The 126,430-nt window shown below is 35.4% G+C and overlaps 2 protein-coding genes across 4 annotated transcripts; both read left to right on the top strand.

Moving 5' to 3' along the window:
• The first annotated feature begins 6,677 nt into the window (after nt 1-6,677).
• LOC149786552 (uncharacterized) lies at nt 6,678-88,625 on the top strand. Of its 3 annotated transcripts, none has more exons than XM_089977055.1 (6): nt 6,678-6,945; nt 70,305-70,957; nt 72,253-73,041; nt 80,342-80,413; nt 82,736-82,815; nt 85,674-86,046. In XM_089977055.1, exons 2-6 carry the CDS (start codon nt 70,339-70,341, stop codon nt 85,716-85,718), a joined length of 1,605 nt encoding a protein of 534 aa, XP_089833181.1. In that variant the 5' UTR covers nt 6,678-6,945; nt 70,305-70,338; the 3' UTR covers nt 85,719-86,046. The 3 variants fall into 3 exon arrangements, with proteins under 3 accessions (XP_089833181.1, XP_089833182.1, XP_089833180.1); XM_089977056.1 differs by lacking the exons at nt 6,678-6,945; nt 85,674-86,046 and adding exons at nt 9,939-10,047; nt 86,334-88,625; XM_089977054.1 differs by lacking the exon at nt 6,678-6,945 and adding an exon at nt 9,939-10,047.
• A 28,329-nt stretch (nt 88,626-116,954) lies between these two features.
• LOC149786551 (uncharacterized) lies at nt 116,955-124,599 on the top strand. The gene is made up of 4 exons (XM_089977053.1): nt 116,955-119,335; nt 119,802-119,965; nt 122,903-122,989; nt 124,188-124,599. Exons 2-4 carry the CDS (start codon nt 119,871-119,873, stop codon nt 124,342-124,344), a joined length of 339 nt encoding a protein of 112 aa, XP_089833179.1. The 5' UTR covers nt 116,955-119,335; nt 119,802-119,870; the 3' UTR covers nt 124,345-124,599.
• The last annotated feature ends 1,831 nt before the right edge of the window (nt 124,600-126,430 follow it).

Below are 126,430 nucleotides of genomic sequence, written 5' to 3'. Positions count from 1 at the left end.
ATACGCCAAAGTTCACCACTCAACTGGAGCGATAATTGAGAGTCAATCCTTTCACTTTACACTTCATGTGCACTTCTCCTTGTTTTTCCCGGTATTCGTAGCCGTAATGTTTAGGACCGCCACTAGCGAAACTTAAAATCTTCTCGTCGGGGTGTTCGTCTGTCCAGGCTCCTAAACGGTATCTTCAATGTCAGGGTGTTGCTGACCCGGGCGATCGATGTAAATGCAACTGTGTCAAAGTATAGGACGCGATCACCTAACAGTTCTAAAGCTTCGTATAACTTTAAGCGAGCATGGGCTGTCACATAAGTCGCAATGATGACATTTCCAAATTCATTGGCTTCTACAAAGTTTAGATCTTCTTCGTAATTGAATAAGATCAAATCCTCATGAACGACGTCCACGTGTTTCATCTGTTTGGTTTTTGTCGTGAATCATCTGGAAGTAGCGGAAAGGTTCTGTCAAATATTCCGTCTTGGGTAAACACGGCCGTTGTGCCACTTTGCCCCACAAGCAATTTAACATCACTTTGGCAAACGATCGCCTGCCTTCGTTTTTCTCCATGTGGTCTAAAGTGATGCATTCCTGCTCCCAGTATTTCTCTTTGAAAATCTTTTCATATTCGGGAGTGTGACACCAGGAAGGATAGCCACAGGTTTCTTGTTTCAGTTTCAAAAAGGCATCCACGTAGTCTACGAAAATGTCTTTCTGAGTTGGGTCACCCTTGTGGTATTTCTGTGTCTTGGGAAAGTGGTAAATGTCATATACTTCTAACAGTTGGTATCCCAGGTCTAGAGCTTTGAACAATTCCACGCTGACCCACGTTCCTGTCAAGGTGCGTTCTTCCTGGCTGTGCTGACGAGCCTGGTCTTGATTGCACGTTTTGGCACAAGTACGGCACAGGGGAAACATCAGCTTGCTTTGGCAATGGTGAGGTAACACGGGATGGTACAAGTCGGTGGGAGGCAAGACTTTGCACTTGATCAAACCTTCGTATTGTCGAATGTGGCCAGGTCGATGTGTTCCGTCAACAATTGTGGGTGCCCTGCAGGAAAGCGACAATATTTGCACATGTAGGGATACAGCGAGCACACGTCCAAGTATTTGATTTCCTCTCCTTTCTCTTCGTGAGCATGGTACAACAAACAGGTGGCATTTGTTCATCCTCCGTACAAACTGTCCCTCGGATTCAGGGGGTCCATCAACTTGTAACTTTCTACGATGCGTTTAAACTCGGGATCGGTTTTCAAACGGTGATCGTACTCGTGTTCCCACATTTCCACAACTTGATATCCTTACTGTTCTAACATTAAACGCATATGACAAGTGGTCTGGTACAAGTCTTCCATGGTTCGTTGTAAAAAGTGATTTTTAGTGCCACGTTCAGGGTAGCAGACGGGACATCCGTGAAATAAGCAACCGTTAAAATCGTACTCGGTCTTAGGGTTTTCTAAGTCCCAGCCATCTACAGAATACGTTCCGATGGTCTTTCGCCCCCTGCGTTGCGGGCGTGCTGAATCCATTTGTCTTCCTTGTCGCACAAGTAATGCAACCAACGTAGGGCATTGACCGAGTATTGACGTTTGACAAAGTCGGTCGTTTGAGGACTGATGACAGCTAGGGTGTTTTCGAGCATGAATCGTTGAGGATATACTAAGAAACATGCTTTGGCAATGGTGCAGGCTTCTTTCAAAGGATCGACCCCTCCGTGTTCCATGAACAGTTCTCGAAATGTTCCACAGCAACGCCGTAAAATGTCCACGTTGGAATGACAATACTTTAACATTTCTTCCTGAAAGTCGAAAGGGTCCGACGCCTGAGCCTGGTACCAAGTATAGAAAGCTTCTCTTTGTTCGGTACGCATGCTGTCGGGGTTGTAATCGTGAGCCTCAGGCAAACGGGGTAGAATGGCATGTTGATTGGCTTCGATATTAAACAAGTGCGGAAAGTAGCCTTTGGCCATTTCTGTCATTCCAAACGTTTTAGGCATTCGGCTCAAAGGCATGGCCAAGTAACTCATCGAATCTATAACTCGTAATTGTCCTACTTGCATGTGGATGATTTTGGCTCCGTTCAAAGTGACTTTAGGACGTTCGGTGCCATGTTCTATATATTATCTGAGAAGAAACTGTCCATCATATCCGGAGAAATTGTGAGCCATCACCGTGGCATGACGATCACAATCTCCGTAATGCTCGATGTCCTCTTGGCTCCACGTCTCGTCGATGGGGTCTAAGATCCATTGAGTGAATTTGTCTAGCGTGTTAAGCCCCCAAAAGATTGTTTCATGTCCTCCAGGAATCTTGCTGCAGTGAGGGCAATTGCTAAAGGTAAGTTCTTGGATGCACTTTTCGCACGCTTGATGAGCCACGCAGAAATTAAGAATGTGAATGCAGGTCTCTTGCTTGCATTTGAAATTGAAAAAGAAGAAATTCCCTTTCTTCTTGTGGTCATCATCTTCCTGTTGGGGTTGGTATTTTTAGTGTTCCAAGCATATAAGCTTCTAGAAGATGATCACGTGACCCCTTGTTTACAGAAGTCTACAGTTCCTTGTAGAAACAAGTATTATCACTCTGGTTTTAGAAATTTAAATCAATTTTTTATAAGAACTGTCTTGGATTTAGAATCTCACACGAGCACACGCATTTTCCAGAAAAATAATAATTAATCCTTTTGAGTCCAAGTAATTTGAAATAACTCCAAACAACACAACATACGACTTTTAGTGTAAGAAAAAGCCCAGCTGCAACCGAGAATAATTCTCCAAAACATGGGTTATATCGTATTCTAATTGTAAACAAGGGGTCACGTGATCAACTTCTAGAAGCTTATAGAAACTACATACATGTTAAGGTCACGTACATCCAGTGTGACCCTGACGAAAAACAATCATTTTACTCTATGAAATAAAACAAAAATTGTTTACATCTTAAACCCGAAGTCCCATCATTACCTCGAAAACAACCAATCATTTTAAAATAAAGATAGAATTTGTTTACATGATTGCCATAAATTTTGAAACAAGGTCAGGATTTAGATCAACACCTGGTGTTTATAAATTAACAGTCAAGGTCAAACTATTTTCTGAAAACAGTATCATCTCTAGTGAATAAATTTACATTACAATATCATGTAATAAAAAATAAAAAAATGACAAAGAATTAAACTGAAATAAATATATATTAAATCAGATAAAATTAAATCAAATATACATAACACTTCTACTGTTAAAGAAAAAGAAAGATTTGAACATAAAGCTTTCTTTTTACCACAGACTAATCAAACACAAAATTTGTTCTCTGTGCTACGTTTCACTGACGGACTCCAGTCCAAATACCTATCGACTCATACATGTGTACACACCAGCTCGACTCATACATGTGTACACACCAGCAAGATACTTACGCTCCTCTTCTGACAATTGTATATTCATTATTCCCACTACGAAAATAAAGTCATATGGACAACGTTCTTTTCATACCAGGGCCCAGCAATGTGGAATGAATTGTCCACTGAACTTAGACACAAAAACACATTGATCCCATTCAAGAGTGCTCTAAAAACTCACTTATTTCGACTACATTAACAAACTTAAAGATTTAATAATGTTTCCTACCTTAACTATTTACAGCATGTTTTTATGTTTTCTAATTTCATGGTGTTTGTTTTCTGTAATAATATCATATATGTTTTTTATGTTATAGGAGTTGTCTAATGTTGCAAAGCGCTTAGAACTTCTAAAGATTAGGTGTCTACAAAGTCATTATTATTATTATTATTATTATTATACGTGAGGTTAAATAGAACTCATATAAATTACAGTGAACATGAAATAATACATTGTTATACATGGGAAAGTGCATCTGTTATTAAATTATCTTTTCCTTTGATGTGCCTGTCCTGATGTCAAGATTATATTCCTGTAAAAACAAACTCAACCTCAGTAGTGTTTGATTTTCATTTTTCATCTTGCCGATGAAAGTAAGGGGTTTGTGGTCACTAAACACAATAACTGAGGAAGGAGCTAAACTAAGTACACTTCAGAATGTTGTAATGCCACTATCAAAGCCAAACATTCCTTCTCGATGGTTGAATTTCTTTGGTGCTTATTTAATTTCTTAGAAAAATATCACACTGGATGATCAATGCCATTTTCATCTTCTTGAATCAAAACTGCTTCAACCCCATCATCACTTGCATCAACTTACAGTTTAAATGATTGGCTAAAATTTGGAGCTTTAATAAGAACTGGCACGCTTTTAAGTATGGCTTTCAACTTGTCAGAAGCCTCCTGACATTTTTCAGTCTAAAGGAACTAATTGTCTTACTCAATAAATTTGTCAGGGGTTGAGCAATTATAGAAAAATTGGAACAAAATTTTTGATAGTATTCGGCCATACCTAAAAATCGCATCAGTTGCTTTTTATTAACAGGCATGGGAAATTCAGAGATAGCCTTGACCTTAGCATCTATAGGTTTAACTTGTCCATGTCCCACGATGTGTCTCAGAAAGGTTACACTAGCACGGCAGAACTCATTTTTAGAAAAATTAATTGTCAAACATGCATCTGTGAGTCTGTCAAAGAATTTCCAAATTTTGCTAAATGTTCTTTCCAGGTGTCGTTGTAGATGATGACATCATCAACGTAATCATCAGAATTGTCTAGACCAGAGGTAATCCTATTCATGAAATGTACTTGGCGACCCTTTCATTCCAAACAGCATAACTTTACATTGGTAAAGTCCATTTGGAGTCACGAATGCCAAAATCTCCTTTGCTCTTTCTGTTAGTGGAATCTGCCAAAATCCTTTCAGAAGGTAAAATTTGGTGACATACTTGGCATTCTCGATCTTATCAATACAGTCATTGATTCTTGGTAATGGGGATGAATCTGTTTTTGTCACACTATTCAACTTCCTATAATCAGTACACATACAGAAAGTTTTATATGATTTCGGAACAAGAATGTATGGTGAACTTCAATCACTTTTATTGGGCTCTATAAAATCATTCTCCAGCAAATACTAAATTTCTTTTTTTCAAGTATTCCTGTTTGAGAGGGTTCATCCTGTACAGGTGTTGTTTGACAGGTTTAGAATTTGCAATTTCAACGTTAAGGAAAATTTTGTTTGTTCTTGTAGGAACATCTGGAAATAAGTTCTCATATTCAAATAATAACTGTTTAAGTCCATTTCTTTCGTGCTCTTGCAAATGTAAAGGTTTCTGGTACAGAGCTTTCATAATTTCATGTAATGAAAAATATTAATATAAAAAAGATAAAACTGACAAACAATTAAACTGAAAAGTAAAATATGGGGTGGCAAGGTGAGAGGAAATGCAGACTAGGCATTCAGTCATTCAGAACTCTAGGTTTTTAGGTATTAATCTCTGTCGCAGGTGATCAACAGGAGCTTGATGTTGAAAGAAAGCAAAAATCTCAAGGAAAAAAAAATCATACTGAGTGACAAATTTACCTCAGATTACACCCATGACCCGTTTTGACATAGGACCCTGTCTATCATACTTTACATGAGATTTTATTTTCAACATCAAGCTTGTGTCGAGGATCTGTAATCTCTGTTAGAATAGAACACCTGTGCATCCATCGGTCATAGACAATTTTTTAAAATCATCACCTTTTGAATTAGTCCTACTATGTAAGACATAGGACAAGATATTTTTGTTTTAGTGCTGTCTTACTACGCAAATAACGGGCTTGCTTTGAATTTATTAGAGAAGAAACGTAAGAGTAAGTCAAGTCTGACTAAAACATTAGAACTTTACTTTGCAGAAAGGTGTCATTATTTTAGTTGCTGGTTGTATGAGATATTCCTGAAAATTCTGCAGTTAAGTTTGCCTGCACACATTGGTGTACTTTTATAGACTTACCAGAATTCCTTGTGGCTTTTGATCAACCATCGACTGAAGGGTTCTTTTGGCGATATTTTCATAATATTTCCAGATCAAACCCTTTCTTCAGCGACTGTAAACCAATGTGAATAGCAACACCTCTGTCCAGTGGCCATTTTGAATATCGCGCTAATATGGCGGTTACAAACAATAGTTATTGCATAAATCCCCGTTAATTTGTATCCCCTATACCGATTTCAATAATGAAAATCTTTAATGTGATAAAATGTGACAGAACTTAGTCAATTCATTCATTAATTTATAATTTATAACCAAACTGTGATCAGAGTGGCCTTAACACTGGTATAGTCTGCGCGTTTCATGCTTAACGGAGTTACCGTACTAACACGGAGTCATATTGCGTACACTATGTGCGGGTCTTTTTTCATCAGACCACATTATGACGTTGTTCATCCTATTCGGTAACTGCCGGGGCCCCGAGTGGCCCAGTGGTCTAAAGCGCTCACCATTCTGGATCACTGCCATCTCAACTCTGTCTGCGTGGGTTCGAGTCCAAGGCTCGGCTAGCGTGGGTACGTGTGAAAGCCTGCCAGTAGCTTCTCGTGGATCGGTGGTTCTTCCCTGGGTTTTCCAGGGTTCTCCCTCCACCAGTTATACTGGCCGCCATGTATAGCCTATGTTGTGCTGAAAAATGGCGTTTAACCCTATAACAACAACAACAACAACATCGGTAACTGTCAGATAATTCTGTAAATTACCATGAGTTTAGAGTTATGTCCCTTTTTGCACACGTGTAACTATAAATTATACCACTTGATAAATCCACGTGAAATGCAGATTGATAAGTATCATTCTTTTCCTTTGTGTGATTCAACATTGTAAATATTGTAAATAGACGATGTAGTATATTCCTTCTCTCTACATACGTGTATAGCCAGCCATACATCCACCACTTTGCTGAAAATGGACTTCTCTAGGAACTGGAAATGACTGATGAGATTGGTCGTCTTCTACGCTGAATATACGCTGAATACTTCTGTTTGGCATGAAACACGCTGATGACATATAATCAGGTTTGAAATTATTATTCAGTGAATGAACTGATTAAATTCTGCGTATCTTTTATTTCAGTTGTGCTTTTCGTTTTTTAAATCAGTATGGGGGTACAAACAAACGAGGAGGCATATTGATAGCGGTGTCTAAACTATATGCATATATATTTTGGAAAGATCTGCATGCAGCAAAATTGCACATTTTAATAAACAAGTAACATCAGACCGACCTATCGTCCAACAGTTTCAACACAGATTTGGGGCTGGGGATGCTGATTTATCGGACTACATCACCAAAAGAATAACGGCACACTTAACCGCATCACTGTCTCAAGTATTAATAAATTCGTGATATAGGCTCCACTAGACAGCCTCTGTGCGTTACTAGGTCTAAAGCTGCTTTCATGACTGCTTATGCCTTAGACATACGAAAGTCTGAATATTATCATTACATCATGTATTGATAAACATATATGAGCATTCAGAATATATAATAAACCTATTCTCATTTGAAAAAAAATACAGACTGTCAAGCAATGACAAATTTCTCATTGAAACTGGTTTTATAAAAACAATTTGTGTTAGAATGTATTTTATCTTATTTTGCACTAAACCAATTCAAGCAGGTTCTTTTCAAGTTTTAATAATATTTGTCAGTTTATGTTTAGAGGTATATACAGTTTAGCTATCATCGCAGCGTTAGAAGTATGCAGTTTAAATAAACCGTAACTATAATCAGTTGGAGAAAAAAAAACGTAACACTAATCAATGGAAAATCAATCACTATCCTTGTGGATTCAGAAGGCAGCAGCCGCCCACACCCTTTCTGTAATATTTAAATTTAAAATAAAATTTTCGTTAGTACTCTTAGACTAATACCAATGTATATATTATAGTATGTAGGGAATTATACTATATAATTGCTGGCTAATGGACTAATGATAGTTTCAAGCCCCGAAAATGCCTACATAAACCCATTTTCAGAATCCTGGATCCAAGTCTGACATCTATTAAAATTTTAAATAACATTCTATAATTTTGGTATTTTATTTTAAATACATTTAACATTATTCTGTTATTTGGTTTTTTATTTTAAATAATCATATTCTATACTCTTGTTATTTTATTTTTCATGGATGCAATCAAATTTTCAAATACACAAATAAGGTCTTTTCACTGAAACTGTAATCTCAATGCCACGCCTTTCAGCAAAAAATTCAAATGCAGTTTCTTTTTTCAAAATTCTTTCCATTCATCACTTTTTTCATTTGCTCTACTAAATAGACATAAATAGTGATACATCTGATGAAAATTCATTGCTGATAATTTTTATGGGACAATCTCTAGCCTACTGAGTGTTTTCGGAGAGCCATATTTGATGTATATAACAATTGCACCTATTATTTTAACTACGAGGAGTCCATTTTACTGCAATTTAGTGTGTAGGTGCACGATACTAGCATAGACCTTAGTCCTCTGACACTATCGTTGTTCAGATATTTAAGATTTCTTGCTATTATTTGATAGTTAAGCACTGTAAATCATCTAGGTTATATATATATATATATATATATATATATATATATATATATATATATATACTCACATTCAGACATTTTGATTGTTTGTAAATCTCCAAGCAGTGAGAGTCTAGTTTTGGAATTGTGAGATAATCTGAGAGTGTTATTTTCAGATAAAATTGTGAAACTAGTCAATTAGCCTTGACTGAACTGGAGAAGCCTCACGTTTTCTAGATACTATACAAGTAACAGAAGTGACTGGTTTCTCAGTTTCAATTCATATATGCTACATCTGCATGGATTATAGTTATTACTGGAGTGTTAAGGAGTCACACAATCATTAATTTTAAAAACTGACTTTATGAAAATTGAAGTGAGAAGCTCCAAGACACAACTATGATGTAATTGAAACTGAAAGAGGCCACTCATGCTATACTTAGTCTACATCTATAGAATACAAATAGCTGAGCAGATACTATTATCTTGGATGTGTTTATATAGAAGCTAGACTTTCATTTTCTTTGTTTTGATAATTAATATTCAAGCAGTTACAGTTAATCGTATCCAACGTGTCTTTATTTAGGCGCACATTTTGAATATAAGGAATTCAAATGCTTTTAAGTAGATTTAGGTCACAACATTTTTTAATTTATCAGTTTTTAAAAAAATCATTTAGATAATTTGTTTCATGATATTTTTGGGGAGAGGTTTAAATCATCTAATCTGAAATAAACAACCGTTTATTCTAATATCCTTTACATTCCAAAATATCAGATGGCATTGCTATGCACAAAAAACTCTCTTGACTGCATATCAGATTTTATTTTGTTTGTAAGGTTTTGGAAATCATAAACTGGTTTTTCTCGATCATTTTTATCAAGAGGATAATTAAGTGTGAGTGCCGCAGTGCTAATTTTTACCAGGAGGGTCTTTTAGTACGAGTGCTGCAGTGCTCGTTTCATTAGAGAATGGGCTAGACCATAGCCAACAAAATACTTATGCTGTACAATCTTTAGAGATCGTGTTACGTTGATACTTCCAGTGAATAAAAGAAAATCACATTTATGGATTAAACTGCATGAAAACACATGTTCACCAGCGAGACACTTTTATTACAATGTTTTATCACCCTAGTTTGTTTTAGAATTATTTATATTTAAGTTATTACAGATTTACTTTGACTTGGGTTGAACACAGGAGTCTGACGTTTTATTAATAAAGTACGGCGAAATCTCTGACAATATGACATCCCTTTATCGGTAATATAAATAAACCACAGGAGTCTGACGTTTCATCAATAAAGTACGGCGAAATCTCTGACAATATGAAATCCCCATATCGGCAATATAAATAAACACAAGGAGTGCAAGTGTGACCATAAAATAAAATTATAAAATGATACAATCTGAAATACAAAGCAAGATAAACATTTTATCTTGTGAAATTACTTTCATCGTGTTTATCAGCATAATTACTGCAGGGTAGTAAGTGCTACTTCCGTCTAGCCGAGTTTGCTAGAATGGGATTTTGACCATAGTGGTGAAAATAAAGGTTAATTCGCCGGATTGGATGCAGGACATGGTCATTTAAGAGATCTGCGTTGGTAAGTTACTGTCTTTTGAATGTTATGTGTAGTTTTTCAGTCTTCTTGCGATTCTGAAGCGATAAAAGACGCGTGAGAAAAAGTCGAATCGAGCGAAGGGTTGTGGTCACGCTTGCACTCCTTGTGTTTTTTTTTATATTACCGATAAGGGGATTTTATATTGTCAGAGATTTCGCCGTACTTTATTGATAAAACGTCAGCCTACTGTGGGTTGAATGACAACGTAATTGGTGTAATTGAGTAATTAATTACATTACATTAATTACATTTACACTGTAATTGTAATTGAAGGTCTAGATGTGCTTCGGAAATTATTGCATTTCACAAGGACAACATGTTACAGCAGCGGTTATTAAAGGTCAGGGTCATATGTCAACCAAGGGATGTCACTAAAAATACACGATTTTGCTTTTGATTTGAAAGATCGAAATGCGTAGAAAGTAACAATGACGTTGCTATAACAACACGTGCAATAAGCAAGCGTAATTTTCAACAGAAAAAATGAAAGAATAAAAGGTACATTCCTAGTTTAACCGTAACAACCATTTTTTATATAGTAAAAAAATTCCAATTATTATGAATTGACTGCGCCCTCTACGCTTTGATTGGATGTAAACGGTCACGCGATACTGATCTGGAATTTTTTACACATCGAAAAATTCTGCGGACTACTTTTGGTTCCCTGTTACCAAATCATTTGATGTGAAGTTTTATCTATATCAACGCCTTACACCCTAATAATAATAACAACAAGCTCCCACGCACACATTCCTGTGATTTCCGATAAAAAATGACAAGCCACGGCTTAAAATCGACCATTAGAAGTTTAAGCAATGTAATTGCACAGACCTTCCTGCACTCCAACACTCACCCCTTTTGCCGAAGAAGGCATATGGCAGGCTTTAGAAGCCAATCGTCGGAAATAATTGCATTTCACCTTGACAACATGTTACAGCAGCAGTTATTAAAGGTCAGGGTCATATGTCAACCAAAGGATGTTAGTAAAAATGGACAAGATTTTGCTTTTGAAAGATCGAAATGCGTAGAAAGTAACAACGACGTTGCTATAACAACACGTGCCATACGCAAACGTAATTTTGAAAAAAAGTAATATTCCTTGCTTAACCGCAGCAACATTTTTTTAAAATATTAAAATATTCATCATAACAGTATATCACTATTAGAAAGGAAGTAAATTGGAATTATAAGGATTAAATGATCATGGTTGGGTATTTATCAATGTGTACAATTTACCGAATCACTCACAAAGTTTACATAAGTCCTTCGGACGTCTGGTCGCAATCAATTTAATCCTATAATAATGATCATAACAGTATATCACTGGCATGACCCTCTATGACATTCTACCCCATATCACTGTATAAAGAATCGATGAATCTTGGCTAGCTAAGATAGGGCTATGTATTATATTGCAGTTAAAAGGCTAATCATTAATGAAAGAAAACTTCGATGTAAATAAAGTGAATGTTTTGTTGGTTAAATCTGCGATCTGATGTTAGAAAGGAAGTAAATTGGAATTACAAGGATTAAATGATCCGAAGGACTTTATGTAAACTTTGTAGGTAAAATTATAACATAGATAAATACCTAACCATGATCATTTAATCATATTGTGACGCTTTTTACGTTTAATTACAAGAGGACACATTGCATTTATGACGATTACACTTATAAGGTACTAAACAATAGAATTATAACACAACTTTCAATAGATAAAAAAATATTTAATTTGTATTTATTTATTAAAGTACTGCCTCCGCTCCACGTAAGTGACATTTTCATTGATCGAAATTTCCTTACATATCGTTAATTATTGTACTAGGAATGTAGTTTGGAAAGAAAATGTAAAAAATTGTATAACCTATCTTTACATTTGATATTTCATAGTGTTGATTAAAATTTCCAGGTCCTATCTACCGTTTTCGACGATAAAACGAGTGATACATCAAAGTTTCCGTTACCAATTTTGATCGCGATTTTCTTCAAGTTCAACAAATAGGTATACATTTTTGGGATATTTTCTGGTTTTAAAAAATGGGATCCACGCCCGACTGTCTCTTGTTTGTTGGTGTATCAACAGTTAGTCTAGTTCCCTGCTCTGTGGAATCTGGATTTGGCAGGATAATAGTAAAGGGGCAGGGGCCGGTTTTTATGTACAAATTTAATGCCGCAATCAGCGACCAAGTATAAAAACTCAAATACACAAGTGAGGTGAAAAAGTCCATATTTTTAGATACCTTTACTAAAACAAAGCATAAGAATATTATCCACTTGACCAGAGAAGTCAATGACAGTTCATAGCAGAAGAAGTTCATGCACCCCAACCCCACATTTCTATCGGCAATTTTCATGTCTGAAGGTTACTGTTGACACCATGTGATGCTCACAGTGCAGACACAATCATTTTTCCTTGATGACAGTTCTGCAAAACAGTGTGTACTAAACAGGCTGATGCAATTAAAAATAGTTGTCATCCAAACCGCTTCTGAGATACGGTATTCTACTTGCCCCAATCCCATGTGTTTACTGTAACTTATGGTAGGTTAGCTCTTCTTCCTAGCCGACTATTGGTATTTCCCTATCGACATACTGCAGGGTAACTATGGAAGGTGTACATGCCTGACATCAGTTTCAAGAACAACACAAGTCCAAAACACCTAGTTCACAAATATATCCATATCTTTAAATTCTAAACAATAATACCTGAAAAAGTCACACCATAGCCTTAAGTTAAGAAATTTGCCAGGGGGCCAATTTACAAAAATGGACCCTGCCACCTAAACACCACTACGGGAACCAGACTCGTCAAGAAAACAAAAAGCAATGGTGTAATACAGATTTTTTTTCGCGTACATGTGATGGTTATTAAACCCAGTTGGAACGATCTTTCATATGTTGGACATTTTGAAAATAAATGTTATTTAAACAGATTAACGAACAACTACATTAGAAAAAGAGCGTTATTAATATTATTTTCGACGTGATTGTAAAGTGAAGATTCAGTCAATAAAAAGCCCAGTTTCCAAACACCGCTCCCCTCTCATGGTTTGCTCAATGTCAAAGCGATTTTTTTCTTCACTTTTCGGAGATCTCTCGGTAACTCGAGCCTAGCTTATAGTGCGGTTTACGTTGTGCGAGAGTTATCGAGGGAGAGGTGTAAATGACGAACATCACAAAAGTAGCTTCTTACTAGCCTAAGCACTTTCTCCTCTAACTTAGAGTATGACTATACATCCCCGTTTTTTCAAGACATGACTGTACCCCATGTTCTCAAATAAAATTTAAATCTTCCTAAAATCAATATCACTGTAATGAACTGTAAACCAGTTTGAAGTGGTTCATTCTCACATTCTCACTTACAATCATGGAGCCACTGGCCCTCACAGTATGTTACATTTGCGTTATTTTAATTCTCTCAGATAAGTTTCTGTTTTTGGAGTATACAATTGACAGCATGAGAGCCATTTAAGTAGCGTCCAATTTTCAAATTGTACTACAATTTGTGCAGCATATACATCAAGATCCTAATGTTAGGACAAGTATATGCCACCGAAAAATATTTTTTCAGTATTACTGCGATATCAGAGTAATGTCCTTTGCATTACCTGGAATCTAGATTACGTCCTTGTATCGATTGTTTTCTACAATCAACTGATTTAAACGGGATATTAAGTATATTTTAATATAAAGAAAAGAACACCAAATATAGATATACAGTATCTTGAAGGTCAGTGTCTATCGCTAACTTTAAGACCCGTGATAACATAGAACTCCACTATACTGTACATCTAGTCGTTCTACTCGCAATTCATTATTGCAGTTCTGTACGTCTAGTCATTCTATTCCCAATACAGTATAGCAATACTATACCTCTAATCATTATATTTCCAATACAGTGTAGCAGTACTGTATGTTTGGTCAGTCTGCTGCCAGTTCAGTGTTGTAGTACCATACATCTAGTCATTCTACTCCTAATTCAGTATAGCAGTACTGTACATCTAGTCATTCTATTCTGAATTCAATATTCCAGCACCGTACATCTAGTCATTCTACTCCTAATTCAATATTCCAGTACTGCACATCTAGTCATTCTACTGCCAGTTCAATATTCCAGTACTGAACATCTAGCCATTCTACTCTGAATTCATATTCTAATACTGTACATATAGTCATTCTACTCCCAATTCAATATAGCAGTACTCTGCGTATGACAGGAATTTCATAAACTCAGAAATCAAGTAACAGCTGACTACCATCTTTTACTTAAAGGTTCAATTTTGAACACAGATAACTGGGATGTATCCATGAAAGTTGTTTAAATGACTGTCAGAATAAAAAAGGAATTGCTTGCTTGTCCTTTTTAAAGGAATTTTAAACCCTGTACACACAATATCAAGTTTAATAAGAAGAAGCACAAGAAGTTGTAAAGTGAATCATGTTGTACTAGTAAACGTACTAGTAACAATACTACATGGTTAATTCCCAAAGATATGCATTAACAATACCCTATTTCCCACCACTGATTTTGTGATCTCTAAAACCTGATGTAGCAACAATACTACATAGCTCTCCACCAAACCCATGTAGTAACAATACCCTATTTCTAGGGCACTGGTTTTGTGATTTCCATGCCTGATGTAGTAACAATACTACATAGCCTTCCACCAAACCCATGTAGTAACAGTACCCTATTTCTAGGCACTGATTTTGTGATCCCAAAGCCTGATGTAGTAACAATACTACATAGCTCTCCACCAAACCCATCTAGTGATATTACCCTATTTACATGTGACATTGTAAAGCAGAGTCTGTGATCTCCAAAATATGATGTAGTAACATGCTACATTGTCAATCACCAAATTTGTGTAGTAAGATTACTTTATTTCTAGGTCACATTGTAAAACTGATTGTCTTCATTTCCAAAACTTGATGTAGAGATAATGCTACATTGTTCATTTAGTTGTATTACCCTATTTCCATTTAACAGTGTAACACTAACTTATTTGATTTGCAAAACCTGGTGTAGTAAAAATACTACATCGTTAATTCCAAAGCACAAATAGCAACATTACCCTATTTGCATTGTAACAGTATACCATTCATTTGGTTGTTTAAAATATCTGATGTAAGATTACTAGATCTATGCCTCACACTGCCTCCAGAATATAAAAAAATGATGTGTTGTTATTCCTATATGACTTGAACTTTGTGTTTAATATTAGTTGTAAATGCTTATTATATTATTATATTACTCTACTGATTATCAAATGTACTACCCTCCCAAGTGGAGACTGCCAATGGTAGTAATAATAGAATCCATCATATGCCTATGTGTGAATTATGAAAATTCCATCCTTGGCTCAGAATTTAAAGTGGTACACAAGGTTGTGCTGAGTGTTTGATGCAGATCTGTAATCCCAAGGGGAAAATTTCTATCCCAGATCAAAGCACAACGATTATTATTTTCTGACACATTTTAATCAAAATGGGAGTCCATGTCAAAAAGGCATACTGTTAATATTGCAGCAACTTTGAAACTTTCATTACCTAATGATAGAGCTTAAAAAGTTAGATTTACAACTATTCAGTGGAAACTTTCAGTGATGTTCCTTTTAGCTTTCAAAGAACACCAACACAGTAGTTAAATGATACACATATGAAGAAGTCACAAAAATAAGTCCACTTTTATTGATAAGATTAATCAAGATGGACAAAAATAATGACATAGTTCTCATTCAACTTTGAGGTACAATTGCTTTACCCTTCAGAAAAGATACAATAAGAATGTATATTTTATAAACAAAACAACAATTACAACAGCAGCTTTTTCAGCTTAAAATGCTTGTTTTGACTACTGGGAAAATATGTTCAGGTGATGATGCAAATGAAGACATATTTGATATTTTGTGTGCTCCCAGTAAATGTTGTTGTTGTTGTTGTAGGGTTTAATGCCATTTTTAGCACACGATAGGCTATACATGGCGGCTAGTATTAATGGTGGAGGAAGAACCCGGGAAATCCCCGGAAAGAACCACCGACCCTCGAGAAGCTACTGGCAAGCTTTCTCACATACCCACATTGGCTGCCCAGTAAATGTGTATATGAATGTGATAATATCACTATATTGCCAAACATACCATATACCTAATTAAATTTAAGGTGATTCCTGAATACATTTACATATCATTTGATATTTGCTTATACCAAGAGGTGCTAATGTTAAATGTGACTAGTTATAGATTTTATTTTGAAATAATATCTGGATACAAAGAAAGATGTCACCCCTACATCAAGTTTGTCATCCTGAAGATCATGCTAAGCCTTCTTTCCATGATCAATGCATAGATAGATACCTGACAAGTGTGTCACTTTAAACTGAATAATGAACATTTGTTCCAGATAATAAGGGCTGTGCCATTAAAACATATGTGGGACAAAGGGAAGGCACTTTTAAAGTGGGGTACTCACCCATAGATGCTATTTAGAAATTTCTTATAATTTTAATATGAACTCGTTGAAATCAAAGTACCATGGCATATATTTTTTAAAAACTGCCTTCCCTGGGTACCATGTATGTTTAAATGGAACAGCCCTAATGGTTATAATAGCGCAATCATATCTTTGTAAAGAAGCAACTAGTAACAAGTGTGCATATACTGTCTTCACAAAATAGTACAAAATACTTCCTATAGAGATTGTCATAAGTTTAATATTTTAGCATTAAAGATTGAAAAAGTTTGTAAGTTTTGCTCAAAACAGTGATGTCTTGAAAGAATCAAATCAGTCTCAAAAGGAAAATAAATCACACAGATCATACAGCAATTTATTTTGTCATACGATTAATATCAATTTTGCAGTTTTGTGCCACATTGACAAGATTGTTAGACTTATTTTAAATAATTTTTTATTCTAGTTTCCAGCCAGTTCTTGTTAATATTTTTCATTGAAATTATATCTTTGGTGACATGTCCAAACAATTTACATGCTAGATAAGCTGTATATATAACATGTTTGCCTTTTTTATCTAGCTTCATTGACATTTTGCTGTATGCCAATTTCTCTTTATGCACTTTTGCTATTGGTTCTTTACAAAATATAAAGTGTTTTCATCTGAAAAAATGGCCAGATACAAAAATTTGTGGGTGTATTCAACAAGAGCTAACTCTTGGTCTGTGCTTTCTGATCCTTTTCCTTCCTGCAATCAAAGATAGAAAAAAATTAATTTGTTACTTCTAATCTAAAAGCCAACTGCATAAAATCTGTGAAGATGAAATAATTAAGGATATAATCATAAGAAACATACACTTTAAAGCATATAAATGTTGAATTTTCAGTCACAAATGTCCTAAAGACAGAAGGCTCATAGACCCGCTACATGAATGAGTAAACCTCTGTAAACTTTACATCGGCATAAAGATACATATCATGGGAATATATGTTAGGCCTTATTGATTTGTATTGAATTGTACAATGGAATTTAATAAAGTTAGTCAGAATCATGCCGAAAAATCACTAACATTTATTTGCACAATTATAAGCAAAATAATGTGTACATTTGGAATTAAGCTAACAAAGTACACCGCTCCCTCAATAACTCATGCCCTGATAACTTGCAACCCCACATATTATTAATTCCAATTAATTAATTCGTAACACGTGATAGGTTGTTGAAAAAAGTTGGAACGATCATTCATATGTTGGACATTTTGAAAATAAATATTATTTAAACAGAATAATGAACAACTTCATTAGAAAAAGCACGTTATTAAAAATTAATATGAACATGATTGTAAAATGAGGAATTGGTCAATAAACAGCACAGGTCCATAACACTGCTCCCCACCCCCAGTTTTCTTGATATCAAAGGGATTTTGTTTCTCAATTTTTGGAGTTCCCTTGGTAACTCACATCCTGCTTAAAGTGTGGTCTATGTTTGTGGACCTCGTTATGAAGTACTTTTATAATCATTTATCCAATATATATCAAATTATGTCTTTTGTATTCTTCCTACCAGTGTCCAATATTCATAGCATATATTGAAGAGGTTCTTTTTTACTTAATTCTCCACAAATGCTTCAAATATGAATAAATATATGGTCGAAGTATTTAACATTACCGAACTTACAACTGTGTATCTTTCATAATGACCAAATGGAGAATATCTTCCAACTCTTATTACCCAGCCTAATGATGTTATTGTCTTTTAGACTAAAGGTCTGTTTGGGTTATTATTGTGGTACTAGTCACAATACATCAAATTCGTATATAAAATACCTTGAAAGAATATTTACTGATATCTATAAGGCCATTCTTAAGCTTAAACTCAATCTGCAACTCAGTTAAAGCCAAAACATTTTACATACATAACTGATATAGCTAATTACATCTACTGTATAAATTGAAAACAAAAAGTATGACTTGGAAAATCTCATATAAAATATTCATCCATCTTTAAAAGAAAGTAATTTACTAGTTTAGAATTAACCAGTTTGATGTCATTTTGTTCATGGAAATTACATTATATAAGATTAAAAAAGTCAACTGAAAATATAACTATCAAATTAAAAGAAAATATTAAATCAATTGTCAAATATCATGACATTGAAAACATACTTTTGCATGTTGTCTGACTGCTGTTGCATATATTGGAAGTATCTTCTTTTCTGTCATCAATACATCTTTCAAAACAAAAATATTGTCTTTTATCCCCCACTTATCTTTCTGTGCCATTTGGCTCTGCTGTTTATTGGTGTGATCCCTCTCAGACTTGTATCAAAGAAGGGCCCCCCTATGTCACTTCACTAAGGATGGAGTTTCAGAAATGACCAGGCAAAATGGTATCAGTTTGCCTTTTATGAGAAACCCAATTACTGGACTGTAGGACATGAAGGCTATCATATTTCAGATTATCAATGTCAGTTTGTTGGAATCCAATTGACTGTAATTGCTACAAAGAGAAACCTGTTGATATGTGATTCTGCAGCTGTTCCCCTGTAGCTGTGCAGGGTCACCTGAAAGGGGAGTTTTCAGAATTAGATTTTGAAAATAAAAACATTTTAGCACAATTAAGAAAAACAATTGGGGAAGACAGATTATATATATATATATATATATATATATATATATATATATATATATATATATATATATATATATATATAATTGACCCAATTAGATGTTCAGGACATTATAACTTCATTGTATTTTATACTTTCCACACTTTGTAACACTTTGTACTTGAACATGCTGTCTTACAACAATTCCAAGTACAAGAAATTCACATATTCTGTCTATATCATTATTGGCTATGTATGTATTTATGTAAATGTGTTGTAACTGTGCATGGGAAAGACTATATGTATGTATTTATGTATGTATGTATGTATGTATGTGTGCATGTGTGTGTATGTGTGTGTGTGTGGATGGATGGATGGATGGATGTGTGTATGGATGGATGGATAGATGAATGGAAGAATGGTCATGGATGGATGGATGTATGTATTTGTGTATGTTATGTATGGATGGATGGATGGAAGAATGGATGTATATATGTATGTATTTGTGTGTGTATGTATGTGTGTGTGTGTGTGTTTGTGTGTAATTTCACCTAGTAAAACAACCTGTGATGGCTAATTTCATAGGGAATTAGACTCATAATCCTAGCATTCAAGCTTTGACAGTCTGCTCAAGCCAGCATTGGGCTAACTGCTTTAGTGTGTCCTTGGGAAAAGTATTTGGTTATAATGGTGCTGACAAAACCAACAAAAGCAAAACAAAAAAAATCCGGCTCTGTCGGTCAACAATATAATAACTAATGAAGCAGACTCCAAGAACAAATACTTACATTAACAAGGAAAACAAAATTAACCTCTGGGTTTTTATCAACTCATTATAGTACCTACCTTGATATATAAAATCAAGTTATTGTATGCCATGCCCTGTCTTATCACTGTGAACATCATTTCATTGTCAAGATAACTTGTATATGAATTTTTCTACTTCATAATTCCTGTTCCCAATTGCATTTAGAGATTACTTTTCTAAAAGATTTGCAATTGTAGTTATATTGATTATTCTCTGGCTCATGTAAAGTTACAAATGGTTACATTGTTCAAGACCGCTTTCATGGCCTAGTGGTTAGAGCATCTGCCTTGGATGCGGGAGGTCATGGGTTTGATCCCCGGCCAAGTCATACCAAAGACTTACATAACTGGTACTAACAGGTGCTTCGCTTGGCACTCAGCATTAAGAGGCTAGTGTTAGGACTGGTTGACCTGGTGTCAGGATAATGTGATTGGGTGGGACATCATGCTACATGTCTGCGTCATGGTGCTGCAGTGCTAGACATCACTATAAACTGCCACACTGCAGACATCATACATCATAGCGATATGACTGAAAAATTGTTAAAGCTATGTTTTAAAAATTCAAATCACACACATACATAATTTGCCACACCAGCATAAGTTGTCAGCTGAGTGATATACCATACCTTATCTTCATTCTATATTCAGAGTGATGCTCTTTTCAAATGGAGCGGGTTAACATTAGAAGCAGAATGGTTCAAACACTGACTCTGTTCAACATTGACCCATGGGAATTAGTTAAAGAAGATATCCTTGACACACAGGGTGTTAGGCTGAAAATTATTTCAGCTGTTAGTACAAGTATCAACCACAGTTATCTCTAATCTGTATTACTAAATATATTTGCTGGTCCTGATTGTCCAATGATACATCAATCTCTGTTAATTATCAGAGCACCTGCCTTAGTTGCATGGTTTTCAAAGCATCAGTGCTTGTAGTTCCCAGTCAGCCTTTGTTTAGAGAAGATGACAATAAAGATCTAAACATAATCAACAATTTCATGTGCATGACTCCCCTACACCTACAATAAATAACAGATTGGAACTTGCTGTTTAGTAAAGGCATTCAAGTAAAAGCTATCAGAACCATATTGAATTATTTTCAAGCAAATACGTATGTCAGGCATAACCACTTACATACAGAACCATGTCTAGTCTAATATGATTGTCATACCAAAATGAATTTTAAGCCAAAAAAACACTCAGCCCTCACAAGTTTTGTGTACCCATTCCTCTCTCTCTCTCTCTCTCACTGATTTATGTTCCAGTATAAACAAAATATGCATTGTACTCAAATTTATAATGCTGTAGCTATTATTTTTTCAAACTGTATGACATTTTCTGCATCAGTGTGGTTCTAGCACACACGCTTGCAGACAACAATATCTTGCTACAATAAATGATTATGTATAGTAACAATATAGTAATTTTGATTGGTTCAGTTTATTTAATGCAATTACATGTAGCAAACAGTATCTTTTCCTGTAAACAGTGCTGATGTCATAAACTATCCTAACAAATAGGTTTAAGATTGTGTCTTGTCAGTTTTGCAAACAAATCATAGATCACTTCTCTATCCAAATGTAAAAATTATATGAAAATATATCCAAGAAGGTCAGTCTCATGATAGCTTATAACTATGTTTTAAAAAAGTGTTTTTTCTGATGCATTTAAAGGTTTGAACCAAAATCTGATCTCAATTTCCTCTAATCTCTCTACCTTGAACCCAAATAATATTCAATTCTAAATGTTTTGGGTTTTGTGATGGCTATTTTATGTCATATGTATTAGTACTGTATTGATTGCCTGGAATGACTGCTGATCATTCAGATATTATTGCTAATCATATAAAAAAATTGGTAGCAGTGAGTTACCCCACAACCTTACTTCATAACACTAAGCATATTTAGCTAGCTGTACAAATTGTACATACAGATTGAAAATTTGCATAAAATGTCTCACTCACAGTCTGGATTTCTTCAAAAGCCTGTGATGAAATGAAGCAGTCTAATTAATATATCTGCCATGGATAAAGCCAAATGCATTATATGTCCCATTGTCTGCTATTCTTAGATATAATACAGATTAATATTAATACTATCTTTGCTCATACTGTATGCATGCAGTGGTAACATTATATCTTATGGTTTGTGTGTCTACTAGTCATTTTAAAACTAGACAGGCACAAGTTTTAAAACTTTGCAGTGATTCTGAAAATCACGGTATCATTGTTACTTATTATTGCATGCAATGGTGGATAAAACAGTGAACTAATTCTTAGGGATGATACAGAGTAATATTAATAATATTAATAATATATTTGCTCATACTGTATGCAGTAGTATGTAGTAATATGATATCTTAAGGTTTGTGTGTCTACTAGTCATTTTAAAACTAGACATGCACAAGTGTTATAACTTTGCAGTGATTCTGAAAATCATGGTATCATTGTTACTGACTATTGAATGCAATGGTGGATAAAATGGCGAACTAATTAAAGGTATTATACATGCCTGAACTTCATGCAAACACAAAAGTATATTACATTTGTGTCAGCAGGAGTAACACATATGTTTCACTTGATTTTAGAAATTGAATTTGCTGTAATTCTCACCATTTCACAGTCTCTACATGTTTTGTAGATTGCAATTAACCATTTATTGTTTTCTAATGAATTATGGACTTCCACTTAAGTAATTTACTGCAAGCTGACTGTTACTCTTAGTACAATGTGACTCACTCTTTACTGCACACTGCTGCAATGGCCTAGTGGTAAGAGCATCCGTCTTTGATGCGGGAGGTCAAGGGTTAAATCCCCAGCCGAGTCAAACCAAAGACTTACAGAAATGGTTCTAACAGCTGCCTCACTTGGCTCTCAGCATTAAGAGGTTAGTGATAGGACTAGTTGGCCTGGTGTCAGGATAAAGTGACATGATGCCCCAGTGCTAGACATCACTATAAACTGCTACACTACATACATCGTAGCGGCATGACTGGAAAATTGTTAAAGCTACATTAAAAATCCAAATGACACACACACACACACTTTAGTGCAATGTGACTTTCACTCTTTACTCCAATGTGACTGTCACTCTTTACTTCAAGGAGACTTGCTCTTTACTGCAGTTTGACCATCACGTTTTAATAAGTGTGACTGTCACTTCTGGTGCAATGTGACTGTCACTTTTTACTGCAGTGTGACCCACTCTTGGTACAGTGTGACTGTCACTCTTTACAGCAATGTGACATACACCCTTGGTGCAATGTAACTGTCACTCCTAAGCTGTAATGTGACTGTCACTGTTTACTGTAGTGTGACTATCAATCTTTACTGCAATGTGACTGTCACTTTTGGCGAAATGTGTCACTCTTTACTGCAGTGTGACTGTCACTCTTGGTGAAATGTGTCACTCTTTACTGCAGTGTGACTGTCACTTTTGGTGAAATGTGTCACTCTTTTTTTTGTACTCATGTGAGGCATGGACCCTAACAGCAGAATTACAACGAAGAATCCAGTCACTTGAAATGAGATGCTACAGAACCATCCTTGGCATCTCTTACATGGACCACATCACAAATGAAGAAGTGTGTAACACCATCAGGTGCGAAGTGGGCCAATATGAGGACCTCCTCACCACCGTCAAAAAGAGAAAGCTGAAATGGTATGGCCATGTCACTAGAGCCAACAGTCTATGCACAACAGTCCTGCAGGGCAGCGTCCAGGGTGGCAGAAGGAGAGGTAGACAGAGAAAAAAGTGGACTGACAACATCACAGAATGGAACAGGAAAAGTTTTGCGGAGACACAGGTATTGGCACATGATCGAGACAAGTGGAGAGAACTGGTCAGATGTTCAGCAGCACAGTGCCTCAACGACCACACTAGGTCATGAGACTGATGATGATGATGATGATGATGTGTCACTCTTTACTGTAGTGTGACTGTCAATCTTTACTGCAATGTGACTGTCATTCTTGTTGAAATGTGACTGTCACTCTTTACTGCAATGTGACTGTCACTCTTGGTGCAATGAGACTGTCTCTTTTGGCAGATACACATACCTGGTCATACATTTATTTAAAATAGCTATCATTTACTTATGAAAATTACAGAATTCATAGAATGTATGCTCTGTGTTGCATTCTTTAAGGTCAATAAAAACAAAAACAAAAACTGAAACAAGAACATCAGTGGCACTATTACATTCATATCTACTAAGGAATACCATCTTTGTTATGCTTTAACTAGATCTGTGTATATGTATGTTAACACAAAAATCATTGTGTCCATTAAGTCATTATTAGTCCTAGGTTCAACAAAATGAGACTACAGTTCAGCCAAAACTTGATAAAATATAACCATTGTGTACATTTTTCCAAGGAGAATCAATCTGGTTTGTATTTGAAACTTTCTCAAGTTTTAAACTTCCTTGCAGGTTTAATCAGGAATATATTGAGTATGTGTGTACAATGAGGAATCACTAACAAAGATAACACCCATATGTATACATTAAGTAATTTCTTGCATGTTTGTTTCAGCCATGTATACATATTTGGATAGTTTGAGTACCTTTTGTGATACTGTATTAGATTTAATTCAGTTTTCTTTGAATTAAATGTAGCCAACCAAATTTGGGACCATTCCTATATCCTTACACATTAACTGAGTTTAAGTTTCAAAACAGTGATTTCTTTTATTCAGGAAGGAGAGACTTTTTCAGTTAAAATCTACTGAAATGAAATGATTAAGTTTAGTGGACTGGGCTATCTCTATACTAAATTCAAGTTCCTCCCAAGCAGCTATGTTATAATTAGGTGATCATCATATTCATGCAGCTACTACCTTCTTCCCTGTATTATTTAGTTCTAACCATGTACATTCAAGGTCAGAAATGTCCAAGTCACACTTTAGAACAGTCTGAATGTTGTTGTTTTTTAATGCTTGCATCACACTCAAGTGTAACCTTTCCTTCCTTATTTCATCATTTAGAATAATATGCTTAAGCTACATCTCAGCAAAAATCACTACATTAGGCAAGAAAAAGTAAATATGTGTATATATATATATATATATATATATATATATATATATATATATATATATATATAGAATAGTGCAATATTAAATGTACTTTTTGGGCCTCAGACATTATTCTCTATATCATGCTAACCCCGGGTGGCATAGGCCGGTATCCAACCTGCAAACTAAGCTCTCTCTCTCTATCAAATCTATGTTACATCATAGATGGTGTACATTAAAGTACATAATATTACAATAATTTCAACATGTTTGAGAATTGGACTTAGGTTATATCAATGTCAACAAAAGTAAGATCCTAATAAAAAAAATACATTACTATGACAATAAAAAGAAACATTGCTGGTAAAGAATGACCTATGTAAAAATAAGTTTGTGTGCATCAGATCAAATAACCAAACACATGGTAGGTAACATCTTGCATTACAATGTGCTGATCACATTATATAATTTTAAAATATATTAAATAATTAATATGAATAATAATAACAGGATTGTAAATATTGTCCTAAGATAGGGATCCAAATACATGTAGAATCCAAGCTAAAATCTTGCATTACAAAATTTCAAAACTGTTGTATGCATCAGTGAAAATTGATTTGCACAAATGTCATACAACCTTATGCCAACAATTCTAACAGAACAATTTGGGAAAACACCACTGCCATAAAAGAAAGGATCATTTGTTTTTATATTTCCCTGAACATAGACTACAGTTGTTCAGGGAACCATCTGACAGACTACATCATAATTCATTGTGGCACATTACTTTACAGGGAGTATTGGTTAACACTACTATATAGCATTATATTCTAAGCCCAATACAGAACTTAATATTGGCTACTGTACAGAAGGAAAAAGAAAGAGTGAGACAAATATGTCAGTCTCTTAAGGAAAGAGAGTGCAAAACAAAAAGAATAGAGTGAGAGTGACAAAAAGAGCATATGTTTATTATAAGCATTTTCTACATGTACACATATTTAGCATACAAACATATATCAACACAAACACTTAGACAATATACACACATATACTTATATGGTCATGCACATTTGCATGTTATCACTAGACTAAACATTTGCTTGTTATTACAAGCTTTATAAAGTTGACAATATTTGCATTCTGTTACTATTTTAAATAATTATTTTCCCTTATTACTAATCACATACGAGACAAAGAGCACTTTAACAATTTACTGCATTATTACCTTTGAAATTACTCTACTTTACTGATGTGTATATACAACTGCTAAATGTTTTTTTTTCCTTTCAACAAAAGCATTAGGGGCCCAGAGTGGCTGAATGGTCTAAAGTGCTCTCCCTTATGGATCACTGCCATCTCACCTCTGTTTGCGTGGGTTCGAGTCTCGGATTCAGCTAATGTGGGTATGTGAGAAAGCTTGCCAATAGCTTCTCGTGGGTCGGTGGTTCTTTCCAGGGTTTTTCCCGGTTCTTCCTCCACCATTAATCCTGGCCAAAATCTATAGCCTACCATGTGTTGAAAAATTTCTTTAAACCCTACAAAAACAACAACAACAACAACAACAACAACAAAAGCATCAAATAAACAAGGCCATACCGACAACTGTAAAAGTAAATATTTAACTTCTCTGAATTTGCTTTCATAATTAAGCTTGACCATATTGTCTAACTCTATAGAGAATGTAATACATGTACCTACATACCTAAAATAAGATGTATTCCAATCTAAATGATATTCTTCACAGTACCTTATTGTACTTTATATAAATACACATTTAATTTTTTTTTCACTATTTATAAAGAGTCCAGAAAATTTACAATATTAGTAGATAACATACCGAGTTGACTTAAGGGACTTTGAAAAGTCATCCAGGGTGAGAGTGGTGTCATCTGCATACTGTGAAACTATATATTCTTTGTTTATAAGTGTATACCTGTGATTGTTAGCTGAAATATCTAAAACTATCTTGTTGCCATTTACATCTGCTTTTACTCTGTGTATGGAAAACTGAAAGTTATTGTTTAGTAAAAAAAATGTATTCCCCTTAAGTTGGATGCAAAGGAAGTGAAGATACATTCATAAACCAAACATGATCTAATATGTCTCCCATTGTTTTAAAACATGCAAATCTTGCAATAGATATATTAAGTATTGCATTCTTTTTCAGGTTTTTAAAACATCCTTTTTTGACTGGGCTTCCCAAACCCATGGAGGCAATTCTCAATAACTCATCCATTGTCCCTCTCTTAAAATTAATGATATTTGACATTGCTGAGTACTTTATTTCTGCATTTGCATAGACAGTCTTCTCCAAAACTGCAATAGTGAACATTTTATTTGTTATTCTTTGGTTACATATAAATCAAAGTTTCATACTATCAATAAGATACTGAGAAAAGAGGAAAGACAAGAAGTAAACAAAGTCACAGGTGATACCTAAAACACAAATTGTCCATGTTGTTAAGTGAACTATCTAAATGTTTTTAAAATGGTAAAACCAATGCCCAGTAATTTAATAAGAGTATTTATGACTTGTTTGTCACTTATTTTTTAACTTTGCTTTTTTTAATTTCTTTTTATCTAAAATATCTCAGCAATCCAAATGATGCAACCTGTGTAGTCTGCTTCATTGCTGTTCATTTAGTATTAGTGAAAAATCTTGCTTTTGGCTTACCAATGGTTACCCTTCACCGACCTCCCAATCCCACCCTCAAGGTATTAAAGATGCAGTGGACATGGAAAATTTCTTAACTTAAGGCTGTGGTGTGACTTTTTAAAAAAAAATATTATTGTTTAATAATTAAAGATATGGATATATTTGTTAATTAGGTCTTTTAGATTTGTGGGTTTTTTTTTTAAAACTGATGTGAGGCATGTACACCTCATATAATCACTGTACAGTAAGTAGCCAATGAAACACCCATAGTCATCTAGGAAGCAGAGCTAACCAGTTATAGCAGTAGACATGTTGGTTCAAGGAAAGTAGAATATCTCCAAAACTGCTTGGATGACAAAATATTTTGACTTGCATCAAGCTATTAAGTAGGCAATTTTCTTCAGAATTATTAACCAGGGAAAGGGCCGGTGTTTGCACTGTGAGCATCACAAAACATTGCTCTCAAAAATGGCAGGCCTTCGAACATGAAAAATGCATGTAAAAATTTGGGGATAAGGTGCAAAAACATTTTATTCTGTGAATTTCCATTGACTTATCAGGCCAAGTGAGTGATATTCTTATGTTTTGCTTTATTATGCCTATCCAAAATTATGGCCCTCTTTGACCTCACTGATGTATTTTTAATTTAAAAAATTTATTTAGCAGGTTTATGCAACATTAAATTTTATCATAAAAACTGTCCCTTGCACCCATGACCAGTTTTCGTAATACATGATCAGCATCAAAGAAGTGGATTTTAATTGCTCTCCAGTCTGACAGTAAGCCTTTAGACGATTTGTAGAAACAAAAGCAGACTGGTTTTCTAACTCTGCTTGTAAGTACACAAGCTAGATATCCAATTATACTAAATAATGATTGCAAAAAATAAGTAATTTGGGGACATCCATTACAGTTTTGCATGGTTAACAATAGGTATCTTCCTTGTCAAGATAGAAAGAAGGCTAAATGTGTGAGTGTGTGTGATTTGGATTTTTAAATAGCTTTTTTTTTTAAAAATCAGTAATATCACTATGATGTCTGCAGTGTGGCATTTAATAGGGATGTATATCACTAGGGCATCATACAGTAGACATGAAGCATGATGTCTCACCGGCAGCCACATTATCCGGACACTTAAGCCCAACCAGTCCTAACACTAACCTGTTAATGCTGAGTGCCTAGCAAGGCAGCTGTCAGTACCATTTTTAGAAGTGTTTGGTATGACTTGGGTTCAAACCTGCGACCTCCCTCATTCGAGGCAGATGCTCTAACAACTAGTGGTTAAATAGGTGAAAAAGCTATTTTACAAACAATTTAATTTAGTATCAAACGTAAGACAAATATTGTAGGAAAGGAACACTTCCATATATTAAATTTTAAAAAGTTATATGATACTAATTTATAAGTTTACTTACATACTTGGTCAGATTGCACTATGCTGTAAGATTTTACTTGGGAATGTGGTCCTTTAGTTTTGACAGGTTTTCTCTCATCTAGAATCTGAGTTTTTATCATTATTCATGTTCCCATTATTCTTCCTTTACAAAAATGACAGTTTACAAAGATTCATGATTTACTTTTACCGTGATTTCATATGTTGCCTTCATTATATCTTCCTTAATCACATAGTTCGAGCCCTTAAAAGTCTTCCTTGTGCCTTTTTATTTTGCTTGCGTCCTTCAGGAAATTTCTGTCCTTATATCCGTATATCAGTATGCCCATTCCAAATCCACTTTAGTGTGATGGCAAAAATTTGTTCAACTAAGAATAATTAAAAATATATACATTTGAAATTTTCCAACACGCTGACGTGATGGAAAATATGCTAATCAGAAGAGTTTCTGGTGTAATTTTACTAGCCACCTTAGAAGGCTTTTCCATAGACAAAATGATTTTTCTTATGCAATTTTTTGCTTGAAGGTGGTCTGATGTCCTCTCAGCCAGCACATCCTGAGATGGCTTTTCCAGGGAGATATACTATGTTGTTTTTGTTGTCGTGGATATCAATGTTTTTATTGTAGGCAAGGTAAAGAAAATTCTGGTTTCAAAAGTTTCATTTGTTCTTATTTCGCCCTATGTTTAAGAATTAGTTTGTAATTAGTGCTCTATTTCTTGGGTATTTTCTGTTAATTCTCCCCTGTGGTATTTTGCATGACTCACTCGTATATGTCCTAACGTTAGATCCTTCTGTATTTATCATTCATCATTAGGTTGCGTGTTTATGTGGGCGCACTTATCAGTCTTGTTTGGTAATTTGATTTTGACTTCACCACCTGCTGTCTTCCATCTGTCGTCAGCTGGCGGGATTTCGGCCCACTTTCTCCTGCACATTGTGTTAGAGGCACTATGTGTCTAAATTAGTTTCTAATGATCATTTTTACAGTTACATCACAACACACCACTCCGGTGGCCTAGCAGCAGAGAGGGTGAACAGACCATAGAATTCCGACAAAACAAATAAAACAAACAAATAAATCATCTCGTAGAAAGGTCCAGATTTTACAAATTAACGTTTCCTTGAGATGTTTATTTTTGCAATGACCGATTGTGCTAATAAAACAGTTTGAAATAGTAGCTGAAAAAATAAAGTACTCTACGTGTTTATTTATTTCTTGTTTATTTTTTTGACGACCAACGTTGGTAGGTACCCTCTCTGCTGCTCCTCTTTTGCTGATATTAATTAAATTATTATGTTATAATAAAAATGGTACATCCAGAATCTCATACTGCAAGAACAGCACGAGAACGATTAGAAGCAATTAAAAAATTTCTTCCTGTCAAAGACTCATTTAGAAAAAATCTACAAGCGCAGCAAGAAGCAAAAGTTGAGTATGAAGAGGACACTAAAAAACTGTTTAAGCCCGTCACTGCAGCTACTAAGAAAGTTAGAACTGTCATCAAAGAAGATCTTCTTCCGGTATCAAAACAAACTGCAGCGCTGACTGAACAGACAATGGAGATTTTACGAAATCTTCCAACTAATATAGCTGCGGCTCAGCCTCCACCTGTTGGTGAGGAAATACTTGAAGGTATTGGAAAACTTCGTACTGAAGTCGCCGATGTGAGAAAAAAACTTGCATCTGAACCCAAAACAGCAGAAGAGAGCTTAAGATTAATTGCAAGATTTAACGAAGGAGTTGTTGAGGAAATTAGAAAAACTGAAAGAGAGAAATTACCTGAGATGATATCAAAAAATATATCTAATAAATCTAATTTTTTAAAACCCTTTTATGGAAAAACAAATGATGATGATTTCATTAAATGGATATATCGCGTATATTACAATAAAAAACAAGCTAGAGGTCAAGAATTTAAAAGACTTAAAGAAGAAGTAGAAAGATTTAGGGGGGGACGGGAACAACCAAAACAAGGAGAGTCCTCCCAGTATCAGCTTCCTCCACCTCTGCAACAAATAGAACAACAACAACAATCTTCTTCGCCACAGCAAGGGTTGATGTCGAAAATTAAAAAGGCTAAAGAGTCACTTAAATCACCCTTCTCGAAGAAAATTTCTGCACCGAAAATGACATTTACACCGACAGGTTCACCACATGGATTTCGAGAAGGTGAATCACCCCCGGCCACCACTGAAGTACTTGCTCCGGTAATGCAACCACCAGTATTTAAAACACCTCAAGATGAACCTAAAACAGGACGTGGTTTATGTCCTGATAATATCATCAATGACGTGTCACGGTTAGAAGTTCTCATAGGAGGAAAACGAGCTGGAAATAATTCACCAGAAATAACCAATGAAGCAGCTGATATTTGTCGGCGACTATTTCAAGGTGGCATCATGGATATTGGCGTTTACCGAGAACTTATTGATGAGCTCGTTGATGACTAGTTGTTAGATAAATGGTAAATAAAATAAGATGATTGTGCATGATAATCATCGTAAACCCACACAGGTTAGAGCGGTAAACTCACGATTACCAATCTATAGTGTTATTTACGGAAATGGACTTGGTGATGTCATTCGGGGATTATTTACAAGGATAGCTCCAAAAGTAGCACCTGTAGCAAAACAATTATCGATGAAGGCTATTGATATTGTTCGTGATAAAGCTCCTGGTGCAATTGTCAATGTTGCTGGTAAGGCGTTCTCGGCGATCAAAGAAAGACTAGCACGATTATTGCGACGAAAACAACAATCACCGGTGAAACTGGCAAGTACTGAGGTGATGCCCGCAGATGTCAGTAAAATAATAAATCAGGCTGCAAATCAAAAACTAGCGGCGATATCTGAAGAAGCAGAAAAAAATATAACAGCAAATTTAATAGCAGGAAGTGGTCTTCGTCGACGATGATCATCATTTGGAAAAATGGTAACTATAATAAAAATGTTCAGGCGCGAATCAGACCCAGCATTTGATATGGAGGCACCTGTCCTTAAGTACGAGTCAGTACGTGATTATCAGTTTTATTCTTATGACGCAAGACAACCAAATCATCAGGGGAGAATCGAATTACAGGTTCATGATACAAGTAGATATTTCTTGCCCGCTGAAGCGTTTATTGAAGTAGAAGGTAGACTTGTAACGAATGTTGTAGCTAATACGGCATATGCTGCTAATTTGCGTGTTGGTTTTGTCAACAACGGGATCATGGCGTTGTTTGATAGCGCCACATACATGATTGATGGAAAAAATATTGAATCAGTTCAGAAGGATGTTGATGTTGCTACAACAATAATTGGTCTGGCGAGATATTCTGACGACTTTACAAGATCAGCTGGTCCAACAATGATGTTTGCTAAGGATATTACTGACAACGCTGATCATGTTCAGTATACCAAAGCACTAATAACACGAGCTACTGCAGTTGATCCACAAACGGCTGATTTTGAGCACGCAGACTGACCAGGTGCTGATTATGATATTATAAAAAGCGTTAATGCGACTTACAACCTAGGATTTGCAACACGCCGGGCGGCGCTGTCGGGAAATGATAGAAATTTTTCGTGTGCAATTCCATTATCTCACATCTTTGGATTCTGCAGAAATGTTAGAAAAGTCATCTTTGGAGCTAAACACACAATTGTGCTCGTAAGAAAAGGTAATGATAATGATGCAATCTGGCGAGGTGCTGGTGTTGCTGATGCTGGTAAAGTAAATATATCAAAACTTTCATTGTGGATGCCAGTAATGACTCCATCTATTACTGAGGAACAAAAATTACTATCTTTTATGGATCAAGGTGGTAAATCATTGCTATCATGGTTAACAGTAACCACAGATGCTGCTCAAAGCAATATTAATGGTTTATTTACATGGCATATAGCATCACAACAGGGTGTTTCTGCACCACGACATATTTTTATTGCACTACAAGATAATGCTCGGACGAATAATCAACAACGTTCACATATGATATTTGACAACCTTGGAGTTAATGAAGTTTCCTTACGGATAAATGGACATCAAGAACCAGCCGAGGATATACAACTAAATTTTGTTCAAAATCATGTAGCGCGCGCATATCATCGTTTAATGTCATTCATGGGACGTGATCAAAATATAGATACCGGGTTGCAAATATCACTAGATTTTACAGGTCTATATCCGATTTATTATTTTTCACTAGAACATCTTGATTTATCCAAACAATCTGTTGTTGATATACACTTTCGAGCTCATGTTACTAACCCTCCTCCTGATATAGCTGGTCCACCAGTTGTTCCCGGCTTCTACAGAGCGATCGCGGTCATACTTAGCGACAAGGCCATGTTACTTGAAGGTGGCAGTGGTCGAATGAGGGTCGTTGATGCACCGGTGGAAAATCTTTAATCGTGTTATTTAGAAAAATATATTTTATATAAAAATGTCGTATAGTCATGTTAATGTTACTCTGACCCCGGGTCAGGTAAAAAAGCTTCAATCAAAAACCGCCAACAAATGCGGAACTAAAATATCACTAAAACGAGATCATATTAGTGGTGGTCCAAACAAATTATCGTTGACAAATAATCAGATTAAACATTTCAATAAAGCCCTAGAATCAAAAACTGGAGTTCAATTCCATCTCTCCCCGAGCGCCATCAAAGACATGGTTAAAACGGGTGGTATATTTCCACTACTTGCGGCCATTCCGGCATTAATAGCTGCAGCTGCTCCAGCCGTAGCAAAAGCGGCCGCGTTAGGTGCTGTTGGAACAGCCGCTGGAATGGCACTAAAGAAAGCAACAGGGCAGGGATACAAAAAAAAGGGACGCGGTCTAAGATTACCGGGATCTCGTTGGGGGAGAGGCCTAAGGCTTCCAGGATCATTTCGTTAGACGTTCCATCATCAAATTTTGATTTACTTGATGCTGCTAAAAAATTAAAAATATCTGCCTTTAGAGGTGTTTTTATGCGAGATCAATTACCGAAACAACCAAACAAACTAGAAACAGGTATTATTAATCTTGACAAACGTTCCGGACCTGGTACTCATTGGGTATCATACGCGATTGATCCGCGTGGAATTGTTTATTTTGATTCGTACGGGTTAGCTCCACCTGTTGAATTTATCAAGTATGTCGCACCACTCCACGCAACAACCTCTGGTTCCAAAGTTTGGTATTCAACGCTACCCACACAAACAATGACAGATCCGCCAATATGCGGCCGTGAAGTAATTAATGTACTCGACGCTATATCAAAATCATCCAGGCCGCCACATAAAGTCGTGCACGATTATACAAGCAACCGATATGTTGCGCGTAAGGCGTTTTAAACAACGGATCTTATTATAATGGTTGACATTTACGGAAGATCTTCTACTAGTAAGAAAATAAAATCCGACGTTGATCTGTCAAAGTATGCGACTAAAGATGACCTCGCTGATATTATGAACCTTGCTGGAGTTGATCCAGATGAGGTTGTTATTTTTCAAGATCGATATGGTAAACTAAAAACCAGCAATATCAAATGGAATGATATAGTTCGACGAGTACTTGGTGCAGTTACGGATAATATTCCCGTGTTTACTGATAGCGGCAAAATCAGAGATTCAAGTATGTCACTTAAAACCATCAGAGATGAAATTGCAAAAAGTGTTGCTAATCGTATGAAAAACACCGGTGACACAATGACAGGTGAACTTAGCATGAACGGGAACAAAATAGTAGTTTTAAAAGATCCAACATCTGACGAAGACGCAGCAACAAAAAAATATGTCGACACCGTAGACGGTAAATTATCCACGTTACGGGCTGAGTATGACGTTCACGCAGGAGCTTTTGGAAGATTTCGAAGAAATTTTCAAAAAACCGATGATACCATAGATAAATTCTTCGGTACTCCACGCGCCATTGACATGAAACTCGTTGATATCAAAAATAACCTAGACACGATCAAACAAACACAGCAAGACTTCGTAGCGGGAATTCCTGAGATTGTCAGCAAAACCAATTTGATTAAAATTCCAGCTGAAATAACTCCCGGACATATCACAAACATCGTATGCACGGTATCATCGGGATTTGCAACATGGTCAAAACAAAATAATACTATCAAATATACCGCAACAGTCACTGGCGTGTACAGGTTGTCCGTGTTCAGTGCTGCAAAATTTGAAATATTTACAAAATTTCCATGGCGTCATTCCACCGACAGGTTTTCCGGGGTTGTATCTGTTGTATTAAATAGCGGAACCGAAGAAGTATTTATGCTGGAAGCAGCTGATAGGACATTAACCGCAACATCCTTCTGGTGGTGTTTGGAATTTGTAGCTGAAACACCTCAATTGGTTACTGCATAAAAATATATGGACGGTGCACAATACAGATACAATCAAGCGCGTGAATGGCAGGCTGCGCTAAAAGATCAAGTTGATCAATATACAGTAAAAGTAAAAAAATATCGACGACGATTGGTTATCGTTGATGTGATTGTTTATTCAGTATCCGCTGTTGTTGCTGGAACCGGTGTAATATTATCAGCGTTGACAACGATGGCACCAGTAGCTGTAACTATCTGCATTTCAGCAGCAACAACTATTGCAGGTGTGCTTGGTATCATCACAAAAAAAATATGTACTTGTACGAACGAAAAATTATCCGATTACACAATAAAATTACATACAGCGACGGTAGCATACTCGAAATTATCCTCGTTGTTATCAGCGAGTCTCAGTGATGGAATTATATCTGATTTCGAATTTTCAATGATGACCAAAATATACGATGAAGGTATTAAAGATACAAGTATCAATAATGACAGAATTACTCCAGCAGATCGTGACCAACACAACTCCGCCAAAGATAACGATGATCTCGGTAAGTTCAACTAATCCTGAATTTAGTGTTAATTTTCCTATTGCAATTCCAGTAAAAGAAATAGCACTAGCGCAATTACGAGTATATTACAGCTGGCCAAATATCAGATCAAAATCATTTAATGGTACACCAGCAAATAATTCGCTTGTATTTACTAACAAGAACAAATCCGATGGAACACCTGACTGGGTTGTTGTTGGAATACCAACTGGCAGTTACGAGATTGAAGAGATCAGTGAGGAATTTGCGCGTAGAATAAAATCAATAACAGGAAAGGAATCAAAAATATCAATTAATGTTCATGAGCCGACGTTGTCCTCGACGATTGAAATAAACTCGCCTGATTATGCCGTTGATATTTATCAATCTTCAATCAGATCCGTGCTAGGATGGCCTGAAATATCACCACCGATAACACCGATACCACCAGAACCGAAAAAGTCTGATTATGTCACGGATAGACAATCATATCATCAAATTTATCCATCATACGGGGGGGAACTACCTATTTTAAAAAGTAAATCGATGCTTGACAAGTTTATCTTTCGCGAAGATATTGAGGCATGGTCTTTTATAAATCAGGGGGAGTGGAAATATGATGTGATTTTTGATCGGAGTGATATTATTAGATTTTTTCAGGAAATCAATCAAGAGTGTAAAAAACAACTAGATCAACTAAATCAATATTTTAACGAACATATTTTTGACATATCAGCGTCATCGCGTGAAAAAATCATCACGCGTGTGGAAAGATTAAATCAGCTTATATCAGACATGGAATATTTTAATAACCGAATAGTTCAGGCGATGGTTAGTCTTTTAAAATCACCTAAAAATTCTGATGCAAAGGCATGGTTAGAAAAATATAAAATAACAGAAGCCGATGTACCAAATTATAAATTTCCCGGGTATAGTGTAACCGAGTTAAGAAAATCTGTCAGTGATGTCATTGATGAGTTTTTTCCTAAAATACTCGATGCATGGAGAAAATTAATTCCGCCTTCAACTGTTCTCAGATATGATAATGATCCACACGGCGGCGGAAGACACGTATCTCCGCGGATCGTTAATATAACACCGACGGTCGCGGTCAATCTGGTTTGTGACGTAATCGATGGCAGCTATCAAATAGATCTCGGAAGATCAAATCAAGCTCAACAAGGATACATCCTATACACGTTCACACCACAGGTTCCCCCTGGAAATTTAATCGTGCAAGAACCAACTAATCCCGTGTATTTACGGTGTCACAATAATATGTTAACACGAATCAATTTTAAACTCACAGACCACCTTAATCGCTTGATTGACATACGTGAAGAAGAGCTTGTAATAAATCTGTATGTAAAGTCGTAAGGATTTCTGTCTAAGGACTTTTGTCGTAGATCTTCAGAATCAAATTCGATCAACTTAAAAAAATATTTTATTATTACTGGCACAAATTTGTGTTTGGTACAAATTAATCGGCCCAGGCAACTAAAAAAGCTAGTCGATGAAAGTAAAATTAAAATTTCTATCACAAAAAAAAATAATATTTATTAATTTTCCTGATTTTTACTGAAATTGTACAAATTACTTGATTTTGACTACCAACTACCCCCTCAGAAACATAAAAATGCACGAACTACTTGAGTTTGACTACCAACTACCCCCTCAGAAACATAAAAATGCACGAACTACTTGATTTTGACTACCAACTACCCCCTCAGAAACATAAAAATGCACGAACTACTTGAGTTTGACTACCAACTACCCCGTCAAAATCAAGAAAGTTCTAACCTTGTCAAATTGTTCCTAACAAATTTTATTTATTATAAATTAATTTTATTTATTAATAATATTATTTTTACTGAGATTTTTATTTTTTTTTTACTAAAATACAACGAAATTGCTCAATTTTCCTGATTTTGACTACCAACTACCCCGTCAGAAATCAAGTAGTTCGTGCATTTTTCTTTGATTTTGACTACCAACTACCCCGTCAGAATCAAGTAATTTGTGCATTTTTCTTGATTTTAGTAAAAAAAAAATAAATCCTCAGTAAAAATAAAATTTATAATAAATAAAATTTATAATAAATAAAATTTATTAGGAACAATTTGACAAGGTTAGAACTTTCTTGATTTTGACTACCAATACACGTGGTCAGCGTTGACATGGACCCCAGTTACCAAAACTTTCATTTTCATTATCATCAGTAACGAGGTTACTCTGGATCGTTTCACCAGTAACGGGGTTACTTTGGATCGTTTCACCAGTAACGAAGTTACCTTGGATCGTTTCACCAGTAACGGGGTTACTCTCTGACATAATTTTTCTTAATAGTCTTATACGGGTACTAATCGTTTTCTTTGCCTCATACTCGTGGGATAATAACGACTTAATTCTTTCTACGGCGGTAGAAAGAGGAACGAACTCCTTCACATGATCATCTTCTACGGTAGCTAGCGACTGAAACATTGCCGATTGAATCCGTTTCATGAGCCTGTATTCAGATGATAGTGTGTGTGTCCCCATGGTTTTACGTTCTTGTAAAATCTCAAAGTCAGAAACTATTTTTTCAGGATTAAGTTCATCAGATATATTAATTCCATCTTTTTTTAATTTTTTAATAGCGACAATTACATCATTGATATTTTCATGGTTCATTATATAATATATAAATCTTTAAAATAAAAAAAATATCCCTAGAACACCTATCGAGTGTATTAGCGAGTTCGTCGGGATGTTTCAGGGACAGCACAACATATACAATGAATGAAGAGCTCCTATCGAGTGTATTAGCGAGCTCAGATTATGAATGAAGAGCCCCTATCGAGTGTATTAGCGAGCTCAGATTATGCTTGGACGGCACAAACATATAACTTAACTAAGGAAATGGATATATACAATGAAATGGTTATATACAATGAATGAAGAGCCCCTATCGAGTGTATTAGCGAGCTCAGATTATGAATGAAGTACAAACATATAACTTAACTAAGGAAATGGATATATACAATGAAATGGTTATATACAATGAAATGGTTATATACAATGAATGAAGAGCCCCTATCGAGTGTATTAGCGAGCTCAGATTATGAATGAAACGGTACAAACATATAACTTAACTAAGGACAGTACAAACATATACGCTCAGCAAAATCACACCCACAATAATTAATCCAGTGGGTGATACGAAAATATGTATCAACCACAAGTCAATATGTGGGTGAATTTTGCTGAGCGGGGTGGGTTCTTGCGGTTCCCCCACTATTATAAAAATCGCAATTATGCGCACCACCGACAAATTGTCAGCCATGGGGGTTTGATCCTGGACCGCGAGCGCCACAGTCCAATACCATACTGATCGAGCTATCAAACATTGTTACGAACATATGTTTCGGAAGTTAATATATAGCTAGCTATATAGCTAAGGAACCAATATTTACAGTAAACAGCGGTTTCTGAATAATAACGGTTTCTGTATTTAACAGTTTCTGTATTTAACAGTTTCTGTATTTGTAGCGGTTTCTGAATAATAACAGTTTCTGTATTTATAACAGTTTCTGAATAATAGTTTCTGTATTTATAACAGTTTCTGAATAATAGTTTCTGTATTTGTAGCTGGTTTCCTAAGCAGACCGAAAATCAATAATAACAGTGGCATTAATGCACAACTGCAGGTCAATTACAATGAGCAACGGTTTCTGTTTCACACACAGCTTCCTACGGATCAATAATATTATCATGTGTTGTATGATGGGAAAATATTTAAAAACCATAAATAATACTTATGAGTCTAATGAGTTAGGTTCGTCGGCACTATACGATGTAATTAGTTAAACTGACTAATTACGATCATAAAAAACCAACCATCTACGAAGAAAACTATATATTACAAAGTAATCTCCCTTATGTAATCAAAAATTCAGTAGTGTATGGAGGACCTACTGTGACATAAATTAAAAAAATTAATTCAATGTGGTGATGATAGTTAATAATGTGGTGATGATAGTTAATAATGTGGTGATGATAGTTAATAATGTGGTGATGATAGTTATTGATACTGAAATGTAATTTTCTGTTTATATTTTTTCGAGAAAGTAGATCTGGTTATATTATCTGCGACGTATTTTACCACACGCGAGTCAATATCAAAATATGTCGCAGCCGCGTTCATAGACTGAAACATAATTTCTTTACCGGTTTCTATGTTTGTAGAAATTACCGCCCTCTTTCCGATTGTCTTACATCTTCCTGTATTACCACATGCAGAGTTCACGCTTCGAGTGACAACACGAAGGTTGTGTAGGGAGTTATTTTGAGTGTCCCCGTCAATATGATCAATAACAAGACCGTCTTTGATCAAACCCCTGTGACACTCGTATGTGAAACGATGACAATGATAATTTTTCTTTCCAACTACAAATCTAAGATAGCCAGTATTAGAAACATAACCAACTGGTCTCTTCAACTTGCAGTGTCTGATGATACCATTAATATTTGATTCATAGTTTGTTATGACAGGATGTGGGACAAATATATTTTGCTCCATTATAATAATATTATATGTTTAAATCATTGTTTGTCTGAAATCTTGATATATAATCCTTCACGGATTTTATAGCGTTTTCACCGCTATTATTTTTTTTGTCATAATATCTTTTAAGCTCTCTGAACCGTTTCCCGCCACACTTTCCACATAATTCTGTCTTTCCTCGCACTCCAATACCACACCGTAGACATGGTATTGGTCCTAGACTTCCTCGTCGTATGTTTTGTGAGTGCATCCAACAAAATTCCTTTCTACAGGATTTGTTGCATCGATTTACTGAGCCGATCATCAACCATCTACATTGGGACATTGTATATATATATATATAATTTTCTTTATTTAAATATTTGTTTTAATTATATGAACGAGTTTGAGAGATTATCCCAAACTAGGCCTGTTAAGTATACATTCAACCTTGACAGATTATCTTCTGACTTGCCAGTGCGAGATCTGGTTGATCCGAAAAATAAAAGTTTGATCTCGAAAATTCACGACGCCAAGAAAGAATTTTACACTGATGGTGCATCTCATACATGGTCAACGTTCAAGATTATACGAAACACTGACTTTGTCACGGACGCCACAATGAATGACAAGCGAGCGGCAACTATCATTAACTACATCGCTGAATACGAGGGCAATCAAAAATATTTCTTCAGAGTAAAATTTATTGTATTAACAGAAACAGATAGTTGGATTATCCGTGACAAATATGATCCTGTCCTTGGTAATAATAAAACTATCATATTAAGTAAAAATTCCAGACCGGGTCTATTGACTGGTATTGATAAACCGTATTATGAGCGAGCGTATCCTGTAACAGCAGTTATTTATGGAATTTATGAGATAAATAAAAAACCCAACGTTGATAAACTAGCGCCGATGAAATTTTCAAGGTTAAATTGTGTAGCTGAACGAGTAATAGAACACTTTACAAACGCGATGCGTGGAAATGGATTAACTGATTTAAGGCGTGAAAAAATAAACTCGTGGGCTGATTCAGTTAGGGATACCGGTGCTACAATAAAAGATGTTGCTGAGTTAGGAAAAATATTAAAATTTCCAATAACTGTGGCGACAATAACGGGAGAAGTACTGTACCAGTCGAAATATAAATCGAAGGGAGCTCCAATAAATATTATCGATCATAACGCGCACGCATGGACTAACGCAGTAACAATATTTCCACGTGATCGAACTGTTAGATTTTACCCCACATATATGTTTGATTTTATCAACGAAATAAGTAAAACCGATCCTGTATCGGTATGGTTATTCAAAAGTAATGAGGAGGGTGAATTTGATCAGTTTGTCAAACCGAACGGTGAAATATATCGCACAGAATCCCTCCATGACGAGATGAAAAATCTTGCGACGTTTTTACAGTGCAAGCACGCGGAAAATACTGACAAATTACTAACTAATTGTTTTACCGTTCCATCTGTTGCGGCTCATTTCGCCAGAGAACGAAATTCATGGAAACCAACACGATTTGATTTACTCGAGGACGTACGCGCAAGTTGCGTCGAATATGGACATGGCGGATTATGGAATACCAAATACAATTACAATGATGTTATTTCGGTTGATATGGTTGCATGTTATCCAGGAAGTTTTCTGGGATACGGAGATTGTTCTACGTACTTTGAAAGATTTGGTCACCCTACAAACGAGATGACGCGAGTGGCAATTAATGGACCATTACCTGATTTTGATCTGACTGGATTCGCCTGTATTGAGTCGTTCGAGTTTAACGAAAATCTTCACAAGATTTGTTATGTTTGGTTTGGCAGACATTTTTGTGAAAAACGTTGGGCACCTATAGTTCTGTTGCGATATATGCTAGATTGTGCGATACTGACATCGTTGGTGGTCAGTGAGGCAATTATATCATATCATGCACAGACCAAAGTTTGGTTGCCCATGTCAGATTCTGAAGTTATTAGCGAGTTTAAGGATGATATTCCTAATAAACTCAAAACCGCAAAAGATCTCGGTAGAAAAATTATAGGTAAATTTACTCAAGGTGGTGCATATGATTATAAAAGACATCACGCACGATTAATTTTAGATGATGCCGAGTACGATTTTATAATCGCTGATACAACGGCGAAAAATACGTTTGTAAATCGAGAGAGTGTTTATTTATCCGACGGAACAAAATTAGGTACGATCGTTAGTTACATAAATGACGTATCCCCGCAATATACTCATCTAAGATCTTCCATGTTGGCTTATGTTTCCATAAATTTATTATCGATGATTAATAGATTTCCTGAGACTGCAGTCAGAGTCGCAACGGACTCGTTTTATATTTCAAGTAAATATTTAGAACCTGTTATGAAATTTACAAGTAACGATGAACGATGGGGTTCGTGGAGAATAAAAAAGGAACTATTACACAATTATGCAGAATCAGCAGATGTTCCAGTGAGAGATTTTTATCGTGAGGGTAATAAAATATCAGAAATGTCGAAGGCACCATCGTTGAGTGATCCAATAACTAGATATAAGACAGTATATCTCAATGGACCTGGTGGATGCGGCAAAACAACTCGAACGATTAATGTTTTTAGAAATTCAGATATAATCGTGCTGACACCCACACATAGACTTGCACGTGAGATGAAACAGCGGCAAGTACAATCGTGTACGTATCATAGTTTCTTTCGGTGGCGCGGAGATACATGGACTCCTGAACGGATGGGAGAAAAATATATACCTAAAATAATTATTTGGGATGAGATATGCACGGTGTCATTGGATACATTAAAAATGTTTCTTGATTGGTTGTTGACGAAAAATACCGCCATAATAATGTGTGGCGATCATGGTCAACCGCCGCCTTTTGTTGGACCATCTCCACATGATTGGTTAAAAAATTTCGTTGATTATTATGAAGAAATAGATGATGATCATAGAGCTCTTGATGCAAATTTGAAGGAGTTTAAAAAATTAATCAGATTACAATCAAACAAAATTCAGTGTGAAATAATACGTGGAGTGATCTCAGAGACATCAATGAGTGATTTTTTGAACTCATGGAGACCCACCGATTTGATCGTAGCAAGTAGAAAAATAATCAGAGACGCTTTACAACAACAGTTATTTCAACTACATAAAGAACAATATTCAGAACTACCCGTACCGTTGTGTTATAGACCATCAGATACACGAAAACAGAATATTAATGTTGATATTCCAGGACAGACAGAGTCAAGGAAACAGAATCTCGTATTAAATGATATTGTCGCCGTTGATATCAGTGTGGTCGAAGATGCATTACGCGCTGACAAATCTCCATGGGTGTTGGGATACGCTATGACGATCCACTCGTCACAGGGATTAACTATTTCTGATACACGAGTCTGGATTGTAGACGATCGCATCGAGTGGTCAAATTTAGTTTATTTAGCGGTATCGAGGGTCAGAAATATATCTCAATTACGTAGAATTATAATTCCTGAAATCGTTGATAAATTTAACATCATCGATGATGATATAATAAGAAAAAAATTAATCGGATACAAACAATCTGATAAAAAAAATAAACGTGACTTTGATCTTGATGTTGAATTTATTATTGAGTTAAAACAGCAGCAGAACAATCATTGCGCATGTTGTAATTGTATAATGTTATGGCGGTATTCGAGTAATGATTCAAGACAATTCACCGTAGATAGAAAAGATAATAGTCGCGGTCATACACGAGAAAATACCATGTTAACCTGTCTTGAGTGTAATCGACGTAGAGGCGCTAGCGCCTTGGGTGCTGGCACTAGTGCTAGTTAAGTGATCGAAATCACCGAAGTGATCGCGGCGGTAGTTGTGTATCCGCGGGAATTATTTGTAGTTGTTCACGCGTAAATCCACGTTGAGGAGCAGCTGAATCTAATCTGTAGATTGCAGGTCTGGAAACGCCTGCGTTTCTTCCAGTGGATCTTGTCACGGTAGATATTTTGTGTGTGGTAACACTCCAAATAGGATCAGTTGCTCTCGCGCTACCACCTTCAAGTTCACCAGGCTCATATAAATATCTGACTGTGACATCACCTAATATTTTTTGTTTTCCAGCATCTTTCCGTTGTGTTGGTATATTTTTTTTTGTGACCGCGCTAATGGGTTTCATGTTGGTTGTTCGTGTGATCTCATTATTTAATGCAGCTATCACGATTGGTAATCTTGCAACCCATTCGCGAGATCTTTTATCCTGAATAAATTCCCTCGCGTATTGATATCCAAATAACCGTTCAGCAAGTGTTCGATTAAATCGCTCAACAATTGCTTGATCACGATGAATTGCAGTATGTCCTCGTCGTATTTTGGTATTATGTTGTTTCATCAACGATGATACTGGACCAAGAAATTCCTTGCCAGGATCAACCTGTAGTAGCTGTGGCCATCGCAGACCACCTTGTGGTCCAAGTCCTCGTTGATAAATTCGTTCAAACGCATCGGCTACTTCAGATGATGTTTTCGCCGATAGCGGCTCTGCTTCTTTATATCTACTTGCAACATCAACTACGGTTAGCGCGTACTTGTACGTTTTTCCACGCACAGTATCATGCGGTAAAAACAGAATATCAGCTTGATGAACTTCATTAGGAACACTGACATCGAAATACGAGTACTGAATTTGTTTAGGACGTGGTAGATAAATTTGCCATATTGCTTGTTTAGATAACCACGTTTTAGCAGTAGAATGTTTAACCGATGCTGCATCAGCGAGTTTACCAATTGCTGCTTTGCCTCTCCAGTATCCTCTCGGTGAATAATAAATTGATTCCATTATTAATTACCAGCCCCAATCGCTAATTTACCTTTCATCGAGGATCTTACTAACCAATTAGCTAATGATTCTCTAATATTTTTATTTTTTATAGAATTTAATGAATGAATTAATTTTACATCTGCAATATGCCTATCTTGTAGATTTTTACTTTTATAAGCTACATCATGAGCATGACAAGCTCGATCAATAGCGTTTATTGGTTCCTCGCCTGGTTTTGGTTGATCTTGATTATCGAGCCTGATATCAAGTCGAGTACCAGGACCGCAATAATTATATCCTGGTAGATGTTTTTCTCCGCTGTATTTAGCCCATGGAGCACCTGGAAACTTTGACATCAAATTAGCAATATCACCACCGCGCTTATTAGGTAAAAACGAAAATTTCTTTCTACCGCACACAGAACATTTTCCACCGTACGCTATTTTTTTATTTTTTGTTATAACTGTAGCTAAATCAGTAGTTGGAGTTTTAACTCTACAGCGTAAACAATATAAATTCATGTTATAATATATATGGATATAATTGATTTCTCAGCAACTCGGCAGTGAGAGCCAGTTAAGCATCATCCTGCGCTACCGAACTCCATCAGAATGATTATCATAGGACCATCTGGATCGGGTAAGACGCAATTATTACTTAATCTGATAATGAGATGGTTGAAATGGGATAAATTATATTTAGTAGCACCATCCGTTGATGATCAACGATGTTATGATGTACTTAAAGATTTCAATGAAAACGCGCGATTACTGGATGAAGATAATGATGTTATAGAGTTTATAACCGATATTGATGAAGCACCATCCGTAGATTCCATAGACGGATTTATTAATAATTTAGTTGTATACGACGATGTGATGCTAGATAAACAATCAAATCCAGCCAGAATATTTTCCCGAGGTAGACACAAAAATACAGACGTGATCTATGTTACTCAACGATATACACAAATACCAAAAGTGATCAGAGACAACTGCAACATTTTAGTTGTGTTTAATGGCGTAGACACACACACCTTGCGAAATATTCATCAAACCTGGTGTGGTGGTGACATGGATATAATTAAATTCAAAAATTTCTTCTCACGAGCGCAAGCTACCCCGCATGGATTTATAACAATAAATTTACATGATCCAAGAACAAGATATCGTGTGGGTATTGATAAAATATTTGGGTAACAGGGGAGCAGCAGAGAGGGTACCTACCAACGTTGGTCGTCAAAAAAATAAACAAGAAATAAATAAACACGTAGAGTACTTTATTTTTTCAGCTACTATTTCAAACTGAGGTTTTATTAGCACAATCGGTCATTGCAAAAATAAACATCTCAAGGAAACGTTAATTTGTAAAATCTGGACCTTTCTACGAGATGATTTATTTGTTTGTTTTATTTGTTTTGTCGGAATTCTATGGTCTGTTCACCCTCTCTGCTGCTGGCCTAGTGGTTAGAGCGTCCGCTTCGGATGCGGGAGGTCGTGGGTTCGATCCCCGGCTGAGTCATACCAAAGACTTACAGAAATGGTACTAACAGCTGCCTTGCCTGGCGCTCAGCATTAAGAGGTTAGTGTTAGGAGTGGTCGGCCCGGTGTCAGGATAATGTGACTGGGTGGGACATCATGCTACATGTCTGTGGCATGATGCCCCAGTGCTAGACATCACTATAAACAGCCACATTGTTAAAGCTACGTTAAAAATCCAAATCACATAACACATAACATAACATCACAACACACACAAACAGCACCACACCGGACTTTAATGACAATGGCAGTTCACTTCAAAATAATAATGATAACAAAATGGGGATGGGAGCGGAAACTTTAACCCTGGACTTCTGCAAAGGAAAAAGGAGTTCGATCCTAAGTTTCATGCATGTTGTTGTTGTTGTTGTAGTGTTTTATGTCATTTTTCAGCACACGATAGGCTTTACATGGCGGCCAGTATTAATGGTGGAGGAAGAAGCCGAGACAAAACCTGGAAAGAACCACCAGCCCACAAGAAGCTACTGGCAAGCTTTCTCACATACCCACATTGGCCGAATCTGAGACTTGAACCCATGCTAACAGAGGTGAGATGGCAGTGATATGTAACAGAGAGCGCTTTAGACCACTCGGCCACTCGGGGCCCCTTTATGCATGTAAGGTTCAAGGCAAGAAAACACTCACAAGCACTAGTGTTTGCAAGTATTGACCTGATAATGGAAACTGACCTACGTACCGGGTGGTAATGAAGTAGATCTCACAGCCATCATGCAGGGACAACTCAGAAAATATGACAAAATGAAACAAAGAACAACCTGACATGAAGGAAAAAAATGCGTACATGAAATTCAAAATTGGGAGAACGGGGAATACATAAATTACAAACCATGACCTTTAGAAACGAACAACAGTGTGAGACCTCCAACTCTTTACCAGCAAATGCTGGAACGGAGTCATGGGGTGCTAATATAACTTTAGTACATGTGTTTGGGTTTGTTGGGTTTTAAATAACGAATTTGGGCCATTGCATGTTGGGGGGGGGGTAGGTGCTTGTGTCCTTATTACTAGCTCATTGTAAATGGCTTTTCACAGGTGGGGGAGGGGTAGTTTCTTAGAGTTATTTGGTTTCTTTTTCTGGTGCAGTTTTGCTAGCTGCATATTGGCTTTCCAGAGTAAAAATTATAGTTCAGTAATCCAAACCTGCTTTCTTCTACTTTCCATAGCATTATAAATGAAGTCTCCATACAAAACTTTGTTTTTTATGGGTATAAAGAAGATTTTTGGGCTCAAACACGCTATCACTGTAAACATCTGATCCATGCACTCTCCTTATTGAGGAATTTGCTAACTGTGAGCTCGTAATTGTTTAGCATGCTGATGTTGTTAGCAAAACACAGTTGGATGCACAGCAGGTGTTAACAACCAATGAGGCCTTTATATTAAATATCTGGCCAATCAAATAATGGAGAGAGAGAGAGAGAGAGCAAGTTGTAAATATTTTTAGTATGATGAGAATAAACTATTTTCTGATTTAAAGAAAAAAATGGTAGACATTAATATGATAATGCTTTCCACAAATTCATATAGTGAACCAACTTGTTATCCATATGTTTAGAAAAAAGGGCTGGGATTATTTAAAGATTAACATGAAGAACATACACCAGATTGTTCTCCTCCAAAATAGAAAGCAATATCAACATGGAATTTCCACCAAAAGACTTCTTATGATGTCTTGTTGGTCCTAAATAATAATGATGCCAATATGGATTCCAATATGTCCACCACAGCAGTTAAATTGAAGATGGTGTTATTGTTGAAGAATATCAGAGATGGTTACCACATTCAGCAGTTAAAAAGAAGTAATGAAATTGATTTCAAAACAAAATTTCAGCCTAGAGACTGTGACTGCCTTCATGAGAATATTTGTTCGATGTTTTTTTTACACATTTATCTTTTCAACATATATTTTATAAGAAAAATATTTTAGCAAGATTATTTGAAAAAGATTAAAATTTATTTTAAAATCATATATTTTTTAATAAATTTGTTACTTTGCTGGCCTTAGTTCCAGCAGAAGTGTGTGAAAAACCACTAGAGTTGAAATATATTCTTAATGACAGAGAAAGAGAGAGAGATTCGTTAAGATGTAAAACAAGAGCACTTTCTGAATGAACAAATATATGTCCAGACTTGGAAAAGTTACTGTTTTCCAAAACAAAAGCACAAAGTAAATCTACTTGTTGAGTATTTTGATGAAAGTTTAGGGATTATGCAATCCTGGATATATAGATGAGTTGATTTATTAATAATATTGCACATGTCCTCCAAACGTTTCTTGTCTCTAGGCTTTGAAGTTTAGGAGATGATTGGAGATGGTCTACCTATGTGTATAATAGTTTTAGCATGATGAACCAACCCTGACTATTAGGGCTTGATATTGAGTTTGGAAGTTGTTTCAAATACAATTTAAATATACATTCAATCAGTCCTAAGAGCACCCACATGAATTTGCTCAAATCTGAGAGTGGATTATCTCATCAGTTACAATTATCAGCAAATTAAACTTAACAAATATTACTACCTAATTAACCTGGCTCTGTGTGGTGGCTATGATAGTGCAGATGTGCCATTGTTGCTGTTTTTGTTGTTGTAGGGTTTAACGCCATTTTTCAGCACATGATAGGCTATACATGGCGGCCAGTATTAATTATTTAATTAATTAATTAATCGACCCACGAGAAGCTACTGGCAGATGTGCCATGCATGCATGCATACATGCATACATACATACTCAAAGTTCTTGTCCATATGATGTAAACATTATTCTGTAGGACAGAAATGCAACCCCATTTCTGTCTACATCTGTTGTAAAAATTATTCCATCTTAAATATACTTCTAATCAGAGTGCATGCAAGGATATTGAGTGTTCAAGAATAAAGGAAAGCATATCCCCCTCCCACTTGTATTATGGAGAAAACTCAGGTTTGGTAAAGTTATTTTATAATTACTTCAAATGGACAGACAAATCCCTTGTGTGAAAAGATCAAAGTTTACAGCTGTTGAGATAGCAGTTACAGAGAATGGCAGAGCAGTTGTTTTGCCTGACATAGCAAGACACATGTGGGTTATGTTGGACTATATTTGTGCAATTAACTAGTGTCTGAGAACTGATGATGGGAGTATCAAACTAAATGTCAGCACCTGTTGGGTAATGAATGGGATCCCAATCGGCTCTCTAGTTGTAAAACAATTCAGAAGGGTAAGGACTGGATAAAATCCAATTACTCACGTTAGCTATGCTATATGTGATTCATGCAATGCCCAATGCTTTGTATTTTAACTGCTAATATCTAGCAGTAAATGTAAACATATGGCTTATTAAATGGGTTAGTATTATAAGCTGCCCGAAGTAAATCCTTGAATGTATTGCCATATAACACTGAAATGGTCAGTGAAACAGACTTGGACTTTGATGAAGTAGGCAATTCCATGGAAAACAATTATGAAACTGAAAGTAATAATGCTTTAGGAACCTCATTAATGGAAAATTATGTGTGGCAGGATAATGCTATATCCAAAAGTATTGAAGTTCTGGGTACAGCACTTATTGACAAATTGGGAAGTTCTTTGCAAGAAGATCTGTCAAAAAGTCATGATGCTTCAGATACATCAGTTGCAGAGGAACACAACGCTTTTCAAGATAACAACATGACCAAGATGATGATGGATTTGGATCATCAATAACTTCTACAAAACAAGCATATTCAAGAAGTTGCTTCATGGATATCCAGATTGAAAACCCATTTACTGAAGGTATCAAGGTATGTAGCATCTTAAATGTTATGCCACAAAATATTTATAAACCTTAAAATAAATGCAATGTATTTGAGGATTTTATCTATTCTGCTTGTAATTAATTGTATAAATATCTACCATTTTTTTTCTTCAGATGTAGCAGTTTGCAGTTACATTATTTTATATGATTCTTCAATATCCTACTTCTGATTAAAATTTAGTATAATTTATTGTTTAACCAGGTGGTGTGGAACAATACGTTTTGCAGATGTAGGTATGTGTAGAATTTTTACAGTTCTTATTGTGCCATTAATATAAGAACATCACATCAATACAGAAATAAATGTTAGTCTGTTGATGTAGCTTCCAATTCTAGCATGCAATTTAAGCCTCAAAACGGGGAGAGTGACACAAATGAATGCACTTATCCACTTAAATGTTCACTTCATCATATAAAGATGTTCATGATCTTAGCAGCAAGGAAGTTTAACAGACCTTTTTTCCCAGACCAAATAAACGCTCCTACGCGAACTTTCTCCGTAGAAGCCTCTATTTTCACTTTTACGGCCTTCCACGAGAGCTAATTTTCGCACATTTCAGACCAGGTGCATCAGGTGGTCACGCCGGGTGTGTCGTAAAGTATAGCATCCAAGACAGGAAATAAATTATGCGGGAATATTTTTTGTTTTTTGTTGCATGGTCCGGCTGCTTTGGTCCAATTTACGTCGCATTAAAATAATATGATTAAAAATAATATGAGTCCGAGTACCGGTACAGTTGGAGAACCGCATTCTGCTAGATTAGCGCGAGAACAATTAGCGGCAATAAGGAAACTTATTCCCACGAAAGAATTATTCAAGAAAAAAGTTCGTGAGCACGAAGATGCAGAGCAGGGATTTACCGAATTATCGTCGAAATTATTAAAGCCAGTCACGGAATCAACCGAGCGAGTCTTATTTGGTGACGTAAAAGATCCGGATATCAGAAAACGCGGAATTTTTCCTGTGTTAAAAGACATTGAGGAACACACTCGATTAGTGCCAGAACGGCTGGATCAAATTCAACAAGCACAAGCACAAGCGCGAGCACAAGCACAAGCGCGGCGGGAGAGGTTTCAAGAACAGTTGGAGCAAGCAAAAGCACAAAAACAAGCACAAGAACAAGAATTACAGGAAAAACAATTACAGCAAGAAGAGGAGGAAAAAAAAGAATATCGCGAAAAATTAATGGAAAATTTTACCGCTGGAGGTTGGGCCGCGCTGACGGATGAATTTAAAACAAAAAAAACCCTTGAGCAACTTGGAGAATTTGCGGAAGATTCTTTCTCCGGTAGAGGAATAAAATATTTGACGGAGGATGGACTAGGTAGAAATCGTGGAAGAGAACTTTGGTATAAAACAGTATATCGTGCCAAATTTGGATTACCTCAGGCGAAAGAGAGCGATTTGGTTTTTGTTCGATTTCGAGCATTTGCATACAGAAGAAAGAATGAGAAAGAGGGAATATCTTCGGTGGAGCCACAACCTCTGGAATCAGGGGCAACACCAAAAAAGGAAGAAGAATTATCCATGAAGAAATTCATTTCTCCGTCGAGCCAAATAATTGATTTTGTTAAGCCTGCGGATGAATATCTGAATGAAGAACATATCGATGATATCTTGGATGATGATAATAGATTTGATATTGCTGCGAATTATTCTCCATCTAATATAAGAAAATATATGAAGAAGGAATATACTGAATCGATTAGATCAGGATTATGGCCGGCGGTAATTTATTTTGGTAGTATGGGGAGTCCGATAAGATTAGATGATTCTGAATGTTTAAAATTTTCTAAAAAGGTCGATGAACACAGAAGATTAATGGGAAAATTACCGTATTCATCGCCAAAACCAAAAACAGGAAGCGGATATACCATTTGTCCTGACAGCGTTGTCAACGACGTATCTCGCCTCGAAATATTAATCGGAGGAAAGCGAGCCGGGAACAACTCTTCTGAAATAATCAACGAAGCTTCCGATATTTGCCAGCGATTATTCCGCGGTGGTGTTATTAATTCCTACATTTATAAAGAGATCGTTGACGAACTTATCGATTAAAACAATCACATTTAGATAACATGATTGTTCACAAGCATCAACGCAGACCCAGACAGGTTCGCGTGGCTAACTCACGATTACCAGTATACAAATATATCCACGGCAATGGATTAGGCGACATCGTTAAAAGTCTCGTCACGCGAGTAGTCCCTAAAATCGGACCTGCAGCTAAGCGAATTGCATCAAAGGCAATAGGAAAGATAGGCGAGACTGTCATCTCTGGTGTTGGTAATTTGGCCAGTAAAGGCTTTGATGTTGTCAAAAGCAAAATATCAAACTTAATGCGTAAAAAAAAGCAGCCCATCAAATTACCTAGCACCAGCGAAATGCCCGCCGACGTTAGTAAAGCTATAAACGACGCAGCAAATAAGAAAATAAATGACTTAGCAAAGGAAGTTGCAAATACAAATCTAGCAAGGGAAGTTGCAAACACAAGTTTTATATCAGGTAGCGGTCTTCGTTTTAGACGATAATTTTAATAATAAATGTTCGCGCAAGTGTCAAATGAGGTATTCGACATGGACGAACCTGTAGGCAGGGACACATCCGTGCGTGATTTCCAGTATTTCTCATACGATGCAGTTGAACCAAACACACCTAATCGCTTGGAAATTCAAGTCCACGATACAACAAGATATTTTCTTCCATCTGAGGCATATATCGAAGTTGTCGGGGAAGTTGTTAAAGCTGATAATACCGCTTATGGAGCAAATTTTAGAGTCGGATTTGTTAACAACGGTATTATGGCACTATTCAAGAACGCTACTTACATGATCGATGGAAGAGAGATTAAATCAATTACCAATGACGTTGATTTAGCGACGACGATAATAGGCCTAGCCAGATACTCTGATGATTTTACTAGATCAGCTGGCCCTAGCATGATGTTTGCCAAAGATAATTCTGATCGTCCCGATAGTAGGCCGTTTATCATCAGACAGCCGAATGATCGCGCCGCTCCTGCTGGTCCTGCAAATGTCGAAGATATGATCATTAATACTAATCCTGATTATAACCTAGGATTTACCACGCGAAAACTCATGCTAGAAGGAGGCCGCAAAAGATTCTCTTGTGCTATTCCGCTATCCCATATATTCGGATTTTGCAGACATTTCAGGAAAATTATCTACGGAGCAAAACATACCGATACGTTTGTCAGAAAGGGAAATAGTGACGATGCTATCTGGCGAGAAGGTGCTGTCGATTACGCTACTGGCGTAATAGGCCCCAATGATGCCGCAAATAATAACGGCATAGTAAGATTACTTAAATTTACTTTGTGGATGCCAGCGATAACTCCATCAATAATCGAAGAAGAAAAATTATAATCATTCATGAATCAAGGCGGTAAATCTGTCATGTCGTGGCTGACAACAACAACAGATTCCACAAATACCGATATTAATGGTGATTTTACCTGGCGTATTGCATCGCAGCAAGGTACCTCTGCACCCAGGCATATCTTTATCGCTTTTTTGCGTACTGGAAGATATCATCAATTATACAGTCACATGATATTTGATAGTATCCAAGCGACAAATGTGTCGCTGAGAGTAAATGGCCAACAAGAACCATCCGAGGAAATATCAATTAATTTTGAAAATTATTCGACAGCTCGCGCGTATCATCGATTATTGTGTTTCATGGGTCGCGATCAAAATGTCGATACCGGATTGCAAATATCACAGCTGGATTTTAATAAACTTTATCCTATCTACTACTTTTCCCTGGAGCATCTCGATCTGGTAAAGCAATCTGTCGTTGATATCCATTTCAAAGCCAGAATTCACACGGGAGGTAATTTACATAAAGTAATCGTGGTTATTCTCAGCGATAGAACAATGATCTTGGAAGGCATCAGCGGCAGAATGAGAGTCATCGACGCACCTGTCGAAAAAATGTAACAAAATCTAGATTTTCTAAATTTAGATTAAAAAGATATTAATATGCCATACGATCACATTAGCGTAACTCTGACCCCGGGTCAGATAAAAAAAACTCCAGTCAGCGATAGCAAAGCGATGCGGCGTGAAATTAACTCTGAAAAACGATCAAATTCACGGCGGACCTAACAAATTATCGCTAACCAAGAATCAGCATGGGCGTTTTACCAAGGCCAAATCAGCAAATTCCGGTGTTCATGTGAATCTTAGTCCAGGTGCCATCAGAGACATGGTCAAAACAGGTGGATTTTTCCTACTATTAGCTGCCATTCCCGGATTATTAGCCGCAATTGCTCCGTCGGTAGCAACTGGTCTAGCATCAGCCGCGGCTGGATACGGAGGTAAAAAATTGCTAGAAAAGGTAGGAGGGCGATATGGTAAAAAAAAAGGAAACGGCCTTTATCTGAGACGACCCCGCGGATCCGGCCTGAGATTGGGACGCCCTCCTCTGTACGGATCCGGCCTAAAATTAGCCTACCAGCCTCAAATTTAGATTTATCAAGTGAAGCAAAGAATAAAAAAATAAAATTTTTCAGAGGCGTATTTATGCGGGATCAGCTACCAGAAAAACCAAATTCCACCGAGACAGGAATAATAAATCTCGATTCAAGTACCGGCCCTGGCACACATTGGGTCGCCTACGCGATTAATCCTCGCGAAATTGTTTATTTTGACTCGTACGGACTAGCGCCACCAAAAGAATTTATCGATTACGTGTCAAAGTTAAATATTCCAATCTGGTATTCGACACTTCCAACGCAGACATTAATGGATCCACCGATATGCGGTCCTGAATCAATTAATGTCCTTGATGCAATTTCAAAATCATCCGGTCCGTACCACAGAATCGTATTTGAATACGCCGCAGATAAGTATCATGGTTGATATTTACGGAAGATTCCTCTACAGGAAGAAGGAAGTAGCTGACGTTGATCTATCAATATACGCCACTAAGGAGGATATCAATAATCTTCTATCACTGTCAGAGATAGATCCTGGCGAAGTTGCCATTTTTCAGGACAGCGAAGGAAGATTACAAACAAGTAACGTGAAAATAACTGATATAATCAAGCGAGATGAATATAACGATCGCATTAATCAATTTACCCGCCTATCAGAATCAGTATCAAAATCCATCGCTGATATCGCCGATCTTGCAACGAAGTTACCCCTGAAGGCTGATATCGCGGATGTGGAAAAAAAGGACAATGAACTATCAGAAAAGTTGCTTCTTAAGGCCGATATCGCAGATATGGAACGAAGAAGTAACGAGATATCAACAACGTTGCTTCTGAAAGCCGATAAAACATCACACGACGATCTTCAAGACAGAATGATAAAAAGATTTAGCAGGCTGAATAATGATCTTAAAAAACTCGACGATACCTTAGCTAAATTTAGTAAAAAATTTGACGAGGACATAAAAACATTCGGCGATAATTCTTCCGCCGCACACGAGCTAGCAAAGAAAAAAGTCGATCAAGCATCGCACGATGATCTCAGCGAGAAGGTAGGAAAAGTCAGCAAATATATTAATAACATTCTCGCCGATATTACTGAAATAAAAACCGTAATGAGTCAGAAAAGCGATAAAACATCGCACCATTACCTTGACGAGAAGACAAGAAAAATCAACGAGGATATTACTAAAATTAACGAGGAAATTAACGTGATACGCCAAATTGCACACCAAAAAACCGATAAAACATCACATGATGATCTCAGCGACAGTGTGGGAAAAATTAACTAGGATATTTCCGCGATGCGTGATTTGGTGCGTCAGAAGGTCGATGTGTCGTCGTATGACGGAGAAATTCGAGATTTAAGTGCGAAACTTCTCGACGCAACTACAAAAATTGACGATATTAATAAAGCGATAAATTCCGCGGGAATCGGAAAATTAGGATATATCTCGATCCCACCCGAGGTGGTACCAAAAAATCTTAAATGTTATATACCATTTGTGGTAAAAGTACAAAAAGGCACATGGACACCCGTGAATAATACATTTAGCTTTACCGCGCCAATTACTGGCTTATATCGAATATATTTTACCGCTGGGTTAAAATTCAATGTGACAACCAGGTATCGTCACATAGATGAGTATTATCCTGGATTTTTAATTACTTTTCTACATGAAGATTCCGAGGATATATTTACGTCAGAACCACCAGATAGAACTATAACAAACCCATTCCCTTATACTGTAATTTTCGAATATTTATCCAGAACACACGCAATTGGTTAGATAACCTAATCAATAAATGACAGCATCGGATTACCGATACAATCAGGCGCGCTCATGGCAGGATTCGTTAAAAAAACTTCTCGACGAGTATCAAACAAAAATAAAAAAATATCAGCGTAGATTAGTTACCATCGACGTCGCCGTGTACGCACAAGCGCAATCATCGCCGGCGCGGGAATAATTTTATCCGCGGTGACAACAATCGCGCCGATCGCAGTAACGATAATAATCTCATCAACAACAACAATCGCTGGTGTTCTCAACATCATCGCAAAAAAATTATCTTCATGCACGAATGAAAAATTATCCCTCTACACGAGTAAATTATCCCAGGTCAACGAAGCGTATTCGAAATTATCATCGCTGCTTTCTGAGAGTCTCAACGACGGAGTTATATCCGATCCAGAATTTTCCATGATGATAAAAATCTACTCCGAGATTGAACAAATGAACATTAATAATGTCAGAACTAGCTCAAATCGTGACAAACACAACACCGCCGATAACGACACTGATATCGGTAAGCTCAACCAAACCGGAATTCAGTATCGATTTCCCAATCCCAATTAGCGTTAAAGAAATTGCGTTATCGCATTTACGTGTCTATAACAGCTGGCCCAATGTTAGATCGAAATCATTTGGCAGATTATTATCGAATAATTCGCTTGTATTTGCCAATAAAAACCGTCCCGATGGAACTCCCGATTGGATTGTCGTTGGTATACCAACAGGCAGTTACGAAATTGAGCAAATCGATAAGGAATTTACTGGTAGAATATCAAATATAACCGGCGATGCTAATCCGGGAATAAAAATATCTGCGCACGAACCAACGTTGTCGTCGATGATCGAAGTAAAATCACCATATATCGTCGATATTTACCAGTCATCGATCAGATCCGTGCTAGGTTGGCCTGAAACCCCACCTCCGGTAAAACCAAAAAAACCAGATATTTTTATTCCAGGTTGGCACGAGGAAGCTCCTCCAGAGCCACCTGAACCAAAAAAATCCGATTTTACCACCGACGAAGGGTATTACGAAACCGCTATCAGACATAAATCCCTGATCGAGGATGCTATCATTCTCATGAATAAACATAAATCTGACTCGGTATTTTTTGCTTTCACTTTCAGGGATAAAAAAACTCTCTCGTGGCTGCCTCTTCCTAAAGTCCCTTCGGATGCCGAAATCGTTGATGTTTCCAAAATTAGCAGGATAATAACTCCTATAGACGGTATATTGATAAAAAAACTGTCGACGATTTTAATCAGGAACATAAATTACAATTAAATTTACTAAAAAGATATTTTCATGAATGTATCTTAAATGAATCAGACTCGTGTAGCAAAATTATTATCGAGCGCGTGAAGATTTTAAACCAACTCGCGTATGATACCGAATATTATCATGGTATGTTCATTCGGGCAATAACCGACGATATATCAATCGCCGATTATACTCTTCCTGTTAGCAGTTTCAAGTTGATCAGAAATTCAGGAGAAAAACAAAAATTCATGACCTCATTCGGATTAACCGAAGAAACGTTACCGAATTTCAAATTTCCTGATTATAACGTTGATGAAATGAGAAAATCCGTCACTGATACCATCGACGATTTATTTTCGAAGTTACATGCCGCGTGGTTGAATAAAAAAATACAATCAGAATCGATTCTCCAACACAAATAACGATCCAACCGGGCAGGGGCGGCATATTTCGCCGGGTATTGTTAATATAACGGAGGTTATCGCGATTAATCTTCACGCGGATGTTGTTGAAAGTAGCTACAACACAGATACATCTACGTCGGAACAGGCACAGCGGGGATTTATCTTATATTCTTTTTCACCTAGCGCATCTCCGGGATTTTTGATAATAAAAGAACCAGTAAATCCGTTTTATCTGCGATGTCACAATCGATTATTGTCGAGGATAAATTTCAAACTGACGGATTAGAATGGAAATTTACTTGATATACGCGGAGAAACGCTGAGTATCAACTTGCTGGTGAGATCGTAAAATAATCGGAGATACTTTAAGTTCTACCCCGCAGAAAAAATAACAAAAAAATAAATAAAAATCAGGGAAATTTTCAAAATTAGTAAAAATTTTTTTTTTTTTTTTTTTTGTGGCAAGAATCTTTATTTTTAATTTTTACTTTCCTCGACTAGCTTTTTTAGCTGCCTGACGCGCGAGCTAGTAATTTTTCTCGATTCATATTCGTCTGATAAACTCAACCTTACTTTTTCTACCAGCGTCGATAATTTAACAAAATCCTCGATTTGATCGTCACTGACAGACGTAAGTGATTGATACATCGCAGTTTGGATTTTCTTTATAAGCTTATATTCGGATGGTAGCGTATATCTATATTCGAATTTACCTTGGATGATCGTTTCAAATTCGGACCGGATTTTATCTGCGTCCAAATCCGAAGATAAATTTATATTTTTATTTTTCAAATCCCCGATTGCTTCGATGATATTGTTTATGTTTTCTTCATTCATTTATATTATATTTTGTAATATTCAATTAATTTTCCGAGTCTGATATTATCCGAATATAATAAAATTCTATCCACGCGCCGAATTTATATGAGAATGTCGCGTTTTGATTTTTTTCTGCAACTCGCCACACCGAGGCGTGATTAATACTAAAATATCTTGCAGCTGCATACATCAACATGAACACAATTTCTTCGTTTGTTTCTCGATTTATCGATTTAACTGCCTTCGAACAACATTTTAGGTTTTTACCAACGTTACTACGCAGGGAATTTTCACTTGGAGTGATCGCCTGAAGATTGGATATTTTGTTATTGAGTTTATTTCCATCGATGTGGTCGATAACAAGACCATTCTTAATAGGTCCATGAAAACACTCGAACACAAATCTATGGTTATAACATGAATTTTTTGTTTGAGGGTAAATAACAGATAACCCGAATTACAAATCTTACCGACCCGATTCTTTGTTTTAGTATTCCTAACGGTACCATCGGATGACGATTCATATCCCTTGATCGTGGGATGAGTTTTAAACTCGGAAATCATTTTCTCTGGAATTGTTGATTCAAGAATCGTTGATTTTGGATTCATATAAGATAATCTATTTGTTTAAATCGTTATTTGCTCTGAATCGATTAATATAATCTTCTTCGCAAGTTATAACTGAGGAAGATTTTTTTCATAGTATCGCCGCAATTTCCGATAATTCTTTCCTCCACACGCCAGACACAATCGAGTTTTCCCTCGCGTGCCAACTTGACAAACCAGACATCTCTGTGGTCCTTTGCTACCACGCCGAATCGCATATATATGGGCACCGCAATTATCACCTCTGCAGGATTTGTCACAGAAATTTGTTGAACCGATTGGTATCCATTTGCAATGCATTATAATTTAAACATTTGTCTAAAATATAATCAGTGGATGCATTTGATCTTGATGAGGCAGAATATATTATTCCTGAGGTTGATCGAGCCAAGAAAGGTTCTTTGATGATGGAGCGGTTCACACTTGGTCGACCTGGAAAACAAATTCCATCGATGCTACGATGAATTTGGAGCGTGCTAAGAGAATAATCGAGCATATAAAAACCGAACATCCCGAAGAGCGATTTATTTTTGGAATAAAATTTATCGCACAAATGCCTGACGATACTTGGATTATTCGCGATAAACGAGATCCTGTGCGTGGCGGTAAGAAAAATGTTATTCTCGATAAAAATTCTAAACCAGGATTGTTATTGGGGATCGATGGTCCTTATTATGCTAGAGCGTATCCATCCAGCGCTGTTGTTTATGGAATTTATTGGCTGAATAACAATCCGGATATAAAAAACTTGCCTGCGATGAAAGAATCACCGATGATAAATTGCGTGGCCGAGCGCGTGATCGAACACATGAAAAACGCTCGACGTGGATCTGGTTTGACACAATTAAGGTTGGATAAAATTAATGCGTGGGCGAGAACCGTCTTTAATGGTGCGACGGTAGATGACGTGGCTGTACTAAGTAAAAAATTAAAATTTCCTATCACGGTGAAAACGTTATCGGGAGAAATATTATACTCGTCGCCGTACAGATCACGAGGAGCGCAATCGAAATTATCGATCACAATTCATATGCGTGGTCGCATTCGGTAATGATATTCCCGCGGGATCGTGTAATTAAATTTTATCCTGTAGATGCCGCGGAGAATAATTCCGATGTCATGTTCAGATTTATCAAAAAATTAAGCACATCTGATCCAATATCGATATGGTTATTTTCAAGCGAGGAAAGATACGATCAGTTTATCCTGCCATGTGGCGATATTTACAGAAACGAAATATTACACGAGTCGATGAGAAAACTCGCGGTGAGATATTCATCAAATCCCGATCAGTTACTGACAAATTGCTTTACAATTCCGTCTGTTGCTGCTCACGCCGCCAGAGAGAAAAACTCGTGGAAGCCGACAAGAAACGAATTTCTCTCTGATATTCAACGTAGCTGTATCGAATACGGCCATGGTGGACTGTGGAATACCAGGTACGATTTCGAGGATATGATCTCCGTTGACATGAGCGCATGTTATCCTGGAAGTTTTCTTGGATAGGGCGATTGTGCAGATTATTTTGCTAAATTCGGCCATCCTACTAACGAGATGACAAGGGTAGCAATTAACGGACCGTTGCCTGATTTTGTTATGACCGGATTCGCTTGTGTTACGTCGTTCGAATTTGCTGAAACTTTGCATAAAATTTGCTATATTTGGTTCGGCAGGCATTTCTCCCAGCGTCGTTGGGTTCCTACGGTGTTGTTGAGATATATGCTAGATTCATCGATGTTAGCGTCGTTGACGGTGAGTGAGGCTATTATATCGTACAGGAAACAGACCGATGTGTGGTTGCCAACAGATTGCGATAACGCGAAAGATATCGGAAGAAAAATAATCGGTAAATTTACTCAAGGTAGATCCGTTGATCACAAGCATCGGCACGCTAGATTATTCATCAACGACGCCGAGATGGATTTTATAATCGCCGATACAGCGTCACGAGGAATATTCTGCAATAGAGAGAATATTATCATTGATGGAGCAAAGTTAGGTACCGTGATTAGTTATCTTGATGGAGAATCAGCGCAATATACACATTTGCGGTCGTCGATGCTCGCTTATGTTAGTATAAATTTACTCTCGATGATAAATAAATTTTCCGATATCGCAGTAAGAGTCGCGACAGATTCGTTCTATATCGATAAAAAATACCAATGTAGACTGGAAAATTTAATTACCGACGGTAGCTCGTGGGGAACTTGGAGAATAAAAAACGAGGATATTCTGGATTATTGTGAAGACGCCGATGTTGAAGATTGCGATGAATTTCATCGAGGTAGATTTGGAGAATCTTCGACAGCCGCATCTGCGTTCGACCCAGTTTCACGCAATAAATTCGTTTACCTGAATGGACCTGGCGGTAGCGGTAAAACAACGCGAGTGATAAATTTATTTGCAAATTCCGATATGATCGTGCTGACTCCGACACACAGATTAGCGCGAGAAATAAGGCAGCGTGGCGTTAATTCTTGCACTTATCATAGCTATTTTAAGTACAGCGGCGGATCATGGGACTCGGTGCGTATGGGAGACAAATATATCAATAAGGTTATAATATTCGATGAGATTTGCACAGTGAATTCAGATACACTAAAATCGATATTAGCTTGGCTGGGAGAGAAAAACACTGCTGTGATAATGTGCGGCGATCATGGCCAACCTAATCCGATTGATGGCGAATCGCCTCATGAGTGGCTTAGAAACTTCGTTGATTATTACGAGGAAATCGACGCTGATTATAGATCAACAGATAATTTACTGACCGAATTCAAAAAATTGATTCGATTGCAACCGAATAAGATTCAGTGTGACGTCATGAGAAAAATAATCGATGAGACTCCGATGAGTGATTTCCTAAATTTGTGGCGTCCTGATCATTTGATCGTCGCTAGTAGAAAAATTATTCGTGATATTATTCAGGAAAAGTTATTCAAGCTGCATTGTGAGAAATTTCCTACGTTACAAGTACCGTTGTGTTATAGGCCCGCTAATACTAGGCGACAAAATATCAGTGTTACTCTGCCATGCGGAGAGGAAAAGATTTTGGTTCTGAATGATATTATCTTTGTTGATATTAATCTTGTTAATGAAGCGTTGAGTGCAGAAAAATCACCGTGGAAATTAGGTTATGCAACAACGATACATTCATCACAGGGATTAACTGTTGATAGTCAAGTTTGGATCGTCGATGATAGAATATCTTGGTCAAATTTGGTATATTTAGCCGTGTCGAGAGTAAGAAAATTATCTCAGTTAGGGAGAATTCGAGTAAATTATCTTAGTGATGCTGGCGGTAGTTGAGTATCTTCTGGTACTATCTGTAATTCCTCTTTGGTAAATCCGCGCTGTGGCGCCAGTGAATCTAGAATATAAATCGCTGGTCTTCCTGACGATCTTGTTACGGCGGATATTTTGTGTGTTGTGACACTCCAGATTGGGTCGGTTGCTCTTTTTCTTCCTCCTTCGGCCTCACCTTCTTTATATAAATACCTGACTGTGACGCTACCTAGTACGGGCTGAATTGTGGAATCTCGCTTTAGTGGTATATTCGATTTTGTAATAGCAATCGCGGGTTTCATTGATATTGTTCGAGTTGTCTCGTTATTCAACGCGCTTATTACATGAGGCAATCTTGATACCCAATCGTGAGATCGATTATCCTGAATAAATTCACGCGCGTATTGGTATCCAAATAATCGTTCTACGAGCGTTTTATTGAATCTTTCGACGATGGCTTGATTGCGATGAACACCCACAATACCGCGTCGGATTTTGACATTATTCTTTTTCATCAATGAGGTAACCGCGCCGAGGAATTCTCGACCTGGATCAACCTGAAGAAGATTCGGCCATGATAATGGAGATATGGAATAAACCTCGCTAAATGCCTTAGCAATTTCCGTTGCTGTTTTATTCGATAATGGCTCTGCTTCTTTATACCTGCTAGCGATATCAACGATGGTCAGGACATATTTGTATGTGACGCCGTTGACGGTATCGTGAGGAAGAAACATCAAATCCGCTTGATGGACCTCATTAGGGACACTGACGGTGAAACTCGCGTATGGTATTTTTTTAGGCGGGGGAAGATATATTGGCCAAATTGCCTGTTTTGATAGCCACGATTCAGCAACGGACGTTTTTACTTTAGCGGCCTTGGCGAGTTTGGCAATTGCTGATTTTACTCGCCAGAATCCTCGCGGAGAATAATATATCTGCTCCATATTATTTACCAGCGCCGAATACTAGTTTGCCTTTCATCGCGCCTTTTATCAACCAGGATGCCAATTGCTCTTTGAAATTTTTGTTGGGAATTGCGTTTAGTGCGTGAATTAGCTTGATATCAGCGAGATGCCTTTGTTGTAGATCCCCGCTGTAATATGCGAGGTCGTGATCGTAACAAGCTCCATCGATGGCGTTTATTGGATTTTCACCTTGCTTTGGTTGTTTATTCTTGTCGAGTCTGATATCGAATCTCGTTCCGGGTCCGCAATAATTATATCCAGGTAGATGCTTCTCTCCGGGATATTTCGCCCAGGGTAATCCAGGTAGATTTTTTAAGGAGGCTGCGATGTCTCCTCCGGTTCTACTTTTTTTTTTGTGAATCTGAACTTGCGTGTCTTACAAACTTCGCATTCTCCTGCAATTGCGTTCCTGTTGTTGCGTGTGACGATTTCGGTTGGATTTATCGTAGCTGTGTGCTTGCGACACTTAATACAATATAGATCCATATATTTTAGTAACATGAATGTAATTGATTTTTCAGCAACGAAGCGACGCGAGCAGGTGAAACATCATTCGGCATTACCGAATTCGGTCAGAATGATAATCATTGGTCCATCAGGATCAGGTAAGACACAATTGTTATTGAATCTGATCATGAGATGGCTGAAATGGGATAGGTTATACTTGATTGCACCATCCGTTGATGATCAGCGTTGCTATCAAGTTTTGAAAGACTTTAGCGACAATACCGACGAAGGCACAATCGAATTTATCACGGATATCAACGAAGCTCCATCCATGGAGAATTTGGATGGTGATATTAATAATCTTGTTGTTTTCGACGACGTTATGCTGGACAAGCAAACTAACCCGGCTAGAATATTCTCGCGTGGCAGACACAAGAATACCGATGTGATTTACGTGACACAGAGATATACGCAAATTCCGAAGGTGATCAGGGACAATTGTAATATCTTATCGGTATTCAACGGCGTGGACACGCACACGTTGAGAAATATCCATCAGACTTGGTGCAACGGTGACATGGATATAAATAAATTTAGAAATTTGTTCAGCCATGCCCAGATGACGCCGCATGGTTTCATCACGATAAATCTTCATGATCCACGAAGTCGGTATCGCATCGGTCTTGATCAAATTTATTCATGAGAAAGCAGCCTCCGCGTGACAACAAAAAATAAACCAAAAAATTTATCCCTGATTGGATATTTTCCTGTCTTGGATGCTATACTTTACGACACACCCGGCGTGACCACCTGATGCACCTGGTCTGAAATGTGCGAAAATTAGCTCTCGTGGAAGGCCGTAAAAGTGAAAATAGAGGCTTCTACGGAGAAAGTTCGCGTAGGAGCGTTTATTTGGTCTGGGAAAAAAGGTCTGTTAAACTTCCCTGCTGCTTGATCTTAGTTATCCTTAGTTTTCATGTGACATCAAATGTATGCAAGTTGCCGAGTGGTCGTAAGCGCTCTCCGTTACGGATCACTGCCATCTCACCCCTGTCTGTGTGGGTTCAAGTCTTGGATTCGGCTAATGTGGGTATGTGTGAAAGCTTGCCAGTAGCTTCTTGTGGGTTGGTAGTTCTTACCGGAGTTTTTCCGGGTTCTTCCTCCACCATTAATACTGGCCACCATGTATAGCCTTTCATGTGCTGAAAAATGGCATTAAACCCAACAACAAATGTATGCACGTAATCCAGAATTGCATTTTAGCAAGAAATATGTTTGTTAATTAGTTATAACATTATTTGCAGCTGGAAGAGAGGGCATGTGGTGATGCTCAGGGTTTTAGTGTCATTTAAAAAAGCCGAAACAATTCTAATTTTCTTGTATTTTGAAGATAAAATGTTCATTGTTGAATCATTATAGCTATAAAGTGTGTTTTACTGATATTTATGTTCTTGTACCAAAACATGAAGTAAAATAAAAGAACAAAAAACAAATTTAAACTTATACATTTTATAACAATTTAACTCTAAAGCCTACGATTTAAGCATATAAATCTATGATTTAAGCATATATAATTACACCTTTGATGATACATGCAAATCGAATAAGAGCAAACAATTAAGAACTTACAGTAACTCCAAGCTGCTGGGAAAAGCTATGCAAATCGTAACAACATGCTTACAGAAGGCAAAACAATGTGTGAATTGCTGTCTAAAAATGATAACAGAAACTGATATCAAACAAGCAAGATATTGATACTGAACAATTGTTTTGAAAGCAGAGTTGAGTGCTTGTTTTGACAAAATAGCTGATGGGAAGGACAAAAAAGGAATGTTTCTTATTTTACTGATGGTGGAAAACGTGTGTGTATGTATGTATGTGTGATCTGGATTTTTAACATAGCTTTAACACTTTTTCAGTCATATCGCTACGATGTCTGGAGAGTGACAGTTTATAGTGATGTTTAGCACTGGGGCATCATGCCGCAGACATGTTGCATGATGTCCCCACCCAGTCACAGTAACCTGGCATGCAGGCTGACCAGTCGCAACACTAACATCTTTATGCTGATCGCCAAGCAAGGCAGATGTTAGTACTGTACCATATTTGTAAGTCTTTGGTATGACTCGACCGGGGATCGAACCCACGACCTCCCGTATATGAGGCAGATGCTCTAACCACTAGACCACCAGAGAGGTTGATGGAAAGCGTGTTTGTGGATTTGCTTCAGATGTTTGTATAGGATTAACAAACATTTCTATTACAAATACATAAAGAAATCTAAGGGTGGCACAATTTCAGCTGGATACAGAAAAGAGAGTGGTAAAGGACAAGGAAGAGAACATGCAATATCTTGGCTTCAGGATTATGCATACCACCATGCTGACAGAATGACAGTTAATGGTGATATGATGCTGCCTTACAAATCTAAAAAATTAACAATATACGAGCAGAATCTGCATGAAAAAAACAAATGATCCATGCAGTTAGTCGGTCAACATTTTTGGACATGTGGAATCAAGGTTTTCATCACCTGAAGTTAAAACAGGTTAGGAAATTTTCTTAGACCATGATTTAATTAACTTGACTTGTATAATTGCCATAGTTCATATGCAGATTATGTGATAAATCATCACTGCAATGACTCTAACTCTCACATATAATGTTCATCATGAGAGTATGGACATTACTGTCCATGTGAAATCTGAAGTCTATTGGCCTTAATATCCAGTGTTGTTTTGCAATTGCATGCAGATTAATGTTTATCATTACTACAAAGTAGTCAGGAACTTGACACAATCTTTCAACTTCTGGTCTAACAGATACTGAATGTAAACTGGTAAATCAAATAATTTAATATTAAATCGATCAAGACCATCTTGAAAATATTCTCACTACTAAATATTACAAAATATTTTAGAAGTTTTTATTCAGTTTTCATAATAAATGTATTATTCTGCTTTTTGTAAAGGCAGATATTATATGATCCTGCCAAGACATTAAGAGGTTAGTGTTAAGACTGCTTGATCTGGTGTCAGGATAATGTGACTGGGTGGGACATCATGCCCCAACATCTGTATAAACTGCCACACTGTGGGCATTGTAGCGATATGACTGAAAAATGGTTAAAGCTACTTTAAAAATCCAAATCACACACAGACATTTACGATCCAGCCTGTCAATCCATCTATATGTATGCTGATACATACATACTTAATGTAGGTTCTTAAGAAATGCAGGTGGAGATCTGAAAGATGGCATACGTAATAGGCTTCATAACTACACACTTGGGTCTTCCCATTCTCCAGTGATGCCCTTGGGTAAGCTCCTGGAAGCTGTTGAGAGCACCCTATAACCATATATTATTTTAAAGGTCATATTGTATGCTATGTGCATGGTGGATCAAAATAGCATTAACAAAATTTCCATGCTAGTGTCTGCAATGTTTTCAAATAAATTAATTTATCTTTTCAGAAAACTGATGAGGACAAAATTCTGTATTAGTGGAGACAACAGCTCTATGCGTAGGCTATATGTTGAAAAGAGATCGATGGAAGAGCAGAACAGAATTTATATGAAACTAACAGCCTCCTAAGGAAAGAATTACCCAAATATCTGCCTTATATGGAAGAACTACCAGAAATAACAGCATGAGATGCTAGTGACATTTTAATTCTATTACATGAGAAAGAAATTGTGCATTACATTACTGTTGAAAATATCTATATTTCATGATGATTAAAATGTTGTGTACAAGTACTTCAATATACTGAATATCTTCTAAGTTCTATAAATAGCACCTTCGACAATCTAAACTAGACTGTATTATTACTGGCCATACTATTAAACCAGGCTTGTTGATGACAACTTCAGAACAATGCAGTCTCCTAGGAACAACATTTTTACAAAAGGATTTCAAGTATAACAATGTAGAAATGCTACATTTGCAAGTAATATTATGTCATCAGAGAGCAATGTAGTATTGTTACTACATCAGGTTTGGAAATCACAAAACCAGTGCCCTAGAAATAGGGTATTATTGCTATATGGGTTTGCTGAAGAGCTATGTAGTATTGTTACTACATCAGGTTTGGAAATCACAAAATCAGTGCCCTAGAAATAGGGTATTGTTACTACATGTGTTTGGGGGGTAGCTATGTAGTATTGTTACTACATCTGGCTTGGAAATCACAAAACCAGTGCCCTAGAAATAGGGTATTGTTACTAAATGGGTTTGAGGGAGAGCTATGTAGTATTGTTACTACATCTGGCTTGGAAATCACAAAACCAGTGCCCTAGAAATAGGGTATTGTTACTACATGGGTTTGGGGGAAGGCTATGTAGTATTGTTACTACATTAGATTATGAAGAAAACAAATCAGTGCCTAGAAATAGGATATTGTTACTACATGTGTTTGGGGGAAGGCTATATAGTATTGTTACTACATCAGATTTTGAAGAAGACAAATCAGTGCCTAGAAATAGGGTATTGTTACTACATGGGTTTGGTGGAGAGCTATGTAGTATTGTTACTACATCTGGCTTGGAAATCACAAAACCAGTGCCCTAGAAATAGGGTATTGTTGCTACAAGGGTTTGGGGGAAGGCTATGTAGTATTGTTACGACATCAGATTTTGAAGAAAACAAATCAATGCCTAGAAATAGGGTATTGTTACTACATGGGTTCGGTGGAAGGCTATGTAGTATTGTTACTCCATCAGAATTGGAAGAAAACAAATCAATGCCTAGAAATAGGGTATTGTTACTACATGGGTTTGGTGGAGAGCTATGTAGTATTGTTGTACATCAGGTTTTAGAGATCACAAAATCAGTGGTGGGAAATAGGGTATTGTTAATGCATATGTTTGGGAATTAACCATATAGTATTGTTACTGGTATGTTTACTAGTACAACATGATTCACTTTACAACTTCTTGTGCTTCTTCTTATTAAACTTGATATTGTGTGTACAGGGTTTAAAATTCCTTTAAAAAGGACAAGCAAGCAATTCCTTTTTTATTCTGACAGCCATTTTTAGTGAATTTTCTTTACAAATGTCTTTATAACAAACCATATTAAAGATAACTTTCATTTTAAGAATAAAGATGACAAATCAAGTGATCTCCATTCACCTTCAGATTATTTCAGACTTATTTGATAACATGTTGTCAATTTCTCTCATCAACATTCCCAGCAAAGGTGGTCCACCAGTAACTGCTTCTTGGAGCCCATTTATTTTAATTACAGATTGTGAGGCATTTCCCTGAAAATTTTGAAGCGAATTTCACTGCCAAAGATCTTAACAAAAATGCAATTAAGACCAAGTTATGGCAAAAAATATTCTCTGATAATAGTGGATAAATGATTAAATACTCTAAAGATCTTGTATATATTTAATTTTTAAAAAAATAATACTTTAGATATATTTTAGCACGCATAACGTATATGTTGTAGAAACGTGCTCTTCAATACACTTTCAATTTAGATTTGAGTTACTTCATCTTTCTTCACTGTTTTCACATGATTGGCATAATAATCTTATTTTCCTTAAAGCAATGCACTTATTGGACAATACTTGTTGCATCAAAAAACGTGATATGAATGGCACTCTATTGATAAATAACTCTCCTAACAAAGAATACATATATTTTACTGTTATCACAATTTTCAATTATGAAGAATCCGTTTAATTTACACTATATATATGGAGATTGTGAATAATAAATTACAATATTTCTTTTTCAGATGTGACAAGTTGAACCATATCAGCAAAACAACCATGGCAAGTTCATGCAGTAATTCTTATATATCTAGTCAGGAGACAACAAACTTTGCACGCATTTGCCGCATAGTGGTTGATGTATTACGAGACGTTCTCTGGCAGGTGTTAATACATGAAATTCCTCCAGCTGATCTGCCGAACAAAGTTCAGACAAATCAGAACAATCTGAGAAAACTTGATGTGAAGATAAAGACATGGCTGTGTGGCATATCCCTTTCCTCCCCTGTGATTCCCACTGTTGAAAAGTTTGATGTCTCCTCACTTTACACACTAATAAGAAACCTTTGTAGGCAAGTCCCACGTCCCACCACACAGTGGGGACAAACCCCACCACCTGGTGGAACAACTTTGGGTGATGACATAGAGAGAGTCAGAGAGTTCCGAAACACTCTTTATGGTCATGCAACACAGGCCAAAATCGACACTGCAGATTTCAACAACATATGCACAGATATTAAAATTGTTGTCAGCAGATTTGATGTGTACTTTAGTTCCATTAGTCAAGCCATGAAATGCAACTTCAAAAGTGACATTGATACAGTTCTTACATGTACTATGGACAAAACCCTTGAGGATGAATACATCGACAAAATTAAAAAATTGTCTTCAGAAGTTGGTAAGTGTATACTTTTATGTATAATTAAATGGAGCTTTTCAGGCAGCAAAATACAAATACTTCGCAAAGATTCTACAAATTAAATGTTTGAAAATTATTAAGCACCTGAGTGGTAGTGTAGATTGTCTTCTGTAGTTTAAGGTTTCGTGAGATGTATAGGGTTTGCATTATAAAAGTTCATATATGAATCTATCTAATTCTTCCTTAGGAATCTTTCAACACTCTTAAACAATTTTTTTTGTTATTTTCAAAAATGAATGGTGAATCATACAATTGAATAAAATTATTAATGTCAAATACATATTAAAAATGCTATGCTTTATTCCTGAAACTCTTCATCCATTGATCTAATTACATAGGTGTTTTAAAGATTTTCAAGTGTTTGGGTTTTCCAAATTTTAAGCCTTTACTAAAATATTCAAACTTTAGTTTTATTTAAGCATGATATGCTGAAGTTCAGTAATTTTCCACTGTCTTTTAGATCAACATAAGACAACATTTCAGCTGGTCAGTGGTAGGTTTTACTTGTATTTAAAGAAAACGTAAGGGATTGAAAGCAAAACAAAACCTCCAAGAAAACATAGGAATGGAATTGTAATTTGTAGTCCTTTGTAGCTTTCACTTTCATTTCAGTATTTTGATGGACTTTTTCTTGCTGAAGTCTTTAGAGCATATATGATTATAAGTATGTAATTGTTTTAATGCAAGCTTCAACACCACAAGCTTTCATAGTTTTTGAACTCATTTTAAAAGGGCAGTAGTAGGTGAAAGAATATTTACTTTTTTACATTTATGAACCTGTAAAGACAATTTATGAACGGAGTAACACTTTAGTTATTCCTAAGACTTTAGTATAGTTTTGTTGAAATGATTTAAGAAAATAGATTAAGCGTTACAAAATTGAGAAACTATTAACTAAAAACATTAGGTGCTGAAAAGTTTAAGAACAAGCTACAAAATAAGAAAGATTACTTCAAGAAACAGCAACAGCAAATTCATGTGTGTTTTTAAATATATCCATTTAAACAAAAATAGATATGTGCATATGGTCTTATAGATAAGTGGAGTTATGATACTGAATCGTATCCTATTGTCATTCTCTTAGTTTGCCTATATTCTTTCCGCAATCATAATACTCAAGCCATACATTTAAGCAGTGGGGGTACTTGATTGTTATTTAAATGTGCTAAAGTCGCTTTCTGAAATTCCACTTTTGAAAGTGTGTTCCATTAAATTAAAGATTATAACTATTCATTTAATTACAATTGCCCATAAACAATAATTGTCTTCCTCAGATGATATAACGGAGCAAGTTGATGACGTAATGCAGAAAGTTCTCAGTGCAGGGCTGGAAGTTAACAGTATGAAGCACCAAGTTACCAATGTAAATCAGGAAGTTCGTGATGTACAGCAACACACTGATGATGTATTGTGTGAAGTTAACAATGTAAATAAGAGAGTTGGTGATGTAAAGCAGGAAGTTGGCAATGTAAATCGGAAAGTTGGTGATGTAGAGGAGAATGTTGGTAAAGTCAAGCAAGACATCGGTGTTTTAAGGTGTGAAGTTCCCAAGATAAATCAGGAAGTTGTTGATGTAAAGCAGCAAGTTGGCAGTGTAATGCAGAAAGTTTGCGAAGCAATTAAGAACGTTTGTGATGTAAGGCAAGAAGTTTGTTATGTAAGGCAGGAAGTTGGCAATGTAAAGCAGGAAGTTACCAATGTAAAGCAGGAAGTTACCATTGTAAGTCAGAACACTGGTGATGTAAAGCAAGAAGTTGGCAATACAAAGCAGGAAGTTGACAGTATAAAGCAGGAAGTTGGCATTGTAAAGCAGGAAGTAGGCAATGTATATCGGAAACTTGGTGATGTAAAGCAGAATGTTGGCAATGTAAATCAGCACGTTGGTGATGTAATGAACGATGTTTGCATTGTAAAGCAGGCCATTGGCAATGTAAAGAAGCATGTTGGTGATGTAAAGCAGCATTTAGAAATTCTTCAAAATGAAGCTGGTGTAAAGCAGCAAGTCGGCAATGTAAATACGAATTTAAACAGTCTCCAAGATAAAGTTGACGTTCTTAAGAAGGGTAAGAGCGATGTTTACATAAGCTTTTCAATGTTTAGTGTTCTCATAGGGTAACTTTGAAATTTTGCAGAATTTAGTCATGAAAATGAAACAGACATTTGCTTTGATTAATTGGTAATTTAGAGACATATTTAAATAAATATTGGCACCCTCTAATTTTTCATTGGTTGTTTTCAAATTTTGCAATTTGTTTGGAGCACAAAGTAGTTATAAACATCTTCCATTATGATTGATTGCTATTGTTTGTTAACATTATTCACATTTCCAAACACATATACCACGTCAGTAATGCTTTTACAAGATGACTTGGCCCTTTTTCTATATTAAAAGAAATGGTTCAAATGGATTATCTTATATCTATCTATCTATCTATCTATCTATCTATATATATATATATATATATATATATATATATATATATATATATATATATATATATATATATATATATATATATATATATATATGACCTATTATCTATTATGACCCTCGATAGGAATGCATCATAATATATAAAGCCATGAAAGCAAAGAAAGTCATCCCCTTTGTGGTTACTTTCAACCTCAATGGCTCACACTTATAACATTACTTGGGAGTAAAGGTAATCTTCTTTACATTTGAAAGGCATATTTCAAGAAATCCATGTAGTTGTATAAGGAGTTAATATATCAAAGATCATCGTTACATGGAAAGGCAGCTTCAAACCAGATATCCAGACGTACAAACTCTATGCCTGAGACCAAATTAACTTTCGTAAAAATCGGAGGTTAGGATACTGAGTCCTGAAAGTTTAATGTATTCTACTGACATGCATAATTGGTGTCATTGGCAAAAATCTTGACTTCTGAAAATGATATAAAATAAGCACATTCATAATAAAGTCAAACTTGCCAACCACTACAAACTTTACTGGACATGCAGCAGAGTCCATCACGATGCGTGTCTAACCTGGGTGAATCAATATAGGATGCATATGTCAGAAATGAGAACTGGATTCGGCAAGTGAGGGATTTGGTCACAATGAAAATGAAACCCTTCTAATGCAGTCTTGTGAATATTTCAATTAGGTATCAGCTTGTGATCGATTTACATATCTTTGTGACAAGTTTTATTCATGCAAATACTAGTGATGTTTTCCTAAAAATGTTATTATCTGATTATTATTATTATTATTATTATTATTATTATTTCATTATCCTACTACAACAATCTCATGGCAATAATTTGTATTATTTCTAATTTTGCAAGATTTTTATTCTTTGTTTGGAAATAGCTCAAATGAATTTGTGTTGTAATTGTTGAAGTCTTTGAAGTATGTGATGTAAGATTATAATTATATTGCACATTTTAATGTGTGCGTCAGCACTACATGAAAGGTTTGTTAAATACTGGTATACAACATACTACTTACCTACTATGTAACCTCAGTTTTAAGTAGGAAAAGTGACATCATTTTTGAATTCCAGAAGAATGCACAGTTTAACTGTATACATATTCAAGCAACTACTGTAACAGCTTGTTCTGTAGAAGCTAATAACTGTGTACACATCGGTGTAATGAAAACCTACATCCCAGAAAAAGAAATGCATCTGCTGGAAAAAGTGATTGTACAGTTGCAATTAGATGTGAACCATAAAAGAAAGAAAAGCAGAAAATGTCACCGGTGGATCATAGCTAGATGATTCCAATTTATGGAAAATTGTTTTAATTAAGAGGATATAAGAGAAAGAGGGAGATCTCAAAAGAACCAACTTACGGCACTGAATTATTGACATGGGCCGATGAAACCATGACTAGTAAGTCCGTTATTTTAGGAATAAGATCAGGTCAGTTGATGGAGGAGGAAGAGATGTGAACATTTTAAATGCAATAAATGAGCTTTACTGCCTATTTCACCCAGATCAAATCCCATCCATGCAGCATCGTCAGAGGCTAAGATCCTCTCCAGTTTCTATAGCAAAGCTGAAGTCAGAATTGGTGTTGCTGTCTGACTCAAAGATGGCGAAGGAGTTAACTAAGAAAATGTCTAAAGGCCAAGAAGGAAGCAGACAACATAATAGGTGGTATGCCTTCAATGATATTCTTCAGCTCCAGATCTCATCCAATAGGTGCAGGGACTATTGGCTTGAATTGTCCGCCGCATATATCCTCCTCTCCTATGTGTATATTCGCGAGCCTTCCAGATGGGATTTCAAAAATGACATGTACCAGTCTCAAGGCATCTTAACTGATGTCAATAGCTTCACATGCCAACATTTTCTCCGCAGCCTCCTTCAGTCTGTTGAATCAGGATCTTCTCCAGTGGCCTTGCAGAAACTGTTAGAGGATGTGACCAAGACATTGAGAAATGTATTCTTGATATATATGGAGCTGTCTGCAGAGCTTCATCACATGAGAATGAATGCATCTTAGGAGATTTTCAAAGATTTGCTGGATCACAGCGACAGCTTTTATAAGCCACTCCTCTGGATGCAGAGATGCTTTCTTATAGGGCTAATGTCTACAGTGGCCTATTACAATTGAAGGGATCAGTAAAGCTGGTCCATTACCACTGTATCCGGTCTGGCTAAAGGCTTGAATAAATGCCGCCTATCTAGAAGGTCAACAATTTCTGATCCTATGCGAAAATAAGCTGGAAAGTATTAAAAATTGAAATCTCATTTTAAAATCCAGTTATTCCTGTCTTACACACGGCAAGGTGGCAGTAGTGCCAGGGTGAAAAGCAGTCACTTGTAGGGAGTCATGATGGCTCTTGTAAAGTCTAACTCTTCCCAATTTCCCATGAGGTGGTGCCAGATTAAGGTGCAAAAGGTCTGTTCACTACCAGGAAGGGCATAGTAGACAAGGGGAAAAATGTAAGGTAAGAAGTCCGAGAATTTATTTACAGATGTTCTTAGTTTAAAAGAGGGAAACAAAGTTTTAAGACATCATTGATCATTCTGCTTTGAACAAATTTCTTCTGGGCCAGCAGCTGAAGATGAACAACTGGGTCTGTCAGGAATATCATCAGGTCAAATGACTATCAGACTCCACAGGTATCCAGAATACTTATCTTTGCATTTCCATTTTTGCAAACCACATGAATAACTGCTTGTTTCAAGGACTGGCTCTTTACTTAGTCTAGCTTATGTTTGCAGAACCCTCACCAGGATGATGGGTTTGATAGTGGCTCATCGGGGATACCCAACCAAGGACTGGTTGTTGATGCACGTAGTCCATACATATGTCTTTATGAGGGAGTTTTATGTCTGTTGAGAGATGGTGATTTTATTATCCCTAATCACGAGAAGTCAGACCTTATCCCATCTGAGGATATATGGAGGTGGGGATTCATTTTCTCACCTTCATGGAAGAGTGTTCCTCAGAATAGAATCTCACAGATACTTTTTCTCTTAGCAGACTAGATCAGAAGAAAATCATTGATCATCTTCTGGGAACTTTAAACGCAGCTCATCCAGTTCTTGCCATAACAACATCCAAATTCCTTGGGGTCTAAGATTTATCCCTATAATTGCCTATGAAAAAATCATTATTGGACTCTCACCAGATAACAATTTCACATTATGGAAGCTCAGTCTTCCTTTACACAGATACCTCAAATTAAGTCTTGGGTGGGGTTGGGTGCTCATAATGAGCCTGAGGAAATAGTTCCTTTAAGGCTAGCAGTCGTGAGTAGCTTCTCTTCACATCAGCAATTTAGTAATGTCGGCTGTTCTTAAATGTCAACCACGTGATGCACCATGATCATTACAGACAGCATATTAGTCAGAGCATGGTTCAGATGCCAAGTTTGCACTCACATCTACACTCTGCAGATTTGGAGCCTCTTTCAATGGATAGAATTGCTCAGAGTCTGTAACTTTCTATGCAAAAGAAATGTTCTTGCAGAGATCTTGTTGAGACAGAGGCGAGAAGTCCTCATGGAATGATCTCTACACGAGTTAGTAGCTGAGACCTTTTTTATCTGGGGGTACGGGCAAGAGCAGACCTTTTGTAAAGAAAGTGAATAACAAGCTTCATTTTATGTCTTTCAATTGCCAGAGCAGATAGCATGGTTAGTGGATGCCTTCAATCTGAAGTTGGATTGATTATATGTCTATACATTCTTACGTTTCTGAATACTTCCTCAGGTTCTTTGTTAGTCAGGACTTCTGAAATAGGCATCATCCTGATTTGTTTCCTTGGGACCCCAGAGATTGTGGTTCATTGATCTCCATGTCTTTGATTTGTTGGCTGATGTTCTTAGGGGATAATCTCTGAGAAAGGATTTACTGTTGCAGAAGAGAGTGGTCCTCATACAAACAATTTCCCAGATCATCCAAATTCATGCTTGGCTTAAATGATATTTCTGCAAGAACCAGTTTTCAAGCAATGTTACCAATTGCATAGCCCTGGTTAGAAGGCAGATGACCTCTAATTTTTACAGTGGCCGTGGAGAATTTTGTTTAATTGATGCACTAAGACATTCATGGATCTTATAAGTCTACCTTTAACTAAAGCCGCAGTGTGTGTATGTTTTCTCTTTGAGAACAAATTGATCCGTACCAATTATTAAGAGCTACAACACTGCTCCAGTATATATGGTCTCTACTACAGGGCTGAGGTAACATCTTTCATAGCTGATTAAGGTCTTTGAGCTACATAGGGCAGTCACTCACACATTAATATGGGAGTGGAACCTGACGTGAATTTTTGTGCTTGCTACATATCAACCTTTGAGTTAAGCTTCTTTGGGATCTAATCCTTAAGATAGTATTCTCATTTCCATTTTATCTGAAAGGAAAAGTTAAACTCATGCTTTGACAGTGGAAAAGGAATTGATTAAGCTTCAGAGGTAAATATGAGAGAGAGATCTTTTCAGAAAGTCATAGCCCATAAAGCTCTATGCTGTTGCTGAATCTTGGTCTTTTTTAATAATCCCAATTTGGATGATGTTATAAAGCCATCTTTCGGCTTTCTCACTCTACCTTAGTGTCATTTTGTTTTTATTCATGCATGAGAGTGAGGGTGTTTGTGTTTTGTGTCCAATTGTGCTAGTCTGACAAGTTGTCAAGTCATATTTAAGTTGGCAGTAGAAGATCTTGCTGCTGTCAATGGTCAATGGTAAGTTCAACCGACCACTATCCTAGGCATCCGCCTCCCACTGGGCTGGCATGTACAGCAAAGCAATAGTAATAGGTAATGTATTATTGACATTAACATTTAGGCTTTTATTGGAGGTGGGAATTGATTACAACTAGTTTTAATTAGTTACAGTTAAACCCTGCTCTTACATGGTTGAATGCACAGACATTAGTGGTCAGTTGATTTTCTTCACACAGTTAATTAATTTTATGTTAAAGTTTGGTGAGAAACTATTTTAGAACTCCATGTTGTTTCAAGCCAATAGATGTGTATGCCAGATGACTGAGCAAGCATTTGATGGTTATTATTTACTTTGGACTGAGCAAAACTTGTATTGAGGTTGCATTGAGGACAAACACAAAGAAGACTTACTGGTTGATTGTTGACGCTTTAAAAACAATTCAATTATCAGTTGCCATTTTTTAAGGAGCTAATAAATGTAAATTTGTTTTAAACTTAAGTAAGATATTTTTTCTTCAAGAATGCAACACTTTTTACCAAATTATTAGAAAAAACTTGCTTTTTTGGCATTTAAGCTTGGCATTATTACTAGAAAAGGTGAAATTATTATGAACGTTTGGGAGCCATACCATGATCTTCAAGTTGTAGCAAGTATGTTAAAGCAGGTTTGCACTGTCATATTTATTTTCTAATATTGCGGAATACCTTACTCCTTCCATTTTTTTCCTAGTCAAAGAAGAGTGATTTGTGATTTTGATTTTTAACGTAGCTTTAACAATTTTTCAGTCATATCGCTACGATGTCTGCAATGTGGCAGTTTATAGTGATGTCTAGCACTGAGGCATCATGCCGCAGACATGTAGCATGATGTCCCACCCAGTCACATTATCCTGACACCGGGCCGACCAGTCCTAACACTAACCTCTTAATGCTGAGCGCCAAGCGAGGCAGCTGTTAGTACCGTTTTTGTAAGTCTTTGGTATGACTCGGCCGGGGATCGAACACACGGCCTCCCGCATCCGAGGCGGACGCTCTAACCACTAGGCCACCGGAGCGGTATAGTCAAAGAAGAAAGAGTTTCTTAATGTTGGAAGTGGACTAAAGTATAAGATTGGGATCACATTTCTTTTTTAAAAATGTAGACCTCCAATTATAACTGGAGGTGAGAAAAACGTCCTGGACTGGAGACTAGTACAAATAAATATGCAGCAATTGGATAATAGCTGGTAAATGTTATCAGTTAAAAATTAGTTTTAGCCTCCAATTTGTATTCAGTACACAAACACACGTCTATGTGGATACATATACATATAGAGTTGTAATATTGAAATGTTAGATAGTTTTCTTTGTATAAATTCCATTTCTTTATCTTTGAGGCAGATGTTCTAACATTGTGAACAATTTTCATATAGTCAAGTTGTGTTTACCAGTTTTTATATAATCAGTTCTCATTAGTATTATCAATTCGCATACTGATTGCATGATATTTTCAGCAAAATTTCTGTATTGTGTAATTTGTAGTTGGAATATAGGCATTTAAACAACTGTAATTTTGGTCTATTTTTCGAAGTAAATATTTGAATGTTTTTCTTTTCTTCTTCTTACCTGAAACCCTAGTTACAGATCATGTACCAACCTTGCATGACAGTTTTCATTGGTTTGTCCTACAAGCTGTAAAACTTGGATGACTCCTACATAAGTGCAAACATGTTCCAGTTTTTAAAAACGTACTTCTTTTCTTTTTGTTTTTCGTCAGTATATTTTTTTCATACAGTGCATAATCATGTAATCAACTATAAAGATATTTTCCATTGTTTTATGATGATAATCTGCAATGTTACTTTTTGTGGATAGAGTATGGATTGATGGCAGACATCTACATCAGAGGAAACCATGCATCTAATATAGTAATGTATAAGAGAATATACAATGATTGACTGCTTTTTTATGTGTATGTGTGTTTGTTTGTGTGTATGTGCCCTTGTTTTGTGATTAACTAGGTACATTATCACCTTGCATTAATCAGTTTATAGGCAGGCAGAAACTATTTAAGATTTTGCATACATTTATGTAAATTTTCTCATTATTTTGTTTAAGTAGCAATTAATCACTCGATTCCACAGAAGTTAAAAAATTCTTGAAACATTTTCAGCAAGTAGATCTAATTGGATTTATCTGATCAAATTTGTTTCCATTTTAAAACTTTTGTACTTCAGACATTGCTGAAATCAAAGATATGCTTAAAATGATGCCTGCCAGTGTGGAGAAAGGAGGAATTTTTGGAGAAGGTATTCACTATTTATGAACATCAAAAATAGAGGAAAAGTTTTTTTGTGTGCTACCACTTTATATTTGCGTATAACAAGTAATTTTACAAAATTCTGCCTAAATAAAGTAATCCCTGAGCTTGGTACACGTCAGCAACATTATAGGGATTTACCTATTAGATGAAAATAAGGGAGCAATGACTTGGTGTTTCTCAAAATCAGATGTTATTTACATGCATTTGTTTCCATTGATTATTATGTAACTGTAACTAAAAGACTTCACTCATCTCTTATAGACCATCTACCTTGATTTTTAGTTTTACTGGTCATAGACCAGAAGGATTTATGAACTGGTCTGTTATCTGTTGTCCATTTGTCCATCTTTTTTGTTGTCTATCCATCTGTTGATACAGATTTGTTATCACTATTTTCCCTGACCCATGTGGAGGATTGCTATAAAAATTTACACAGTGACCCCAAACTCTCCTGGGTCATATGTGATATTAATGCTTATCAGGTATCTGCTATAGCCAATACAGCAGACATCTTGAAAGTCTTGTCCGTATTCCTCCAAAATGGATGGTCTTATCTTCATGGCATTTTCACTCTAACATCTCTTATCATGTCTAGTTATTCCTACATTTAAATCGTGCCGATCTGATGTTCATTCTGTACGTCACAGCAGCCATCTTGAAAATTATTCTGTTGCTATTACTCCTGAATGCACGATCATACCAACATAGGGATTGGGGTCCCTGGGTGGCCAACTGGTATAAAGTGCTTGACTTTACTGATCACTGTCATCTTACCGCTTTCCATGTGGTTTTAAGTATCGTGCTCAGCCTATTTCATTGTTTGAGAAAATTTGGTACTAGCTCCCTTTGTGTTGGTTATTACCAGGGTTTTTCCAGGTTCGTCGTTCACCAATTACACTGGCCACCATGCATAGCCTATCATGTGATGAAAATGGCATTAAGCCCACAAAAGAACAACAACTTAGGGTTTGCACAAAGAGACAAAGATGTTGTCTAAATAGTCTTAAATGAAAATCTTGCTGATCTGAGGTCCGGTATAGCCACAAGGGGCCATATTGAAAATCTTGTAATCGCTTCACCTCCTACATGGATGACCATATCAACATGGGTTGTCACTAAAAGGGTTCATATAATGTCTAGTTAGTTCTGAATGAAATGGTGCTGATATCACACCCAATATGGCTGCCACAGTGGCCATGTTAAGAATCTTGTTATTACTACTCTTGCGTGGACGGCCATATCAATATGGGCTCTTCACTACATACTTTTTCATGGGTTTAAATAGAAATGGTTCTGATCCGAAATCCAATATATCTTACGTGGGAACATTTGGAAAATCTTTTCATCACAACTCTTCCTAAACAGAAAATTATATTGACCTGTTTTTTATATGCCAAAAGATTTATTATGGCTGTCTAGTTTGTTCCAAATTACTATGATGCTGATCTTTAGTCAAATATGGCTGCCACAGTGGCCAAATTGAAAATCCTGTTGTCACTGGTTCTCCTGAATGAATGAACTTTTAAGTTGGTATCATCTTCTTGGTGTGTTAAATTTATCCTAAACAGACAGGAATAACCATTATGACGACCGAGGTGATTATTTTGAAAATATTGTTGTCTCTACTCCTTGCAAATGGATGGCTATATTAACTTGGAGTTTTCACCAATAGACTTCTTACGATACCTACCTAAATGATGGTACGTCATACATCCAATATGGCTGTTATGAACATCTTCCTCCCCTTAAATGGATAATCAGTATGAAATGAGCTCTTGACTAAAAGACTTCTGATGATGCCTACTTTGACATAAATGCAAATGGCGCCAGTCTGATATCCAGTATGTCCACTACATCAGCTAGTTTTCAGATCTCGTTGTTGCTGAAGAATATTAGAGATGGTATCAACACTTTTAATATAAAAATTGTCTTTTCTTGAATTCCCTTCGAATGACATGTTTGAAATGAAAAATAAAGAAAATAAATTTCAGTTTAAAACAAATGCAAAACATATTTTGTGTTATTCGAAAGATACTGTTTCAATACAGTTAGTACATTTGTTATTTCACGATATATCATTGCTCTAAATCACTTATGCTATATATATATATATATATATATATATATATATATATATATATATATATATATATATATATATATATATATGGGAAAGGACAAATAGCCTAATTTTGTCACTTATTCTTTTATTGCATGTTGTTTGAAAGTTTGAACTCAATATAGACATTTTCTAGGTAGACAGTGAGAAATATTTATTTTAATGCTGATCAAACTTTCTTTATGGAAGATTTGCAGACAAAAGAATTTGGGCTGGTGATTGATCACATCAACGAACCCATCAGTTTGATACCTTCACCGTCGTCTCAGGTAATTATTAATTATTATATTATAAGGTATATATTTTCTTCAGTTGTGTACTTGATTATAACCAAGTGTTAATGCTGATACCCGGGCAAGATAAGAGCAAGAGTCTGTTTCACTTAATATTTAAACCAGCATATAGCATCATTGATTGGAAGGGTAAATAAACAATTCATACGTTTAGAATCATCAGCACAGAATGACTACCATGGTGTGTTGTCTGACCAGGCATTTGACGGGTACAATATAGCATTCATAGTGCTGCTAACTTGCAAAACACCAGCTAAACTCTTAAAGAATGCTTATGTAGTGAAATGTTGCAGCTCTTTCTGGACTGGGGATGAAATTTGCTTAGCACTTGATAAATTTGATACCATACAGATATTTACAAATTCAGATATTTATATCAGGTACAAATGCATTACAGTATGCATTGAAACCTGGCCATATTTAGATTGCCATTTTCATTTGAATTGCAACTAATCATCGTTTTAACTATGTTATTGTCAGTGGTGATTTAGGCAATCGTCAGCACCAACATAACATTTACAGCATCTGTTTCCCAGAGGCGATCTTGTTTTATATCATCATTCTTCAGTTCAATGAATGGAGTGTTTATTCAATATTCCAATATGTGATATGTTTGAATGTTTTTTCCAGTAACAGTAGGATGTGGAAATAAGACAGTTTTAATTTGAGTAAAGCTGTTCCCATAGATGAACACTGGAGAATTGCATTTAATTTATCACAACTGTATTGGTGATACATTTGTACAAATTAATCTAGAAATGTATGAATGGTATCTTATCTGCATTAAAGTATGTTTCCTTGTTCAATATTTTCTTCTTCTGAACTGTGAAAGAGCTGTTCACTTTTGAACTGTGAAAATAATTGTTCACTTCTGGTCACATATGTTAAAATAATTCTTGATGACTTTGATTCCTTTATATGCAGCATTTTTGTTTTAAAAAAGTGACCAAATGTGCAAATAAAACTGAAAGAATAGTATATAATTTTAGTATATAGGATATGTAAATATTTGTAAAATCTAGAGAAGATAAACGTGTTGTCAGTATCTGTAAATGCGAAAAACCAAAATCTTTTTGTGTGAAAGTGTTCACAGTGATCTTCAACCACTTTTTTTCTCGTCTGACTTTAAGGCCAAGTGAGCTTTATTGTACGAACCTGTGTTGGAATTAGAAGACAGGCTTACATCATCAAGATCTTGGATAATTTCAAACATGAACTTGACCCATGCATATTAATGACATTAACTTGCAGCTGATTGAGCTTGTTGCCACGCTTGAAGCATATTTGTTTTTGATATAAGATTTTGGGTTATACGATTCGTTCTAGAGCAATGATGGTGGGATGCACACATATAAATGAGGTAATCTTGCATGTGATTTATTCTATACCATAGAGGCTGCATGTCTGATCTGATCTGGAACAAATCTGATAAATATACTTAAATCAATTAAGATTGTAGATGAGTAAAATTAGCAATAGCTATGAACGTTAATGAGGTTATTTTGCCTCTGATTCATTGATTTTATCAACACTTTAGACACTGTTTCTGGTCACATTTATATACAACTTGATAAACAAACGTATAAGAACAAGATATGTAACATATTGTGCTTTTGATGAGTGAGTTCAGTGGATGTTTAATAAGTCATCTTGTATATGATTGCAGGGTCTTTCAGTTTTGGGAGAATGTATTACTTGATATGACTTTAATACAGCCTGGTAAATGAGCCAATGTTGTGAATGAGACTTACACGTATTTATGTGACCTTGTATAAAACATAGAGATTGATTTATTGCTAAAAGATTATAATTTTTTTAAAATAGAATTTTGTCCAAACTTAGTAAATAGGACTATATCATCAAGATCCTGGTTAAGTATGACAATGAGTAAAATGTATGAGCAAATTTTGATAAACCATGTTAAATATTCTTATATTATCAATGTGCAATTGAGTCAAAACTGTACAGATCATAAGTTAAAGCTGTTATTTTCTTAGTAGAACTTTTCAAGGGTGGATAACTGTCCAATCAGCTAGATATAGTTGCTGCATGGATCGTTTCGGCGCTTACCTTAAACATAATATTATACCCAATCAAAGTGCTTAGGCGATTGAATTGGACAGGCAGTCTTGTTACCTTTTAGTCATAGATAAGTCAATATCTTTTGTTGTTTTTGTTGTAGAAGTTATAAAGACCAATCTAGCATCACATTGTGTTCATATGGCTTCTGAGTGTGTGTTTGTAGTGAGTGTAAGAGAAAATAATACGGTTTTCGTATTACATATATCTGGTAGTTCAGACTTTGAACAATAATTTCCTCGTTATTGTCATCAGTAATCTTTGCAGTGAATTTTACTATCAGACTTTGCCAAATACTTAAGTGATGATTCCAATAATAAAATTGGAACTACCCCATTCCTCAAATTGTGAATGTTATTACAACTTAAAATAAGTAAAATGAAAGAGTGAAATCAACCAATTTTGCATAATTGAAAGTATTAATTTATTTCTCTAACATTCAAACTGAAATAATTAAAATTAACTTGCAGTATGGTGAACGAAATCCTAAAGAAGGGTTACATGGTTTACACTAGCTAATCAGGAAATTAGGTCAGCATGAACTTTCACAAGAACTCCTGTCCTTGTTGAATCATATGGTGTTTACTTGTACTCATAATTTGACTCAACATTCAATCTTAGGAATTAATCAGTTTACACAGTTTACAAATCTATTCACAGGGTCCAGGAACCATCTGCATTGATAAAATCATTCCCAAATCTAATGCCCTTCTTAAATCATAGCTTATAATAATCAAATTGTCCATTTATTGCAGGGGTGTCCAAACTTTTTGCAAAGAAGGCCAGATTTGATAAAGTGAAGATGCCCGGGGGCCAATAGTTCCTTCTGATGTTTTTTTTTTAAAACCACAAAAGTTACATGCAAATATACACGGTTATAGAACAATAAATTAAAAAATCAAAACAAATAAACAATAAATAAATAAAACAATTTTCATTGTCACAATCATCTTTATTTTTCAAATGGCAATGTAACTAAATATGATCCACTCAGGCAGACATGAACAACTCTAAAAACACAATTCTGCCTTGTATTCCTATTTGGATAGTCAGATAACATTGAACTGTATGCAATACCTTAAATTTCCATGAGTTAGAAAAATATCTTTGCCTCATGGTCATTTTAAACAGGAGTTATAACTAATGCAAAGTTTTCTGTTATCATTAAAGTATAAAACAAATGAATTTTGCTTTTGTCTTTTACAAGATCTTTCAGAAATCGCTCTTGTGATGCCAGAGCAGCTTGGCGTTGCTTCACTCTTTCAGCGCCGTCACTCCTTGTTAGCTTGTCGTATGTGTTACATGTTTAGTCTGGTAGTGTCTCTTTACGTTGAAATTCTTAAACAAGGCAACCGTCTCGTTACAAATGAGACAAACACAATTTGCCTCGATTTTCGGTCTCTTTTCCTTTTCAGTCGCCTTGGCAGAAATGAGCGGAGAAGGGTTCGCGTGCTAGCGGGCCATAAATAATACATTATATGACCGAAGCTGCGGGCCATATGAAATCTTACCGCGGGCCGTGATTGGCTCGCGGGCCGGACTTTGGACACCCCTGATTTATTGTTACATAAGGAGATAACCATATCTGTATTTCAAAATCTTGTTCGGCTGTAACCAGTTTTAATGATCTTCCGATAGTTAGATCTAAGACTACTCCAAAAACTTGTGTCCAAAGAGGATTTAGATATTGTTTTACTGAGTTAATAAAATCTGTCCCAAATTAAAAGAAATTATCAGTATTTGATACTGAAAATTGTAACAGACGTTTCCATTTAAACTGCTCAAACAACATTCTTCTAAGCCATGAACGTTTCAAAACATTCACAAAATTAAATACATTAATCAGATTTCATCCCCCTCATGATAATCACAACAATATCTCAATCAATTCTGTCCTTTGACCCATACCATAAAAACTTGTCAACGAATGTATTCAGTTCATAAAGAACACCTGTAGATGGATTTGGTAATGACAATACAAGTTAATTGATTATGGAGATTGCTAAATGTTTTATTACTACTTTCTTCAAAATGGTGTTAAAAGTCTTTTATCCCACTGAATTAGCAGGTTTTAATTTCTTGAAGTTTATCTGGCTAATAAAGAGAAGTAATTGTTTCAAATTTGTTTGAAAGCTTGACATCTAAAACAACATACTCAGTACATCCCCATTTAGGTTTATATTATGGACAATATTTCATATTACCATCAGTTCTGTTTCTAATCCAAATCACCTTTGTTGTTTTGAACATTTATACTAAGACCAGAAAAGTTTGAATATTGATATTAAGGATGCACACTGACATCAGAGATTTCTCTGAACCATCAAGAGTAAGTGACATATCATTTTCATTTTGAGAAATAATGTATTCTATGTCACCTATATTTATTCCCCTAATATCCTAATTTTCCTTATCACAGGAGCTGAAATGTCTGTAAACAGAACATAAATGTATAGGGAGAGAGGATCCCCTGCTTTACACCCTCTGTCCATACCAAATCAACTGGAAACTTGACCCTTAATAACTTCACAAGATTTGGTGTTCTGATAGAACAGTTTTATCCAATTTCTTATTGATTCCTCAGAATTGAAAAAGTTCATAAATGTATCAATAAATAGCCATTCAACCAGGTCAAATGCATTTTCAATGTCAATTAAAAGGAGTAAGACAAGTATATTAAGCTTTTTGGTATCAAACATTAAGTCATATAAGTTTCTCATATTCTCTCAAATGTAACATCCTTTTAGAAATCTTGTCTGATTATGGGTTGATTTGACCCAAATGTCAGGCCGATTCAGACCATGTGAAATATTATTAAATCTTGCCTAGGATTTAAATGTTACACCTGCATGTATCTTAAATATTATATTTGTTATTATTTCCCAGATCCGTTGAGCTGTTCAAACCAGCATTTAAGGAAACAAAACCTCAATTTTATGCAAGATAATGTGTTATATACATGAAATGAAATAATGTAAAACTCTTTATATGCAATTCCAATTTAATAGTGATACATTTTACAAGCTGCGTTAATTAAACATCATATTATAACTGTTTGCACTGATACTTTGTTTGATAAGTGCGTTCCTATTTAATTTAATTGCAAAAAATAATAATGGGATTATCTGACCATGAAATGGCAAAACCTGTTTGAATACCGCTATAATTAAAGCACTTTTGGAGTCATTTATCAATTTGCTGAATTTAATATCATTCTAGAACACAATATATAATGTTGACTTGAAATACCTTTGCGATCTTTGGTTACATTGAAGTGTTATTATATTCTATATGTATTAATATAATAAAATGTATATTGAGAATCAATATTTAATGGATTTAATAATGCTTTAAATGAAATATTTTCAAGTTTTTAAGGTTGGTTTACTCACAAAGAGAAAGAAAGAAATACAAAAGAAAGAGATATAGCATAAAAACGCACGTGCCAACAGCAAAATAAAATCTTTTTTGCTTAATTAAACAGAATGAACCACAAAGATTTGATCCAGTGTAGGCCCATCCCTAAACACAGCAAAAGAGGTTTTATCTGCTCAGATAACAAGTGTAACAACGGGTTTCCACAATCATTTACGTTATACTGTTGTGATAGTAGTCAGTAACTCTTTACAAAATGTTTTGGGGTAAATACATTGCGAGCAAAGCACGATTTGAATGATAAATCAATACAACTCATGGTATGCACTACTGATTGATAATGTTGAAAGTTGACCATATTGACCCAATTTATAAAAATTTTCAGAAGGCTTTTTTGATATCTGAATTCAAATAATAACTTTATATTTTCTTTATCGGAAACATTTAAATGTGATTTTGGTTTTAGAAAATCTAAATGCTATATCGCGTATCTATATTGTTAAAAATTTCGACTACACAGTTTGCTAATAACTATCTCATCTAAATAAAAGAGCTGAAAATCAACCTTTTACATTCTCTTGCAAAGTTTGCGAAAACAGTAATAGCAAATAAAATACATCAGGTATCTGTGTTTCATGGCTTTTCTTATAATATTTCTCCTTATCTGAATCAGCCCGTATTTGGGCCTAATCAGCTCATAAATTGGGCAGAGCCAGCCGTGGTACAACTCAGCCAGCATTCCTTAGAATGGAACATTTGGTTTACTCAACCGCAAAAGAGTGTATCCCTATGAATACATCATCGGATGGGACATGTTTGCTGAAGCTAAGTTGCCACCCATCGAGGCATTCCATTCATTGTTGTGTCATGAAAGTATTCCCTCCAATGACCATGCATATGCAAACATATTTGGTTGTTACAACACTGGTGACTATCATGATTTGTATTTAAGGGTGTCTTCCAGATTCTTCATGATCCAGCCATGCATGTGTACAAGTTCAACCCTATGCACCATTTGTCATCGGGAATGGCTTGGAATATGCTGCTGTCAAAACTCTGCATCGAGCTTGAGCTGTTAATATAGATTGAGCAACATTTATTTGATGAGAACAGTATCCATGATTGGAATTCTATAGCGAGTCATCACTATGCTCACCAGAACCAACCTGGCATGGATGGATATGATCCCGTGTTCCCAAAAGTTGCATTTTGTATTTAGATATTAACAATTTGAATGAATGGGCAATGATGCAGCCCATGTCTGTTGGTGAATTTGAATGGATTGTTCCCGTGCACATAGACATTAAAAAATATGTCGAAAGCAACAATATGAGATACTTATTTGATTTTGGCCTGATTTAAAGTTGGGGACCTAGCTTTTGAGTCCTAGAAGATTTTCGACCGTTGCCATACTCAGAAAAATATCTAAACTAAAATTGACAAGGCCAATCTATGTTAGTGCATAAGTGTTGAGTTTATCCATATTGCTAATGGACAAATTTTATTATGATAAGATTAGTCTGCGTTCTGGTAATTGCATGAAGATGTACACGGGCACATCATTTATGATGCACATTACAATGAATTATGTGTGCACAGATATGGCTGAACCAAGTCTGAAAAATGAATTTGAGACCAATGGGTTTCAGTGAGACCACACCATTTTCAGGAGTAGGTTCATAAATGAGCGTTCAGGCAAACGTATTGAGGAGCACGTGGGACTGAGCCCCAAAATACTCTATATGATGGTTGGTTGCTCCAAAAGCATCTAGCAGGTAATAGGAGTTCCATGTGTGATAGTGTCTGGTTAAAGTAGCATAGTATGGCAATGTATTATTGCATCAAGGTAAGCTTATCCCTTCTTGATATTAAACAGTGTTTTTGCCATGATGAAAATATTACTTATGGATACGGGAATGCACAGATCTCAAAATAAAACTTGGCAGTAGATCTGTATCCTCGTGAACGAGTTGCAATTCCCCTTAGATTAATGCACCACTTACTGGACTTTGTCCCACCTAATGGTGATGTTTTGGTTCCCTAGGAGCATCAGTCGTTTCTGAGACCGGGCTATTAGCAGGATATTGTCTGCCTTATATCTCCTCCCGTGCCTATAGATAAAATGAAATAATTGTTTCCAAGTTTCTCTAATGGTGTGGTGTGAAATCATGTGGTAGGGAAACAGTGACAATCTTCTGAAAGTTGCCTCAGCAGCTTTTAATCCAATCATGGGTGTGATTTCATTATTTAATGACTCATGGTAGTCATGCTACCCACTTTTGAGACTGCTCTGTAATCTGGAACCAAGACCTCATCAATAATTCATGTGCGCACATGTATCTGAATAACTGTTATGCAAGTGTATGTTTAAATCGTTCACAATAATCTAGTCATGATGTATGTTAAATTGTCCAACATGAACCTGACCTAATATTTTGTTAAACATGCTGAAATAAGCTTTGAGAACTTCTTTGCCAGGATCCACTTGCAACAGCCATTTCCATGTTAGTGGTCAACGTGTATAAATACAATACTCTCTGAGGTTTACACATCAACGACTCTCTGCTTCATTGAATCTGCTGTCAATATCTACAATAGTTAACGCATACGTCTATGCATGTCCTTGTCTCCAGTCATGTGGAAGAAATTTAAGATCACCCTGATGAACTTTTTTGGGTGTTCTCAAATCAAACTATCCCCAGTAAATCTTTCTTGTTGCAGATAGATAAATCTACTACACCGCTTTTTGCTCGGCCAACCATGCCTAAATAACCCCTATGGTGACATTTGCTGCGCTCGCTTACTTTTCTAACGGCATCTTTGACTTTCCAATAACTACGTGGATTGTAGTATACAGTGGCTAGTTTCCTTACATTACCGCTTTGCATACAATGAAATCTTAAGCCTTCAAACCTCGAATGATGATCCATCTGGCGATTCTTTCTCAGAGCATAGAATTAACAGCTTTCAAGTCATGGAAGATATTTATCGTGGCAGGTTGATGCACATGGCTATCATTTGAAGCCTTATAAGGAACATCATGTTGGTAACAGGAAGCATCAAAACGATTTGTAGGTGCTTCCCCAGACTTTGGTTGGTTGTTAGAATTAAGTTGTACTTCCAAGTCTTGTTCCATTCCCGCATTAATTGTGAATAGGTCCCAGAGGGAGCTACAGATGTTTGCCACCAGGATATTTGCTCCACTATGTGTCGGGTATTTTCATTAATGCAGCAGTGACATTATAATGGTACACGTTTACATGCAGCGTTACGCGCAATATGAAGGTCTGACAGTGTTATTCAGCAACTGATAATTAGCATGGCATCACAAAAGAAAATTCGCTGTCATTGAATTTTCTGTTCAAGCTAATCCTCGACCACCCAATGACAATGACGTGTTTCTCAACTCAGTTCACACCTTCAACATTGGATAAGCTGGATCCAGGAAAACCCAACTGTTGCTGAATCTAAGTATGAGATGATTAAAGTGGAATCACCTGTATGTGATTGTACCAATAGAAGACGACGAAAATAGTATGATCTACTCAAGAATTTTTACGGAGGCGCTTCAGTCATCAAAGACATCTTCATCATCACAATCAGTAAAGCCCCTACCATTGCCATCCGTGACTCACGCCTGAATAATCATCGTGCATGATGATGTGATGCTTGAACACCAAGAACACATATACGTGATCCCAGTGACTCAGTGATATGCATATGTGTCTACATTAATCCAAACAACTGTAGCATGTTGATGATATCTCGTGGCACTGACATAAATGATCTATGAAACGTTCATTGAACTTGGTATGCCACCTAACACTCACGAGGTGAGTTTTGGAATGTGTTTGCGGAGGTTACTCTGAACACGTGTAGTTTCCTTACAGTTGACTTGAGCAGCCTATCGAGCTGCTTTGGACGTGACAATTTATACTACTATGATAAATATAAGGTCAAAGTCTGCCATTGACACCATAGCATAATATGGGGAGTGATGTGACAGAGCTGCTTGTGAACACCTGGAACTGATTCATTATGTCATAGCATGTCGAGACAAACTGTACAGAAAGATCTCACAAAGGGCTGCGAGCAAACATTTGTACCGCTGCTCATGCCCACGCATGGAACCGTAGAAAAGGTAAAGAAAGTTACAGAAACCACCATGGGCAATGGTGGGTTGCTCACGAATGACTTCATGGACCCGGAAACGTTCCACATGTTGTTGCGTGAACTTAATGAAGACAGGTGATTTATACTCCATCAAAGATGATTTATGATGTAATTCCTGTTTTACTTGAAATCAAAGCTACGATATGTCATGTCATTGCAAACACAACCCCAAGTTCTTTCTCGAAGATTTTGATCTCATCATCAAAAAAAGAATGTGATATGATTATTATTCTAAACCAATCACCGCAGGCTGATCCCCACAGTTGTCTTAATATTTATTCGTATTTGTGGGCTTTAGCTTGAATAACTCGAGTATGCATTGGTAGACAGTTTCACAACCTGGAACGCTGTTCGGTTTCCAATAGGCATATACGAGGTTGAATCAATAAATAATTAGCTTCGACAGAGTATCACATTGATGACCAGTAAAAACTCTAAAACTCTTGTATGCATACACCAACCCACACTCAGCTCTGCCTTCTCTATCAAATCTCCAACATATGCAGTTGTTATTGCAGTAATCGTTGAGATCATTTGTCAGTTGGATCGAAGATATTAATGAGATTCCCATGGACCAACAATTCGTACACCTGGAATACAATATCATGCCAGACATTGTCAAGATTACCTCAACAATCAGGTGAATCAGACCTGTGACACCGTCAGTGGTAGGTATGAAGCGTCAGCCGCAACAATGCAAGCTTCACAGGGTAATATATTATTTGGGTTTGCGCCAATTGAGGCACTGGTGATCTGATATAAATCACTCGAGCGGTACCTGTGTATCTTCCAAGTTAATGTTCGGTTGGCACAATTTTTTCCCTTTGTGGAGCTTTACTGGCACACGTTAAACCTGCACAGGAATCCTTGGCAATTATACACTAGAGATTGACCTGATCCATAAATACGATGATAGTCATACAAAGACGTGTAAAACCTGTGTGTGTTGTCAACTCGAGAAAACTTGTTGTCCAGCGATTGTCCACAGGTGTACCAACGTTGCTCACGACCCTGACATTGTATACTGCACCGATTGCTAAACAGGTTGCAACGTGAGTCGATGATTTGCAACAAAGCCATTGTTATGCATTGGTTGAAGAAAATAGGATTGCAAACATTTCAGTCAATTCACAGTTAACTACGTCGATTAGTATCATGTATACCACCAAAAGTAATTCCATTTACAATTCCGGCAACAATGCCAGTACTGGTTAGAAAGCTCATGAATGAAGCCACTCAACAGTGTATAGCAATTCAGTTTGAATTTTTACGGTGTCAACAACAACTGCGTGTACGCTCATTAATGTTTTCTTGTGAGATTCCTCTCAGTCTTATTTGGGCTTTGCAGAGATGTTCACAAGGTTGTTTTCGAAGCCAAACAGACAGATATGTTAATCGATAAGGGACAACCGATGGTACAGTATGGCATGATGGAGGCAATGCTACTAGTAAAGTTGATTTATCAATATACACATTGTGGATTCCTGTGTTAATGCCTTCACTGTTCTCAGAATGAATTTTGTTGTAATTGTTTGGTTCTGAGTTTGCGTCAGTTTATTGTTTGTTGTTTCTCGCTTATGCTAAATACTTGATGCGAATTATTGTCCATGGACTGTTTGCTAAACAAGTGCTCATGGTATTTGACGATGTGAGTAAGGCTGACGTTCTAGCCAGTTGTGCGATATTGTTGCAGAACTTTTGACATATACAAAATCATTGCCATTAGTCATCGGACATGAATTCAGTTAAAAGGAATCCACAATTGTCTGATCCATACTTAACCATCTTTGGTGTTTTTGTTTTTGTGTTTGTGTTTAAGATCAGATTTATTCTTCCATGTAAGTGATTCTAAAAATGTTGATGAGGTTGCGGAATGGATAGGTCGACGGGTGATGCAAAGATCAAAGATAATTTTTTCACTTGATCAATAGTTGCATCAGAGTGGTGTTAACAAACATTTAAATACCTTGTTAAGGTCACTCGAAGCCAGCTTAGTATTAACACGTGAAAACACCCTGTCACAGAATATAAAGCCAGACATAAAAACACCCAGGGATTGTTTCTACAATGATGAAGTGGAGTTCAATCATAAATCTACCCGGCTGCATTCTCCATTTCATTATGTTGCACCAACATTGACTCGACCAACTACGGCAAAATCTCGAGAGTTATCTAACAAAGATGTACTTGTTTGTGAAACACTATCTGGGTGAAGAACAATCATATCAGACATTATTCAATGGTATAATTAGTATGGTTTTACGTGAACGTAATGCTAGGCTGCAAGAATTCACAATCGTCGGAAATGTAAATATTCCTTAAGTAGGTATTGACTCTGAATGTATGACAGTTGTACCGTTAAAAAGGAGTAATTTTGGTCTGAAGTGCATGTGTGTGCTGTACCTGAAGGAGGCAAACTTGTCGAGAAATGATTCCAAGCGATCACATTGTTAATAGATTAATTACGATAAACCCTCAAACGTACCAAGATAGAAATTAATCGAAGCTGAACAGTAGCTGTTTTACAGCAGCTGTGAGATGAAATACTCTTGTAATACAAAAGCATGTGTATGTTTGTAGATACATTTTGCGCAATCACCACAGCACCACTGTTGGTTTGCTGTTGAAGGAGTCGCAACCACAGCTACTTTTATTGGCCTACCAATCGGAATTGTTGTTGAAGCTATATCAATATGAACCAGTGTGACTGGAGGCGCTGTTAAAATCTCACTATGACTGCATTCGTGAGTACGTGGCTATTCAGAACTAAAGTTTTCACACCGCACTCTAATACAGTTAGTAAACTACTTGATAGCTATCAAGGATGACGTAATTAGCATGGCGCAGTTGGAGACAGGGTTCATGGAAAAAGATAATCATTGATGACTTTATGCACATATACAGAACCAAGGCACTAGCGACTCATAACAGTTCATTACTTTACAGGCAGGGAAAAGCTACTGTCCGTCATTTTACAAAGAACTTCGCTGTTAGCATTTCAGTTAGCATTAGAAACCATCATCAGAAACCATAATCATCATGGTTTTATAATCTAGTTATTGATACTAGTGGTATTTAAAAGTAGTTTTGCTTGGTTACTATCGAGGTTGAAGCCTTGTACCTACATGAATAGTCTCTGGCTTCGACACCTCATGGTTACTTGTTTTTGCGGGCTCGTGTGTGGGATTGCTTGCGTGTGATGTGAGGACAAAGTCATGAGGGGGATAGAAGGCGGTGACCTGGACAAGTTAAAGTAATCCAAAACATGGACAATCATACTACTTATCCCATTATTACACTACTAGATCTACCTGGTTACGATAAATAAAGGAAAAGTTTGACTTGTTATCTGTCTTTCTCCATTATATGCATTAATATGGAATAGTGCTTAAAGATGGAAGCATCAGCCTCAGACAGGAATGTCATAAAGGTTAATAGTTGGGCAATCTCTATGGACTTTAACAAAGTTTACAGTAACACATTCTCATCTCGCAGTACCATAGACAAATTATGTGCTTCTGTACGTGCAAGGTGTTTCAATTCCAGACTCTTTATTTCAGCCCAGCTTCTTCACATAGCACCTTTGTTAGGATGATAGTAGTAAATATCTGATCATTTTAAATTGTTATGGCTGCCCATCATCTGGTATTTCAATAAATAGTTGATATACAGTGTTCTCAGAAGTGTTATACCAAGGAAACTGACTTCGTTTAATAGACAGTGACATGTCTGGGATTAATCACTAACTTGGAGGTCCGATATGATTCTTTTTCAGCAGTCAGCTTGAAAATCTTCTTATGACTGTTTGTCTAAGATTGATTGTCATATCAACATGGTGTTTTCACCCAAACACTTCTGGTATCCTGTTTGACCCAAATTAAAATAGTGCCTATCTGACATCCACTATGGCTGCCTGATTGTTATCCTAAAAATCTTACTGCTCAATAGAAGGACTCATTAACATGGATTTTTCATTACTTATTATCACATGTGGTTTTTATATCTAAATTAAATCCAATATGAATACATTGAAAATCATGTTATTTCTACACCTCTCGAATGGTTCGTCATATTTACATGGGACTCTGCTAAACAACCTCGAATGATATCTAGTTGGTCCTAAATCGAAATGGTGACAATCTTTCACTCGATATGGTTGACACTATGGCTGATTTCAAAGTCTTGTTATTCGTCCAAATTATCAGAAATGTTTTCAGATAATAAGAAAATTGATCGTTTTTGAATTCTAGGAAATTCTTTTTGGCCAATGGAGTATCAACCCCTTCAATGGACTTTTGTTATAAAACTTGGTATATAGGTTTGTATAACGAGTTAAATAATGAAACTCGTACATTAATAAGGTGATGTCACTTCTGATTTTTTAAACTTATTACCACTCGAGTAGCTGTATTTTGCAATGCATTTTATGTAAACTCATTAAGTAGATTTAAATCATCAGAATCTTAGATGGGTACAATTATGAAGATGATTAATGCACACTGACAAGGTGAGTGCCTGTAAACACGTTACTATTATCTTTGATAAGATCCAGTGAGGCAAGGGAAATGACACATGATAATGACTATTGATAATCACATGTGTGGGATTAAACAGAGTTCTTTCCCTTACATAATTATCCAAACCTGATTGAAAAGTTACATTTTAGAATACAACATGCATACATTTTCAATTGAACAATTTATACACAATGTACAATATGTCGTAACTTGCATACTAATATAAATAATTTGTAGCTGAAATTGGTGAATATTTTGAAGCAAGTTTGGTAGTGTTAATAGAGTTTAACAGTTCTTAGTATTGTTATAAGCAAGTGCCTGAAACACTTTTCATATATACATTGTCATGTGTGGTGTGTATTATTTGAAAGCATTTAATATATTCAGTGAGGTTCTTTTAAATATACATTTTGCATTGTATATCTTTTAACAAAAAGGAAACACCGAAATACTTTCTCCTGAACCAGGTCCATATTTAGTTAATAAGAACAAAGAAATTCATGACATTTAAAGGATCTGAAGAAATTGGGTTATCGATCCACACTGATTTGATGGCGTGAATCAAATCCACAAGTTTCTGCTTAGGAGTCCCATTACTGTAGCCAGTGAGCCATCACTGTTCCATTGGTTGGGGTTACAGTGGTTCCCAGTTAAGATTTTATAAGTACAACCCAGGGTTTGATACCCAGAAACCTCATGTCATACCAGCTAATTCCAAATATGTTAAAGATGTGGTTGTGAACACTTTCTAAGATACAAGTCATGCCAAGTCAGAGAAAGAGAGAGAGAGAGAGAGAGAGAGAGAGAGAGAGAGATACAGGTGGCATTGCTGGTTGTATACATGACTTTTTATGCTGCGAAAGTGCTCATGTATATAATTTACGAAAGAGAATAACTGACACCAACCTTAATAGACAATAGACAATGTTGTATAGCAGTTATATAAATTGTTTCAAGAGATCCGATAGAAAGATAATTCCTTAAAATGTTTAAAATGTTATGAAATAGTAATATCTGCCATCACCAAGTTGAACAGGATCGATAATGAGATAAGTAAAGTGATAAATAAAAATGATGTACCTCTAGTAAACCATGATGACCCGGCTTAAAAAGCAAGGTTGAGTTTATTTTGTTTTCAGTAAGTACAGTGAATGTGAAATAAATGCAAAATAAAAACAAAAGACATAAGCAAATTGAGCAAAGGAAAAGATTAGGAGAACTTTTCAGAAAAAGTAGAATGTTATTTCATGGATTTTCTAATGTTCCATCTACAACTGAATGTCACAGCATAATATCACAGGCACTTATCATTAAATATTATAAAACTGGCAAACTGTAATTGTAAATTGATGTATTTTACCAATCCAATTTGCAAGAGAAATGACAAACTGTCTATTTAACAGCAGATAATAGAATGTGTCTTTGGTTAATATGGTCTTTCTGATAAGATGAAAATACAACATATTCACCTTCATCAATGACAAAAATGGAATAGAGAGTGTTTCATTATGTCATTGTTTTTCAAACTTGATATGTTTATGGTCATAATTGTTGTTGTTGTTGTTTTAATATTAGTTTTCTGCACATGAAATACTATACATGTACTCTAGTATAACAGGTGGAGGAAGAATTAAAAAAAAAATCCTGGGAATTACCACCGACTCACATGAAGTTTTTCCAAGCTTTCTCATATACCTACAATGACCGAGTCTGAAGCTCTGACTCATGCGGACAGAAGTGAAATGGTTGTGATCACTAAAGGCGAGATACTTAGAATACTTGATCACTCGGGGCCCCGACAAAGTCTTAATAGGGGATACCTGCAGATGATGATTAATGTATTCATATTGATATTTGAAGCAAAGACCAGAAGTCAAAATCACTAATGAGAAACATTTAACAGTGTATATATCCACCTATAATTCAGAATGGGAAGGACTCAGTGCCCCGAGAACTGTAAATCTTCTGTTTCCGATATGGATTACAGGTTTTGAAACATTTATCACCAACAATAATCAATTCATGCTTCCTATAGTTATTGCTTGTTAAAATGTTTTTCATGTAGACTTTGTTTCATGCAATATTAATGATTATTATCGGCACTTGTACAATTGATATTGAATATCAGCATATGAAATAAAGATAAAAAAAATATAGATTGTCATGGTATGCTTGAAAAATTTGTTTTTGATGCAAAGTAAATAGGATAGATCATGTATAGAATATTTCCTAGAAATCTTGGTGATTCTTCTGTATAGACGCTATGTTTTCACAGCAAAATTATTTGAAAACACATAAAAAGCTCAATTAGATGAAAACGATTTTCACTGATGAAAATCTCAATCTGAATCATAACCTGTATTTTACATCTGGTACAAAATGCATGATGTGGCTAATAACATTTTGTAAGATTCTCTCATGAGACAAGCTTTAATTTTATATATAATTTTGAAAACTTACTTGGTAAACATTTAAATTTAATCATCAACCTTTTGTGAGTGCTTTTTTGCAACATAGTGTCTGAAGTCAATAATAATAATAATAATAATAATAATGATACTACTACTACTACTACTAGTAATAATAATATAGATAATTTCTCCTATAATACAGTACCCAGTCTTTCATGAGGTGCCATTTCGTGAACAAAATGATGTTAGAAAGACAGTAAACTATATGTACACAAAGACAAGGTGATAACATGGGTTTAAAGACTAAGCATACCAGTAAGTAAACTAAACTTGGTTTATGCAGCAAATTGGTTGTCTTTCTAAGGAATCAGCATCTTATTGTATATGTAGCTAAAATAAGCACTTGCATATACAATTCAATAAATTACTAAGGACATGAATGTGATAAAGATAAGTGTTGAATTGTTTGATATATTCAGCTGTCTTTAATTGTGGAGAATGAATTCCATAGAACTACACCTTATCTCAATTGATTCTGATTATAATAGTTGAATCTTTTCTTTTGAAATAATTCGTACAGTTCCATTTTGTCACTTATATAAATGAACTCTAAGAAGCTGTTTATTCATTATCAATTAAGCAAAGTTTTATTCAAACTTGGAGTAGAAACATATTTTATATGTAAAACCAAAGTTGTACCCCATCATATTTGATGGTACAATTATGTTTTTATTGCAAAAAGATTATTGTCCAATGAATCTAACTTTTTCATGCAGAGAGGTAGAAAAGGTGCCTGTTTTGAATGATTGTATTTAAAAGAGATAATAAATATGTGGTGTTAAAATCACCATTAGCTTTTGGTAAACTATATATAGTTGTCTTTAGGTGAACCATTGAATCTAATAAATATGTCAAATAAATATGTCAGATAATTAGTGTCAGTTTGGTGATCATAATTAAGGCTTTTGAAATTTAGTAGTGTATTAATGTATTAAAAACAAATATCAATTTTGAATTTTTATCATCACTTTTAGCAAGTTGTAGATTTTGAAAGTATCTAAGATGAATTCGATACTCTTTCAGGTTCACTGTCGATAGCTACGACTTCATTTATTTTGTATTGCACTTACTTTATGAATAAATTAAATAAAACATTAAGAAAATATATTATAAAACAAATTGTATTGTAGGGTAACTTAGGAATATTTAACATTATTTCAATATTCATCAATAAAAATAATGAAAGAAACCAGCATATTTCTTATACTTTCCTACATGCTCGTTTTGGTTGGTAGATTGTAAGTCCCATCCATATTTGGGGTATTTTATATTACTTTTTTAAAGTCAAAGATGACGAACTTGTTCAGTGAATGAACTATGCATATTGTTAGCTCTGCTAGTTATAGCTTTTGGGATGGTCTTTCATTTGTCTCTTGGCACAAATTTAGGTTACTACTCATAAAATATTTGAAAGATTTTCGTGAATCTTGACACACACATTCATCTCATGGTTTAGTTGTCGCAAATAAAATGTTGCAGCTTGGACATCCAGAGTGGCTGCCTCAGCATCCTTCTTAAATGTCTCGTTATCACTATTTCTCCTGAGTGGATGGTCAGATCAACATGAGGATTTCACTAAAAGACCTTATGGCATCTGGCTGTTCCTAGATGACAATGGTGCTAATCTGACCTCCAGTGTGCCCTTCACAGTAGCCGTCTTGAGAATCGTGTTATTGCTACTCAGCCGGAATGGAAGGTCTTATTGACATCAGGTTTTACCAGAAGACTTATTATGATATCTAGTTGGTCCTAAATAAAAACTGTGCTGATCTGATATTGAATGTGGCCAGCACAGCAGTTATTTGAAAATCTTGTTGTTGCTGCTTCACCTGATAGGATGTTCCCATTAATATGGAGATTTGACTAAAAGACATTCGATGCTGTCTGGTTTGTGGTAATGGAAAATGGCGCTGATCAGACTTCACAATATGGCTACCATGTCAGCCATCTTGATAATCTTTCTGTCACTATTCTGAACAGAAGTCATGTTGACATGGGGTTTTCAGTTGGGGACGTCAAATAATATATAGTTGGTTCTACATAAAAAATGCCAGTTTAATAACCAGGATACCTACCGCTTGAGAATCATTTTATAACTACTCTCCATAAACCGATGTTAACTCAAATTGGGGATTTTATTAATAGGCTTCTGATGATGCCTAGTTGGTCTTAAATGGAAATGGTGATCATGTGATCAATATATCCACCAAGCCAGCCAGTATGAAAATCTTATTATTGTCTCTTCACCTAAATGGAAGATCACATCAGAATCTGATTTTACCCGAAGACCTCTTACAATGTGTTATTAAAAATCGTGCTGATTTATGCACCAATATGGCCACTGTGTAGGCCATGGTAAAATCATCTTTGAGTTACTTGCTTTAAAGGGTCATTTTGACATGGTGTTTTCATCAGAAGGGTTTTTTATGGTGTCTACTTGCTCCTAATTGAAAATGACGAAAACTGACCCTCAGTATGTTCACCATTATGGCCATGTTCAGAACATTATCTTTGACAAAAAAGAAAGTCATTTTGAATGGGTTTTTCACGAAAAGACTTATAATAATGTCTGCCTGGTACCTCACTCAGTACAGCATTGTTGCCTTTAAAGGATTCTTGTTAAAGCATGATGTGATAATCAAAATTCTAGTTTCGGACAGTTGAATCCCAAAGAATATTTTTAAACTACAGCTCAGGTTAACGTTTTGGAATATTGACCAGAATTATAATATACCTGTTTCTTTGTTAAACTTTTTAATGTTCTTTGGGATGATTGACCACATGAAACATCCTTTGATCCTTTGTTGATCTGTACTTATGATATATATATATATATATATATATATATATATATATATATATATATATATATATATATATATATATATATATATATATATATATATATATATATATATATATATATATATATATATATTGATTTCAGTGCCAAATGCTGTCATTATTTCTGTTCGAGAATAAATTTGTTGTGGAATCCCCCAATGTTTCAATCCAGTTCAGTTTTGGAATTTCTTTGGTCGTAAGAGTTGTTTTGAAGAACTAACTTGTTAAATTGGAATAGTAGCTAGTGAGCAATAGTCAATGTGCATAACAAGTCCTCGTTTGAAACAGTGAAGAGATTGTGAATATTAAGGTTGCAATATGGAGTATCTGGGTGGTCCTAGATGAAAAGGGTGCCCATCTGATCGCCAATAGTTCCATCACAGCATGGTTGATGTTATTCAGCCTGAATGGAAAGTCATATTAACATGAGGTTTTCTTCTGAAGACTTCTTATGATTTCTATTTGGTCGTAAATGAAAACTGCGGTGACCCGAAGTCTAATGTGTTTATCATAGCAGCTATTTTGAAAATTTCATTGTTGCTACTCCATCTGAATGGATGGACATATCAATTAAAATACATTTGATGATGTCTGGTTGGTGGCAATGGAAAATGGTGCTGATCTGATTACATAATATGGCTGCAATATCTTATTAAGATGGTACTGATATAAGGCCCAATATGGCCACTGTGTTGGTCATTTTAAAAGTCATATTTTAGCTACTTCTTTTAAAGAGAAAGTCCTTTTGGCATGTGGTTTTCACCAAAAAGACTTATAATACTGACTGCTTGGTACTTTGTCCAGTAGAGCGTCATTCCCTTTGATGGATTCCTCTTAAAGCGAAACATTCTAGTTTCTGATGGAATTGAATCCCAAAGAATATTTTTAAATTACTGCTAAAGTTTTAGGAACAATATACCTATTGCGTTATTTCTCTTTATTAAACTACTTATTGTTCTTTGGGATCACTAAACTAATGAAACATCTTATGTTGATGTCTATTTATAATGAGTGTTTTATGTGCCAAACGCTGGCATTATTTCTTATCAAGAATAAATTTCTTGTGGAATCCCACAATTGTTTCATCCAGTAAAGTATTTGAATTTCTCGTGTCAAAAGATATTGTTTTTTAAGAACTAGCTTGCTAATAGGAAATAATAGCTAGTGAGCAATAGTCAAGGTGTAGAACAAATCCTTGAATGAAATAGTGAAGAAATGGTAAACATTGAGCTGGTGATATGGAAATGGAACATTTGTTTATATCCTCAGACTTGTATGTTGATTAATATCCAGTACATTATCCTGTTTCGTTGTAAATTCAGTGGTAATGTTATGATATTTATAAATCAGTTAGTACTTAAATTAGTGCTTTTTTCATAATAGGGCACAACCTGCTGTGGATAGTTCCTTTAATCAATATGTGGGGTCATTCCGATTGCAAATTAGGCACATAATATAGTTATTGATATGTTGTTAATTGCTAATGAATCTCATATATGAAAAATAATATGAGGTAGATGCGTTTATAAAGATGTTTAATAGTACTTATAGTTTTATGGTTGCAAAAAATCGTGTTACGCTAGTAGTAAACCAGGATATATCTTCAGCAGATTTTGAATGAATTTGTCTAGGTCTGCATAATTGTTAATCAACAATGTCATTAGGGACTTTACTTTTTGTGAGGCATTTTTTATTTTAATCACTCAAATACTGCACAGCTTTCTCTTTCAAATAATATACAAATATCACTAGTAACCTTTGTAAGTTAAAATTGTTGCAGATTCCTTACACTATAATCACAAGCTTATTACTTTTATTGAGCACGGTTTACTGTCGGTTAAATATGTTTAGGTATTGGATCTATATAATTTAAAGCATTAAAAGTATTAAGAAGAATGAACGATTTAATTTACAAAACATTGCTTTTTAAAATCCTTTTAGGAACATCTTTGGGAGGATACATGTGAGTAAATGAATTCAAATGCCTTAACAAACCAATAATTTGCTAGATTCCCGTTCAGAAATTTCCTCATCTATATACAGATGTAAACTTCATCAGATTTTACATATTTCTTTCTTTTTCAGCTCACATAGGCGTAAAAGCAAATGAGCTTATAGCATAGCCCTGCATATATCATGCACTTTAATCACCCATTCTCATTGAATATATATATATCACTGAAACACTGGATCTATTTTAAAACAGTTTCAAGGGAAATATCATTTAACATGCCCCTCTGTCTCAGATCTCACTGCCATTACTTGTAGCGAAACACTTATAATGCCTTCTTTTTAAAAACCACACGAGTCAAAAAGGTTTAACAAACATCAACAGAAAGCATTCTAAGCATCAACATAATGGCCAATGCATTTTCATAATAAATTAGTTGCCATCGATTAATAACCAGGAATGTATACCAGAATACATATCTTCATAGATAAATGCATGGAAGAATACACATAAACATGGATAAAAACATTCATACATGCAAACAAATATCAGCACATTCTAGTGTATGGGAATAAGTTTGCTCTAAAACATGGAAACAGGTACAGTAAAAGCATATATAGCCTGTTCAATGTTAGGACTTAGGTCATATTTTTGAAAAGGATATCTATGAATTAATGTTGATTCAAGTCCTCCATTACAACACATTCTATTATAATGTTCCTATCTGTACTGATGTTAATCAGTATTATCATATTATCCATTGTTTTTTATTTCGTCTTTTAGTCACATCCTTCGAAAAGCAGTGCGCATAACTGATACATTTTCAGCTACTTTCTCTAAACAGTTGTCAAAGTAACAAAAGAAAAGAAAGTCATTTGTTTGCTTCCAATGACCATCCTTTGCTCGTAATACAATCCTTGAGAGGAAATGGAAGAAGGATAATGCAAATAATGTGAAATAAGGAAGAACGGACCTTATTATATTGTAGAGAACATAAGATATAATCATGATAAATTATAGGTAGATGATAAAGAAATTCTAGATGCACTTGAGAGTAATGTTGTTATGTCAGAGTTCTCAATAGATTATAAAACTTAATAGTCATTTACTCTGATTCCTATGGCAGGAATGACCGTCACTGGCAGGTTGTTTCTGAGACTCAGTCGGGAAAGAAAATATACTTCTTGAGCCATTGCGATTAATACGAGCCAATTGACAATTCAATGAAGAGTGAATATGTGTATATCGTAACTATACAAGTGTTTATCCACTTGTGACAGACTAACTCGTGATGTTTTTGTAGATGCAAGAAGCCGAACACAAATGTAAAACGTTAATAGACTGAAAGTCAAAGTAAGTCGGCTTGACCTGCTGATTCATTCTGAATATTGCAGTTATAAAAAAAAAATTATTTTCAATCCATTTACCTGAATAACACATATCTCTTGTGGCTCAACCTTCATCTTCCCAAACTCTGTTGTTATCATCAGTGTTCCTTTCTGTGGCACTGCAAAATGACTACATTTGATGGAAAGTTACCCCAGAGCATACTATTTTAGGGATTTAAGTACTTGTGAAGGTGGTTAATGCTTAAAGATTCAACACATCTTTAAAATAATAATGTTGAAACATTATCTTAGAAAAAACATATTTGTGCAATCTCTGTGATATTAAATCTCAAAGAATTTTGGGCAATTTAACAGTCTTATTGGAAGTGAAATTTCTCACTTATATTTTGGTTATTTTCCAGAACTAAATTTACGGTAAATTCAATTACTTGTCAATGTAAAATCACACCCTAATACCCATTCCTCTATGACGTATGTCAATGCAAAATCACACCCAAATAGCCATGCCTCTATGCTGTATCGCAATGAAACATCACACCCTAAAGGTCATGCCTCTATTCTGTATGTCAATGTAACATCACACCCTAATAACCATGCCTCTATGCTGTATAACAATGTAAAATATCTGTATATTCTAATCTATGAGAACAATCTTGCTAAAATACATGGAAACAAATACAGTGAAAGAAATATAGTCATACATCTATACAGTTGTTAATCAATAGTACCATATAATTGATTGCTTTGTATTTCGTATTTTTTCATTATATCATTCACAAAACAGTTATTAAGTAACAATATATTTTGTACTTGTTTCTCTAAACAGTCATCATAGGACAAGAGACTAATTATCAAAAAAGGCCACCCCGCTATATGTATCACATGTATTGCTGCCTTAGGGTTACATCTTAATATTTAATAAAACGTGTTATCAACTTGTGTTTATTTGCATATTTCATTGACGTTTATATGTATTACTACTTAGTAAAAAGTGCCATTTCTGATTTAAATCTGAGACTAATGTTTACCGAAATGGCAACCACGCTATCCTTATAAGCTGTTAGTGACATAGCGTGTGAATGTACTATAGCTTGTTGTGAGTAATTGCAATTTGGGTTAATTCATACTCGCAGACTATATTTACCAGAACAAACACTCTTTTTTAGTTTTGCGTTATTGATTTAGCGGTCCAGTTTTACTATACATGATAGGAAGTGATAGTCTTTTAGATTAATTAACCAAAATGGCAACTACACTATAGTTATACATGTGTTGATGACTTAGCGTACCATCGAACTATTTACTAGAACAAGTAAGCAACCGATGTATAGTTGCATATTTCGTAGAGCCTGTCGTGTTAGTATTTTATTACAAGCTAGTAACTGCTGTGTAGTTACATTCTGGAAGAGTTCCATTGTCTAATTTTAGTCTTTAGACTAATATTGACATTCAAAGTATTAGTGCAATGCTCTTAATGTAAAGAGATTAAGGAATGTATTTGAAGCAGAAAGCAAACTTTTAATTACAATTTGGTTCTCCTAGAATTCTTACCCAGGCACATTCCTAAAAACCCCTTCCGACTACCCCTTCATGCGTATCCATTTTCTCTTCATTGCTCAGATTCTGTATCAATAAAGATCCAAAGTAATTTGGTGTACAGTGGAAAGTGAAGCCATTGTGCACACACAAAAAGTTATTAGATATTTCAATTCCTTATTTTATTTGTCGACTGAGTGCTATGCAGCAGTAGATGAAAACTCTGTGCAAATATATTGATTCATTGGTGTAACATAGCATGTATGTTCTTCATAAATGAATTGTGATTGAGTTATAAGCAGGAACTCATACCACAATACAAATACTTATGTATAGAAACATACATGAATACACATAAACATGGATTAATTCATTCTTACATGCACCCAGTTGTCAATATATCCTTGTCGATGAGAAAAAGGTCAAAATAATACATGGAAACAAATGTAGCGAAAGAAAAATAGCCATACACAGTTGTTCAATGTTAGGAATTTGGTTATTGTATTATTAAAGATACACTTATTAAGTAAACTCCATGCAGATTTTCCATTATAACACATCCTATCAACATGTTCCTATATATACTGATGCTAAACAGTAGCATGATATCACTGAATTGTTTTCTATTTCTTGTTTGTCAATTTATCCTTCACAAAAGAGCGTGAAAGTATTATATCAGTATCTTTCCTTCTATGTTGTCTAAGGAGTCACCGTAGCGCCAAAACTGATGAATGAATGAAACTGCAGAAAATTCTAAAGGAGGAAGAATGGATCTGATTATGTTTTCGAGCCATAAGTTGAAATGATAGGGTCAGATGACTAAGATATTGTAGATTAATTTGAGCGTAATGTTGTTACGTCAGAATTTGCAATTGATTATAAAACTGAATAGTCATTTATCCTTTCTGTTTCTGTGAAGTCTGAGGGTCGGAATGATCATCACTGGCAGGTCGTTTCTGAGGGTGGGACAGGAAGAAAATACACCTCTTCAGCCATTGTGATTATTATGAGCCAGTCTTTGACAATTTAATCTACTAGGAGGAGTTGTATATCTCTTAGTTAACTGCCTAGATTTTAAAGGAAGGAACTCCGCAAGCATCTTTAGTTTCATTGACAAGATCAGTGACGGATGACCGCTGATGGTATTAATTGCGATTATTAAGTTTTACACTTTGCAGGCTATCAGTTGTTTTTGTCGTTCAGATTTCACCTAGAAATTTTTGTTTTTTAAAAGGTTAGAAAGTACCTTGTCTCTAATAGATAGCCTGTTGAATGTTAGTAATTTGGCTCTATTTTTATAGATGATACATTTATGGATCTTTGATGAATGTTCTCCATTACAAGACATTATATCATCATGTTCCTATCGATACTGATGTTAATCAGTTGTATCATACCATTGATTGTTTTGTATTTCTTTTTTTCCATCATATCCTTCACAAAACAGGCAGTAAGTATTATCTCAGTACCTTTTCTTCTACGTTGTCTAAACATCCATCGTAGCACCATAACCGAAGGGTAGTAACTCATTTGTTTGTTCTGTTTGCCATGCCTTTTTGGGTAGAATAATCCCTGAGAGAAAATGGAAGAAGTAAGCTGTACAGAGTTCGAAAGAAAACGAATGGATCTTACTTTACTGTAAGAAACATAAGCTAAAATCATAGAGTATTCAGATGACAAAGGAATTCTTAATGAATTTGAGAGTATTATTGTAAATTTGAACTGTTTCTTTCTGTAAGAAAATTGCTATATTTTTATGTTTCATCTTTACAGTACAGCAATATAGTTTAATTATGTCTCCTTCAAATTGTTGTCAATTTGTGAAGATTTTCAGGAAACATAATCCTAGGAAAGCATTCTGATCACATTAGTATTGAATATTTTATTTTTATTTCCTCAGACTATATTTCAACGAATTTCCAAAGTTATTTGTTATTCAGTGGATATTGGAGCCACTGTGCACACAGAACAATTTTTTGGATAATTAAATTCCTTATTTTATTTGTCGAATTGTATCTGAAATAATTTTCACTCAAACTGAGTGCTATGCATCAGTAGATGAAAAGTCTGTGGAAATATATTGATTCATTGGTGGAATATAGCATGTATGTTCATCATAAATGAATTGTTGTTGAGTTATAAGCAGGAACTCATACCAAAATACATATACTCAATTATAGATACTTGCATGAATACACATAAACATGGATTTATTCATTCCTACATGCATCCAATAGTCAATATATCCTTGTCTAGGTGAAAAAGGTTGCTATAATATATAGCAACAAATGGAGTAAAAAGAAATATAGCCATACATAGGTGTTTAATGTTATGAATTTGGTTATCTTATCATCGAAAATACAGTCATTCAGTAAACTTGATGCAAGTTCTATGTTACGGCACATGGTGTCATGATATTCCTATCTCAACGATGCTAAACATTAGAATGATATCACTGAATGTTTTGTATTTTTTCTTTTCCATCATATCCTTCACAAAACAGCGTCAAAGTATTATATTAATATCTTTCCTTCGTTGTTGTCTAAAGAGTCACCATATCGCCATAATTGATGAATGATTGAAACTTTGGAAAATTTGAAAGGAGTACAATTGATCTTATTATACTGTTGGAAACCTAAGCTAAAATAATGGGTTATTGAAACGAGATGAATACTAAATCGGTTTGATAGTATTATTGTAATGTTGAATTGTGTTTCTGTAATAATATCACAATATTTTTTGTCTATATGAATTCATAGGTGCAACATAGCATGTATCCTCTTTATAAATCAATTGTGATTGAGTTGCGAGCAGGAAATCATACCAAAATACATATACTCATGTATAGATACTTGCATGAATACACATAAACAGGGATTGATTCATTCCTACATGCATGCAGTTGTCAATATATCCTTGTCTACATGAAAAGGGTCGCTATAATACATGGAAACAAATATAGTGAAAGAAATATAGCCATACATAGCTGTCCGATGTTAGGAATGTTTATATGTTATTATTGAATATACACGTATTAAGTGAACTTAATGCAAGTTTTCCATTAAAACACTTTATATCTTCATGTTTCTATCTATACTGATGCTAAAAAGTGGTGTGATCTTACTGAATTGTTTTCTATTTCTTGTTTTTCAATTTATCCTTCACAAAAGAGCGTGAAAGTATTATATCAGTATCTTTCCTTCTATGTTGTCTAAGGAGTCACCGTAGCGCCAAAACTGATGAATGAATGAAACTGCAGAAAATTCTAAAGGAGGAAGAATGGATCTGATTATGTTTTCGAGCCATAAGTTGAAATGATAGGGTCAGATGACTAAGATATTGTAGATTAATTTGAGCGTAATGTTGTTACGTCAGAATTTGCAATTGATTATAAAACTGAATAGTCATTTATCCTTTCTGTTTCTGTGAAGTCTGAGGGTCGGAATGATCATCACTGGCAGGTCATTTCTGAGGGTGGGACAGGAAGAAAATACACCTCTTCAGCCATTGTGATTATTATGAGCCAGTCTTTGACAATTTAATCTACTAGGAGGAGTTGTATATCTCTTAGTTAACTGGCTAGATTTTAAAGGAAGGAACTCCGCAAGCATCTTTAGTTTCATTGACAAGATCAGTGACGGATGACCGCTGATGGTATTAATTGCGATTATTAAGTTTTACACTTTGCAGGCTATCAGTTGTTTTTGTCGTTCAGATTTCACTTAGAAATTTTTGTTTTTTAAAAGGTTAGAAAGTACCTTGTCTCTAATAGATAGCCTGTTGAATGTTAGTAATTTGGTTCTATTTTTATAGATGATACATTTATGGATCTTTGATGAATGTTCTCCATTACAAGACATTATATCATCATGTTCCTATCGATACTGATGTTAATCAGTTGTATCATACCATTGATTGTTTTGTATTTCTTTTTTTCCATCATATCCTTCACAAAACAGGCAGTAAGTATTATTTCAGTACCTTTTCTTCTACGTTGTCTAAACATCCATCGTAGCACCATAACCGAAGGGTAGTAACTCATTTGTTTGTTCTGTTTGCCATGCCTTTTTGGGTAGAATAATCCCTGAGAGAAAATGGAAGAAGTAAGCTGTACAGAGTTCGAAAGAAAACGAATGGATCTTACTTTACTGTAAGAAACATAAGCTAAAATCATAGAGTATTCAGATGACAAAGGAATTCTTAATGAATTTGAGAGTATTATTGTAATTTTGAACTGTTTCTTTCTGTAACAAAATTGCTATATTTTTATGTTTCATCTTTACAGTACAGCAATATAGTTTAATTATGTCTCCTTCAAATTGTTGTCAATTTGTGAAGATTTTCAGGAAACATAATCCTAGGAAAGCATTCTGATCACATTAGTATTGAATATTTTATTTTTATTTCCTCAGACTATATTTCAACGAATTTCCAAAGTTATTTGTTATTCAGTGGATATTGGAGCCACTGTGCACACAGAACAATTTTTTGGATAATTCAATTCCTTATTTTATTTGTCGAATTGTATCTGAAATAATTTTCACTCAAACTGAGTGCTATGCATCAGTAGATGAAAAGTCTGTGGAAATATATTGATTCATTGGTGGAATATAGCATGTATGTTCATCATAAATGAATTGTTGTTGAGTTATAAGCAGGAACTCATACCAAAATACATATACTCAATTATAGATACTTGCATGAATACACATAAACATGGATTTATTCATTCCTACATGCATCCAATAGTCAATATATCCTTGTCTAGGTGAAAAAGGTTGCTATAATATATAGCAACAAATGGAGTAAAAAGAAATATAGCCATACATAGGTGTTTAATGTTATGAATTTGGTTATCTTATCATCGAAAATACAGTCATTCAGTAAACTTGATGCAAGTTCTATGTTACGGCACATGGTGTCATGATATTCCTATCTCAACGATGCTAAACATTAGAATGATATCACTGAATGTTTTGTATTTTTTCTTTTCCATCATATCCTTCACAAAACAGCGTCAAAGTATTATATTAATATCTTTCCTTCGTTGTTGTCTAAAGAGTCACCATATCGCCATAATTGATGAATGATTGAAACTTTGGAAAATTCGAAAGGAGTAGCAATTGATCTTATTATACTGTTGGAAACCTAAGCTAAAATAATGGGTTATTGAAATGAGAGGAATACTAAATCGGTTTGATAGTATTATTGTAATGTTGAATTGTGTTTCTGTAATAATATCACAATATTTTTTGTCTATATGAATTCATAGGTGCAACATAGCATGTATCCTCTTTATAAATCAATTGTGATTGAGTTGCGAGCAGGAAATCATACCAAAATACATATACTCATGTATAGATACTTGCATGAATACACATAAACAGGGATTGATTCATTCCTACATGCATGCAGTTGTCAATATATCCTTGTCTACATGAAAAGGGTCGCTATAATACATGGAAACAAATATAGTGAAAGAAATATAGCCATACATAGCTGTCCGATGTTAGGAATGTTTATATGTTATTATTGAATATACACGTATTAAGTGAACTTAATGCAAGTTTTCCATTAAAACACTTTATATCTTCATGTTTCTATCTATACTGATGCTAAAAAGTGGTATGATCTTACTGAATTGTTTTCTATTTCTTGTTTTTCAATTTATCCTTCACAAAAGAGCGTGAAAGTATTATATCAGTATCTTTCCTTCTATGTTGTCTAAGGAGTCACCGTAGCGCCAAAACTGATGAATGAATGAAACTGCAGAAAATTCTAAAGGAGGAAGAATGGATCTGATTATGTTTTCGAGCCATAAGTTGAAATGATAGGGTCAGATGACTAAGATATTGTAGATTAATTTGAGCGTAATGTTGTTACGTCAGAATTTGCAATTGATTATAAAACTGAATAGTCATTTATCCTTTCTGTTTCTGTGAAGTCTGAGGGTCGGAATGATCATCACTGGCAGGTCGTTTCTGAGGGTGGGACAGGAAGAAAATACACCTCTTCAGCCATTGTGATTATTATGAGCCAGTCTTTGACAATTTAATCTACTAGGAGGAGTTGTATATCTCTTAGTTAACTGCCTAGATTTTAAAGGAAGGAACTCCGCAAGCATCTTTAGTTTCATTGACAAGATCAGTGACGGATGACCGCTGATGGTATTAATTGCGATTACTAAGTTTTACACTTTGCAGGCTATCAGTTGTTTTTGTCGTTCAGATTTCACCTAGAAATTTTTGTTTTTTAAAAGGTTAGAAAGTACCTTGTCTCTAATAGATAGCCTGTTGAATGTTAGTAATTTGGTTCTATTTTTATAGATGATACATTTATGGATCTTTGATGAATGTTCTCCATTACAAGACATTATATCATCATGTTCCTATCGATACTGATGTTAATCAGTTGTATCATACCATTGATTGTTTTGTATTTCTTTTTTTCCATCATATCCTTCACAAAACAGGCAGTAAGTATTATTTCAGTACCTTTTCTTCTACGTTGTCTAAACATCCATCGTAGCACCATAACCGAAGGGTAGTAACTCATTTGTTTGTTCTGTTTGCCATGCCTTTTTGGGTAGAATAATCCCTGAGAGAAAATGGAAGAAGTAAGCTGTACAGAGTTCGAAAGAAAACGAATGGATCTTACTTTACTGTAAGAAACATAAGCTAAAATCATAGAGTATTCAGATGACAAAGGAATTCTTAATGAATTTGAGAGTATTATTGTAATTTTGAACTGTTTCTTTCTGTAACAAAATTGCTATATTTTTATGTTTCATCTTTACAGTACAGCAATATAGTTTAATTATGTCTCCTTCAAATTGTTGTCAATTTGTGAAGATTTTCAGGAAACATAATCCTAGGAAAGCATTCTGATCACATTAGTATTGAATATTTTATTTTTATTTCCTCAGACTATATTTCAACGAATTTCCAAAGTTATTTGTTATTCAGTGGATATTGGAGCCACTGTGCACACAGAACAATGTTTTGGATAATTCAATTCCTTATTTTATTTGTCGAGTTCGTGTTTGAAGTAATTTCCCCACAAGTTGAGGTGCAATGCAGCAGTAGATGAAAACTCTGTGGACATATATTGATTCATTTGTGCAACATAGCATGCATGTTCCTCATAAATGAATTGTGATTGAGTTATAAACAGGAAGTCATACCAAAATACATATACTCATGTAGAGATACATCCATGAATACACATAAACATGGATTGATTCATTCCTACATGCATCTAGTTGTCAATATATCCTTGTCTAGGTGAAAAAGGTTGCTATAATACATGGAAACAAATGTCGTGAAAGTAATATAGCCATACATAGCTGTTCAATGTTAGGAATTTGGTAATCTTATCATAAAAAAACATAGGCATTAGTAAACTTGATGCAAGTTCTATATTACGACACATTGTATCATGATGTTCCTATCCGTACTGACTCTAAATTTTAGAGTGATATCACTGAATGTTTTGTATTTCTTCTTTTTCATCATATCCTTCACAAAACAGCGTGAAAGTATTCTATCAATATCTTTCCTTCTTTGTTGTCTAACGGGTCACCATATCGCCATAACTGATGAATGAATGAAGCTTTGGAAAATTGAAAAGGAGTAAGAGTTGATCTTATTATAATGTTGGAAAGATAAGCTAAAATCATGGGTAGTGAAAAGACATAGGAATACTAAATCAATTTGATATTATTATTGTAATGTTGAATTGCGTTTCTGTCTGTCATAGTATCACAATATTTTTTGCATGTATGAATTCATAGGTGCAACATAGCATTATTTTCTTCATAAATTAATTGTGATTGAGTTGTAAGCAGGAACGCTATCAAAATACATATATTCATGCATGAATAAACATAAACATGGATTGAATCATTTCTACATGCATCCAGTAGGCCAATATATCATTGTCTACGTGTAAAGGGTCGCTATAACACATGTAAACAAATGTGGTGAAAGAAATATAGCCATACATAGGTGTTCAATATTTGGAATGTTTATATTTTATTATTGAAGATACACTTATTAAGAAAACTTGATGTGAATTTTCCATAATAACACATTATCATCATGTTCCTATCTATACTGATGCTAAACAGTAGTATGATATCAATGAATGTTTTGTATTTCTTCTTTTTCATTTTAACCTTCACAAAACAGTGTGAACGTAATATATCAATATGTTTCCGTCTATGTTGTCTAAGGAGTCACAGTAGCGCAACAACTGATGAATGAATAAAACTGCAGAAAATTCGAAAGGAGGAAGAATGGATCTGGTTATGCTTTAGAGCGATAAGTTGAAATGATAGGATCAGATGACTAAGCTATTCTAGATTAATTTGAGCGTAATGTTGTTACTTCAGAGTTTGCAATCGATTATAAAACTGAATAGTCATTTGCCATTTCTATTTCTGTGAAGTGTAAGGGTCGGAATGATCATCAGTGTCATGTTGTTTCTGAGAGTGGGACAGGAAGGAAAATATACCTCTTGAGCCATTGTGATTATGATGAGCCAGTCTTTGAAAATTGAATCTAGCAGGAGGTGGTGCGTAGATATTCAAGGAAGAAACTCCACAAGCATCTTTAGTTTCATTCACAAGATCACTGACGGGTGACCACTGATGGCATTAGTTTTGATTATTAAGTTTTATACTTTGCAGCCTAGCAATTGTTTTTGTCGTTTAGATTTGCCCTCGAAAATATTTATTTTGAAGCAATTGGAAAGTACCTTGTCTCTAATATAAAGCCTGTTCAACGTTAGGAATTTGGTTAAATTATTATAGAGGATACAGTTATGGATCTTTGATGAATGTTCTCCATTAGAAGACATTATATCATCATGTTTCTATCTATAATGATGTTAATCATTAGTATCATACCACTGATTGTTTTGTATTTCTTCTTTTTCATCATATTCTTCACAAACTAGTACGTAAGTATGAGTTCTTTATCTTTTCTTCTACGTTGTCTAAACAGTCACATTTAGCACCATAACAGAAGGGTAGACACTCATTTGTTTGTTCTTTTTGCCATGCCCTTGTGGGTAGAATAATCCCTGAGAGGAAATGGAAGAAGTAAGCTGTACAAAATTCGAAAGAAGAAAGAACGAATCGTACTTTACTGTAAGAAACATAAGCTAAAATCATACAGTAGTCAGATGACAAATGAATTCTTAATGAATTTCAGAGTATTATTGTAACGTTGAACTGTGTTTCTTTCTGTAGGAATATTACAATATTTTATGTTTTTTATTTACAATACAGCAATAAAGTCTAATTATCTCTCATATAAATTGATGTCAAGTTGTGACGATTTTTAGGAAACATAATCATAGGAAAGCATTCTGATCACATTATTATTGAAGATTTGATTTTTGAATGACGTGACCCTATTTCAAGGAATTTCCAAAGTTATTTGGTATCCAGTGGAATGTGAAGACATTGTGCACACATAACAATTTATTAAATAATTCAATTCCTTATTTTATTTGTCGAATTGTTTCTGAAATAATTTCCCCACAAATTGAGTGATATGCAGCAGTAGATGAAATCTCTGTGGACATATATTGTTTGATTTGTGCACCATAGCATGCATGTTCTTCATAAATGAATGGTGCTTGAGTTATAAGCAGGAAGTCATACCAAAATACATATACTCATGTATTGATATATGCATGAATACACTTAAACATGGATATATTCATTCCTACATGCATCCCGTTGTCAATCTTTCCTTGTCTAGGTGGAAAAGGTTGCTATGATACATGGAAACAAATGTATTAAAAAGAAATATAGGTATACATAGCTGCTTAATGTTATGAACTTGGTTATCTTATCATTGAAAATACAGTCAGAAGTAAACTTGATGCAATTTCTATATTACGACACATTGGATCATGATGTTCCTATCTCTGCTGACGCTAAATATTACTACGACATAACTGAATGATTTGTATTTCTTCTTTTCCATCATATCCTTCACAAAACAGCGTGAAAGTATTATATTAATATCTTTCCTTCTTTGTTGTCTAACGTGCCACCATATCGCTATAATTGATGAATGAATGAAACTTTACAAAATTCAAAAGGAGTAAGAGTTGATCTTATTATACTGTTGGAAACATAAGCTAAAAACAAGGGGAAGTGAAATGAGAAAGGAATACTAAATGAATCTGATAAAAGTATTGTAATGTTGAATTGTGTTTCTTTTTGCAAGACTATCACAATATTTTTTGTATTAATGAATTCATAGGTGCAAGAAAGGATTGTGTTCTTCATAAATTAATTATGATTGAGTTGTAAGCAGGAACTCATTCTAAAATACATATAGCCATGTATAGATACATGCATGAATACGCATACACATGGACTGATTCATTTCTACATGTATCCAGTTGTCAGTATATCCTTGTCCACGTGAAAAGTTTTGCTATAAAACATGGAAGTAAATGTAGTGAAAGAAATATTGCCATACATGGCTGTTCAATGTTCAGAAGTTTTATATATTATTATTGAAGATACACATATTATGTAAACTTGACGCAAATTTTCCATTACAACACATGATATAATCATGTTCCTATATATACTGATGCTAAACAGTATTATGATATCACTGAATGTTTTGTATTTCTTCTTTTTCATTTTATCCTTCACAAAACTTCGACAAAGTATTATATCAATATCTTTCCTTCTATGTTGTCTAATGAATCACCGTAACGCCACAACTGATGAATGAATGAAACTGCAGAAAATTCGAAAGGATTTAGAATGGATCTTATAATGCTCTAGAGCCATCAGTTGAAATGATTGGGTCAGATGACTAAGATATTCTAGATTAATTTGAGCGTAATGTTGTAACGTCAGACTTTGCAATTGATTATAAAACTGAATAGTCATTTGACCTTTCTGTTTCTGTGAAGTATGATTGTCGGAATGATCATCACTGGCAGATCGTTTCTGAGAGTGGAACAGGAAAGAAAATACACCTCTTGAGCCATTGTGATTATGATCAGCCAGTCTTTGACAATTTATTCTAGCAGGAGGACGTGTATATACCTTAGTTCACTGACTAGATTTTCAAGGAAGAAACTCCACAAGCATCTCTACTTCCATTCACAAGATACCTGACGGGTAACCACTGATGGCATTCATTGCGATTATTAAGTTTACAACTGTGCAGCCTATCAATAGTTTTTGTCGTTAAGATTTCCCCTCGAGAAATTTTCTTTTTGAAAAGATTGGAAAGTACCTTGTCTCTAATACATAGCCTGTTTATTGTTAGGAATTTTGGTTATATTATTTTAGAGAATACAGTTATGGATCTTTGATGAATGTTCTCCATTACAAGACATCATATCATCATGTTCCTATCTATACTGATGTTAACCAGTAGTATCATACCATTGATTGTTTAGTATTTCTTCTGTTTCATCACATCCTTCACAAAACAGTGGGTACGTATTATTTCAGTACCTTTTCTTCTACGTTGTCTAAACAGTCATCGTAGCACCATAACAGAAGGGTAGACACTCATTTGTTTGTTCTGTTTGCCATGCCATTTTGGGTAGAATAATCCCTGAGAGAAAATTGAAGAAGTAAGCTGTACAAAAGTCGAAAGAAGAAAGAATGGATCTTACATTACTGTAACAAACAAAACCTAAAATCACAGAGTATTCAGATGAGAAAGGAATTCTTAAAGGCACACAACCTAAGTAAAAACGAAAAAAATTATATAGTTCTTTTTTCAGTTCATAATTACTTATTTAGATTAATAATTATGATTCGTGTTCTTACCGAGGCCGAAATGAGGCTAGTATCGGAAATTTTGTGATAAAAAACGCGATTTTTCATTATTGTCTGGCAGACAAAAACTTGCTGTTTGCCACGCCTATATTCTTGTAACCTCTTAGTTGACCTCTCCCGAAGATTAAAAATTGCAGCCATGCGCAAACGCGTGTTTACAAAAATAATGGAGGAAGCAACTAGATCGGAAGTCGGTAGAAAGCGAAATCTTACGGATTCTGAAAGGGAAAAGAATAGAAAAAAGGTCGCTGGGAAAATTATGACAACACGCGCATATGTATTGGTGACCAGCATGAGCGATGGAATGAAATGAAGTCGACTTTAAGCCTGAAAAATAATCGAGAGGTCGCCAAATTCTTGCTGAATAGGTGAGTCACACTTTTGCAATGAACAGCCAATTTGTAATACAGCCATTTATTTCTTATAGTTAATTCTTTATCATAGCTTTTAAATTAACATGTTTTATATAAACTGACATTATTCTATTTATCTTGCAATAAAATGTTTCAGCCCTGCATCAATATAGCCTGTACAGCTCATATCACTTGACACACGTGTAAACCATAACATGTACTGCTGCTGTTTTTGAGGTTACCAAAGAGGAATTAAGGATCAGCTTCATTTTCGCAGCAACCATAAAACGTTATTTAGAGGCAAGCAATCACTAGTTGTGTTTTTTTTTGTTTTTTTAAAAAAAAATATACAATGCAAATGGTAATGATTGTAAAGGAAAGTAATGCAATACAGTTGAGAACATTTGATGCATGAAAATTTGTTTAAAGTATATAGCATTATTGTGTGTAATGAAACATTTATTTTTCCTGGGTACATTAGTTATGAATTGAATGGCAGTGCAAGGAAAACGGTAAGATTCATCAGAAACAGAGGAATGTCACAGAAGACATGGTCACACTTTCTACACCTGGGCCAATAGTTCATCGGATACCGATTCCTGCTGTGTCTGATATAACCACATCAAAATTAGATATGGTACCTGCGTAAGTATTACTACATTTTATTTAAGTTTTATGTATATTTACTTGTTTAAAAATGTTTTGGAAAATGCATATCTAAGTAATTTATTTACTGCATGGAAATTTATCAATCTATATTTGTGAAATAGTTTGCAGTGGGTAAAGATTATACATTTAAAAAAAATATGGTACATTATTTTATATTTAGACTATGACTTAGAATAATATTATTGTTGTAAATTATTTGCTGGCATTTGTAAACATAAATAACAAAGAACATGAATCATTTGTGGAAAAGAGAGTGCATAAGTAACTAAAGCAGAAGATAGAAAAGTTCCTTGTGTCATTTTTTGCAAATGATATTTACTTTATAACCAAATGCTCCTCATCATGCAGTGGGTATTTTAGTTATAGGACCTCAAGGGAGAATAGTCCTTAACTAAATGAGTCACCCTCTGTAAATCAAATATGATTATTATTATTATTATTATTATTATTATTATTATTATTATTATTATTTGTTGAAGCATTATATCTCATTCATTCCCATCATAATAACCATGATAAATGATAATAATTTGTTCATGTCGAATGAACTGCTACTAAGACAAACCTCCGTATGATAAATAGAACCAAACTAATGCATGACATCCAAGCAAACCTAACAGCTTGCTTACCTCCTACAGCAGAACAACTTGATAACTGCCTGCGTTCATTGCTCGACAAACATGCCCCAGCTACCAAGTGCAGAGTATCAATTCAAAAGTGTTCTCATGGTATAGCAGTGTTAGGGACCAGCTTCGCACTGCTAAAAGAGACCACCGTAAAGCTGAGAGGCTTTGGCTTTCCACAAGACTCACTATTCATAAGCAAATCTATGAAGTCGCTAAGAAGAATGTCATAAATATAGTCCATGCAGCGAAATCAGCCCACTACACTTCTAAGATCATGGAAAGTTCCAGCTGCAAAGAGCTCTTCGAGATTACTAACAAGCTAATGTCAAGGAACAAATCTACACCACTTCCAACTACCTTCTCTCCAGTCGACCTTCCGGACGTGTTTGCGAATTTCTTCCGTGACAAAGTACAAACCATTAGAAATAAGCTTGACACCACAATTTCAATTGACTCGTCGTCACCATACAGTTGGGATACAGAATTTGAGAAACAATCATTATCAGCATTTGAACCTGTCTCTAAGGATCTCGTACAAACAATCCTGATGAAGTGTGCACCAAAGTCATGTGAACTTATCCAATTCCAACATCACTGCTACTTGAGTGCTTAGATCCAGTATTGCCTTCACTAACTGATGTTATTAATACCTCTCTCTCATCCTGGGAATTCCCATAATTTTTCAAAACTGCCATTGTAAAGCCTCTGCTGAAGAAACCAACACTAGACCATAGCGATTTAAAGAACTGCCGGCCAGTTTCTAATATCCCATTCATTTCAAAAATCTTAGAAAAGGTTGTTTTATCCCAGCTTGTCTCATCTTAATTCAAACAGTCTTTTTAGCAACATACAATCTGCATATCACCCATGCCATAGTACTGAAACTACTCTTCTATAAGTAGTTAATGACATTCTCTCTGCGTTGGACAGCGGAAAGATTACAGTCCTCACCCTCCTTGATTTGTCTGCAGCATTTGACACAACAGACCATGATATATTACTTCACCATCTCCAGCATGTATTTGGCATTCATGATACAGCCTTATTGTGGTTCAAGTCCTACTTGGTCAACAGGACACAAATCGTATCTGCAAATGGAATACACTCCAGCCCAGTTGATCTATTTTGTGGTGTTCCACAGGGGTCTGTTCTTGGAAATGTTCTCTTCATTCTGTAGACTCAGTCGCACCCAAGTGTCATAGATCATCATCCAGTGTCTCACCAATTGTACGACGATGACACCCAAATGTACAAATCTAGCCACCCAACTTAAATTGATTCTACCGTCCAAGGTGTAGAGAGGTGCATTTCTGATGTGAAATCATGGATGACATGTAACAAACTGCAGATGAATGATGATAAAATTGAGGCCATTCTGATCACAACACAAAGACTTTCTCATTCACATCCTTTAACTCAAACAATAAATATCAGCAACACCAACATTAAGTTCACACAATCAGTACGAAACCTAGGTGTTACTCTGGACAGTACTCTCACATTGCACCAACATGTCATGAACATATTCAAGGATGCATATCTTGAGCTGAGACGCATCAGCTCAATCCGCAAATATCTTTCAGTTGATGCCACTAAAACACTCGTGTGTCCATTAGTACTTTCAAGGCTGGACTATTGTAACTCAATTCTGTCTGGTTCATCTCAATATCTACTCCAGAACCTTCAAACCACAGCTGCTCGGATCATACTTAGAGGACCATGATCATATCACGCCTCCCCGCTGCTCTGTACCCTATACTGGCTATCCATTTGATCCAGAATCAAACACAAATTTTTTTCTCTGTGCTACATTTCACTATCGGACTCTAGTCCAATATACCTATCCAACCTCACCCATGTGTACACATCAGCAAGATACTTGCGCTCCTCTTCTGATAATCGTATACTCATTAATCCCACTATGAAAACATAGTCATACGGACAGCGTTCTTTTGCATACCAGGGCTCAGCAAAGTGGAATGAATTGCCCACTGAACTTAGACACAAAGAAATAGTGATCCCATTCAAGAGTGCTCTCAAAACTCACTTATTTTGACAGCAAGAGCAAACTTAACACCTAAAAATGTTTCCTACCTTAAATATTCTTAGCATGTTTTTTGTTTTCTAATTTCATGGTGTTTGTTTTTGTAATCATATCATGATATGTTTTTTATATATCTTACATGTGTTGTGTAATGTTGTAAAGCGCTTAGAGCTTCTAAAGATTCGGCGCTATACAAAGTCCTCATTATTATTATTATTATTAATTTAAAAATTTTGTTTTTAGGGATTCAGCCTTGTCTGGAGTTGAAGAATTTCAGGAGAAGGAAAGTGTTATGATGGGAAAGTCTACAAGTTTTATCAACCCATTTAAGTAAGTATACTAACAACAATAATTGTGATACATACATAAAAGGAGAGTATTTGTGTAGTAAACTAAAAAACAACCATTGTGATACATGCATATCACGAAGATGGCTGTCATAGGAAGGAAATGAATACATTGTATTATAAACACAAACCACACTAAGACCATAGATAGGGGCCATCCATTTAGTACATACACATGGGGGTGGGTGGGGTGTCTACTGATATGTACATATGCATAGGAAACGGGGGGGGGGGGACCTCGATAACAATTTGTCTAATATAGAACGTGTTTGACCGGGTTCAGTCGGTGTTTTTAATTATAGCGGACACTAGACAAACTTGTTAAAGTTACACAGCTTATTTCTTTGATGCAGTCAGACATTCAACGTCAGTGGACTATCTGTTTTATTAAACACATTAAAATTATTAATCCCCGATCATTTCTGCATGGATTAAATATAGGCCGTTCTATAGAATTTGGGTGGTGGTAGTGCGGCAAGCGTACATACGCAGGTGGGGTGTGTGTAAAAAGGTATGCATGTGTACAGGGATGGGGGGAAAGGGGCCAAGCTTTGCCATATTTTTGCGTACATACTAAATAGATGCCTCTGAAGAATTTTTTTTCTCACTTACCTGTCCAACTGATCTAAACAGCCACTGACTCAAAATTATATTTTTCTTATTTTTTTAATCATACTTTTTCTTTTGAAAGTATCAACTTTCCCATACCTGATTCGCTTTCCCACACACAAAAATTTCTAAAAATTTTCTACCAACCTACCAAAATTTGAAAGCTTGGTATGAGAGAGGGGAATGAATATTATTATGTTTTTTTTCTGGTCTTACAATGGAAGTTTCTGAGAGTAACTTTGAAGCAGATGACCATATGTCAGATGAAGATTATAAGCTAAGTTTAAATCTTTCATTCAGACAATGAAAATTTTAGTATCTTTTCAATAAAGAATTTTTATGTGATTAAAATGTTATCATGTATGTAACTGTGTAACAGATAGCGAAAAGATAATGAAGCTACTATCATACTGCCCAATAATATCATTGAAAATGTTTTTCATCTAAATCTCTGAATATTCATTTGAAATCCAACAAATATTAGGTTTGTATACTAAAACTTCATAAGATATAACCTTCTCTTCTTGTAGCATTTTACGAAATGTCATAAATATTTCATTTTTATCTTCAAGACCAGACAGTAACATTTGTTTGGAAGATGGTAAAGAAGACTACGACACAAATGATGAGGATGATGGTAGTGATCAACCAGAAATAGAAGGACCTGATATTTGGCGTATTCATACTGTGAAAATACCTTTAATTTTGTTGGTGACAGAACCTTTATAGTTTATTACATTGCACTTCCAAGTCGTCTAAGATTCATCAGATTTATCAATATTTCTTTTACTTTTACAAAGATACATTTACTCCATTACCAGCAAAACTGTTAGATGTACTCTGAAATGTATCAGAGTTTGCAAACTGGAGGATGTTACTCACATTATATTACTATACATTTTGTCATCATATCAGTTAAGGTATAAACTAATGTTCCTGAATTGTTAGACTTGTTTATGCATACTGTACTGGTATATACATATATGTTTAGTAAATGGCAGAATAAAAATAAACATATAGGTAGGTAGAAGTCCCTATTTATTACACAAAACTGTCACACTAAATATAAAAAAGAACTCTTTATGGTATGTAAAATAAATCAGGTGTTATATGTATCTAAAGGTTTGTGTAAATTGACATTGTGTCAAGAAATGGTGTTCACAGCCTCTGCTGAATAGGCAACTACATGGTGGTGATTTAAATTTGGCATCTGCCATACTAATTAATGTCTGGCAGTACCTTTCAGAATATTGTCGTGTTTGTAAAATTTCTGAAGCTACCTATTTTAAGTTTTGACATTTCATAAAATTCAAAGGACATATTAAATTCCATCCATTGACCAATATTGGACTGACCATCAGGAACACATATTACAATCATTACATGGAGAGGAAGTTATAATTCTTGGTAAGTCAAATTTCAGTTAATATAGCTAAACCTCAAAGTTATCTGAAACCTATAGCTATATCCAAGATATACATGTCCTTTAAAATTCCAAATATCATGAAAACACCTTTAACCCAAGTAAAGTAACATAGCGCTTGGTGTTGTTTTATCGTCATGTTCAGCACTTGGTTTTGATATCAATTGTAATCAGTATTATTGCTCAAAGATGAACGAAGACAAATCAAGGTGTTCAAAGTGCGTACCTTGCTACTCAGGATCTCTTAACATTATACAAAATATTTTGTATCTTATCTCATCTTTACACTTTGATTTGAAATTTGATCATTCGTCTTGTAAGCGTATTTTGAATTTTAGGTGGGAAAATGAAATTTAGGTGGGGAAAGCTGGATTTCAGCATTTAGTCATTAATTTCAGGCTAAATCCCAGCTCTGATGATTGGTTACTCAAAAACAACATGGCAGTTGTTATTATATGATAGCTATTATTATTATTTATTACAAATGCTTATATGAAACTTAGGGCCAATTCGAACTGCATCCTGGTGTTATGGGGATGGTAGAATGGACAGCCCTGGACATTCAGCCCAGTATTGCACATGCATATTCATGGAAAATTCCAGCTAGAAAATTTTGTGCATCATAACAATGGACAAAAGAATGACAGACAGGAAAAGCACAAACTAAGAAAAGGCATGCTTTGTAAAAGGGTTGAATTTCTTAAAGAAAATAAAATAAAAATTGTAGAAGTCGTCACATATTCACATTTACAGATTACTGCGCTGATGAATAAGTTGGCTTTTGCTTAATTACTCAGATATAATGAAATGACCCAAATGTATGTGCATGTTTATTTTCTTGATAAACAACAAATATAAATTATGATTAAAAAAATTAACATAAAAAATGTGATGTTTCAACATGTACTGAATGCTGGCCAAAAATATACATCATCCTGAGTAATACCTAATATTGAAATTCAATCTAATGCCACTTCATGAAAATAACATAATGAACTGAAACTCTAATGTCCTTGGCCTATCACATCAATGTTGGTTTGTGCTGCATGCGTGCACTAACAGTGATCAATAGTATTAGGTTTACATTAGAAAGATAACCACATTCAAACAATTACAGTAAGTTATATTCAATCACAATAAGTTATATATATATATATATATATATATATATATATATATATATATATATATATATATATATATATATATATATATATATATATATATATATATATATATATATATAAGTACCTAGCTACCCTAATATTAAAACAAATGCAATCTGAAACACACATGGGGGTGGGCTTAAGTACAATATCTGTTTCTGTGTAGTAGTTTGTTTAGGTGATGTACTAAAGTTTGTCATTGAGCAAATGGTAATCACTTTAGTCA

The sequence above is a fragment of the Sinohyriopsis cumingii genome, chromosome 12, assembly GCF_028554795.1.
Source record: "Sinohyriopsis cumingii isolate HCF-2022 chromosome 12, ASM2855479v2, whole genome shotgun sequence".
Classification (NCBI taxonomy): Eukaryota; Metazoa; Mollusca; class Bivalvia; order Unionida; family Unionidae; genus Sinohyriopsis; species Sinohyriopsis cumingii.
The sequence above is the reverse complement of the archived record's forward strand: the minus strand, read 5'-3'. Positions and strand labels throughout refer to the sequence as shown.

Bases quoted from the DNA above. Each gene is read 5' to 3' on its own strand.
- LOC149786552 (XM_089977055.1), top strand. From the start codon at position 70,339: ATGGCAAGTTCATGCAGTAATTCTTATATATCTAGTCAGGAGACAACA. The intron at 70,958-72,252 runs GTAAGTGTATAC...TGTCTTCCTCAG, and splicing joins AAAATTGTCTTCAGAAGTTG to ATGATATAACGGAGCAAGTT. The intron at 80,414-82,735 runs GTATTCACTATT...TCTTTATGGAAG, and splicing joins AGGAGGAATTTTTGGAGAAG to ATTTGCAGACAAAAGAATTT.
- LOC149786551 (XM_089977053.1), top strand. From the start codon at position 119,871: ATGGTCACACTTTCTACACCTGGGCCAATAGTTCATCGGATACCGATT. The intron at 119,966-122,902 runs GTAAGTATTACT...TTTTGTTTTTAG, and splicing joins AAATTAGATATGGTACCTGC to GGATTCAGCCTTGTCTGGAG. The intron at 122,990-124,187 runs GTAAGTATACTA...TTTATCTTCAAG, and splicing joins AGTTTTATCAACCCATTTAA to ACCAGACAGTAACATTTGTT.